This window comes from Narcine bancroftii, unplaced genomic scaffold (genome assembly GCF_036971445.1).
Source record: "Narcine bancroftii isolate sNarBan1 unplaced genomic scaffold, sNarBan1.hap1 Scaffold_165, whole genome shotgun sequence".
Classification (NCBI taxonomy): Eukaryota; Metazoa; Chordata; class Chondrichthyes; order Torpediniformes; family Narcinidae; genus Narcine; species Narcine bancroftii.
This window is the reverse complement of record NW_027211900.1, coordinates 1,113,149-1,257,327: the sequence shown is the minus strand read 5'-3', so window position 1 is coordinate 1,257,327 and position 144,179 is coordinate 1,113,149. Positions and strand designations below refer to the sequence as shown.

The window sequence follows — 144,179 nt, the reverse complement described above, 5'->3', positions numbered from 1 at the left end:
ACTCTCTCATATTACAAGGTCAAATGGTGGGACTGACTCTCACTGTGGAACACACTCACCTAAAAATGTTGCACTGAGGAACTCACTTACATAACTTTTTCAATATCGAATTTAGCAAAATTTCAAGGTTACACTGTGAAATTCAGAAACATAACAAGTTTAAATGGTGGGAATCACTCACAAAACAAGGTCACACTGTGTAAATTACTCACACAACAAGTTTACACTGTGGGACTCACTAACATGAAGTTTACTATATGGGATTCACTAAGTGAACAAAATTATACTGTGCAAATCTCTCACATGACAAGTTTACACTGTGGAACTGACTCACATAACAAGTTTACACTGTGGAACTCACTCACCTAAAAACGTTGCACTGAGAAACTCACATAACTTTCTCAACATCGAATGGAGCAAAATTACAAGGTTACACTGTGAAACTCAGACACATAACAAGTTTACATGGTGGGAATCACTCTCAAAACAAGGTCACACTGTGTAAATTACTCACACAACAAGTTTACACTGTGGGACACACTCACATATAGTTTAGAATATGTGTTTAACTAAGGAAATAAGGTTAAATTTTGGGACTCACATAATAAGGTCACACTGTGTAAATGACGAACAAATCAAGTTTACACTGTGGAACTCACTCACCTAAAAATGTTGCACTGAGGGACTCATTAATATAACATTTTCAATGTCGAATTTAGCCAATTACAAGGTTACACTGTGAAACTCAGACACATAACAAGTATACATGGTGGAAATCACTCACATAACAAGGACACATTATGTTAATTACTCGCACAAGAAGATTACACTGTTGGACACACTAACATGAAGTTTACAATGTGGGATTCACTAAGTGAACAAAATTATACTGTGGAACTCTCTCACATGACAATGTTACAGTGTGGAACTGATTCACATAACACAGTTACACTGTAGAGCTGACTGACATAACAAGTATATTCTGTGGGACTCACTCACCTAAAAAGGGTACACTGAGGAACTCTCTAACATCACATTTTCAATATCGAATTTAGCGAAATTAAAAGGTAACACTGTGAAACTCAGACACATAACAAATTTACACGGTGGGAATCTCACACATAACAATGTCACACTGTCAAACTCATTCTATACCAATGTTACACTCTGAGGCTCACTAACTAGACAGGCTGACACTGTGGAATTCAGTTCCATAACATCGTCACACTTTGAAACTCTCTCATATTACAAGGTCAAATGGTGGGACACACTCACACTGTGGAACACACTCACCTAAAAAATTTCCACTGAGGAACTCACTAACATAACTTTTATAGTATCGAATTTAGCTAAATTACAAGGTTACACTGTGAAACTCAGACACATAACAGGTTTACATGGTGGGAATCACACACAAGACAAGGTCACACTGTGTAATTTGCTCACACAAGTTTACACTGTGGGACACACTAACATATAGTTCAGTATATGGGTTTCACTAAGTAAGCAAGGTCAAATTTTGAGACTCACATAATAAGGCCACACTGTGAAAATGACACACAGCACAAGTTTACACTGTGGGACTCACTAACATGAAGTTTACAATGTGGGATTCACTAAGTGAACAAAATTTTACTGTGCAAAACTCTCACATGACAAGTTTACACTGTGGAACAGACTCACATAACAAGTTTACACTGTGGAATTCACTCATCTAAAAAAGTTGCACTGGGAAACTCACTAACATAACTTTTTCAATATCGAATTTAGCAAAATGAGAAGGTTACACTGTGAAACTTAGACAAATAACAAATTTACACGGAGGGAAACTCACACATAACAATGTCACACTGTCAAACTCACTCTATACCAATGTTACACTCTGAGACTCACTAACTGGACAGGCTGACACTGTGGAATTCACTTCCATAACATCGTCACACTTTGATACTCTCTCATATTACAAGGTCAAATGGAGGGACACACTCACACTGTGGAACACACTCACCTAAAAACTTTGCACTGAGGAACTCACTAACATAACTTTTATAATATCGAATTTTGCAAAATTACAAGGTTACACTCTGAAACTCAGACACATAACAAGTTTACATGGTGGGAATCACTCATAAAACAAGGTCACACTGTGTAATTTACTCACACAACAAGTTTACACTGTGGGACACACTAACATGTAGTTTAAAATATGGGATTCACTAAGTGAACAAAATTATACTGAGCAAATCTCTCACATGACAAATTTACACTGTGGAACTGATTCACATAACAAGTTTACACTGTGGAATTCACTCATCTAAAAAAGTTGCACTGAGGAACTCACTAACACAACTTTTTCAATATCGAATTTAGCAAAATTACAAGGTTACACTGTGAAACTCAGACATATAACAAGTTTACATGGTGGGAATCACTCTCAAAACAAGGTCACACTGTGTAAATTACTCACACACCAAGTTTACACTGTGGGACACACGAACATGAAGTTTACAATATGGGATTCTCTAAGTGAACAAACTTATACTGTGCAACTCACTCACATGACAATGTTACAGTGTGGAACTGACTCACATAACACAGTTACACTGTGGAGCTGACTGACATAACAAGTATACACTGTGGGACTCACTCACCTAAAAAAGTTGCACTGATGGACTCATTAATATAAAATTTTCAGTATCGAATTTAGCAAAATTACAAGGTTACACTGTGAAACTCAGACACATAACAAGTTTACATGGTGGGAATCACTCACAAAACAAGGACACAAAATGTTAATAACTCGCACAAGAAGATTACACTGTGGGACACACTAAGATGAAGTTTACAATGTGGGATTCACTAAGTGAACAAAATTATACTGTGGAACTCTCTCACATGACAATGTTACAGTGTGGAACTGATTCACATAACACAGTTACACTGTGGAGCTGACTGACAAAACAAGTATACACTGTGGGACTCACTCACCTAAAAAGGGTACACTGAGGAACTCTCTAACATCACATTTTCAACATTGAATTTAGGGAAATTAAAAGGTAACACTGTGAAACTCAGACACATAACAAATTTCCACGGTGGGAATCTAACACATAACAATGTCACACTGTCAAACTCACTCTATACCAAAGTTACACTCTGAGGCTCACTAACTAGACAGGCTGACACTGTGGAATTCACTTCCAAAACATCGTCACACTTTGAAACTCTCTCATATTACAAGGTCAAATGGTGCGACACACTCACACTGTGGAACACACTCACCTAAAAATTTTGCACTGAGGAACTCACTAACATAACTTTTATAATATCGAATTTAGCAAAATTACAAGGTTACACTCTGAAACTCAGACACATAACAAGTTTACATGGTGGGAATCACTCACAATAAGGTCACACTGTGTAAATGATTCACAAATCAAGTTTACACTGTGGGACTCACTAACATGAAGTTTACAACATGGGATTCACTAAGTGAACAAAATTATACTGTGCAAATCTATCACATGACAAGTTTACACTGTGGAACAGACTCACATAACAAGTTTACACTGTGGAACTCACTCACCTAAAAAAGTTGCACTGAGGAACTCACTAACATAACTTTTTCAATATCGAATTTAGCAAAATTATAAGGTTACACTTTGAAACTCAGACACATAACAAGTTTACATGGTGGGAATCACTCTCAAAACAAGGTCACACTGTGTAAATTACTCAGACAACAAGTTTACACTGTGGGGCACACTCACATATAGTTTAGAATATGTGTTTAAATAAGGAAACCAGGTTAAATTTTGGGACTCACATAATAAGGTCACACTGCGTAAATGACGCACAAGTCAAGTTTACACTGTGGAACTCACTCACCTAAAAAAGTTGCACTGATGGACTCATGAATATAACATTTTCAATATCGAATTTAGCAAAATTAAAAGGTAACACTGTGAAACTCACTTACTACAGAACAAGTTTACACGGTGGGAATCTCACACATTACAATGTCACACAGTCAAACTCACTCTATACCAATGTTACACTCTGAGGCTCACTAACTAGACAGGTTGACACTGTGGAATTCACTTCCATAACAACGTCTCACTTTAAAACTCTCTCATATTACAAGGTCAAATGGTGGGACTGACTCTCACTGTGGAACACACTCACCTAAAAATGTTGCACTGAGGAACTCACTTACATAACTTTTTCAATATCGAATTTAGCAAAATTTCAAGGTTACACTGTGAAATTCAGAAACATAACAAGTTTAAATGGTGGGAATCACTCACAAAACAAGGTCACACTGTGTAAATTACTCACACAACAAGTTTACACTGTGGGACTCACTAACATGAAGTTTACTATATGGGATTCACTAAGTGAACAAAATTATACTGTGCAAATCTCTCACATGACAAGTTTACACTGTGGAACTGACTCACATAACAAGTTTACACTGTGGAACTCACTCACCTAAAAACGTTGCACTGAGAAACTCACATAACTTTCTCAACATCGAATGGAGCAAAATTACAAGGTTACACTGTGAAACTCAGACACATAACAAGTTTACATGGTGGGAATCACTCTCAAAACAAGGTCACACTGTGTAAATTACTCACACAACAAGTTTACACTGTGGGACACACTCACATATAGTTTAGAATATGTGTTTAACTAAGGAAATAAGGTTAAATTTTGGGACTCACATAATAAGGTCACACTGTGTAAATGACGAACAAATCAAGTTTACACTGTGGAACTCACTCACCTAAAAATGTTGCACTGAGGGACTCATTAATATAACATTTTCAATGTCGAATTTAGCCAATTACAAGGTTACACTGTGAAACTCAGACACATAACAAGTATACATGGTGGAAATCACTCACATAACAAGGACACATTATGTTAATTACTCGCACAAGAAGATTACACTGTTGGACACACTAACATGAAGTTTACAATGTGGGATTCACTAAGTGAACAAAATTATACTGTGGAACTCTCTCACATGACAATGTTACAGTGTGGAACTGATTCACATAACACAGTTACACTGTAGAGCTGACTGACATAACAAGTATATTCTGTGGGACTCACTCACCTAAAAAGGGTACACTGAGGAACTCTCTAACATCACATTTTCAATATCGAATTTAGCGAAATTAAAAGGTAACACTGTGAAACTCAGACACATAACAAATTTACACGGTGGGAATCTCACACATAACAATGTCACACTGTCAAACTCATTCTATACCAATGTTACACTCTGAGGCTCACTAACTAGACAGGCTGACACTGTGGAATTCAGTTCCATAACATCGTCACACTTTGAAACTCTCTCATATTACAAGGTCAAATGGTGGGACACACTCACACTGTGGAACACACTCACCTAAAAAATTTCCACTGAGGAACTCACTAACATAACTTTTATAGTATCGAATTTAGCTAAATTACAAGGTTACACTGTGAAACTCAGACACTTAACAGGTTTACATGGTGGGAATCACACACAAGACAAGGTCACACTGTGTAATTTGCTCACACAAGTTTACACTGTGGGACACACTAACATATAGTTCAGTATATGGGTTTCACTAAGTAAGCAAGGTCAAATTTTGAGACTCACATAATAAGGCCACACTGTGAAAATGACACACAGCACAAGTTTACACTGTGGGACTCACTAACATGAAGTTTACAATGTGGGATTCACTAAGTGAACAAAATTTTACTGTGCAAAACTCTCACATGACAAGTTTACACTGTGGAACAGACTCACATAACAAGTTTACACTGTGGAATTCACTCATCTAAAAAAGTTGCACTGGGAAACTCACTAACATAACTTTTTCAATATCGAATTTAGCAAAATGAGAAGGTTACACTGTGAAACTTAGACAAATAACAAATTTACACGGAGGGAAACTCACACATAACAATGTCACACTGTCAAACTCACTCTATACCAATGTTACACTCTGAGACTCACTAACTGGACAGGCTGACACTGTGGAATTCACTTCCATAACATCGTCACACTTTGATACTCTCTCATAATACAAGGTCAAATGGAGGGACACACTCACACTGTGGAACACACTCACCTAAAAACTTTGCACTGAGGAACTCACTAACATAACTTTTATAATATCGAATTTTGCAAAATTACAAGGTTACACTCTGAAACTCAGACACATAACAAGTTTACATGGTGGGAATCACTCACAAAACAAGGTCACACTGTGTAATTTACTCACACAACAAGTTTACACTGTGGGACACACTAACATGTAGTTTAAAATATGGGATTCACTAAGTGAACAAAATTATACTGAGCAAATCTCTCACATGACAAATTTACACTGTGGAACTGATTCACATAACAAGTTTACACTGTGGAATTCACTCATCTAAAAAAGTTGCACTGAGGAACTCACTAACACAACTTTTTCAATATCGAATTTAGCAAAATTACAAGGTTACACTGTGAAACTCAGACATATAACAAGTTTACATGGTGGGAATCACTCTCAAAACAAGGTCACACTGTGTAAATTACTCACACACCAAGTTTACACTGTGGGACACACGAACATGAAGTTTACAATATGGGATTCTCTAAGTGAACAAACTTATACTGTGCAACTCACTCACATGACAATGTTACAGTGTGGAACTGACTCACATAACACAGTTACACTGTGGAGCTGACTGACATAACAAGTATACACTGTGGGACTCACTCACCTAAAAAAGTTGCACTGATGGACTCATTAATATAAAATTTTCAGTATCGAATTTAGCAAAATTACAAGGTTACACTGTGAAACTCAGACACATAACAAGTTTACATGGTGGGAATCACTCACAAAACAAGGACACAAAATGTTAATAACTCGCACAAGAAGATTACACTGTGGGACTCACTAACATGAAGTTTACAACATGGGATTCACTAAGTGAACAAAATTATACTGTGGAACTCTCTCACATGACAATGTTACAGTGTGGAACTGATTCACATAACACAGTTACACTGTGGAGCTGACTGACAAAACAAGTATACACTGTGGGACTCACTCACCTAAAAAGGGTACACTGAGGAACTCTCTAACATCACATTTTCAACATTGAATTTAGGGAAATTAAAAGGTAACACTGTGAAACTCAGACACATAACAAATTTCCACGGTGGGAATCTAACACATAACAATGTCACACTGTCAAACTCACTCTATACCAAAGTTACACTCTGAGGCTCACTAACTAGACAGGCTGACACTGTGGAATTCACTTCCAAAACATCGTCACACTTTGAAACTCTCTCATATTACAAGGTCAAATGGTGCGACACACTCACACTGTGGAACACACTCACCTAAAAATTTTGCACTGAGGAACTCACTAACATAACTTTTATAATATCGAATTTAGCAAAATTACAAGGTTACACTCTGAAACTCAGACACATAACAAGTTTACATGGTGGGAATCACTCACAAAACAAGGTCACACTGTGTAATTTACTCACACAACAAGTTTACACTGTGGGACACACTAACATATAGTTTAGAATATGGGTTTCACTAAGTAAGCAAGGTCAAATTTTGAGACAAACATAATAAGGTGACACTGTGTAAATGACACACAGAACAAGTTTACACTGTGGGACTCACTAACATGAAGTTTACAATATGGGATTCACTAAGTGAACAAACTTATACTGTGCTATTCTCTCACATGACAATGTTACAGTGTGGAACTGACTCACATAACACGGTTACACTGTGGAACTCACTCAAATAACAAATATATACTGTCAATCGCCGGATGTGGATTTGTTTGCTGCCAAATGCCAGATGTGGAATGGTACTCCTGCCGGATATTGAATGTGGACTGGTTGGCCTCCCAGATGCCAGATTTAGACATGTCTGCCAGTGAGATGCTGGATTTAGAATTGACTACCTGCCAGATGCTAGATGTGGAATGGACTTCCTGTAAGATGCTGAATCTGGTATCATCTTCCTGCCATTTGCTGGACATGGACTGCTCTGCCTAACACAAGCCAGATGTGGAATTGTCCATCTGGAAGATGCTGGATGTGGAATGTTCCTCTGACACGTTCCGGATTTGGAATGGTACATCTACCAGATGGTCCTCATGTGAGAATGTGGATGTACAATATAATTCGTGCCAGATGCTAGATGTGGAATTGTGCACCTGCAAGATGTCGGAGGTATAATTGTCCACCTGCGAGACGCCAGATGTGGAATGTTCCACCTGCCAGATGCCGGAGGTGGAATGGTCCTTCTGTGAGAATCCGGATGTGGAATGGACTTTGTACCAGATGCCGGACGTGTAATGGTGCAGCGGCGAGATGCCGGGTGTAGAATGATCTTCTGGACGGATGCCGGATGTGGAATGAAATTCGTGCCAGATGCCAGATGTGAAATGGTATGCTTGTCAGTTTCAGGATGTGGAATGGTCCTCTGCCAGATGCTGGATATGGAATGGTCTGCCTGGCTGATGCTGGTGTGGAATAGACCACCTGCCAGTTGCAGGATGGGGAATGGTTTGCTGCCAGATGCCAGATGTAGAATGGCCCACCTGCCAGATGCCAGATGTGGAATGGCCCACCTGCCAGATGCCAGATGTGGAATGGTCCACCTGCCAAATGCCGGAGGTGGAATGGTCCTTCTGTGAGAATCCGGATGTGGAATGGACTTCATGACAGATGCTGGATGTGTAATGGTACAGCGGCGAGATGCCAGAGTAGAATGATCTTCTGGACAGATACCGGATGTGGAATGGAATTTGTGCCAAATGCCAGATGTGAAATGGTACAGCGGCAAGTTTACAGTATGGGACTCACTCACCTAAAAAGGTCACGCTGAGGAATGCACTAACATAACATTTTCAATTTCGAATGTAGCGAAATACAAGGTAACCCTGTGAAACTCACCCACATAACAAGTTTACACGGTGGGAATCTCACATATAACAATGTCACACTGTCGAACACACTCCATACCAATGTTACACCCTGATACTCACTAGGTAGAAAGGTTGACACTATGGAAATCACTTCGATAAGAATGTCACACTTCCAAACTCACTCACATAACAAGTTTACACTCTGGGAATCTCTCACATAATAAGGTGAATTTGTGTGATGCACATAATAAGGTCACACTGTGTAAATTACTCACAGAACAAATTTACACTGTGGGACTCACTAACATAAAGTTTACAATATGGGCTTCCCTAAGTACCCAAAATTATACTGTGCAAATCTCTCACATGACAAGTTTACACTGTGGAACTCACTCACCTGAAAATGTTGCACTGAGGAACTCAATAACATAACTTTTTCAATATCGAATTTAGCAAAATTAAAAGGTAACACTGTGAAACTCAGACACATAACACGTTTACATGGTGGGACTCTCACACATAACAATGTCACACTGTCAAACTCACTCCATACTAATGTTACACTCTGAGGCCCACTAACTAGACAGGTTGACACTGTGGAATTCACTTCCATAACAATGTCACACTTTCAAACTCACTGACATTACAAGGTCAAATGGTGAGACTCACTCACGCTGTGGAACACACTCACCTAAAAAAGTTGCACTGAGAAACTCACTAACATAACATTTTCAATACTGAATTTAGCAAAATTACAAGGTTACACTGTGAAACTCACCCACATAACTAATTTACACCTTGGGAATCTCACACATAAAATGTCACACTGTCGAACGCACTCCATACCAATGTTACACCCTGAGACTCACTAAGTAGAAAGGTTGACACTGTGGAAATCTCTTCCATAACAATGTCACACTTTCAAACTCACTGACATTACAAGTTTACTCTGTGGGAATTTCTCACATAATAAGGTCAATTTGTGGGACTCACATAATAAGGTCACACTGTGAAAATTACTCACATAACAAATTTACACTGTGGGACTCACTAACATAAAGTTTACAATATGGGATGCCCTAAGTACCCAAAATTATATTGTGGAACTCTCCAAAATAACACGGTAACACTGTGGAACACACTTACCTAAACATGTTTCATTGAGGAACTCACTAACATAACATGTTCAATATCGAATTTAGCAAAATTACAAGTTAAACTGTGAAACTCACCCACATAACAAGTTTACACTGTGGGAATCTCAGACAACAATGTCACACAGTCAAACTCACTCTCTTCCAATGTTACACTCTGAGGCTCACTAACTAGACAGGTTGACACTGTGGAATTCACTTCCATAACAACATCACACTTTCAAACTCTCTCATATAACAAGGTCAAACGGTGGGATTCACTCGCATAACAAGGTCACACTGTGTAAATTACAGAACAAGTTGACACTGTGGGACACACTAACATATAGTTTAGAATATGGGATTCACAATGTAAACAAAATTATACTGTGCATCTCTCTCACATGACGTTTACACTGTGGAACTCACTCACCTAAAAAAGTTGCACTGAGGAACTCACGAACAAATAATATCGAATTTAGCAAAATTACAAGGTGACACAGTGAAACTCAGACAAATAAAAAGTTTACATGGTGGGAATCACTCACATAATAACGTCACACTGTCTAAATTACTCACACAACAAGTTTATTCTGTGGGACACACTAACATATAGTTTGGAATATGGGTTACACTAAGTAAACAATATTATACTGTGCAACTCTCTCATATGACAAGTTTACACTGTGGAACTGACTCAATTAACACGGTTACACTGTGGAACTCACTCACATAACAAATTTATACTGTCAATCGCCGGATGTGGATTTGTTTGCTGCCAAATGCCAGATGTGGAATGGTACTCCTGCCAGATACTGAATGTGGAGTGGTTGGCCTGCCAGATGCCAGATTTGGACTGGTCTGCCAGTGAGATGCCGGATTTAGAATTGACTACCTGCCAGATGCTAGATGTGGAATGGTCTGCCAGTAAGATGCTGAATCTGGTATCATCTTCCTGCCATTTGCTGGACATGGACTGCTCTGCCTAACAGATGCCAGATGTGGAATTGTCCATCTGGAAGACGCTGGATGTGGAATGTTCCTCTGACACATTCCGGATTTGGAATGGTACATCTGCCAGATGGTCCTCATGTGAGAATGTGGATGTACAATATAATTCGTGTCAGATGCTAGATGTGGAATTGTCCACCTGCAAGATGTCGGAGGTATAATTGTCCACCTGCGAGTCGCCAGATGTGGAATGTTCCACCTGCCAGATGCCGGAGGTGGAATGGTCCTTCTGTGAGAATCCGGATGTGGAATGGACTTTGTACCAGATGCCGGAGGTGTAATGGTACAGCGGCGAGATGCCGGATGTAGAATGATCTTCTGGACGGATGCCGGATGTGGAATGAAATTCGTGCCAGATGTGAAATGGTATGCTTGTCAGTTGCAGGATGTGGAATGGTCCTCTGCCAGATGCTGGATATGGAATGGTCTGCCTGGCTGATGCTGGAGTGGAATAGACCACCTGCCAGTTGCAGGATGGGGAATGGTTTGCTGCCAGATGCCAGATGTAGAATGGTTTTTTTCTTCCCAGATGCAGGATGTGGAGTGGTCGGCCTGCCAGATGCAAGATGTGGCATTGTCCACCCACTTGATGCCAGATATTGACTAGTCTGCCTGATAGACGCCACATGTGGACTGGTCTGCCAGCGAGATGTCGCATTTAGAATTGACTACCTGCCAGATGCTGGATGTGGAATGGTCTGCCTGTAAGATGCTGAATCTGGTATCATCTTCCTGCCATTTGCTGGAATTGGACTGCTCAGCCTAACAGATGATGGATGTGGAATTGTCCACCTGGAAGATGCTGGATGTGGAATGTTCCTCTGACACATTCCGGATGTGGAATGGTACATCTGCCAGATGCCGGAGGTGGAATATTCCTCATGTGAGACTCTGGATGTACAATATAATTCGTGCCAGATGCCAGATGTGGAATTGTATGCTTGCCAGAACCCGGAGGTGGAATTGTCCACTTGCAAAAGCCCAAATGTGGAATGGTCTGCCAGCCAGATGCCAGATGTGGAATGGTCCACCTGCCAGATGCCGGAGGTGGAATGGTCCTTCTGTGAGGATTCCGGATGTGGAATGGACTTCATGACAGATGCTGGATGTGTAATGGTACAGCGGCGAGATGCCAGAGTAGAATGATCTTCTGGACAGATACCGGATGTGGAATGGAATTCGTGCCAGATGCCAGATGTGAAATGGTATAGCGGTGAATTTAAAGTGTGGGACTCACTCACCTAAAAAGGTTGCACTGAAGAACTCACGAACATAACTTTTTCAATATCGAATTTAGCAAAATTACAAGGTTACACTGTGAAACTCAGACACATAACAAGTTTACATGGTGGGAATCACTCACAATAAGGTCACACTGTGTAAATGATTCACAAATCAAGTTAACACTGTGGGACTCACTTACATGAAGTTTACAATATGGGATTCCATAAGTGAACAAAATTGGACTGTGAAACTCTCTCACATGACAAGTTTACACTGTGGAACTGACTCACATAACAGGGTTATACTGTGGCCTCACTCACCTAAAAAGGTTACACTGAGGAACTGACTAACATCACATTTTCAATATCGAATTTAGCGAAATTAAAAGGTAACACTGTGAAACTCAGACACATAACAAGTTTACACGGTGGGACTCTCACACATAACAATGTCACATTGTCAAACTCACTCTATACCAATGTTACACTCTGAGGCTCACTAACTAGACAGGTTGACACTGTGGAATTCACTTCCATAACAATGTTAAACTTTCTAACTCACTGACATTACAAGGTCAAATGGTGAGACTCACTCACACTGTGGAACACACTCACCTAAAAAAGTTGCACTGAGGAACTCACTAACATAACATTTTCAAAACTGAATTTATCAAAATTACAAGGTTACACTGTGAAACTCACCCACATAACAAATTTACACCTTGGGAATCTCACACATAAAATGTCACACTGTCGAACGCACTCCATACCAATTTTACACGCTGAGACTCACTAAGTAGAAAGGTTGACACTGTGGAAATCTCTTCCATAACAATGTCACACTTTCAAACCCACTGACATTACAAGTTTACTCTGTGGTAATTTCTCACATAATAAGGTCAATTTGTGGGACTCACATAATAAGGTCACACTGTGAAAATTACTCACATAACAAATTTACACTGTGGGACTCACTAACCTAAAGTTTACAATATGGGATGCCCTAAGTACCCAAAATTATACTGTGGAACTCTCCAAAATAACACGGTTACACTGTGGAACACACTTACCTAAACATGTTTCATTGAGGAACTCACTAACATAACATGTTCAATATCGAATTTAGCAAAATTACAAGGTTACACTGTGAAACTCACCCACATAACAAGTTTACATGGTGGAAATCACTCACATAACAAGGACACATTATGTTAATTACTCGCACAAGAAGATTACACTGTTGGACACACTAACATGAAGTTTACAATGTGGGATTCACTAAGTGAACAAAATTATACTGTGGAACTCTCTCACATGACAATGTTACAGTGTGGAACTGATTCACATAACACAGTTACACTGTAGAGCTGACTGACATAACAAGTATATTCTGTGGGACTCACTCACCTAAAAAGGGTACACTGAGGAACTCTCTAACATCACATTTTCAATATCGAATTTAGCGAAATTAAAAGGTAACACTGTGAAACTCAGAAACATAACAAATTTACACGGTGGGAATCTCACACATAACAATGTCACACTGTCAAACTCATTCTATACCAATGTTACACTCTGAGGCTCACTAACTAGACAGGCTGACACTGTGGAATTCAGTTCCATAACATCGTCACACTTTGAAACTCTCTCATATTACAAGGTCAAATGGTGGGACACACTCACACTGTGGAACACACTCACCTAAAAAATTTCCACTGAGGAACTCACTAACATAACTTTTATAATATCGAATTTAGCCAAATTACAAGGTTACACTGTGAAACTCAGACACATAACAGGTTTACATGGTGGGAATCACACACAAGACAAGGTCACACTGTGTAATTTGCTCACACAAGTTTACACTGTGGGACACACTAACATATAGTTCAGAATATGGGTTTCACTAAGTAAGCAAGGTCAAATTTTGAGACTCACATAATAAGGCCACACTGTGAAAATGACACACAGCACAAGTTTACACTGTGGGACTCACTAACATGAAGTTTACAATGTGGGATTCACTAAGTGAACAAAATTTTACTGTGCAAAACTCTCACATGACAAGTTTACACTGTGGAACAGACTCACATAACAAGTTTACACTGTGGAATTCACTCATCTAAAAAAGTTGCACTGGGAAACTCACTAACATAACTTTTTCAATATCAAATTTAGCAAAATGAGAAGGTTACACTGTGAAACTTAGACAAATAACAAATTTACACGGAGGGAAACTCACACATAACAATGTCACACTGTCAAACTCACTCTATACCAATGTTACACTCTGAGACTCACTAACTGGACAGGCTGACACTGTGGAATTCACTTCCATAACATCGTCACACTTTGATACTCTCTCATATTACAAGGTCAAATGGAGGGACACACTCACACTGTGGAACACACTCACCTAAAAACTTTGCACTGAGGAACTCACTAACAAAACTTTTATAATATCGAATTTAGCAAAATTACAAGGTTACACTGTGAAACTCAGACATATAAAAAGTTTACATGGTGGGAATCACTCTCAAAACAAGTTCACACTGTGTAAATTACTCACACACCAAGTTTACACTGTGGGACACACGAACATGAAGTTTACAATATGGGATTCTCTAAGTGAACAAACTTATACTGTGCAACTCTCTCACATGACAATGTTACAGTGTGGAACTGACTCACATAACACAGTTACACTGTGGAGCTGACTGACGTAACAAGTATACACTGTGGGACTCACTCACCTAAAAAAGTTGCACTGATGGACTCATTAATATAAAATTTTCAATATCGAATATAGCCAAATTACAAGGTTACACTGTGAAACTCAGACAAATAACAAGTTTACATGGTGGGAATCACTCACAAAACAAGGACACAAAATGTTAATAACTCGCACAAGAAGATTACACTGTGGGACACACTAAGATGAAGTTTACAATGTGGGATTCACTAAGTGAACAAAATTATACTGTGGAACTCTCTCACATGACAATGTTACAGTGTGGAACTGATTCACATAACACAGTTACACTGTGGAGCTGACTGACAAAACAAGTATACACTGTGGGACTCACTCACCTAAAAAGGGTACACTGAGGAACTCTCTAACATCACATTTTCAACATTGAATTTAGGGAACTAAAAGGTAACACTGTGAAACTCAGACACATAACAAATTTCCACGGTGGGAATCTAACACATAACAATGTCACACTGTCAAACTCACTCTATACCAAAGTTACACTCTGAGGCTCACTAACTAGACAGGCTGACACTGTGGAATTCACTTCCAAAACATCGTCACACTTTGAAACTCTCTCATATTACAAGGTCAAATGGTGGGACACACTCACACTGTGGAACACACTCACCTAAAAAATTTGCACTGAGGAACTCACTAACATAACTTTTATCATATCGAATTTTGCAAAATTACAAGGTTACACTGTGAAACTCAGACACATAACAAGTTTACATGGTGGGAATCACTCACAAAACAAGGTCACACTGTGTAATTTAAGCACACAACAAGTTTACACTGTGGGACACACTAACATATAGTTTAGAATATGGGTTTTACTAAGTAAGCAAGGTCAAATTTTGAGACAAACATAATAAGGTGACACTGTGTAAATGACACACAGAACAAGTTTACACTGTGGGACTCACTAACATGAAGTTTACAATATGGGATTCACTAAGTGAACAAACTTATACTGTGCTATTCTCTCACATGACAATGTTACAGTGTGGAACTGACTCACATAACACGGTTACACTGTGGAACTCACTCAAATAACAAATATATACTGTCAATCGCCGGATGTGGATTTGTTTGCTGCCAAATGCCAGATGTGGAATGGTACTCCTGCCAGATATTGAATGTGGAGTGGTTGGCCTCCCAGATGCCAGATTTAGACATGTCTGCCAGTGAGATGCTGGATTTAGAATTGACTACCTGCCAGATGCTAGATGTGGAATGGTCTGCCAGTAAGATGCTGAATCTGGTATCATCTTCCTGCCATTTGCTGGACATGGACTGCTCTGCCTAACACAAGCCAGATGTGGAATTGTCCATCTGGAAGATGCTGGATGTGGAATGTTCCTCTGACACGTTCTGGATTTGGAATGGTACATCTACCAGATGGTCCTCATGTGAGAATGTGGATGTACAATATAATTCGTGCCAGATGCTAGATGTGGAATTGTGCACCTGCAAGATGTCGGAGGTATAATTGTCCACCTGCGAGACGCCAGATGTGGAATGTTCCACCTGCCAGATGCCGGAGGTGGAATGGTCCGTCTGTGAGAATCCGGATGTGGAATGGACTTTGTACCAGATGCCGGACGTGTAATGGTGCAGCGGCGAGATGCCGGGTGTAGAATGATCTTCTGGACGGATGCCGGATGTGGAATGAAATTCGTGCCAGATGCCAGATGTGAAATGGTATGCTTGTCAGTTTCAGGATGTGGAATGGTCCTCTGCCAGATGCTGGATATGGAATGGTCTGCCTGGCTGATGCTGGTGTGGAATAGACCACCTGCCAGTTGCAGGATGGGGAATGGTTTGCTGCCAGATGCCAGATGTAGAATGGCCCACCTGCCAGATGCCAGATGTGGAATGGTCCACCTGCCAAATGCCGGAGGTGGAATGGTCCTTCTGTGAGAATCCGGATGTGGAATGGACTTCATGACAGATGCTGGATGTGTAATGGTACAGCGGCGAGATGCCAGAGTAGAATGATCTTCTGGACAGATACCGGATGTGGAATGGAATTTGTGCCAAATGCCAGATGTGAAATGGTACAGCGGCAAGTTTACAGTATGGGACTCACTCACCTAAAAAGGTCACGCTGAGGAATTCACTAACATAACATTTTCAATTTCGAATTTAGCGAAATACAAGGTAACCCTGTGAAACTCACCCACATAACAAGTTTACACGGTGGGAATCTCACATATAACAATGTCACACTGTCGAACACACTCCATACCAATGTTACACCCTGATACTCACTAGGTAGAAAGGTTGACACTATGGAAATCACTTCGATAAGAATGTCACACTTCCAAACTCACTCACATAACAAGTTTACACTCTGGGAATCTCTCACATAATAAGGTGAATTTGTGTGATGCACATAATAAGGTCACACTGTGTAAATTACTCACAGAACAAATTTACACTGTGGGACTCACTAACATAAAGTTTACAATATGGGCTTCCCTAAGTACCCAAAATTATACTGTGCAAATCTCTCACATGACAAGTTTACACTGTGGAACTCACTCACCTGAAAAAGTTGCACTGAGGAACTCAATAACATAACTTTTTCAATATCGAATTTAGCAAAATTACAAGGTTACACTGTGAAACTCAGACACATAACACGTTTACATGGTGGGACTCTCACACATAACAATGTCACACTGTCAAACTCACTCCATACTAATGTTACACTCTGAGGCCCACTAACTAGACAGGTTGACACTGTGGAATTCACTTCCATAACAATGTCACACTTTCAAACTCACTGACATTACAAGGTCAAATGGTGAGACTCACTCACGCTGTGGAACACACTCACCTAAAAAAGTTGCACTGAGAAACTCACTAACATAACATTTTCAATACTGAATTTAGCAAAATTACAAGGTTACACTGTGAAACTCACCCACATAACTAATTTACACCTTGGGAATCTCACACATAAAATGTCACACTGTCGAACGCACTCCATACCAATGTTACACCCTGAGACTCACTAAGTAGAAAGGTTGACACTGTGGAAATCTCTTCCATAACAATGTCACACTTTCAAACTCACTGACATTACAAGTTTACTCTGTGGGAATTTCTCACATAATAAGGTCAATTTGTGGGACTCACATAATAAGGTCACACTGTGAAAATTACTCACATAACAAATTTACACTGTGGGACTCACTAACATAAAGTTTACAATATGGGATGCCCTAAGTACCCAAAATATATTGTGGAACTCTCCAAAATAACACGGTTACACTGTGGAACACACTTACCTAAACATGTTTCATTGAGGAACTCACTAACATAACATGTTCAATATCGAATTTAGCAAAATTACAAGGTTACACTGTGAAACTCACCCACATAACAAGTTTACACTGTGGGAATCTTAGACAACAATGTCACACAGTCAAACTCACTCTCTTCCAATGTTACACTCTGAGGCTCACTAACTGGACAGGTTGACACTGTGGAATTCACTTCCATAACAACATCACACTTTCAAACTCTCTCATATAACAAGGTCAAACGGTGGGATTCACTCGCATAACAAGGTCACACTGTGTAAATTACAGAACAAGTTGACACTGTGGGACACACTAACATATAGTTTAGAATATGGGATTCACAAAGTAAACAAAATTATACTGTGCATCTCTCTCACATGACGTTTACACTGTGGAACTCACTCACCTAAAAAAGTTGCACTGAGGAACTCACGAACAAATAATATCGAATTTAGCAAAATTACAAGGTGACACAGTGAAACTCAGACAAATAACAAGTTTACATGGTGGGAATCACTCACATAATAACGTCACACTGTCTAAATTACTCACACAACAAGTTTATTCTGTGGGACACACTAACATATAGTTTGGAATATGGGTTACACTAAGTAAAAAATATTATTATGTGCAACTCTCTCATATGACAAGTTTACACTGTGGAACTGACTCAATTAACACGGTTACACTGTGGAACTCACTCACATAACAAATTTATACTGTCAATCGCCGGATGTGGATTTGTTTGCTGCCAAATGCCAGATGTGGAATGGTACTCCTGCCAGATACTGAATGTGGAGTGGTTGGCCTGCCAGATGCCAGATTTGGACTGGTCTGCCAGTGAGATGCCGGATTTAGAATTGACTACCTGCCAGATGCTAGATGTGGAATGGTCTGCCAGTAAGATGCTGAATCTGGTATCATCTTCCTGCCATTTGCTGGACATGGACTGCTCTGCCTAACAGATGCCAGATGTGGAATTGTCCATCTGGAAGACGCTGGATGTGGAATGTTCCTCTGACACATTCCGGATTTGGAATGGTACATCTGCCAGATGGTCCTCATGTGAGAATGTGGATGTACAATATAATTCGTGCCAGATGCTAGATGTGGAATTGTCCACCTGCAAGATGTCGGAGGTATAATTGTCCACCTGCGAGTCGCCAGATGTGGAATGTTCCACCTGCCAGATGCCGGAGGTGGAATGGTCCTTCTGTGAGAATCCGGATGTGGAATGGACTTTGTACCAGATGCCGGAGGTGTAATGGTACAGCGGCGAGATGCCGGATGTAGAATGATCTTCTGGACGGATGCCGGATGTGGAATGAAATTCGTGCCAGATGTGAAATGGTATACTTGTCAGTTGCAGGATGTGGAATGGTCCTCTGCCAGATGCTGGATATGGAATGGTCTGCCTGGCTGATGCTGGAGTGGAATAGACCACCTGCCAGTTGCAGGATGGGGAATGGTTTGCTGCCAGATGCCAGATGTAGAATGGTTTATTTCTTCCCAGATGCAGGATGTGGAGTGGTCGGCCTGCCAGATGCAAGATGTGGCATTGTCCACCCACTTGATGCCAGATATTGACTAGTCTGCCTGATAGACGCCACATGTGGACTGGTCTGCCAGCGAGATGTCGCATTTAGAATTGACTACCTGCCAGATGCTGGATGTGGAATGGTCTGCCTGTAAGATGCTGAATCTGGTATCATCTTCCTGCCATTTGCTGGAATTGGACTGCTCAGCCTAACAGATGATGGATGTGGAATTGTCCACCTGGAAGATGCTGGATGTGGAATGTTCCTCTGACACATTCCGGATGTGGAATGGTACATCTGCCAGATGCCGGAGGTGGAATATTCCTCATGTGAGACTCTGGATGTACAATATAATTCGTGCCAGATGCCAGATGTGGAATTGTATGCTTGCCAGAACCCGGAGGTGGAATTGTCCACTTGCAAAAGCCCAAATGTGGAATGGTCTGCCAGCCAGATGCCAGATGTGGAATGGTCCACCTGCCAGATGCCGGAGGTGGAATGGTCCTTCTGTGAGGATTCCGGATGTGGAATGGACTTCATGACAGATGCTGGATGTGTAATGGTACAGCGGCGAGATGCCAGAGTAGAATGATCTTCTGGACAGATACCGGATGTGGAATGGAATTCGTGCCAGATGCCAGATGTGAAATGGTATAGCGGTGAATTTAAAGTGTGGGACTCACTCACCTAAAAAGGTTGCACTGAAGAACTCACTAACATAACTTTTTCAATATCGAATTTAGCAAAATTACAAGGTTACACTGTGAAACTCAGACACATAACAAGTTTACATGGTGGGAATCACTCACAATAAGGTCACACTGTGTAAATGATTCACAAATCAAGTTAACACTGTGGGACTCACTTACATGAAGTTTACAATATGGGATTCCATAAGTGAACAAAATTGGACTGTGAAACTCTCTCACATGACAAGTTTACACTGTGGAACTGACTCACATAACAAGGTTATACTGTGGCCTCACTCACCTAAAAAGGTTACACTGAGGAACTGACTAACATCACATTTTCAATATCGAATTTAGCGAAATTAAAAGGTAACACTGTGAAACTCAGACACATAACAAGTTTACACGGTGGGACTCTCACACATAACAATGTCACATTGTCAAACTCACTCTGAGGCGCACTAACTAGACAGGTTGACACTGTGGTATTCACTTCCATAACAATGTTAAACTTTCTAACTCACTGACATTACAAGTTTACTCTGTGGGAATTTCTCACATAATAAGGTCAATTTGTGGGACTCACATAATAAGGTCACACTGTGAAAATTACTCACATAACAAATTTACACTGTGGGACTCACTAACATAAAGTTTACAATATGGGATGCCCTAAGTACCCAAAATTATACTGTGGAACTCTCCAAAATAACACGGTTACACTGTGGAACACACTTACCTAAACATGTTTCATTGAGGAACTCACTAACATAACATGTTCAATATCGAATTTAGCAAAATTACAAGGTTACACTGTGAAACTCACCCACATAACAAGTTTACATGGTGGGAATCACTCACAATAAGGTCACACTGTGTAAATGATTCACAAATCAAGTTAACACTGTGGGACTCACTTACATGAAGTTTACAATATGGGATTCCCTAAGTGAACAAAATTGGACTGTGAAACTCTCTCACATGACAAGTTTACACTGTGGAACTGACTCACATAACAAGGTTATACTGTGGCCTCACTCACCTAAAAAGGTTACACTGAGGAACTGACTAACATCACATTTTCAATATCGAATTTAGCGAAATTAAAAGGTAACACTGTGAAACTCAGACACATAACAAGTTTACACGGTGGGACTCTCATACATAACAATGTCACATTGTCAAACTCACTCTATACCAATGTTACACTCTGAGGCCCACTAACTAGACAGGTTGACACTGTGGAATTCACTTCCATAACAATGTTAAACTTTCTAACTCACTGACATTACAAGGTCAAATGGTGAGACTCACTCACACTGTGGAACACACTCACCTAAAAAAGTTGCACTGAGGAACTCACTAACATAACATTTTCAAAACTGAATTTATCAAAATTACAAGGTTACACTGTGAAACTCACCCACATAACAAATTTACACCTTGGGAATCTCACACATAAAATGTCACACTGTCGAACGCACTCCATACCAATGTTACACCCTGAGACTCACTAAGTAGAAAGGTTGACACTGTGGAAATCTCTTCCATAACAATGTCACACTTTCAAACCCACTGACATTACAAGTTTACTCTGTGGGAATTTCTCACATAATAAGGTCAATTTGTGGGACTCACATAATAAGGTCACACTGTGAAAATTACTCACATAACAAATTTACACTGTGGGACTCATTAACATAAAGTTTACAATATGGGATGCCCTAAGTACCCAAAATTATACTGTGGAACTCTCCAAAATAACACGGTTACACTGTGGAACACACTCACCTAAACATGTTTCATTGAGGAACTCACTAACATAACATGTTCAATATCGAATTTAGCGAAATTAAAAGGTAACACTGTGAAACTCAGACACATAACAAGTTTACACGGTGGGACTCTCACACATAACAATGTCACATTGTCAAACTCACTCTATACCAATGTTACACTCTGGGGCCCACTAACTAGACAGGTTGACACTGTGGAATTCACTTCCATAACAATGTTAAACTTTCTAACTCACTGACATTACAAGGTCAAATGGTGAGACTCACTCACACTGTGGAACACACTCACCTAAAAAAGTTGCACAGAGGAACTCACTGACATAACATTTTCAATATCGAATTTAGCAAAATTACAAGGTTACACAGTGAAACTCAGACACATAACAAGTTCATATGGTGGGAATCACTGACATAACAAGGTCACACTGTGTAAATTACTCACCTAAAAAGGTTACACTTAGGAACTCACTAACATAATATTTTCAATATTGAATTTAGCGAAAATACAAGGTTACACTGTGAAACTCACCCACATAACAAGTTTACACTGTGGGAATCTCACACATAACAATGTCACACAGTCAAACTCACTCTCTGCCAATGTTACACTCTGAGGCTCACTAACTAGACAGGTTGACACTGTGGAATTAACTTCCATAACCACATCACACTTTCAAACTCTCTCATATAACAAGGTCAAACGGTGGGATTCACTCGCATAACAAGGTCACACTGTGTAAATTACAGAACAAGTTGACACTGTGGGACACACTAACATATAGTTGAGAATATGGGTTTCACAAAGTAAACAAATTATACCGTGCATCTCTCTCACATGACGTTTACACTGTGGAACTCACTCACCTAAAAAAGTTGCACTGAGGAACTCACGAACAAATAATATCGAATTTAGCAAAATTACAAGGTGACACAGTGAAACTCAGACAAATAACAAGTTTACATGGTGGGAATCACTCACATAATAAGGTCACACTGTCTAAATTACTCACACAAGTTTATTCTGTGGGACACACTAACATATAGTTTGGAATATGGGTTACACTAAGTAAACAAAATTATACTGTGCAACTCTCTCATATGACAAGTTTACACTGTGGAACTGACTCAATTAACACGGTTACACTGTGGAACTCACTCACATAACAAATTTATACTGTCAATCGCCGGATGTGGATTTGTTTGCTGCCAAATGCCAGATGTGGAATGGTACTCCTGCCAGATACTGAATGTGGAGTGGTTGGCCTGCCAGATGCCAGATTTGGACTGGTCTGCCAGTAAGATGCCGGATTTAGAATTGACTAGATGTGGAATGGTCTGCCAGTAAGATGCTGAATCTGGTATCATCTTCCTGCCATTTGCTGGACATGGACTGCTCTGCCTAACAGATGCCAGATGTGGAATTGTCCATCTGGAAGATGCTGGATGTGGAATGTTCCTCTGACACATTCAGGATTTGGAATGGTACATCTGCCAGATGGTCCTCATGTGAGAATGTGGATGTACAATATAATTCGTGCCAGATGCTAGATGTGGAATTGTCCACCTGCAAGATGTCGGAGGTATAATTGTCCACCTGCGAGTCGCCAGATGTGGAATGTTCCACCTGCCAGATGCCGGAGGTGGAATGGTCCTTCTGTGAGAATCCGGATGTGGAATGGACTTTGTACCAGATGCCGGAGGTGTAATGGTACAGCGGCGAGATGCCGGATGTAGAATGATCTTCTGGACGGATGCCGGATTTGGAATGAAATTCGTGCCAGATGTGAAATGGTATGCTTGTCAGTTGCAGGATGTGGAATGGTCCTCTGCCAGATGCTGGATATGGAATGGTCTGCCTGGCTGATGCTGGAGTGGAATAGACCACCTGCCAGTTGCAGGATGGGGAATGGTTTGCTGCCAGATGCCAGATGTAGAATGGTTTTTTTCTTCCCAGATGCAGGATGTGGAGTGGTCGGCCTGCCAGATGCCAGATGTGGCATTCTCCACCCACTTGATGCCAGATATTGACTAGTCTGCCTGATAGATGCCAGATGTGGACTAGTCTGCCAGCGAGATGTCGCATTTAGAATTGACTACCTGCCAGATGCTGGATGTGGAATTGTCCACCTGGAAGATGCTGGATGTGGAATGTTCCTCTGACACATTCCGGATTTGGAATGGCACATCTGCCAGATGCCGGAGGTGGAATGTTCCTCATGTGAGACTCTGGATGTACAATATAATTCGTGCCAGATGCCAGATGTGGAATTGTATGCTTGCCAGATCCCGGAGGTGGAATTGTCCACTTGCAAAAGCCCAAATGTGGAATGGTCTGCCAGCCAGATGCCAGATGTGGAATGGTCCATCTGCCAGATGCCGGAGGTGGAATGGTCCTTCTGTGAGGAATCCGGATGTGGAATGGACTTCATGACAGATGCTGGATGTGTAATGGTACAGCGGCGAGATGCCAGAGTAGAATTATCTTCTGGACAGATACCGGATGTGGAATGGAATTCGTGCCAGATGCCAGATGTGAAATGGTACAGCGGTGAATTTAAAGTGTGGGACTCACTCACCTAAAAAGGTTGCACTGAGGAACTCACTAACATAACTTTTTCAATATCGAATTTAGCAAAATTACAAGGTTACACTGTGAAACTCAGACACATAACAAGTTTACATGGTGGGAATCACTCACAATAAGGTCACACTGTGTAAATGATTCACAAATCAAGTTAACACTGTGGGACTCACTTACATGAAGTTTACAATATGGGATTCCCTAAGTGAACAAAATTGGACTGTGAAACTCTCTCACATAACAAGTTTACACTCTGGAACTGACTCACATAACAAGGATATTCTGTGGCCTCACTCACCTAAAAAGGTTACACTGAGGAACTGACTAACATCACATTTTCAACATCGAATTTAGCGAAATTAAAAGGTAACACTGTGAAACTCAGACACATAACAAGTTTACACGGTGGGAATCTCACACATAACAATGTCACACAGTCAAACTCACTCTCTACCAATGTTACACTCTGAGGCTCACTAACTAGACAGGTTGACACTGTGGAATTCACTTCCATAACAATGTTAAACTTTCTAACTCACTGACATTACAAGGTCAAATGGTGAGACTCACTCACACTGTGGAACACACTCACCTAAAAAAGTTGCACAGAGGAACTCACTGACATAACATTTTCAATATCGAATTTAGCAAAATTACAAGGTTACACAGTGAAACTCAGACACATAACAAGTTCATATGGTGGGAATCACTGACATAACAAGGTCACACTGTGTAAATTACTCACCTAAAAAGGTTACACTTAGGAACTCACTAACATAATATTTTCAATATTGAATTTAGCGAAAATACAAGGTTACACTGTGAAACTCACCCACATAACAAGTTTACACTGTGGGAATCTCACACATAACAATGTCACACAGTCAAACTCACTCTCTGCCAATGTTACACTCTGAGGCTCACTAACTAGACAGGTTGACACTGTGGAATTAACTTCCATAACCACATCACACTTTCAAACTCTCTCATATAACAAGGTCAAACGGTGGGATTCACTCGCATAACAAGGTCACACTGTGTAAATTACAGAACAAGTTGACACTGTGGGACACACTAACATATAGTTGAGAATATGGGTTTCACAAAGTAAACAAATTATACCGTGCATCTCTCTCACATGACGTTTACACTGTGGAACTCACTCACCTAAAAAAGTTGCACTGAGGAACTCACGAACAAATAATATCGAATTTAGCAAAATTACAAGGTGACACAGTGAAACTCAGACAAATAACAAGTTTACATGGTGGGAATCACTCACATAATAAGGTCACACTGTCTAAATTACTCACACAAGTTTATTCTGTGGGACACACTAACATATAGTTTGGAATATGGGTTACACTAAGTAAACAAAATTATACTGTGCAACTCTCTCATATGACAAGTTTACACTGTGGAACTGACTCAATTAACACGGTTACACTGTGGAACTCACTCACATAACAAATTTATACTGTCAATCGCCGGATGTGGATTTGTTTGCTGCCAAATGCCAGATGTGGAATGGTACTCCTGCCAGATACTGAATGTGGAGTGGTTGGCCTGCCAGATGCCAGATTTGGACTGGTCTGCCAGTAAGATGCCGGATTTAGAATTGACTAGATGTGGAATGGTCTGCCAGTAAGATGCTGAATCTGGTATCATCTTCCTGCCATTTGCTGGACATGGACTGCTCTGCCTAACAGATGCCAGATGTGGAATTGTCCATCTGGAAGATGCTGGATGTGGAATGTTCCTCTGACACATTCAGGATTTGGAATGGTACATCTGCCAGATGGTCCTCATGTGAGAATGTGGATGTACAATATAATTCGTGCCAGATGCTAGATGTGGAATTGTCCACCTGCAAGATGTCGGAGGTATAATTGTCCACCTGCGAGTCGCCAGATGTGGAATGTTCCACCTGCCAGATGCCGGAGGTGGAATGGTCCTTCTGTGAGAATCCGGATGTGGAATGGACTTTGTACCAGATGCCGGAGGTGTAATGGTACAGCGGCGAGATGCCGGATGTAGAATGATCTTCTGGACGGATGCCGGATTTGGAATGAAATTCGTGCCAGATGTGAAATGGTATGCTTGTCAGTTGCAGGATGTGGAATGGTCCTCTGCCAGATGCTGGATATGGAATGGTCTGCCTGGCTGATGCTGGAGTGGAATAGACCACCTGCCAGTTGCAGGATGGGGAATGGTTTGCTGCCAGATGCCAGATGTAGAATGGTTTTTTTCTTCCCAGATGCAGGATGTGGAGTGGTCGGCCTGCCAGATGCCAGATGTGGCATTCTCCACCCACTTGATGCCAGATATTGACTAGTCTGCCTGATAGATGCCAGATGTGGACTAGTCTGCCAGCGAGATGTCGCATTTAGAATTGACTACCTGCCAGATGCTGGATGTGGAATTGTCCACCTGGAAGATGCTGGATGTGGAATGTTCCTCTGACACATTCCGGATTTGGAATGGCACATCTGCCAGATGCCGGAGGTGGAATGTTCCTCATGTGAGACTCTGGATGTACAATATAATTCGTGCCAGATGCCAGATGTGGAATTGTATGCTTGCCAGATCCCGGAGGTGGAATTGTCCACTTGCAAAAGCCCAAATGTGGAATGGTCTGCCAGCCAGATGCCAGATGTGGAATGGTCCATCTGCCAGATGCCGGAGGTGGAATGGTCCTTCTGTGAGGAATCCGGATGTGGAATGGACTTCATGACAGATGCTGGATGTGTAATGGTACAGCGGCGAGATGCCAGAGTAGAATTATCTTCTGGACAGATACCGGATGTGGAATGGAATTCGTGCCAGATGCCAGATGTGAAATGGTACAGCGGTGAATTTAAAGTGTGGGACTCACTCACCTAAAAAGGTTGCACTGAGGAACTCACTAACATAACTTTTTCAATATCGAATTTAGCAAAATTACAAGGTTACACTGTGAAACTCAGACACATAACAAGTTTACATGGTGGGAATCACTCACAATAAGGTCACACTGTGTAAATGATTCACAAATCAAGTTAACACTGTGGGACTCACTTACATGAAGTTTACAATATGGGATTCCCTAAGTGAACAAAATTGGACTGTGAAACTCTCTCACATAACAAGTTTACACTCTGGAACTGACTCACATAACAAGGATATTCTGTGGCCTCACTCACCTAAAAAGGTTACACTGAGGAACTGACTAACATCACATTTTCAACATCGAATTTAGCGAAATTAAAAGGTAACACTGTGAAACTCAGACACATAACAAGTTTACACGGTGGGAATCTCACACATAACAATGTCACACAGTCAAACTCACTCTCTACCAATGTTACACTCTGAGGCTCACTAACTAGACAGGTTGACACTGTGGAATTCACTTCCATAACAACATCACACTTTCAAACTCTCTCAAGGTGAAACGGTGGGATTCACTCGCATAACAAGGTCACACTGTGTAAATTACAGCACAAGTTGACACTGTGGGACACACTAACATATAGTTGAGAATATGGGTTTCACAAAGTAAACAAAATTATACTGTGCATCTCTCTCACATGACGTTTACACTGTGGAACTCACTCACCTAATAAAGTTGCACTGAGGAACTCACTCACCTAAAAAAGTTGCACTGAGGAACTCACGAACAAACAATATCGAATTTAGCAAAATTACAAGGTTACACAGTGTAGAGCTCGTCGAAAGAACCAAAGACTTGTTGATCCAAACCAAGGCTTTTATTAGCAAAAGACCGGAGCTCTTCACAGGTGGCCGACCAGTCCGGAATGATCCGACCTGGCTAGGGACACAACCCTTTAAGGCCCAAACAATAGGTGTGGCTTAGCTCTCAGCCAATCGCTGTAAGCACAGTCTAGATACAGTAACTATATACACTATGTACATTGGTGATAGATCTGTACTATCACATTCACCCCTTCTTGGAGAATTGACCCGGGAAAAAAAAAAAACAAAAACGAGGGAGAGAATGAAAAGGAAGGGGTAGGTCAAGGACTGTAGCGGTCAGGGGGTCTGACCATCCGGCGTGACCGCCGTGGTGCCGGGATTGGGGTCGCTGGAGTGGTGTCACCAGCGGGCTCATCGGGTGCGACTGCTCCGTCACTCAATTCCCCAGTCGTTTTGTCGGCAGGGTGGCCCGAGTCATTGGGGTGCTGTTGGTCCTTCTGTTGCGGCACGGGGCCTGGAGCATAAGGAGTTGGGGGGTTTGCTGGGTCTACCGCGTCCTGAGCTAGGTCCCGCACCGAAACAGTGTCCTCCCGCCCGTCTGGGAACTCCACGTATGCGTAATGTGGGTTCGCGTGGAGTAGAGTCACTCGGTCGACCAAGGGGTCGTTCTTTGAGTGCCGGACGTGGCGTCGCAAAAGGACGGGGCCAGGGACGGTGAGCCATGCCGGTACAGTGGTTCCCGATTCGGATTTCCTCGGGAAAAGGAACATCCTTTCGTGGGGGGTGGCATTTGTTGCAGTACATAGGAGGGAGCGGATGGAGTGTAAGGCACTAGTGAGAACCTCCTGCCAGTGAGAGGTGGGGAGACCTTTAGACCGGAGAGCCAGTGTAACCGCTCTCCATATGGTGGCATTCTCCCTCTCGACCTGGCCATTACCGCGTGGGTTATAGCTCGTGGTCCTGCTTGAAGCAATACCACACTCCAGAAGGTACTGTTGCAGCTCTGCACTCATGAATGAGGACCCCCTATCACTGTGGATGGAATTGGGGTACCCGAAGATGGTGAAAATACTGTGAAGGGCCTGTATCACTGAGGTGGCAGTGGTGTCTGGGCAGGCCACAGCGAATGGGAAGCGGGAGTATTCGTCGATGGCCGTAAGGATGTAGGTATTACGGTTGGTCGATGGTAGGGGTCCCTTAAAGTCTACGCTAAGACGCTCGAAGGGGCGGGTGGCTTTGATGACGTGGGAGTTATCCGGACGGAAGAAGTGGGGCTTGCATTCGGCGCACACCGAACAGGCTCGGGTCATGGAGCGGATCTCCTCAACTGTGTAGGGTAAGTTGCGCGCCTTGACAAAGTGAGCAAACCTAGTGACCCCTGGATGACAGAGCGCCTCATGGAGTTTCCGTAGTCTGTTCATCTGTATGCTGGCGCACGTCCCCCTGGAGAGCGCGTCAGGCGGGTCGTTGAGCTTACCAGGCCGGTACAGGATGTCATAGTTAAAGGTGGAGAGTTCGATTCTCCATCTGGCGATTTTGTCGTTTTTTATCTTACCACGCTGGGTGTTGCTGAACATGAAGGAGACCGCGCGTTGATCAGTCAACAGTGTAAAGCGCCTCCCAGCGAGGTAATGTCTCCAACGACGTACCGCTTCAACTATGGCCTGGGCCTCCTTCTCGATCGAGGAGTGTCTACTCTCCGGACCCTGGAGGGTTCTGGAGAAGAAGGCTACAGGCCGACCGGCCTGGTTCAAGGTGGATGCCAGGGCGAAGTCGGATGCATCGCTCTCGACTTGAAACGGGACAGACTCATCGATCGCGTGCAGCGTCGCAGCAGCGATGTCAGATTTGATTCGATCGAAAGCCGCTGTGGCTTCGGTCGAGAGGGGAAAAGAGGTGGTCTTGATAAGAGGACGTGCCTTGTCGGCGTAGTTTGGAACCCATTGGGCGTAATAAGAGAAAAGGCCCAGGCAGCGTTTGAGAGCTTTCTGGGTATGTGGGGGGGTAAGTCCATTAAGGGACGCATGCGGTCAGGATCTGGCATGACTATCCCGTTTTCCACCACACAACCTAGAATAGCGAGTCGTGTGGTCCGGAAAACACACTTGTCCAAATTGTAAGTCAGGTTTAGCTGACGGGCAGTTTGAAGAAATTTGTCTAGGTTGGCGTCATGGTCCTGCATGTCGTGGCCACAGATGGTGATATTGTCCAGATACGGGAAGGTAGCGGTTAGCCCGTTCTGGTCCACCATCCTGTCCATTTCCCGCTGGAAGACCGCGACACCATTTGTGACCCCGAATGGTACCCTGAGAAATTGATATAGCCGCCCATTCGCTTCAAAGGCCGTGAATGGTCGGTCCTCGCAGCGGATCGGGAGCTGGTGGTAGGCCGAACGTAGGTCAATAGTGGAGAAAATGCGGTACTGGGCGATCTGGTTCACCACATCCGTGATGCGTGGCAGGGGGTACGCATCCAGGAGTGTGAAGCGGTTAATGGTCTGGCTATAGTCGACCACCATCCGTAGTTTTTCCCCATTCTTGACAACCACCACCTGGGCTCTCCAGGGGCTTGAACTGGGTTCGATGATGCCCTCATCCAGCAATCTACGCACCTCACTCCTAATGAATTGCCTGTTTTCGTAACTATATTGCCGACTTTTGGTGGCCACAGGCTTCCAGCCAGGGGTGAGGTTTGCGAAGAGTGCTGGCGGGGCAATCCGGAGTGTGGAAAGGCCGCAGGATTGGCCCCGGGGCACGGGGGCGGGTTGCTCGGGTGCTTCGGGAGTGGGGCGATGGCAGACCGAGAGGGGGGCGTGGGGTCCCCCAAAGTGTAGGGACACCGTTTGGAACTGACACTGGAAGTCTAATCCCAGCAACACTGGGGCGCACAATTGGGGAAGGACGAATAATTTAAAGTGGGTGACCGTCACGCCCTGTACTTCCAGCGTGGCGATGCAATACCCCTTTATCCCAGTCGAGTGCGACCTCGTCGCTAATGAGATCCTCTGGGTAGTGGGGATAATGTCAAGTCCCCAACGGAGGGCCAGATCTGGCTGGATAAAACTGTCAGTTGACCCAGAGTCAAATAAGCAATTGGTGTAGTGTCCATGCACTTTAATCAGTTCCATTGCTCTGGTGAGGGGATGAGAGCATTGCTGGTTTAATGTTATTGAAGCAGTTGACAGGCGAGTTTTGCGCGATGACGTCACGCAACGGGATGACGTCACACAACGGGATGACGTCACACAACGGGATGACGTAGTCAACGCTCGAGGAGAAGGTTGGAGAACCTCCCGGAAGTGCTGTTGTGGCAGGTGAATGGTAAGTAGTGGGGTTTGTAGTTGCTCGTGATCGGTGGTCGGGCCCTGGCGGTCGTCAGCGATGGACGCTAGGGTGAGCACCTGGTTGGCCGCGGGGGTGGCTGCGGCGGCGGTAGCGTCGGCCCCGGGGGTGTCTGTGGCGGCAGCAGCAGCGGCGGTAGCGTCGGCCCCGGGGGTGTCCGTGGCGGCGGCAGCAGCGGCTGTAGCGTCGGCCCCGGAGGTGTCCGTGGCGGCGGCAGCAGCGGCGGTAGCGTCGGCCCCGGGGGTGTCTGTGGCGGCGGCGGCAGCAGCGGCGATAGCGTCGGCCCCGGGGGTGGCTGTGGCGGCGGCAGCAGCGGCGGTAGCGTCGGCCCCGGGGGTGTCCGTGGCGGCGGCAGCAGCGGCGGTAGCGTCGGCCCCGGGGGTGGCTGTGGCGGCGGCAGCAGCGGCGGTAGTGTCAAGTGTTCCGCACGGGGGCGAGAGGCAGGCCATCACCATGGTTGCGACGGTGGGTTGCCCCTTCCGGGTTCGGCGTCTCCGTGACGTCAGGCGTTGCCGTGCAGGGGAGCCCTCGCTCTCATTGGACGAGAGCTCTGGGGAAGAAGAGTTTGAATGGGATAGTGGCGGTTGAGCTTCACACGAGGCACTGTGTTTGCTGGCGGCCATTTTAGACCTACAGACTGCAGCAAAGTGGCCCTTTTTAAGGCACTTCTGGCACCTGGCTTTTCTTGCTGGGCACTGGGACCTGCTGTGCTTGTCCCTCCCGCAGAAATAACATTTCGGGTTCGCACGGGGCAGGGTAGCAGCAGCCGACAGGCCGTCAGGGGTAGGGTAGAAGGGCACTTTACTCACATCAGAACGAGGGGTCCAGTCCCTAGAGAGCTCGGTGGACTTTAAGGCTGCATCCTCCATTGTGATTGCAATCCGGGCCACGTCCTCTAGTTTTTCTACCCCTTGTTCGAGCAAACGCAGCCTCACTTCGTTTGATCGGAGCCCGGCCACATAGGCATCCCGGACGAGGTCGCTAGTGATCTCGGCAGCAGTTTTGTCCACACAGTTACAGTCCTTGCCCAATGCCTTTAATACTTGTAAATATGCCCTGCTGGACTCGCTGGGCTGTTGTTTCCTCGACGCAAGCATGAGCCGGGCATGAACTCTGTTCACCGGTTGATCATACAGTTCTTTCAGTACCTTTATGGCTGCGGTGTAAGTGGTCTCATCCTGGATGTTCTCGTAGACTCTCAAGGACACCATAGACAGCAATGCTGTTAGACGCTGGTTATCCTCCTCTACCTGAATGAATCTCAGGAAGTTTTCAAAGTTCAGCAGCCAGAACTTAAAGGCTTTGAAGGCTGTAGCTGACTGTGGGTCGATATCAAGTTTTTCTGGCCGAGTTAAACGCTCCATCCCTTTCAAAAAAAATTCTTTTTGCTAATAAAATTGTAGAGCTCGTCGAAAGAACCAAAGACTTGTTGATCCAAACCAAGGCTTTTATTAGCAAAAGACCGGAGCTCTTCACAGGTGGCCGACCAGTCCGGAATGATCCGACCTGGCTAGGGACACAACCCTTTAAGGCCCAAACAATAGGTGTGGCTTAGCTCTCAGCCAATCGCTGTAAGCACAGTCTAGATACAGTAACTATATACACTATGTACATTGGTGATAGATCTGTACTATCACACCCATATTTGCCAATCGATTACAATATTCAGAACCATTTCCCACCTTTGTCTCATCTTAAGAACTCCTCATTTAAAAGTTCCTCCTTGTAATAAAGAGGACATCATAGAAGTAAATTTTTTAACAATTCCTCTTTATAAGGAATTTCTATTTCAGTACAACATGGTTGGCCCTAACTTATCCTTCAAATATGCTCTTATTTGGAAATAGCAAAAAAGAATGCTATGAGTTATATATTTATTTCTCAGTTGCTCAAATTACATTAATTGATCCCTTTCATTACTATCTTCAACATTCATAATCCCCTTACAAACCATCTATCCAAAAATTGATGATCCTTTGAAAAAGATATGAGGATTTTGAATCAAAGCTATTCTGGGTGCTGTACATCCACTTACACCAATTTCATCATTTATTTTATTCCATATATGTATCAAAAATGGTGTATCTCTATCACCAACCATTAATTTCGATTCCCACTTGTATATAAATTCTTCTGCTTTTCTCTATCTTATTTTATTTGATGGTAATTTTTCCCTTTCAAAAAAAGAAGCAAAATATCTCATTTGAGCTGCTCAATGACAATTTTTTAAAAATTAGGAAGCTGTGGTCCTCTCAATGCAGAATTTGCATTGGTTCAATAACATGGGATTCAATTAGAAATGGGTTAACGTAACATAAAACCACTATGCAGACTGTTTTCTAAGAATAGAATACCAGAGTAGGGTTGTCTAGGTCTTCCGCAAGATAAAGATCACAAGATGTAGGCCCATTGAGTGTGTTCCACCATTTTTCCACAGCCCCACTGCCCAGCTTTCTCTCCATAACCCTTGATTCCTTGACTAATCAAATACCTCTCAATCTCTGCCTGAAATACACCCAATGACCTCAGTTCCACGATTCACGACCCGCTGACAAAATAAATTTTTCCACATCTGTTTTATATTGACACCCATTTATGCTGAAATTATGCTCTCTTGTCCTCAAATCTCCTACCATGGGAAACTTCTTTGCCATATGTACTCTGTCCAGGCCTTCCAGCATTTCAAATGCCTCTGAGGTCCCCCTTAGATTAATTTAATTTTGTGAGGCGTACTTTAGAGACCAAATATTTGGGCTTTTAATGGTGACCTATTTAAATGAACAAAATCTGATTAGAATTCATTTATGGAAAGTTTGGAAGTTGCCACAAAAAAAACGGAGCATCTAAATTAGATGTTGTAATGAAGAGAAATGAACAATACAATGAGCCTTGTGTCATAGTATCTGACTCAGTCTATCGTACATCACCGTTAAACCTTCTCCTCACTGTGAACCTGATGCCACGGTATCTCCCTTAATCTACCATCCATCCCCATTAACCTTCTCCCCACTGTGAACGCGGTATCTCCCGCTGATAATTGTACATCACTGTTATATCTACTCCATACTCTGAAATCTGTGTCACAGTATCGGTCTCCATCTACTGTACATTCCCATTAACATTCTCCCTATTGTGAACTTGGTGTCACAGTATCAAACACAGTTTATCGTACATTACTGTTCAACTGTATGACGGATGTGAACCCAGTGTCCCAATATTTGACACAGTTTATCGTTCATCACTGTTAAAACTTATTCCCTCTGTTCACCTGGTGTCACAGTATCCATCTCAATTTACCATACATCACCGTTCATCCTTCTCCCCACTGTGAACCTGGGGTCACAGTATTTGACACAGTTTATCGTTCATTACTGTGAAACCTTCTCGCACTGTGAACCTAGGGTCAAAGTATCTTGCACAGTTTATCGTCCAGCAGTGATTGACCTTCTCCCCATTGTGAATCCGGTTTCACAGTATCTGCCTCTGTCTTCCGTTCATCACCATTAAACCACTCCCCACACTGAATCCGGTGTCACAGTATCTCATGGAGTTTATAGTATCTGTCTCAATCTGCCATACATCACCATTAAACCATCTCCCCACAGTGAACCCGGTGTCATAATATCTGGAACTGTTTATCGTGTATCACTGTTAAACATTCTCATTACTGTGAACCCAGTGTCACAGTATCTGACATAGTTTATTGTACATCAATGTTGAACCTTCTCCCCACTGTGAACCTGGTATCATAGTATATGCCAGAGTTTATTATACATCACCATTAAAACTTCATAATATTGTGAACATCATGTCACAGTATTGCCACAGTTTATCATACATCACTGTTCATCCTTCTCCCCACTGTAAATCCATTGTTTCTCTATCTGCCACAGATTATCGTACATCGCCATTAAACCTCTTTCCCCTTTGAACCTTCTGTCAAAATATCTGCTACACATAATCCTACACTCTTAAATCCATAACAAATGGATATCAGGTGTCACAGTACCTGGGACTGTTTATCGTACTGTTAAATCTTCCACCACTGTGAACTCAATGTCACAGTATCTGTCTCACTCTAACGAACATCATAAAACCTTCTCCCCACTGTGAACCTGGTGTCTCTGCATCTGCCATAATGTATCATATATCACTGTTAAACCTACTCACTACTGTGTACCTGGTGTGAAAAGTATCTGTCAAAGTGTACCATACATCCTCATTAAACATTCTCCCCACTGTGTAACTGGTGTCACAGTATCTGCCTCAGTCTGCCATACATCACCATTAAACCTTCTCCTTACTGTGAACCTGGTTTTACAGTACCTGACACAGTTTATCATACAGCACTTTTAAACTTTCTCCCCTCCTTGTACCTGGTGTTACAGTATCTGACACAGTTTATTGTACATCACTTTTTAACCATTTCGCTACTGTGAACCCAGTGTCACAAAATATGCCTGAGTCTACCGTCTATCACCATTAAACCATTTCTCCACTTTAAACTCGAAGTCACCGTATCCACCAAAGTTTATCGCACATCACCATTAAAACTTCTCACCACTGTGAAACCTTTGTCACAGGATCTGTCTAACTCTACTGAACATCACCGTTAATCCTTCTCCCCACTATGAGACCCTTGTTACTGTATTTGGCACAGTTATTGTACATCACTTAAACCCTCTCAACACTGTGTACCTGGTATCATAATATCTGCTTCACTCTACAGTACATCACTGTTAAACCAACTGTCAAATTGGAGTCACTGTATCTGGCAGGAAGACCATTCCACTTCTGGCTTTTAACAGGAAGACCATTCCACATCATGAATCTGACAGGCAGAACATTCCACATCTGGCTTCTGGCAGGGTGACCATTTGACATCCGGAATCTGGCAGGTGGACAATATCACATCTGCCAAATGTCATGAAGCTAATTCCACATGCGGCATCTTGCAGACGGAACATTTTACATCTGCCATCAGGCAGGCAGCCCATTCCACAAATGGCATATTCCTGGTGGAGCTTTCAAAATCTGGCATCTAGCAGGTAGACCATTCCACATATGGCATTTGCCAGAAAGACCATTCCACATCTGACAGGGGGAACATTCCACATCTGGCAACTGCCTGAAGACCACTACACAGCTGGCATCTGGCATGAGGACCATTCCACATCCAGCATATAGTTCGCATACCATTCCACATGCTGTATCTTGCAGCTGGACCATTCCACATCCAGCCTCTAGCAAGTTTACCATACCCCATCTGGCACCTGTCAGGTGGACCAGTTCAAATCTGGCATCAGGCAGGTTGACTACTCCACATCCAGCATCTGACAGGACTACTATTCCACATCTGGCAGAAAACCATTCCACATCTGGCAACTGGCAGGTGGACCATTCCATATCCAGCATCTGACACGAAGTCCATTCAACTTCCAGCATCTGGCACGAATTCCATTCCACATCTGGCATCTGTCCAGAAGTTCATTCTACATCCGGCATCTGGCCGGTGAACCATTACACATCCAGCAGCTGGCAGATGGACCATTCCATGTCTGGCATTTTACAGGGGGACCATTGCATATCTGGCATCTGTTAGGTAGACGTTTCCATATCCAGCAAATGGCAGGAAGCTGATACGACATTTGACATCTGACAGGCAGACCATTCCACATCCGGCATCTGGCAAGTGGTCCATTCCAAATCCGGCATCTCGCAGGTACACAATTCCACATCTGGCATCTGTCAGGCAGACTAGTCAATATCTGGCATCAAGTGGGTGGATATTACCACATCTGGCAGGCCGACACTCCACATCCTGCATCTGGGGAAAAAGAAACATTCCACATCTGGCATCTGGCAGGTGGTCTATTCCACTCCAGCATCAGCCAGGTAAACCATTCCATATCCATCATCTGGCAGAGGATCATTCCACATCCTGCAACTGACAAACATACCATTTCACATCTGGCATCTGGCACGAATTCCATTCCACATTCGGCATCTGTCCAGAAGATCATTCTACATCCTGCATCTCATCGGTGTACCATTACACATCTGGCACAAAGTCCATTCCACATCCGGATTCTCACAGAAGGACCATTCCACCTCCGGCATCTGGCAGGTGGACCATTCCACGTCTGGCATCTCGCAGGGGGACGATTCCACATCCAGCATTTTGCAGGTGGACAATTACACCTCAGCAATTCCGCGCCACATTGGCCCTTCCCCTATATGGTTACATTCCCTGGTGGCTGCCACTGACGAGTGTATCCTATGTTGGCCGGTACAGCCCTTAATATTAGCCAATGGGTATTTGCATTTGGAATTCAGACTATTACTTAAAGACTAGTGGTGGGTCGGGCTAAGTGGGATCCTGTGATGGTGCCTCCCCCCCCCTAAAACCAGTATGCATTCCACAATATCGTATCGCTGGAGGGCAGGAAGAGATTACTGCCACCATCAATGCTTTACAAGAAGAAGGAGTAGTGAGGCCCTCAACATTGCCCTTTAATAGCCCTGTTTGGCCAGTGCAGAAGTCAGATGGCTCCTGGAGGATGACAGTTGATTTTTGTTTCTTGAACAAACATGCCCCGCCACTTGCTTCGGCAGTTCCGGACATTGTCACCCTTATTGAAAACATTGCTACTAGGAACTCAGGAATATGTTATGCTGTCATTGATCTCGCTAACGTCTTCTTCAGTATTCTTATAGACGAGGTCTCACAGGATCAGTTCACCTTTACCTGGAGAGGACGTCAGTATACCTTCACCCACCTCCCTCAGGGCGATGTACACTCTCCCACTACTTGCCACAGCCTAATTGTCCGTGATTTGGAGACGGTGCCAGTATCGCCTTCCCTCTCAATTCACCATTATATTAATGATGTGATGATCCAAGGGGCCACGGAAGAAATGGTACAGAAAGCATTAAAAGAGGACGCCTGGTTTACTGATGGTAGCAGCCGCTGGGTGAAAGGAAAGCAGAAGTGGAAGGCGGTGGCTTACCATCCCTGGTCAGGAACTCACTTATTGGAGGAGGGGGATGGTGGCTCCAGTCAATATGCTGAGTTGAAGGCGGTCACTTTACCACTAGACCCCCATGATCACCCTCTTCACTTGTTCACTGATTCCTGGGCTATGGCTAATGGACTAGTGGTATGGATGTCTGATTGGCAAAAGAATGACTGGCTGGTACATGACCGCTCAGTATGGGGAAAACAGTTGTGGCAGCTATTGTGGGACGCTTCCCATCATCGTGAAATAACCGTATATCACGTTGACGCCCATACCAATGAGACGACGAACATGGAACAACATAATGCAGTATCAGATCAGCTTGCCACTATCAGCCACGCCGATACCGTCCCCCTGGCTCGATGGGCACATGAACAGAGTAGCTATTTGGGGGAGAAGGGATCAGCTATGTGGCCTGTACACATGCCTTACCCATCCATCAGAACAATGTCCGCATGGTCGAGCGGACATGCCCAGCATGCCAGCTTTTGAAGTCCCGCACTGTTCCTCCTCGTCTGCATGGTCGAATAAGACAGGGAGCTCACTCACCTGCAGTCTGGCAAATTGATTACATAGGCCCAATGCCAGATTGTATGGGTAAACGTTACGTCCTAGTAATGATTGACACCTTTTTGCTTTTCCCACCAAGACGGCTGACCAAGCTAGCACTATCCAAGGACTAAACCATTAAATTTCTTGTTATGATGTACCAGAAGTAATTCAGTCTGATAATGGCTCGCACTTCTCCGGGAAGGCAATCTGTGATTGGGCAGCTGACAACAGTATCTTATGGGTCCTTCTTTCTTTGGCTTGGCTTCGCGGATGAAGATTTATGGAAGGGTAGTGTCCACGTCAGCTGCAGGCTCATTTGTGGCTGACAAGTCTGATGCGGGACAGGCAGACACGGTTGCAGCGGTTGCAAGGGAAAATTGGTTGGTTGGGGTTGGGTGTTGGGTTTTTCCTCCTTTGTCTTTTGTCAGTGAGGTGGACTCTGCGGTCTTCTTCAAAGGAGGTTGCTGTCCGCCGAACTGTGAGGCGCCAAGATGCAGGGTTTGAGGCAATATTATCCCACTGGTGGTGGTCATGTGGCAGGCACTAAGAGATTTCTTTAGGCAGTCCTTGTACCTCTTCTTTGCTGCACCTCTGTCACAGTGGCCAGTGGAGAGATTGCCATATAACACGATCTTGGGAAGGCGATGGTCCTCCATTCTGGAGACGTGACCTACCCAGTGCAGTTGGATCTTCAGCAGCGTGGATTTGATGCTGTTGGCCTCTGCCATCTCGAGTACTTTGATGTTGGAGATGAAGTCGCTCCAATGAATGTTGAGGATGGAGCGGAGACAACGCTGGTGGAAGCATTCTAGGAGCCGTAGGTTATGCCGGTAGAGGACCCATTATTAGGAGCCGAACAGCAGTGTGGGTATACAACGGCTCTGTATACACTAATCTTTGTGAGGTTTTTCAGTTGGTTGTTTTTCCAGACTCTTTTGTGTAGTCTTCCAAAGGCGCTATTTGCCTTGGCGAGTCTGTTGTCTATCTCGTTGTCGATCCTTGCATCCGATGAAATGGTGCAGCTGAGATAGGTAAACTGGTTGACCGTTTTGAGTTTTGTGTGCCCGATGGAGATATGGGGGGGCTGGTAGTCATGGTGGGGAGCTGGCTGATGGAGGACCTCAGTTTTCTTCAGGCTGACTTCCAGGCCAAACATTTTGGCAGTTTCCGCAAAACAGGACATCAAGCGCTGAAGAGCTGGCTCTGAATGGGCAACTAAATTGGCATCGTCTGCGAAGAGTAGTTCACGGACAAGTTGCTCTTGTGTCTTGGTGTGAGCTTGCAGGCGCCTCAGATTGAAGAGACTGCTATCCGTGCGGTACCAGATGTAAACAGCGTCTTCATTGTTGAGGTCTTTCATGGCTTGTTTCAGCATCATGCTGAAGAAGATTGAAAAGAGGGTTGGTGCCAGAACGCAGCCTTGTTAATGGAGAAGGGTTCAGAGAGCTCTTTGCTGTATCTGACCCGACCTTGTTGGTTTTCGTGCAGTTGGATAACTTATGGGTCCACCATATTCCTTATTACTCACAGGATGCCGGGTTAGTTGAATGAATGCATTGTTTACTGAAGGAACAAATTTGTTTGTTAACACCACTGGGGACCCTGAAGGGGTGGTGCCATGTGCTGCAGCAGGCCGTCCATAATTTGAATCATCGCCTTTCCACCGACTTCTTCACGCTTCTGAACTACAGCCTATTCCAGAGGAAAAACAGTCATTGCCCCCCATTCCCGAGCTAGAGAATGTCGGACAAAAGGTATGGGTGACACCATCAGGTATTGGCCCTCCTGTAAAAGGAGAAATAGTGACACCTGCCCAGGGTAACACTCAGTGGATAGCTATTGAGGGACAGGATGGTTTAGTTTGTTTAAATACCGAACGCTTATGGCACTGTGAGTGACATATGTCAGGCTTCTTTGTTCCAGGTCCTCCATCTTGTGCTCCTGCTGATCTGGCTTAACCGGTGCTTTGATGCCAGCAATTGGATTTGTAATGTCGAGGACATTCCGAGGGAGTTGCCCGTGGGGGACACGGCCCGATGTATCCACTAATATATCGGATATTGTTAAGCATGTTTCAAAATCTGTTGGTGAGCTTCAGCGTCTGGGTCTTGTGGCCCACAAGGATAGTTTGAGCTTGATTGGAACCCTTTTTCATGGTGAGCTGGTCCATTTGGTGGATTGGGCCACATTATTCTCCGTTGGTTGTCGCATTTTTGCTTGTTTTTGTGATTATCATAGTTTTAGTTTCTCTTTTTCACTCCTTCTGTACTCAAATGCTTGTAAGGTCTCGTAAGTGACAGGCTGCGACCAAGGGGTGGAATGTAATGGAAGATTTAAACCGTGTTTTTTATTTTTGCAGCCTTTGCTCCTGCAAGGCAGAGAACCAGCTTGTTGCATATGAATTAGTAGACATTATCTAAATTTACACTATGGGGCCCAGGGATGCATATGAATCAGTAGACATTATCCAACTTCCACCATGAGGCCCAGAGATGCAGTTGTCTTTTGTTGGTCGCAGACTGTCAGGAGACCTTGAAGATAATTAAATCATTTGTTCGAAGAGATAAGATCTGAAGTAAACAACTTTTGGGTAATATAAGCCATGGTCCCACTGCTTAAAGAGTCCCTCTTTGAGACTCTCCAAGAGGTGGCAACATCTCTCAGCAAGAAGAAGAACTTCAAGATTCCAACCAACGTCCCGGTCCGGGGAGGTGGAGAAGCTGCTACCGGCGCCCAGACAACCTACTACAAGTGTGCAGTCGTCGCCTCGCTTTGGCGGTTGGGACCAGTCCAGGCATTGATAAGTATAATTGGGAAGGGCTTGCATTTTGTAGTGTGAATTCAGCTAGCTATTTAATAATAAAGACTTGTATAAACTGAACTGCTCTCGGTGTGTATGTGTGTATGTGTGTGTATGTGTTTATTTTCTTTCGGTAGCTCAAACACTGTGACCAATCTAAAAAGAACAAAATGAGAGGAATAAGTTTACCCAAGACAACGGGCATGTGGATGTAAGAGAACAGAAGGCAAGGGGTGTGGTACAGGTAAGGGTTAGTTTGTTGTGGAGAACATTTACAAAGGTCAGTACAGCCTTTATGGGATAAAGGGCCTGTACTGGGCAACAATGGTTGAAGTTATAATGGATGCGGAAGCTCTGGGAAGGGGTAAGGGAGGGACTGGCCAGGAAGTCTGCAGATTCTGGGGCCGAGGGCAATGCACAAACATGCTGTGGAAACTCATGGATAGTTTTGTGAGGAGCAGGTCTTGCTTCATGAGTCAAATTGAGTTTTTCGAGGAGGTGTCAAAGGAAATAGATGAAGGTAAAGGTGTATATGGGCTGCACATGGATTTTAGTAAGGTGCTTGACAAGGTCCCCACGGTGGCCTCATTCAGAATGTCGGGAGGCATGGGATGCATGGAGCCTTGGCTGTGTGGATTCAGAATTGGCTTGTCTGCAGAAAACAGAGGGTAGTAGTAGATGGAACAATGACTAGCGGCGCTCCAAGTTGATCTACTCTGGGACCCCAGCACTTTGTGATTTTTATGAATGATGATGAGTGGAAGGGTGGGTACGTCAGCAGATGACACAGACCTGCACACTGCCAGATGACCAAAATGCAGACATGCGTGAAGACATTACCTTGGACAATGAGGATTTGGAGGTGTTCCAGAAGGCCAAGAACGCACTGGCCAACATCACTCTTCCATTAGACGCCAGGCCAAAGACACCCACCACTCTCACAGTAGACTCTTCCAGCACAGCAGTAGGGGGTGCACTGGAGCAATTCATCGAAGGGCAATGGCAGCCCCTTTCCTTCTTTAGCAGACACCTCTGGCCACCTGATCTCAACTACAGCGTCTTTGACTGAGAGCAATTGGTACTGTACCTGGCAGTCAGGCACTTCAGGTATTTTTGGAAGGTAGACAATTCAGGATGTTCATGGACCAGAAGTCATTAACTTTTGCCTTCCATAAGGTGTTGGACCCGTGATCGGCCAGGCAGCAGCAGCTCCTCTCATGAATCTGAGTTCACTACAGACATTCAACACATTTTGTGTGATGCACTGCCCCACCCCACAACCAAGTCTGTCCAGGCCCTGTCCCAGGGAATCGACTATTTAGCCCAAGGCAGGGGACAGCAGGAAGACCCTGAGATACTTGCATTCAGGACAGCAGTTTCCAGGCTCAGGCTGGAGGATGTTGACCTCGACCCTGGTAAGTAGATGCTCCTCTGTGACATTCCAATGGAAACCCCGCCTCATCGTGCTGACCACATGGTGATGGCAGGTTTTCGATGAGTTGCACAACCTGACGCACCCAGCCATCAGAACTTTCAAAATGGTGGTCAGTAGGATTGTCTTGCTGAGCCTCCGGAAACAGGTTGTCACGGGGCCAAGATCTGCACACTCTGCCAGATGACCAAAATGCAGAATACGTGAAGGCACCATCCCCAGACATTCGAGTCAGCACCACGTAGGTTCAGCCATGTCTACATTAACATTGTAGGGTCACTACTAGCCTCCCGCGGGGCAAGTTATCTTCTCACCATGATTGCCTGCTCCATGAGGTTCACCGAGGAGGTCCAGCTGTCTGACACAACCACTTGTGTCCTCCATTAAATTGGAAGCAGTAATAAATATGAAGGAGTGATTGATAATATATAGTCTCCCTTGTAGTTTGGGTGCAATGTATTTCTTGAGATCAGAGGAATCCAGGAGCCAGGACAGAGTGATCCTGTGTTTCCCAAGGATTTGATAGTTGGGTTAGTAGAAAGTGGAAGGGCCGAAGGGTTTACTGCTCCTTCGACTGCCTCTCTTTTCTGTCTTGCGATGCTGATTGGGTGCGACTGTGTGTTCCATCGCTCGCTGATTAGTTGCTTCAATTGCACGAGCCAATGGACTGATTCGGTGAGGCCGCTTTTGGATTGGACGCTGAAGGGCGGATTCGCGGGCTGATTGGCTCTTGCTGTGAGGAGGCGGGACGTTGGCGGTGGCGTCGTCAGCTCGGGGTCCGTCGCGTCGCCGAGGGCGCTAACGGGAAGAAGTTGGCAGCGGCGCCGGGACCTTCCTCAGCCGCGCGGTCCAGAGAAAGCGGGCGACCCGCAGCCCGATGGGCCCCACCGTTGAGCGGCCGGTACCGACGTGGTGTTTGGGTGGAGCCGAGGCGTCGGTGCGAGGCCTGATGGCGCCAACAGGGCGAGGCCGGAGGCCGCGGGGTAACTGGCAGCGGGTGGGGGGGGGGGGGGAGGGGAGGGGCAAGAAGGAGATTTGCACGTCTTTGGATGGCGCATGCGCGATGGGTTCGCCACTTGGCGTTCGGTTCGCGCATGTGCGATTGATACGCATGTGCCAAATGACGGCCCTAAGCGAACCCTTTGGGCAAGCGCCAACTGATGACTCGCGCATGCGCACAGAAATTAAGATGGCTGCCCCCAGCCGATGGACCCCGAGACACTGAGTCACAAATTCAATCCGCACATTTTGGGTCTTTCGTTCCCTGTGTCTCTGTTCTCGTTTGTCAAACCATTTGATTTTAAAAATAGGCTCTAAGACTTCAGGCACCGCACACGGGGAAAACTCCGACTTGCGACCATTGTGAGATCTGACTGATCCTTCAGTGTCCATGACGGTCGCAGGTCGGGGAGGGCCGTCTTGGACTGTCCGAGTGTTGCTCCGATTTCGCTTTTTTTTTGCTCGCCCGGTCGCTTGGCGTGCTACAATCTCAGTGTTTATAAGGGGGAAATTCTTTTAATGTTTCATTTACTTTTGTTACATAATTCTTCCTAGATTATCTGTGTAACATTGAAGGTTATGGGTTTTCATGAACAGCAATCATGATTTTACTCATAATTTGATGACGAAATGGATGGGAAACTTTTTGCTAATACTCCATGTGAATTGAAATAAAAATGAAGTGACAAACTTAGGAAGGTTTGTTTACCCTTCTTTTAAAGCAGGATGTCCAGATGATTTTCATGTTGCTTGTTGAATTAAAATGTGATTTGTCTGTTCTTAATGGCAGCTACCATATTGGCATTGCAAGGAAAGATGGGAAATGGGTCAGGTCCTTGGTGGTCCCAGTAATGCAATGGAGAAAGATGTCACAGGGCTGAATGTGGTTTAGGGAGAGAGAAGGTATTAATTTTTAGGAAACATATGTGGCCAGCCACCTATCAATATTTTTTCTGAAATAGAAACTCCTGCTGGTAGAAGCCATTTCCTGCTTTGAACAGGCCCAATGTGATTATCTAAGCAAATATTGTTTCGAGCCCAAAGGACCCCAAAACCCAGCAGCAATAGACATTCACCAAGACAGGTGGTTTTTAAAACAGAAGTTATTTTTAATCAACTTTAAACATGGAAATAGAATGAAACTTTAACTTAACTCTATACTTAACTAACCCAAATTAACCCCCTTCAAATTCTAAGCGCACATATTTGTAATGTGTTTAAATTTTATGAAAAGTTGTTTGGTTCACAGTTCAATCTCACTTCTCCTTCTTCCAAGTTCTCTGGATGCAGGCAATTCTTCTGCTGTGCACATAATTGATCATGTATAAATTTCACCAGGTTTTGGTGCTCGAAAGGTAAATGTTTACCGCTCAGGAAGGTTCTTGTAGGGTTTGCAGAGAGTGATTTGTTGTTCCAGGATTTCCACAACTGAGGTACCACCATTAGTCACGTCAATGTCTCGCTGATGAAACTTGCCCCGTCAGGGTTTTCCAGATGGTAACTTCTTTCTTTCAGTGACCACAGAGTTCCATTTCTCTTATTCCAAACAACAGGAGTTCTTTCTTCTGCTCAAGCTGTGGTTAGGTAAACAAAACCGGTGAGTGACTTTCCTGTAAGCACCCTGCAGAAAGGTACTTGTAGTCATCCTGGCTCCATTTCCAAACAATGGTCATTCATTTTATTACATCAGTTCAGTTAACACCTACTTGTGTATGTGCATCAATATTTCTTCAGTCTTTCAAATAAAATCTGTTTTAAAAGGTATGTATGTATGTTTGTAACCTACACTAAATCTTATCAAAATCGCAAATATTACCAAATTCTCCAAATATATTTATTCATTACAATATCACGTAAGGAGCAACTGGGTCGATGAACTGCCTTGGGTTCTATTAGGAGTATGAACAGCTCCAAAAGAAAATCTGTCTGCATCATCTGTAGAATTGATGTTTCGTCTGGCCCTTATGGTTCCAGAAGATATTCACTTCAGAAACAATTCAGACATGGACATCCTTCAACAACTCCGCAAGGGTATTGCTAACAGCAAACCATCCTCTACCAACTGGCATGGCAAAACTAGGCAACAAGTCCCCCAATCACTATTAAACACTGAATTTGTATTTGTACGAAGACAGGTTCCAGGGGCACCATTACTAAAACCACATGAAGGACCATTGATATGGAGTGGTATATACATTGGACATCGGAGGGCATCCACAGCTATTCAGCGTGGACAGACTTAAACCTGCCATATGGACCCTACTTCACCAGTTCAGTGCTATCAACCCAGGCGACATGAACGTCTGCCTAACTCAAGCATATCTGGTATCTTAAGTTACAGTGACGATTTTGGGGGGGGCATGATATAGCGAGTGCACAGCGTGGTTTTACGAATTGCCACCGTCAGTTCCTAGACTTAACTGACACATTACGGGCTAACTGTGTAAACATTTTTCATCACCCTATAAACTTTTTCCCATTGTAAACCCGGTGTCACGGTATCTGTCTCAGACTCCTGCAAATCACCGTTGAACCTCCTACCCACTCTGTACCCGGAGTCAGAGTATATGCCTCAGTCTACCGAACATCACCATTAACTCTCCACTGTTAACTCTGTGTCACGGTATCTGCAACAATGTATTGCGTTTCACGTTTAAACCTCTTCCACACTGTGAACCTGGTGTCACAGTACTTGTCACAGTTCATTGAACCTCAACGTTAAACCATCTCACTAATGTGAACCCAGTTTCACAGTATCCGCCTCAGTCTACAATACATCACTGTTAAACCTTCTACCCACTGTGAATCCGTTATAACAGTATATGCCAGAGTTTATTTTGTATCACCGATAAACTTTCTCCCCACTGTGAACCTGGTTTTCACAGTATCTGACACAGTTTATCCTTCATCACTGATAAACCTTCTCATTGATCTGAATCCGGTGTCACAGTTTCTGTCTCAGTGCGCCATACATCATTGTTAAAGCTGTCTCCCACGGATCCCCACTGTTTCCCATCAGTTCCCCACTGTTCCTCAGCTATTTCCCACCATTCCCCACTTTTCCCCATGGTTCCCCACTCTTCCACTCATTTCCCAATCTGTTCCCCCATTCTCCACAGTTCGCTATCTGTTTTCCACTGCTCCCCACTATTCACCCCTGTTCTCCACTGTTCCTTAGTGATCCCCACTTTTCCCCACTGTTCCTTAGTGATCCCCACTTTTTCCCATCTCTTCCATCCATTCATCAATTTTTCCCACTGTTGCCCTCAATACACCATTGTTCCCCAACTGTTCCCCACTGTTCCTCACTGTTCTCCACCTGTCACACACTTTTGACCAATGTTCCACACGTTCTCCAATGTTCGCCTTTTGTTCCCCATTGCTCTCCCCTGTTACCCTGTGTTCCCCACAGTTCTTCACTGTTCCCCACTTTTCTCCAGCTGTTCCCAATCTATTCCCCACTGTTGCCCTCTGTTCCCTACTGTTCTCCATTTCTCCCACTTTTCCCTACTGTTCCACATTTCTTCCCCACTGTTCCCCACAGATCCCAACTGTTACCAACTGTACCCCATGGTTCCCCATTGTTGCCCATCAGATGCTCCTCTGTTTCCAATCTGTGCCCCATTTTTCCACACTGTTTCTCACAGTTCTCCACTGTTCACCATCTGTTCCCCACTGCTCCCCAGAATTACCCACTGTACCCCATGGGTCCACTCTGTTCCCCATCTGTCCCCACAGTTCTCCAGCTGACCCCCTGTTCCACACTGTTCCGTTCTTTTCTCCACTGTTCTGCATCTGTTCTGCCAAGTGCAAGTGAGGACAAAAATGCAAGGTGAAGACAAGTGAATGTGTGGCTGAGGGGCTGGTGTAAAAGACAGGGTTTTGGCTTCTTGGACCATTGGGCTATCTTTTGGGGAAGGCATGACCTTTACAAAAAGAATGGGTTACACCTAAACTCAAAAGGGATCAATGTATTGGCAGCTAGGTTTGGTGCAGCCGTCGGATGTGGTTTAAGCTAATTGGCACTGGGATGGGAACCTGTATGATAAGCAAAGGACAGGAAAGATAAAATAGGAAAAGTTGGGTTAGGCAGCGAAAGTAAAAATCAGAAAGAGCAAGGAGGGTGAAAAAAGCAAATCTGAAGGCTTTATATCTTAATGCAAGAAGCATTCGGAACAAGGTAGATGAATTGGCTGTGGAAATTGAGACAAACAAATACGATTTGATTGGGATTACAAAACATGGCTGCAAGGTGGGCAAGCCTGGGAACTTAACATCCCGGGGTATACAATATTTGGGAGGGGTAGACAAGAAAGAAAAGGGGGTAGGGTAGCTTTGATGGTGAGAGAAGGAACCGACACAATTGACAGGAAGGTTATTAACTCGGAAGATACGGAATCTATATGGGTAAAACTGAGGAATAGCAAGGGGTGGAAAATGTTAGTGGGGGTGGTATATTGGCCTCCAAATAGTAATGTAGAGGTGAGGGAAGGCATAATAAGGGAAATTAGAGAAACGTGCAATAAGGGAACAGCTGTCATTATGGGAGACTTTAATTTACATATCGATTGGACTAGTCAAATTAGTAAAAATACTGAGGAGGAGGAATTCCTTGAATGTTTACGGGACGGTTATCTAGACCAATATGTCGAGGAACCAACTTGGGAGCAGGCCATTTTAGACTGGGTATTATGCAATGAAAAGGGCCTAATCAGCAAACTTGTTGTACAAGGCCCTTTGGGTAGGAGCGATCACAATATGATCGAATTCTCACTCAACATGGAGAGTGAAGAAATTATCACCGAGACTAAGGTCCTGAATTTAAATAAAGAGAATTATGATTGTATGAGACGGGAGTTGAGTAAGATTGATTGGGTGGTTTATGGTGGGGGGGGGGGGGTGACGGTGGATAGACAATGGAAAGCATTCAAAGATCTAATGGAAGAATTGCATAAAAATAAACCAAGAAAAGTGACTCAACTGGTGATAACAAGGGAAATTAGAGACAGCATTAGGTCCAAAGGGAGAACATATCAATTGGGCAAAAAAAGTACCAAATCCGAAGACTGGGAACAGTTCAAGATGCAGCAAAGGAGGACAAAGGGATTAATCAAGAGGGCAAAAATAAATTATGAAAGTAAGCTTGCGGCAAACATAAAAACCAACTGCAAAAGCTTTTATAGATATGTCAAGAGGAAAAGATTGGTGAAATCCAGAGTAGGTCCCTTGCAGTCAGAATCAGGGGAATATATAATGGGGAATAAGGAAATGGCAGACCAATTAAATTCTTACTTTAGTTCCGTTTTTACAAGAGAGGATACAATAACCTCCCAAGGATGTTGGGAAACATAGACACTAATGCAAGGGAGGAGCTGAAAGAAATCAGTATCTCTAAGGACATGGTCTTGGGAAAATTGAAGGGATTGAAGGCCGATAAATCCCAAGGGCCTGATAATCTACATTCTAGTGGACCTTCAGATAGCAGATGCTTTAAAAATTAGTTTCCAGAACTCAAGAGACTCAGGATCAGTACCCATGGATTGGAGGGTAGCTAATATTACCCCACTATTTAAAAAAAGGGTAGAGAAAAAGCGGAGAATTATAGGCCGGTGAGCCTTACATCAGTAAGGGGCAAAATGATGAAATCCATTATTAAGGATGTAATAGCGGAGCATATGACTAGCAGAGAAGGGATCGGAGAGAATCAACATGGATTTACAAAAGGTAAATTGTGCTTGACAAATCTATTGAAATTCTTTGAGATGGTGACAGGTAAAATAGATGAGGGAGAGCCAGTGGATGTGGTGTACCTGGATTTCCAAAAGGCCTTCGATAAGGTTCCACATAAATGACTGGCATGCAAAATCAAGGCTCATGGGATTGTGGGGGGAAGGTATTTATGTGGATTGATAACTGGCTGGCAGATAGAAGACAGAGAGTTGGGATAAACGGCTAATTTTCTGAGTGGCAGGCGGTGACCAGTGGGGTGCCACAGGAATCTGTACTGGGACCCCAGCTGTTCACAATTTACATTAATGATCTGGATGAGGGGATTGGATGTAATACCTCCAAATTTGCAGACGACACTAAGCTAGGAGAGGTTGTGTGCACTGAAGAGGGGGTCAGGAAGCTCCAGTGTGATTTGGATAAATTGGGGGACTGGGTAGATACATGGCAAATGCACTACAATGTGGATAAATGTGAGGTTATCCACCTTGGTAACACAAACCAGAGGGCAGATTACAATTTGAATGGCAATAGATTGGGAGATGGGGAAGTGCAGAGAGACCTAGGGGTTCTTGTGCACCAGTCACTGAAGGCGAGCATGCAGGTACAGCATGCGGTTAAAAAGGCAAGTGGTATGTTCGCCTTCACATCAAGAGGATTTGAGTATAGGAATAAGGATACCTTACTGCAATTGTACAGAGCCCTGGTGAGAGCACACCTGGAGTATTGTGTGCACGTTTGGTCGCCTTTTCTATTCTTGCAATGGAGTGCAAAGGTGATTCACCAGGCTTTATACCTGGAATGACAGGAATAACTTCTGAGGAAAGATTGCACAATTTGGGATTGTACTCGCTGGAGTTTAGAAGATTGAGAGGGGATCTCATAGAGACATATAAAGTTCTGGCAGGACTGGACAGAATGGATGAGGAAGGGATGTTTCCAATGGTGGGGGAGTCCATAACCCGGGGCCATGGTTCGAGGATAATAGGCAAACCATTTTGAACCGAGATGAGGAGGAATTTCTTTACCCAGAGGCTGGTGAATCTGTGGAATTCATTGCCACACAGAGCAGTAGAGGCAGGTTCATTGAATATATTTAGAGGGAATTAAATATATTTCTTCAGTATAAGGGAATTAGGGGTTACGGAGAGAAGGCAGGGACGGGGTACTGAAATTTAAGATCAGCCATGATCTCATTGAATGGCGAAGAAGGCTCGAAGGGCCGAATGACCTACTCCTGCTCTGATCTTCTATGTTTCTGCCCTGTTGCCCATTTTCCACAATCTTCCCCTCTGTTTTACACTGCTCTCCACTGTGCCCCTCTGTTCCTCATTCTTCCCCTCTTCCCTTAGTTCTTCACTGTTCCCCACTGTTCCATAGTGTTCACATTGTTCCCCATGGGTTCATAGTGTTCCCCATCATTTCCTAATCTGCTTCCCACTGTTCCCCACAGTTCCCCACTGTTCTCCATTTGAACCCCCTGCTCCACACTATTCCCTATTTTTCCCCACTATTCTGCATCTGTTCCACCCTGTTCCCCACTGTTCTCCAGCTGTCTCCGTTCCACATTTATCCCACTGTTCCACAACTATTCCCCACTGTTCCTGACTTTTCCCTTCTGTTCCCCATCTGTTACCAACATTTGTCCACTGTTACTCGCTAGTTCTCCACTGTTCGTCACCTGTTCTCAACTGCTCCCCACTGTGCCACTCTGTTCCCCACTGCTCCTCTTTCTTCCCCCTGTTGGGGAACAGAGGAGCACAGTGGAGAACAGAAAGGAAAAGTGGGGAACTGTGGGGAATAGTCAGGAACAGGTGTGAACCTCTGGGGAACAGGTATATATGGGGAACAGATGGGGTACAGTGGAGAACATTGGGAAAAATGGGCAACAGTGCAGAACAGTTCATGGGGACCAGTGGGTTAAATGGGGAACAGAGGGCAAAAGTGGGGAACAGTGGGAATAATGCAGAACAGTGGGGAAAAGTAGGGAACCATGGGGAAAAGTATGGAACCGGGGGGACAGCTGGAGAAGATTGTGGAAGCGTGGGGAACACTGTAGAAAAATGGGGATCGGAGGGGAATAGTGGGGAGTGGGAGGGAACGAGGAAAGGAGAACAGTGGGGAACAATGTTCCGCACTGTTCCCCAATGTACACCCTGGTTCCCCATTGTTGACCAGCAGAAGCTCATCTGTTTCCACTTGTGCCCCACTTTTCCACACTGTTTCTCACACTACGCCACTGTTCACCATCCATTCCCCACCGTGAAATATAAAGTGTTCACAATCCTTACTCTGGAGATAAAAGTTTTGAAGAACAGGTTCATCTTTATTTCGAGTCTGCAGAGTCGGGTGTCCCTGGTCTGGAGACACACTGGAAGTTCAGAATCATCACTCTTTTGTACAGTCCCATGCTCAACATCACCCCACCTTCATTTACCTTCTTCCAATCAGAATCCCAATACATTATATCATTCTCCTTCTCCCTTCCATCAATCCAGGTATCACTCAGTTCTTCCCTCTTCATACATTGCCTGTTCATGTCTCTATGAGGCAATCGCAGTACGAGCTATAGACGACCTTAGGTCACTGCACCAACCTGAACCAGTTCCTTGCATCCTTGGGGCTTGAGATAAGAAGGGGCCCACTGGCTAGTACTGTCTTCTCTCAAGCTCTTATCGACATACTTTGCATTCCATCATTTTTCACAGAATGGTGCGAGTTTAATCATATTCAACCGTTTTTCACAATTCCTCCTTTTTTCTCGTTATCATGTATTTCTGATTAAACTGCATTATTGTTCACCTTTTGTTTCCTCAAATTGTAACATGAGTTGAATTTGTCGTTGTTCATCTGCCATGGGATTTTTTTAATACCACCTGCTTCGCTCCAGTAGCTGAGCAAATGGATCTTGTGATAAAACATCGTAGGATGGCTGATCCAATCAATAAGCCCACTAGAATCATTCAGCCAGATATAGCAGAGTACATTAACCATGGCCCCTAACCTCCGAAATTCCAATCTCCCCATGTCCAATCACCTCCTTTTTTATATTTATCTCTAGTCTCCTGGATCTTCTCTCTACACTTTTTAATATGGACCACCAAATCCGAGATATTAGCTGATTCATCCAGGATGTATGTGTAACATTCAGAAACAATTAAAGCCCTTTCTCTGTCAAAATAAAATCAAGGGCCATGCATTTTTGGAGGACTGTAAGTTGCATGGTGGCCATTTCTGTATTTATTGCCCAGACTTGGGATTGGACTTCCCCAAGTACCAGGTTCGTATTATTTACTAGTTCATCTAGGGTGGCTGCTATTTTTGAATCTCAACCGCACTTTGTGCAGCTCCATATGTTGGGAAAAACCTCCACATGAGACGATCTCCTTCAGTCACCCTTTTGCTTTTCCCATGGGACAAGCCTAGTACAGGTAGCTGGTTAAGTTCACGGACATGGGGAATTAAGTATGCCAGGTAATAAAATCCACTCCAACCTTTAGGTGTACAGGTCAATATAAATCCTTTTGTCCGATTCCAACATTCCTTTTCTCCAGGTAACCATGAATAAATTTTACGTCCACACACCCAATATGTGCCATTTACCGGGTGTGGGATTCACAGTCGTGTGACGGTCTAATTCTTCATGAAATTGGAAACTTCTAGTTGGTTTCTCAAAAGGAAGCATCTCTCCAGACTGAGGAGTTGGTGACTTTGTTGGTTTTGGTCGTATTGACCACCCTTTGTATTTATCTTCAATGGTTGGATCACTGTTGCTCGGCAAGATCTATATATCAAATAATTTGTGTAGGGAGAGAGGGATTGCTACTAAGGGGACTCCTGACTTGCCATGGTGTGGTATTTTCGCACAAACCCAACAATCTGTTTGATTTTGGTTCTTAGCATAATTAGTACATAGAGAGATAAAATAATTTTTAGGTTTAACACGCAAAGTTATGATATGTATAAGTCAAATTGAAATAGTAAGCGCAAAAGTTTCATTATTGTAGTTTTCTTTTCTGTTCCTTTTTACTCCTCTTTCCTTCTTTCTGTGGCTGGTGGTGGGACCACAGGTCCCTTTATTCTTTTTTTAAAGTTTTTTTTCTTCACACTATGAGCCATATTCACCAAAATACCCACAAACGTTTCCCTCTTGAATATATAGTGTCCCACCCCCCTCCCCACCCACTAAACATTCAACATATACAATACAATAAACCCATTAAACAATGTTATCACACAATGAAATAGTCAAGAAAATTGTGTCATCTACTTTTACACACTGGGTCAGTTCATTTCGTCTACTTCTCATTCTGTCATTTCAAGAGGTGGTGGTCTGCGGTAGGACCTCTCTTTTGTGTTCCATGTACGGTTCCCAAATTTGTTCGAATACTGTGATGTTATTTCTTAAATTATATGTTATTTTTCCAATTCAATACATTTATTCATTTCCATGTATCATTGCTGTATTCCCAGGCTATCTTCTGATTTCCAGGTTGACATTGTACATTTTTTTGCTACAGCTAAGGCTATCGTAATAAATCTTTTTTGCGCTTCATACAAATCGAGGCCACGTTCTTTACTTCTTATATTATTTAGAAGAAAAATCTCTGGATTTTTTGATATGTTATTTTTTGTGATTTTATTTAATACCTGATTTAGATCTTCCCAAAACTTTTCCACTTTCTCACATGCCCAAATTGAAATATACTGTTGTTCCCGTTTCCTTCTTACAGCGAAAACATCTATCTGATACTGTTGGGGCCCATTTATTTAACTTTTAGCATGTGTCCACCCCTTTTCCTTTGTTCAGTCTGATTTTTCTGTGGTCAATAGTACTAGATATGGTCTGTTCCACCAGGGCTGAAGCTTTTCTTCTTTCCACGAATTGATCAGGACCCAGTCACCAGCATTCACAGAGTGGATAGGGAAATGCAGAGGAGGGCTCTGCACCAGCAGACGCTTAGCTTTTAAATCTGCAAGAGAACGAGAAACTGCCAGTCGATAATTCCTTAAAAACACATCATTATTTTTGACTGTAGGTATTCCTTCTATCCGCCCCAAATATGGGAGTCCAAATAACATCTCGTAAGGGGATATTAATGTTTTGTCATGGGGCTGTCCGAATTCTGAGAAGAGTTATTGGTTAGCACTTGGTCCAGGGTAATTTAGTCTCTTCTTTTAGTTATGTAATTTGCATTTTTAAAGTGGCATTCATTTGTTCCACTCTGGATGCCTTGGAGTATGCAGCTTCCATTTTATCCCTAAGGTTTCACAGACCAGGCTGTAAATTTTAGAAGCGAAGTGCTTTCCCTGATCTGAATTGATGGATTCGGCTATTCCATATCGGGGTACAATTTTTTCCAGAATTATATGCTTGTTCAGTGGCATTGACGGTGGGGAACGCTTCAACCCATCTCGTGAAATGGTCCACTACTGCTAGTAGAAATTTCCATCGCTGGACCTTAGGGAGTTTGGTGAAATCCACTTGTATCCGCTGAAATGGCCAGATTGCTAAAGGTGGTACTCCTCCAGGCATAGCTTTCATAACTTTCTTATAACTTTCTTATTAACCTTTAAACAGATCACACAGCGGTTCACTGCCTGTCTTGCTAGGATATAGACTCCTCTGCAGGCATAAGTTTGTAAGAATGCATCACACAGTGCTTGCACTCCCGGTGGGAGCATGAGTGCAGTTCCCCTAGTATCTGCTGGGTGATTTCTTTATTTAACAATTGTCTTCCATTGGGGAGCCACCATTTTCCGTCTTCTTTGCTCCCATCTTTTCCATTTTTTTCTTCTTCAGGGAGGGAAAAGATAGGACCTTCTTCAGCCCTTCTCTGAGAGGTATCAGAGCCATCAGGTGGATGTACTTTTCCTGATCGTGCCGCTTGTCGGGCCAGTTCATCAGGCATCCGATTTCCTCGTGCTTTTGGTGAGTTCCCCTTCTGATGACCTGGTACATGTACTGTGGCAATTCTTTCTGGTTTGATTAATGCTTCCAAAGTTTTTTCAGTTAGTTGCTCATGAGCCAGTTCTTTTCATCTTGTTGTTATCATCCCTCGTTCTTTCCAAATTTTCCTAAATGTGTGTACCACTCCAAATGCATATTTCAAATCTGTATATATGTACCTTTCTGCCCTCCCAACAGTCCCCACAAGTCCCCAGAGTTCCCCATCAGTTCCCTATCTGTTCTAAACTGTTTCCCACTGTTCGTCACCTATTCCACACCTGTTCTCCATTGTTCTGCCTGCTGTTTCCCACCAGTTCCCCACGTTTCACCACTGTTCTCCATGGTCCCCCACTGTTCCCCTCATTTCCCAATCTGTTCCCCACTTTTCTCCACTGTTCTCCACTGTTCTCCCATTCTCCACAGTTCGCTATCCGTTCCCCACTGCTCCCCACTATTCCCCTCTGTTGCCCACTGTTCCGCAGAGATCTCCACTGTTCCCCTTTCCTTCCTTACATTCCTCAATTTTCCCAGCTGTTGCCCTCCATAGTACAGTTCCCCAACAATTTTACGTGTTCCCCACGGTTCCCCACTGTTCCCCACCTGTCAAACACTTTTTACCACTGTTCCCCACATTCTCCAATGTTCGCCAAATGTTCCCCACTGCTCTCCACTGTTACCCTCTGTTCCCCACTGTTACTCATTCTTCCCCTCTGTTCCCCATTGTTCCCCCACAGTTCTTCACTGTTCCCCACTGTTCTCCAGCTGTTCCCAAACTGTTCCCCAAAGTTACCCATTTTTCTCACTGTTCCCTACTGTTCCACATCTGTTCCCCACAGTTCTTCACTGTTTTCCAGCTGTTTCCAAACTGTTCCCCACTCTTGCCCATTTATCCCAATTTTCCTCACTGTACCCCATTTTCCCACTGTACCCTATTGTTCCACATCTGTTCACCACAACTCTTCACTGTTCCCCACTGTTCCTTACCTGTTCCCCAATGTTTCTACCAATCTCAACTGTTTCCCAGCAGTTTCCCACCTCTTCCCCATGTTTCCCTACTGTTCCCCATCAGTGTCCCACTGTTCTCCAACTGTTCCCCATTTTTCCTACTAATCCCCACTCTTCCACATCTGTTCTCCACAGTTCACCTCTGTTCCCCACTGTTCTTCACCTGTTCCCCAACTTTTTCCCACTGTTCCCCACCAATCCCAAGTGTTTCCCAGCAGTTTCCCACCTATTCCCCATGGTTCCCCACTGTTCCCCATCCGTTCCCCATTGTTCCCCCTGCTCCCTTTTGTTTTCTCTGTTCTCATCTCTCCTGCAGTGTTCCCCACTGTTCCCATCTGCTCCCCTTTCCTCATTGTTCCCCCCTTCTCCCCAATATTCCCCTCCATTGCCCATTGTTCTGCAGTATACCCCACTATTCCACACTCTTCTCCCTCTGTTCCACACTGTTTCCCATTTTTCCCACTGTTCTCTACTGTTTCACACCTGTTACCCTCGATTCCCAGACTGTTCCCCACAGTTCCTCCTTTTCCCCACTTTTCCCCATTTTCCCACTATTCCCTACTGTTCAACAATGTTCCCAACTGTTCCCCTATATTCCACATCAGTCACCATCTGTTCCCCAATGTTCCCCATATTCCCCAATGTTCTGCACTGTTCTCCAACAATCCCCCCACCGTAACCCACTGTACCACATTTTTGCCCACAAAATGTTCAACTCTTTCCCATCTGTGCCCCACTTTTCCACACTGTTTTCCACAGATCTCCACTGTTCACCATTTGTTTCCCACTGCCCCCCAGAATTATCCACAGCTCCCCACAGTCTTCAACATTTCCCCAGTGTTCCCCACTCTTCCCCAATGTGACTCTATGTTCCCCACTGTACTAACTGTTCCCCACTTTTCCCCACTGTCCTTCACAGTTCCCCACAGTTCTTCATTGTTCCCAAATGGTTCTCCACTGTTCCTCACTGTTTCCCAGCAGTTACCCACCTGGTCCCCATGGATCTTCACTGTTCCCCATCACTTCCCCATCCCTTTTCCATCTGTACCTCACTGTTACCCCCTTTCTCCACTGTTTACCGTCTGTTCCACACTATTACTCCTGCTCCCCAATGTTCCTCTCTATTTTCCAGCTGTTCCTGAACTGTTCTGCACTGTACCCCTTTGTTCCCCACTTTCCCCCATTTTTCCCACTGTACCCTAATATTCCACATCTGGTCCCCACAGTTCTTCACTGTTCCCCACTATTCTTCACCTGTTCCCCATCAATCCCATCTGTTTCCCAGCATTTTCACACCTGGTCTACAAGGTTCCCCACTATTCACCGTTAGTTCCCCATATGTTCCCCATTATTCTCAAGCTGTTACCCATCTGTTCCCCACTGTTACCCATCTGTTCCCCACTGTTCCCCTTTGTTCCCGTCTGTTCTGCAGTGTTCCCCACTGTTCCCTTTTCCTCATTGTTCCCCCCACTTCCCAATAATCCCTCCATTCCCCATTATTCTGCAGTGTACCCCTGGGTTCCACACTGTACCCTACTTTTCTCCACTGTTCCCCACTGTTCTGCATCTGTTCCAACCTGTTCCCCATTTTTCCCAATGCTCCGTACTGTTCCCCATTTATCCCACTGTTTCCCATTTGTTCTCCACTGTTCCACAACTGTTCCCGACTTTTTCCCTCTGTTCCCCACTGATCCCCAACTGTTCCCCATTGTTCCTCACTGTTCCCCAATTATTACCCACATTACCCCCTGCTCTATTTGGTTCCCCTCTGAGCTGCAGTGTTCTCTACGGTTCCCCACTTTTTCCAATGTGTTCCCCTGCTCCCTTTGGTTCCCATCTGTTCTGCAGTGATCCCCACGGCTCCCCACATTTTCCAAACTGTTCCCCCGGCTCTCTTTGGTTTCATACTGTCCTGCAGTGTTCCCCACGGATCCCCACTTTTTCCAATCCGTTCCCTCTGCTCCCTTTGGTTCCCCTGTGTTCTGCAGTGTTCCCCACAGTTCTCCACCTTTTCCAATTCGTTCCCCCTGCTCCCTTTGGTTCCCCACCTTTCTGCATTTTTCCACATGGTTCCCAACTTTTTCCAATCGGTTCCCCACTTTTTCCAAACCATTCCTCCTGCTCCCTTTAGTTCCCCTCTATTCTACAGTGTTCCCCACGATTCTATACATTTTTTTCCATCCTGTACCCCTGCTCCCTATGGTTCCCCTCTGCCTTGCAGTATTACCCATGGGACCCCACTTTTTCCAACCTGTTCCCCTTGTTCCCTTTGGTTCCCCTGTGTCCTGCCGTGTTCTCCACGGTTCCCAACTTTTTGCAATGCGTTCCCTTTGCTCCCTTTGGTGCCCCTCTGTTCTGCAGTGTTCCCAACGGTTCCCCACTTTTTCCAATCTGTTTCCCCTGCTACCTCTGGTTCCCCTCTGTTCTGCATTTTTCCACACTGTTCCCCACTTTTTCCAATCCGTTCCCCCTGCTTCCTTTGGTTCACCTCTGTTCTTCAGAACTCCCCACGATTCCCCACTTTTTCCTATCTGTTCCCCCTGCTCCCTTTGGTTCCCCTCTGTTCTGCATTGTTCCCCACGGTTCCCCACTTTTCCGAACTGTACCCCCTGCTCCCTTTGGTTCACCTCTGTTCTGCAGTGTTCCTCACGGTTCCCCACTTTTTCCAATCTGTTCCCCCTGCACCCTTTGATTCCCCTCTGTTCTGCAGTGTTGCCCACTGTTCTCAACTTTTTCCAATCTGTTCTTCCTGATCCCTTTGGTTCCCCACTATTCTGCATTTTTCCACACGGTTCCCCACTTTTTCCAATCTGTTCCCCCTGCTCCCTTTGGTTCCTCACTGTTCTGCAGTCTTTCTCACAGTTCTCCACATATTTTCCAACCTGTACCCCCTGCTCCCTATGGTTCCCCTCTGCCCTGCCGTGTCCCCCATGGTTCCCCACTTTTTCCAATCCGTTCCCCCTCTTCCCTTTGGTTCGCCTCTGTTCTGCAGTGTTCGCGACGCTTCCCCACTTTTTCCAATCCGTTCCCCCTGCTCCCTTTGGTTCCCCACTGTTGTGCATTTTTCCACACGGTACCCCACTTCTTCTAATCTGTTCCTCCTGCACCCTTTGTTTCCCCACTGTTCTGCATTTTTCCACACGGTTCCCCACTTTTTCCAATCTGTTCACCCTGCTCCCTTTGGTTCCTCACTGTTCTGCAGTGTCCCCCACGATTCCCCACTTTTTCCAATGCGTTCCCCTGCTCACTTTGGTTCCCCACTGTTCTGCAGTGTTCCCCACGGTTCCCCACTTTTTTACAATCTGTTCGCCATGCTCCCTTTGGTTCCCCTCTGTCCTGCAGTGTCCTCCACGGTTCCCCACTTTTTCCAACCTGTACCTCCTGCTCCCTTTGGTTCCCCTCTGTCATGCAGTGTTTTCACAGATCCCAATTTTTTCCTATCTGTTCCTCCTGATCCCTTTGGTTCCCCTCTGTCGTGCAGTGTTCCCCACGATTCCCCACTTTTTCCTATCTGTTCCCCCTGCTCCCTTTGGTTCCCCTCTGTTCTGCATTGTTCCCCACGGTTCCCGACTTTTACGAACTGAACCCCCTGCTCCCTTTGGTTCACCTCTGTTCTGCAGTGTTCCTCACGGTTTCCCACTTTTTCCAATCTGTTCCCCCTGCACCCTTTGATTCCCCTCTGTTCTGCAGTGTTCCCGACGCTTCCCCACTTTTTCCAATCCGTTTCCCCTGCTCCCTTTGGTTCCCCTCTATTCTGCATTGTTCCCTACATTTCTCCCTTTTTTTTCCATCCTGTACCCCCTGCTCCCTATGGTTCCCCTATGCCTTGCAGTGTTCCGCATGGGACCCCACTTTTTCCAATCTGTTCCCCCTGCTCCTTTCGCTCCACTCTGTTCTGCAGTTTTCCCCATGGTTCTCCACATTTTTTCCAAACTGTTCCACCTGCTCCCTTTGGTTCTGCAGTGTTTCCCACGGTTCCCCACTTTTTCCAATCCATTTCCCCTGCTCCCTTTGGTTCCCCTCTATTGTTCAGTGTTCCCCACGGTTCCCCACTTTTTCCAATCTGTTCCCCTGCTCCCTTTGGTTCCCCTCTGTTCTGCAGTGATCTCCACGGTTCCCCACATTTTCCAAACTGTTCCCCCGGCTCGCTTTGGTTTCATACTGTTCTGCAGTGTTCCCCACGGTTCCCCACTTTTTCCAACCTGTACCTCCTGTTCCCTTTGGTTCCCCTCTGTCATGCAGTGTTTTCACAGCTCCACCAATTTTTTCTTATCTGTTCCCCCTGATCCCTTTGGTTCCCCTCTATTCTGCAGTGTTCCCCACGATTCTCCACATTTTTTTACATACTGTACCCCCTGATCCCTATGGTTCACCTCTGCCTTGCAGTGTTACCCATGGGACACCACTTTTTCCAACCTGTTCCCCTTGTTCCCTTTGGTTCCCCTCTGTCCTTCCGTGTTCTCCACGGTTCCCAACTTTTTGCAATCCGTTCCCCCTGCTCCCTTTGGTTCTCCTCTGTTCTGCAGTGTTCCTGACGCTGCTCCACTTTTTCCAATGCGTTCCCCTGCTCCCTTTGGTTCCCCTCTGTTCTGCAGTGATCCACACGGTTCCCCACTTTTTCCAATCCGTTCCCCCTGTTCACTATGGTTCACCTCTGTTCTGCAGCGTTCCCGACGCTTCCCCACTTTTTCCAATCCGTTCCCCCTGCTCCCTTTGGTTCCTCTCTATTCTGCAGTGTTCCCCACGATTCTCCACATTTTTTTCCATCCTGTACCCCCTTCTCCTTTTGGTTCCTCACTGTTCTGCAGTGTTCCCCACGGTTCTCCATATTTTTTCTAATCTGTTCCCCCTTCTCCCTTTGGTTCGCCTCTGTTCTACATTTTTCCACACGGTTCCCCATTTTTTCCAATCCGTTCCCCCTGCTTCCTTTGGTCCACCTCTTTTCTGCAGAGTTCCCCACGGTCCACTTTTTCGAATCCTTTCCCCCTGCTCCCTTTGGGTCCCCACTGTTCTGCAGAACTCCCCACGATTCCCCACTTTTTCCAATCTGTTTCCCCTTCTCCCTTTGGTTCCTCTCTGTTCTGCATTGTTCCCCATGGGTCCGCACTTTTCCGAGCTGTTCCCCCTGCTCCCTTTGGTTCCGCTCTGTTCTGCAGTTTTCCCCACGGTTCACCAAATTTTTTGTAATCTGTTCCCAAGCTCCCTTTGGTTCCCCTCTGTTCTGCAGTGTTCCCCACAGTTCCCCACTTTTTCCAATCGGTTCCCCCTGCTCCCTTTGATTACCCTCTGTCATTCAGTGTTCGCCTTGGGCCCCACTTTTTGCAATCCGTTTCCCGTGCTCACTTTTGTTCCCCTCTGTGCTCCAGTGTTCTCCACGGTTCACCACTTTTTCCAACCTGTACCTCCTGCTCCCTTTTGTTCCCCTCTGTCATGCAGTGTTCCCCACAGTTCCCTACTTTTTCCAATCCGTTCCCTCTGCTCCCTTTGGTTCCCCTCTGTTCTGCTGTGTTCCCCACAGTTCTCCACCTTTTCCAATTCGTTCCCCCTGCTTCCTTTGGTTCCCCAGCTTTCTGCATTTTTCCACACGGTTCCCTACTTTTTCCAATCGGTTTCCCACTTTTTGCAATCTGTTCCCCCTGCTCCCTTTGGTTCTCCTCTGTTCTGCCGTGTTCCCGACGCTTCCCCACTTTTTCCAATGCATTCCCCTGCTCCCTTTGGTTCCCCTCTATTCTGCAGTGTTCCCCACGATTCTCCACATTTTTTTCCATCCTGTACCCCCTGCCTCCCTTTGGTTCCCCTCTGTTCTGCAGTGTTCCCCACAGTTCCCCACTTTTTCCAATCGGTTCCCCCTGCTCCCTTTGATTACCCTCTGTCATTCAGTATTACCCATGGGACCCCACTTTTTCCAACCTGTTCCCCTTGTTCCCTTTGGTTCCCCTCTGTCATGCAGTGTTTCCACAGTTCCCCAATTTTTTCCTACCTCTTCCCCCTGATCCCTTTGGTTCTCCTCTGTCGTGCAGTGTTCCCCACGGTTCCCCACTTTTTCCAATCCGGTCCCTCTGCTCCCTTTGGTTCCCCTCTGTTCTGCAGTGTTCCCCACAGTTCTCCACCTTTTCCAATTCGTTCCCCCTGTTTCCTTTGGTTCCCCACCTTTCTGCATTTTTCCACACGGTTCCCTACTTTTTCCAATCGGTTCCCCACTTTTTCCAATCTGTTCCCCCTGCTCCCTTTGGTTCCCCTTTGTTCTGCATTTTTCCACACGGTTCCCCTCTTTTTCCAATCTGTTCCCCCTGCTCCCTTTGGTTCCTCTCTGTTCTGCATTGTTCCCCACGGGTCCCCACTTTTCCGAGCTGTTCCCCCTGCTCCCTTTGGTTCCGCTCTGTTCTGCAGTTTTCCACACTGTTCTCAACTTTTTCCAATGTGTTCCTCCTGCTCTCTTTGTTTCCCCACTGTTCTGCATTTTTGCACACGGTTCCCCACTTTTTCAAAACTGTTCCCCCTGCTCCCTTTGGTTCCTCACTGTTCTGCAGTTTTCCTCACGGTTCTCCACATTTTTCCAACCTGTACCCCCAGCTCCCTATGCTTCCCCTCTGCCCTGCAGTGTCCCCCATGGTTCCCCACTTTTTCCAATCCGTTCCCCCTGCTCCCTTTGTTTCCCCTCTATTCTACAGTGTTCCCCACGTTTCTCCACATTTTTTTTCATACTGTACCCCCTGCTCCCTATGGTTCCCCTCTACCTTGCAGTGTTACCCATGGGACACCACTTTTTCCAACCTGTTCCCCTTGTTCCCTTTGGTTCCCCTCTGTCCTTCCGTGTTCTCCACGGTTCCCCACTTTTTACAACCTGTAGCTCCTGCTCCCTTTGGTTCCCCTCTGTTATGCAGTGTTCCCCACGGTTCCCCACTTTTTCCAACCTGTACCTCCTGCTCCCTTTGGTGCCCCTCTGTTCTGCAGTGTTGCCCACGGTTCCCCACTTTTTCCAATCTGTTTCCCCTGCTACCTCCGGTTCCCCTCTGTTCTGCATTTTTCCACACTGTTCCCCACTTTTTCCAATCCGTCCCCCTTCTTCCTTTGGTTCACCTCTGTTATGCAGAACTCCCCACGATTCCCCACTTTTGCCAATTTGTTCCCCCTGCTCCCTTTTGTTCCCCACTGTTCTGCATTTTTCCACACGGTTCCCCACTTTTTCCAATCTGTTCCCCTGCTCCCTTTGATTCCTCACTGTCTCCACATTTTTTCCAACCTGCACCCACTGCTCCCTATAGTTCCCCTCTGCCTTGCAGTGTTCCCCATGGGACCCCACTTTTTGCAATCTGTTCCCCCTGCTCCTTTGGCTCCACTCTGTTCTGCAGTTTTCCCCATGGTTCTCCAGATTTTTTCCAATCTGTTCCTCCAGCTCCCTTTGGTTCTGCAGTGTTTCCCACGGTTCCCCACTTTTTCCAATCCATTTCCCCTGCTCCCTTTGGTTCCCCTCTATTGTTCAGTGTTCCGCACGGTTCCCCACTTTTTCCAATCCGTTCCCCTGCTCCCTTTGGTTCCCCTCTGTTCTGCAGTGATCCCCACGGTTCCCCACATTTTGCAAACTGTTCCCCCGGCTCGCTTTGGTTTCATACTGTTCTGCAGTGTTCCCCACGATTCCCCACTTTTTTACAATCTGTTCGCCCTGCTCCCTTTGGTTCCCCTCTGTCCTGCAGTATCCTTCACGGTTCCCCACTTTTTCCAATATGTTCCTCCTGCTCCCTTTGATTCCTCACTGTTCTCCACATTTTTTCCAACCTGCACCCCCTGCTCTCTATGGTTCCCCTTTGCCCTGCAGTGTTCCCCATGGTTCCCCACTTTTTCCAATCCGGTCCCTCTGCTCCCTTTGGTTCCCCTCTGTTCTGCAGTGTTCCCCACAGTTCTCCACCTTTTCCAATTCGTTCCCCCTGCTCCCTTTTGTTCCCCACCTTTCTGCATTTTTCCACACGGTTCCCTACTTTTTCCAATCGGTTCCCCACTTTTTCCAATCTGTTCCACCTGCTCCCTTTGGTTCTGCTCTGTTCTGCACTGTTCCCCACAGTTCCCCACTTTTTCCAATCTGTTCCCCCTGTTCCTTTGGCTCCACTCTGTTCTGCAGTTTTCCCCACGGTTCCCCACATTTTCCAAACCATTCCCCCAGCTTGCTTTGTTTTCATACTGTTCAGCAGCGTTCCCCACGGTTCCCCACTTTTTTACAATCTGTTCGCCCTGCTCCCTTTGGTTCCCCTCTGTTCTGCAGCGTCCTCCACGCTTACCAACTTTTTGCAGTCCATTCCCCCTGCTCCGTTTGTTTGCCCTCTGTTCTGCAGTGTTCCCCACAGTTCCCCACTTTTTCCAATCAGTTCCCCCTGCTCCCTTTGATTCCCCTTTGTCCTACAGTGTTTCCCATCGGCCAAACATTTTACAATGCGTTCCCCCTGCTTCCTTTGGTTCCCCTCTGTCGTGCAGTGTTCCCCACGGTTCCCCAATTTTCCAATGCTTTCCCTCTGCTCCCTTTGGTGCCCCTCTGTTCTGCAGTGTTCCCCACGGTTCCCCACTTTTTCCAATCTGTTTCTCCTGCTACCTCTGGTTGCCCTCTGTTCTGCATTTTTCCACACTGTTCCCCACTTTTGCCAATCCGTTCCCCCTGCTTCCTTTCGTTCACCTCTGTTCTGCAGATCTCTCCACGACTCCCCACTTTTTACAATCTGTTCCCCCTGCTCCCTTTGGTACCCCTCTGTTCTGCATTGTTCCCCACGGTTCCCCACTTCTCCAAACTGTACCCCTGCTCCCTTTGGTTCCCCTCTGTTCTGCAGTGTTCCTCACGGTTCCCCACTTTTTCCAATCTGTTCTTCCTGCTCCCTTTGGTTCCCCACTGTTCTGCATTTTTCCACACGGTTCCCCACTTTTTTCCAATCTGTTCCCCCTGCTTTCTTTGCTTCCCCACTGTTCTGCATTTTTCCACACGGTTCCCCACTTTTTCCAATCTGTTCCACCTGCTCCCTTTGGTTCCTGACTGTTCTGCAGTGTTCCTCACAGTTCTCCAAATTTTTTCTAATCTGTTCCCCCTTCTCCCTCTGGTTCGCCTCTGTTCAACATTTTTCCACACGTTTCCCCACTTTTTCCAATCCGTTCCCCCTGCTTCATTTGGGTCCCCACTGTTCTGCAGAACTCCCCACGATTCCCCACTTTTTCCAATCCGTTCCTCCTTTTCCCTTTGGTTCCTCTCTGTTCTGCATTGTTCCCCACGGGTCTCCACTTTTCCGAGCTGTTCCCCCTTCTCCCTTTGGTTCCGCTCTGTTCTGCAGTTTTCCCCACGGTTCTACAAATTTTTTCTATTCTGTTCCCATGCTCCCTTTGGTTCCCCTCTGCCCTGCAGTATCCCCCATGGTTCCTTACTTTTTCCAATCCGTTCCCCCTGCAACCTTTGGTTCCCCTCTGTTCTGCAGTGTTCCCCACAGTTACCCACTTTTTCCAATCGGTTCCCCCTGCTCCCTTTGATTACCCTCTGTCATGCAGTGTTCGCCTTGGGCCCCACTTTTTGCAATCCGTTTCCCCTGCTCCCTTTGTTTCCCCTCTGTGCTGCAGTGTTCACCACGGTTCTCCACTTTTTACAACCTGTACCTCCTGCTCCCTTTGGTTCCCCTCTGTCATGCAGTGTCCCCCATGGTTCCCCACTTATTCCAATCCGTTCCCCCTGTTCCCTTTGGTTCTCCTCAGTTCTGCAGTGTTCCCGACGCTTCCCTACTTTTTCCAATCGGTTCCCCACTTTTTCCAATCTGTTCACCCTGCTCCCTTTGCATCTGCTCTGTTCTGCAATGTTCCCGACGCTTCCCCACATTTTCCAATCTGTTCCCCCTGTTCCCTTTGGTTCCCCTCTATTCTGCAGTGTTCCCCACGATTCTGCACATTTTTTTCCATCCTGTATCCCCGGCTCCCTATGGTTCCCCTCTGCATTGAAGTGTTACCCATGGGACCACACTTTTCCCAACCTGTTCCACTTGTTCCCTTTGGTTCCCCTCTGTCCTGCCATGTTCTCCACAATTATCAACTTTTTGCAATCCATTCCCCCTGCTCCGTTTGGTTCCCCTCTGTTCTGCAGTGTTCCCCACGGTTCCCCACTTTTTCCAATCTGTTCCCCCTGCTCCTTTGGCTCCACTCTGTTCTGCAGTTTTCAACACGTTTCCCCACATTTGCCAAACCATTCCCCCGGCTCGCATTGTTTTCATACTGTTCTGGCGTGTTCCCCACGCTTCCCCACTTTTTGACAATCTGTTCGTCCTGCTCCCTTTGGTTCCCCTCTATCTGCAGTGTCCTCCACGCTTACCAACTTTTTGCAATCGATTCCCCCTGCTCTGTTTGTTTCTCCTCTGTCCTGCATTGTCCTCCACGGTTCCCAACTTTTTGCAATCCATTCCCCCTGCTCTGTTTGTTTGCCCTCTGTTCTGCAGTGTTCCCCACAGTTCCCCACTTTTTCCAATCAGTTCCCCCTGCTCCCTTTGATTCCCCTCTGTCCTACAGTGTTCCCCATGGGCCCACCTTTTTACAATCCGTTCCCCGTGCTTCCTTTGGTTCCCCTCTGTCGTGCAGTATTCCCCACGGTTCCCCACTTTTTCTAATGTGTTCCCTCTGCTCCCTATGCTGCCCCTCTGTTCTGCAGTGTTCCCGACGGTTCCCCACATTTTCCATTCTGTTTCCCCTGCTACCTCTGGTTCCCCTCTGTTCTGTATTTTTCCACACTGTTCCCCACTTTTTCCAATCAGTTCCCCCTTCTTCCTTTGGTTCACCTCTGTTCTGCAGAACTCCCCACGATTCCCCACTTTTTCCAATTTGTTCCCCCTGCTCCCTTTGGTTCCCCACTGTTCTGCATTTTTCCACACGGTTCCCCACTTTTTCCAATCTTTTCCCCCTGCTCCCTTTGATTCCTCACTGTTCTCCACATTTTTTCCAACCTGCAGCCCCTGCTCCCTATGGTTCCCCTCTGCCTTGCAGTGTTCCCCATGGGACCCTACTTTTTCCAATCTGTTCCCCCTGCTCCTTTGGCTCCACTCTGTTCTGCAGTTTTCCCCATGGTTCTCCACATTTTTTCCAATCTATTCCACCTGCTCCCTTTGGTTCTGCAGTGTTTCCCACGGTTCCCCACTTTTTCCAATCCATTTCCCCTGCTCCCTTTTGTTCCCCTCTATTGTTCAGTGTTCCCCACGGTCCCCCACTTTTTCCAATCCGTTCCCCTGCTCACTTTGGTTCCCCTCTGTTCTGCAGGATCCCCACGGTTCCCCACATTTTCCAAACTGTTCCCCAGGCTCGCTTTGGTTTCATACTGTTCTGCAGTGTTCCCCACGATTCCCCACTTTTTGACAATTTGTTCGCCCTGCTCCCTTTGGTTCCCCTCTGTCCTGCAGTGTCCTTCACGGTTCCCAACTTTTTCCAACATGTACCTCCTGTCCCCTTTGGTTCCCCTCTGTCATGCAGTGTTTTCACAGTTCCCCAATTTTTTCCTATCTGTTCCCCCTGATCCCTTTGGTTCCCCTCTGTTGTGCAGTGTGCCCCAAGGTTCTCCACTTTTTCCAATCCGTTCCCTCTGCTCCCTTTGGTTCCCCTCTGTTCTGCAGTGTTCCCCACAGTTCTCCACCTTTTCCAATTCGTTCACCCTGCTCCCTTTGGTTCCCCACCTCTCTGCATTTTTCCACAAAGTTCCCTACTTTTTTCCAATCGGTTCCCCACTTTTTCAAATCTGTTCCCCCTGCTCCCTTTGGTTCTCATCTCTTCTGCAGTGTTCCCGACGCTTCCCCACTTTTTCCGATTCCATTCCCCCTGCTCCCTTTGGTTCCCCTCTATTCTACAGTGTTCCCCACGATTCTCCACATTTTTTTACATACTGTACTCCCTTCTCCCTTTGGTTCCCCTCTGCCTTGCAGTGTTACCCATGGGACACCACTTTTTCCAACCTGTTCCCCTTGTTCCCTTTGGTACCCCTCTGTCCTTCATTGTTCTCCAGTGTTCCCAACTTTTTGCAATCCGTTGCCCCTGCTCCGTTTGGTTCCCCTCTGTTTTGTAGTGTTCCCCACGGTTCCCCACTTTTTCCAATCTGTTCCCCCTGCTCCTTTGTCTCCACTCTTTTCTGCAGTTTTCCCCACGGTTCCCCACATTTTCCAAACCATTCCCCCGGCTCGCTTTGGTTTCATACTGTTCTGCAGCGTTCCCCATGGTTCCCCACTTTTTTACAAGCTGTTTGCCCTGCTCCTTTTGGTTCCCCCCTGTTCTGCATTGTCCTCCACGGTTCCCAACTTTTTGGAATCCATTCCCCCTGTTCCGTTTGTTTGCCTTCTGTTCTGCAGTGTTCCCCACAGTTCCCCACTTTTTCCAATCATTTCCCCCTGCTCCCTTTGATTCCCCTCTGTCCTACAGTGTTCCCCATCGGCGCAACTTTTTACAATCCGTTCCCCCTGCTTCCTTTGGTCCACCTCTTTTCTGCAGTGTTCCCCACGGTTCCCCACTTTTTCCAATGCATTCCCTCTGCTCCCTTTGGTGCCCCTCTGTTCTGCAGTGTTCCCCACGGTTCCCCACATTTTCCAATCTGTTCCCCCAGATCCCTTTGGTTCACCTCTGTTCTGCAGTTTTCCCCACGGTTCCCCACATTTTCCAAACCATTCCCCCGGCTTGCTTTGTTTTCATACTGTTCTGCAGCGTTCCCCACGGTTCCCCACTTTTTTACAATCTGTTCGCCCTGCTCCCTTTGGTTCCCCTCTGTTCTGCAGTGTCCTCCACGCTTACCAACTTTTTGCAATCCATTCCCCCTGCTCCGTTTGTTTCCCTCTGTTCTGCAGTGTTCCCCACAGTTTCCCACTTTTTCCAATCAGTTCCCCCGCTCCCTTTGATTCCCCTCTGTCCAACAGTGTTGCCCATCGGCCCAACCTTTTACAATCAGTTCCCCCTGCTTCCTTTGGTTCCCCTCTGTCGTGCAGTGTTCCCCACGGTTCCCCAGTTCTCCAATGCGTTCCCTCTGCTCCCTTTGGTGTCCCTCTGTTCTGCAGTGTTCCCTACGGTTCCCCACTTTTTCCAATCTGTTTCCCCTGCTACCTCTGGTTGCCCTCTGTTCTGCATTTTTCCACACTGTTCCCCGCCTTTTCCAATCCGTTCCCCCTGCTTCCTTTGGTTCACCTCTGTTCTGCAGTATGCCCCACGGTTCCCCACATTTTCCAATCCGTTCCCTCTGCTCCCTTTGGTTCCCCTCGGTTCTGCAGTGTTCCCCACAGTTCTCCACCATTTCCAATTTGTTCCCCCTGCTCCCTTTGGTTCCCCACCTTTCTGTATTTTTACATACTGTTCCCTACTTTTTCCAATCGGTTCCCCACTTTTTCCAATCTGTTCCCCCTGCTCCCTTTGGTTCTCTTCTGTTCTGCAGTGTTCCCCACGATACTCCACATTTTTTTCCATCCTGTAACCCCTGCTCCCTATGGTTCCCCTCTGCTTTGCAGTGTTACCCATGGGACACCACTTTTTCCAACCTGTTCCCCTTGTTCCCTTTGGTTCCCCTCTGTCCTTCCGTGGGGCAATCCGTTGCCCCTGCTCCATTTGGTTCCCCTCTGTTCTGCAGTGTTCCCCACGGTTCACCCTGTTTCCATTCTGTTCCCCCTGCTCCTTTGGCTCCACTCTGTTCTGCAGTTTTCCCCACGGTTCCCCACATTTTCTAAACCATTCCCCCGGCTTGCTTTGTTTTCATACTGTTCAGCAGCATTCCCCATGGTTCCCCACTTTTCTACAATCTGTTCCCCCTGCTCCCTTTGGTTCCCCTCTGTTCTGCAGTGTCCTCCACGCTTACCAACTTTTTGCAATCCATTCCCCCTGCTCCGTTTGTTTGTCCTCTGTTCTGCAGTGTTCCCCACAGTTCCCCACTTTTTCCAATCAGTTCCCCCTGCTCCCTTTGATTCCCCTTTGTCCTACAGTGTTCCCCATCGGCCAACCTTTTTACAATCCGTTCCCCCTGCTTCCTTTGGTTCCCCTCTGTCGTGCAGTGTTCCCCACGGTTCCCCAGTTTTCTAATGCGTTCCCTCTGCTCCCTTTGGTGCCCCTCTGTTCTGCAGTGTTCCCCACGTTTCCCCATTTTTTCCAATCTGTTTCCCCTGCTACCTCTTGTTGCCCTCTGTTCTGCATTTTTCCACACTGTTCCCCACTTTTGCCCATCCGTTCCCCCTGCTTCCTTTGGTTCACCTCTGTTCTGCAGATCTCTCCAAGAATCCCCACTTTTTCCAATCTGTTCCCCCTGCTCCCTTTGGTTCCCCTCTGTTCTGCATTGTTCCCCACAGTTCCCCACTTCTCCAAACTGTACCCCCTGCTCCCTTTGGTTCCCCTCTGTTCTGCAGTGTTCCTCACGGTTCCCCACTTTTTCCAATCTGTTCTTCCTGCTCCCTTTGGTTCCCCACTGTTCTGCATTTTTCCACACGGTTCCCCACTTTTTCCAATCTGTTCCCCCTGCTTCCTTTGCATCCCCACTGTTCTGCCTTTTTCCACACGGTTCCCCACTTTTTCCAATCTGTTCCACCTGCTCCCTTTGGTTCCTCACTGTTCTGCAGTGTTCCGCACGGTTCTCCAAATTTTTTCTAATCTGTTCCCCCTTCTCCCTCTGGTTCGCCTCTGTTCAACATTTTTCCACACGGTTCCCCATTTTTTCCAATCCGTTCCCCCTGCTTCCTTTGTTCCACCTCTTTTCTGCAAAGCTCCCCACGGTCCAGTTTTTCAAATCCTTACCCCCTGCTCCCTTTGTGTCCCCACTGTTCTGCAGAACTCCCCACGATTCCCCACTTTTTCCAATCTGTTCCCCCTTCTCCCTTTGGTTCCTCTCTGTTCTGCAGTTTTCCCCACGGTTCTCCAAATTTTTTCTAATCTGTTCCCATGCTCCCTTTGGTTCCCCTCTGCCCTGCAGTGTCCCCCATGGTTCCTTACTTTTTCCAATCCGTTCCCCCTGCTACCTTTGGTTCCCCTCTGTTCTGCAGTGTTCCCCACAGTTCCCCACTTTTTCCAATCGGTTCCCCCTGCTCCCTTTGATTACACTCTGTCATGCAGTGTTCGCCATGGGCCCCACTTTTTGCAATCCGTTTCCCCTGCTTCCGTTGGTTCCCCTCTGTGCTGCAGTGTTCACCACGGTTCCCCACTTTTTACAACCTGTACCTCCTGCTCCCTTTGCTTCCCCTCTGTCATGCAGTGTTCCCCACGGTTCCCCACTTTTTCCAATCCGTTCCCTCTGCTCCCTTTGGTTCCCCTCTGTTCTACAGTGTTCCCCACGATTCTCCACATTTTTTTACATACTGTACTCCCTTCTCCCTTTGGTTCCCCTCTGCCTTGCAGTGTTACCCATGGGACACCACTTTTTCCAACCTGTTCCCCTTGTTCCCTTTGGTACCCCTCTGTCCTTCCGTGTTCTCCAGTGTTCCCAACTTTTTGCAATCCGTTGCCCCTGCTCCGTTTGGTTCCCCTCTGTTTTGTAGTGTTCCCCACGGTTCCCCACTTTTTCCAATCTGTTCCCCCTGCTCCTTTGTCTCCACTCTTTTCTGCAGTTTTCCCCACGGTTCCCCACATTTTCCAAACCATTCCCCCGGCTCGCTTTGGTTTCATACTGTTCTGCAGCGTTCCCCATGGTTCCCCACTTTTTTACAAGCTGTTTGCCCTGCTCCTTTTGGTTCCCCCCTGTTCTGCATTGTCCTCCACGGTTCCCAACTTTTTGGAATCCATTCCCCCTGTTCCGTTTGTTTGCCTTCTGTTCTGCAGTGTTCCCCACAGTTCCCCACTTTTTCCAATCATTTCCCCCTGCTCCCTTTGATTCCCCTCTGTCCTACAGTGTTCCCCATCGGCGCAACTTTTTACAATCCGTTCCCCCTGCTTCCTTTGGTCCACCTCTTTTCTGCAGTGTTCCCCACGGTTCCCCACTTTTTCCAATGCATTCCCTCTGCTCCCTTTGGTGCCCCTCTGTTCTGCAGTGTTCCCCACGGTTCCCCACATTTTCCAATCTGTTCCCCCAGATCCCTTTGGTTCACCTCTGTTCTGCAGTTTTCCCCACGGTTCCCCACATTTTCCAAACCATTCCCCCGGCTTGCTTTGTTTTCATACTGTTCTGCAGCGTTCCCCACGGTTCCCCACTTTTTTACAATCTGTTCGCCCTGCTCCCTTTGGTTCCCCTCTGTTCTGCAGTGTCCTCCACGCTTACCAACTTTTTGCAATCCATTCCCCCTGCTCCGTTTGTTTCCCTCCGTTCTGCAGTGTTCCCCACAGTTTCCCACTTTTTCCAATCAGTTCCCCCGCTCCCTTTGATTCCCCTCTGTCCAACAGTGTTGCCCATCGGCCCAACCTTTTACAATCAGTTCCCCCTGCTTCCTTTGGTTCCCCTCTGTCGTGCAGTGTTCCCCACGGTTCCCCAGTTCTCCAATGCGTTCCCTCTGCTCCCTTTGGTGTCCCTCTGTTCTGCAGTGTTCCCTACGGTTCCCCACTTTTTCCAATCTGTTTCCCCTGCTACCTCTGGTTGCCCTCTGTTCTGCATTTTTCCACACTGTTCCCCGCCTTTTCCAATCCGTTCCCCCTGTTCCCTTTTGTTTGCCTCTGTTCTGCAGTGTTCCCGACGCTTCCCCACTTTTTCCAATATGTTCCTCCTGCTCCCTTTGATTCCTCACTGTTCTCCACATTTTTTCCAACCTGCACCCCCTGCTCTCTATGGTTCCCCTCTGCCCTGCAGTGTCCCCCATGGTTCCCCACTTTTTCCAATCCGTTCCCCCTGTTCCCTTTTGTTTGCCTCTGTTCTGCAGTGTTCCCGACGCTTCCCCACTTTTTCCAATCCGTTCCCCCTGCTCCCTTTGGTTCCCCTCTATTCTGCATTGTTACCCACATTTCTCCACATTTTTTCCATCCTGTACCCCCTGCTCCCTATGAATCCCCTCTGCCTTGCAGTGTTCCCAATGGGACCCCACTTTTTCCAATCTGTTCCCCCTGGTCCTTTCGCTCCACTCTGTTCTGCAGTTTTCCCCATGGTTCTCCACATTTTTTCCAAACTGTTCCACCTGCTCCCTTTGGTTCTGCAGTGCTTCCCATGGTTCCCCACTTTTTCCAATGCATTTCCCCTGCTCCCTTTGGTTCCCCTCTATTGTTCAGTGTTCCCCACGGTTCCCCACTTTTTCAAATCCGTTTCCCTGCTCCCTTTGGTTCCCCTCTGTTCTGCAGTGATCCCCACGGTTCCCAACATTTTCCAAACTGTTCCCCCGGCTCGCTTTGGTTTCATACTCTTCTGCAGTGTTCCCCACGGTTCCCCAATTTTTTACAATCTGTTCGCCCTGCTCCCTTTGGTTCCCCTCTGTCCTGCAGTGTCCTCCACGGTTCCCCACTTTTTCCAACCTGTACTTCCTGTTCCCTTTGGTTCCCCTCTGTCATGCAGTGTTTTCAAAGTTCCCCAATTTTTTCCTATCTGTTCCCCCTGATCCCTTTGGTTCCCCTCTATCATGCAGTGTGCCCCACGGTTCCCCACTTTTTCCAATCCGTTCCCTCTGCTCCCTTTGGTTCCCCTCTGTTCTGCAGTGTTCCCCACAGTTCTCCACCTTTTCCAATTCGTTCCCCCTGCTCCCTTTGGTCCCCACCTTTCTGCATTTTTCCACATGGTTCCCTACTTTTTCCAATCGGTTCCCCACTTTTTCCAATCTGTTCCCCCTGCTCCCTTTGGTTCTCCTCTGTTCTGCAGTGTTCCCGACCTTCCCCACTTTTTCCAATCCGTTCCCCCTGCTCCCTTTGTTTCCCCTCTATTCTACAGTGTTCCCCACGTTTCTCCACATTTTTTTTCATACTGTACCCCCTGCTCCCTATGGTTCCCCTCTACCTTGCAGTGTTACCCATGGGACACCACTTTTTCCAACCTGTTCCCCTTGTTCCCTTTGGTTCCCCTCTGTCCTTCCGTGTTCTCCACGGTTCCCCACTTTTTACAACCTGTAGCTCCTGCTCCCTTTGGTTCCCCTCTGTTATGCAGTGTTCCCCACGGTTCCCCACTTTTTCCAACCTGTACCTCCTGCTCCCTTTGGTGCCCCTCTGTTCTGCAGTGTTGCCCATGGTTCCCCACTTTTTCCAATCTGTTTCCCCTGCTACCTCCGGTTCCCCTCTGTTCTGCATTTTTCCACACTGTTCCCCACTTTTTCCAATCCGTCCCCCTTCTTCCTTTGGTTCACCTCTGTTATGCAGAACTCCCCACGATTCCCCACTTTTGCCAATTTGTTCCCCCTGCTCCCTTTTGTTCCCCACTGTTCTGCATTTTTCCACACGGTTCCCCACTTTTTCCAATCTGTTCCCCTGCTCCCTTTGATTCCTCACTGTCTCCACATTTTTTCCAACCTGCACCCACTGCTCCCTATAGTTCCCCTCTGCCTTGCAGTGTTCCCCATGGGACCCCACTTTTTGCAATCTGTTCCCCCTGCTCCTTTGGCTCCACTCTGTTCTGCAGTTTTCCCCATGGTTCTCCAGATTTTTTCCAATCTGTTCCTCCTGCTCCCTTTGGTTCTGCAGTGTTTCCCACGGTTCCCCACTTTTTCCAATCCATTTCCCCTGCTCCCTTTGGTTCCCCTCTATTGTTCAGTGTTCCCCACGGTTCCCCACTTTTTCCAATCCGTTCCCCTGCTCCCTTTGGTTCCCCTCTGTTCTGCAGTGATCCCCACGGTTCCCCACATTTTGCAAACTGTTCCCCCGGCTCGCTTTGGTTTCATACTGTTCTGCAGTGTTCCCCCCGATTCCCCACTTTTTTACAATCTGTTCGCCCTGCTCCCTTTGGTTCCCCTCTGTCCTGCAGTATCCTTCACGGTTCCCCACTTTTTCCAACATGTACCTCCTGTTCCCTTTGGTATCCCTCTGTCATGCAGCGTTTTAACAGTTCCCCAATTTTTTCCTATCTGTTCCCCCTGATCCCTTTGGTTCCCCTCTGACGTGCAGTGTGCCCCAAGGTTCCCCACTTTTTCCAATATGTTCCTCCTGCTCCCTTTGATTCCTCACTGCTCTCCACATTTTTTCCAACCTGCACCCCCTGCTCTCTATGGTTCCCCTTTGCCCTGCAGTGTTCCCCATGGTTCCCCACTTTTTCCAATGCATTTCCCCTGCTCCCTTTGGTTCCCCTCTATTGTTCAGTGTTCCCCACGGTTCCCCACTTTTTCAAATCCGTTTCCCTGCTCCCTTTGGTTCCCCTCTGTTCTGCAGTGATCCCCACGGTTCCCAACATTTTCCAAACTGTTCCCCCGGCTCGCTTTGGTTTCATACTCTTCTGCAGTGTTCCCCACGGTTCCCCAATTTTTTACAATCTGTTCGCCCTGCTCCCTTTGGTTCCCCTCTGTCCTGCAGTGTCCTCCACGGTTCCCCACTTTTTCCAACCTGTACTTCCTGTTCCCTTTGGTTCCCCTCTGTCATGCAGTGTTTTCAAAGTTCCCCAATTTTTTCCTATCTGTTCCCCCTGATCCCTTTGGTTCCCCTCTATCATGCAGTGTGCCCCACGGTTCCCCACTTTTTCCAATCCGTTCCCTCTGCTCCCTTTGGTTCCCCTCTGTTCTGCAGTGTTCCCCACAGTTCTCCACCTTTTCCAATTCGTTCCCCCTGCTCCCTTTGGTCCCCACCTTTCTGCATTTTTCCACATGGTTCCCTACTTTTTCCAATCGGTTCCCCACTTTTTCCAATCTGTTCCCCCTGCTCCCTTTGGTTCTCCTCTGTTCTGCAGTGTTCCCGACCTTCCCCACTTTTTCCAATCCATTCCCCCTGCTCCCTTTGTTTCCCCTCTATTCTACAGTGTTCCCCACGTTTCTCCACATTTTTTTCATACTGTACCCCCTGCTCCCTATGGTTCCCCTCTACCTTGCAGTGTTACCCATGGGACACCACTTTTTCCAACCTGTTCCCCTTGTTCCCTTTGGTTCCCCTCTGTCCTTCCGTGTTCTCCACGGTTCCCCACTTTTTACAACCTGTAGCTCCTGCTCCCTTTGGTTCCCCTCTGTTATGCAGTGTTCCCCACGGTTCCCCACTTTTTCCAACCTGTACCTCCTGCTCCCTTTGGTGCCCCTCTGTTCTGCAGTGTTGCCCACGGTTCCCCACTTTTTCCAATCTGTTTCCCCTGCTAACTCCGGTTCCCCTCTGTTCTGCATTTTTCCACACTGTTCCCCACTTTTTCCAATCCGTCCACCTTCTTCCTTTGGTTCACCTCTGTTATGCAGAACTCCCCACGATTCCCCACTTTTGCCAATTTGTTCCCCCTGCTCCCTTTTGTTCCCCACTGTTCTGCATTTTTCCACACGGTTCCCCACTTTTTCCAATCTGTTCCCCTGCTCCCTTTGATTCCTCACTGTCTCCACATTTTTTCCAACCTGCACCCACTGCTCCCTATAGTTCCCCTCTGCCTTGCAGTGTTCCCCATGGGACCCCACTTTTTGCAATCTGTTCCCCCTGCTCCTTTGGCTCCACTCTGTTCTGCAGTTTTCCCCATGGTTCTCCAGATTTTTTCCAATCTGTTCCTCCTGCTCCCTTTGGTTCTGCAGTGTTTCCCACGGTTCCCCACTTTTTCCAATCCATTTCCCCTGCTCCCTTTGGTTCCCCTCTATTGTTCAGTGTTCCCCACGGTTCCCCACTTTTTCCAATCCGTTCCCCTGCTCCCTTTGGTTCCCCTCTGTTCTGCAGTGATCCCCACGGTTCCCCACATTTTGCAAACTGTTCCCCCGGCTCGCTTTGGTTTCATACTGTTCTGCAGTGTTCCTCCCGATTCCCCACTTTTTTACAATCTGTTCGCCCTGCTCCCTTTGGTTCCCCTCTGTCCTGCAGTATCCTTCACGGTTCCCCACTTTTTCCAACATGTACCTCCTGTTCCCTTTGGTATCCCTCTGTCATGCAGCGTTTTAACAGTTCCCCAATTTTTTCCTATCTGTTCCCCCTGATCCCTTTGGTTCCCCTCTGACGTGCAGTGTGCCCCAAGGTTCCCCACTTTTTCCAATATGTTCCTCCTGCTCCCTTTGATTCCTCACTGTTCTCCACATTTTTTCCAACCTGCACCCCCTGCTCTCTATGGTTCCCCTTTGCCCTGCAGTGTTCCCCATGGTTCCCTACTTTTTCCAATCCGGTCCCTCTGCTCCCTTTGGTTCCCCTCTGTTCTGCAGTGTTCCCCACAGTTCTCCACCTTTTCCAATTCGTTCCCCCTGCTCCCTTTTGTTCCCCACCTTTCTGCATTTTTCCACACGGTTCCCTACTTTTTCCAATCGGTTCCCCACTTTTTCCAATCTGTTCCACCTGCTCCCTTTGGTTCTGCTCTGTTCTGCACTGTTCCCCACAGTTCCCCACAGTTCCCCACTTTTTCCAATCTGTTCCCCCTGTTCCTTTGGCTCCACTCTGTTCTGCAGTTTTCCCCACGGTTCCCCACATTTTCCAAACCATTCCCCCAGCTTGCTTTGTTTTCATACTGTTCAGCAGCGTTCCCAACGGTTCCCCACTTTTTTACAATCTGTTCGCCCTGCTCCCTTTGGTTCCCCTCTGTTCTGCAGCGTCCTCCACGCTTACCAACTTTTTGCAATCCATTCCCCCTGCTCCGTTTGTTTGCCCTCTGTTCTGCAGTGTTCCCCACAGTTCCCCACTTTTTCCAATCAGTTCCCCCTGCTCCCTTTGATTCCCCTTTGTCCTACAGTGTTTCCCATCGGCCAAACATTTTACAATGCGTTCCCCCTGCTTCCTTTGGTTCCCCTCTGTCGTGCAGTGTTCCCCACGGTTCCCCAATTTTCCAATGCTTTCCCTCTGCTCCCTTTGGTTCCCCTCTGTTCTGCAGTGTTCCCCACGGTTCCCCACTTTTTCCAATCTGTTTCTCCTGCTACCTCTGGTTGCCCTCTGTTCTGCATTTTTCCACACTGTTCCCCACTTTTGCCAATCCGTTCCCCCTGCTTCCTTTCGTTCACCTCTGTTCTGCAGATCTCGCCACGACTCCCCACTTTTTACAATCTGTTCCCCCTGCTCCCTTTGGTACCCCTCTGTTCTGCATTGTTCCCCACGGTTCCCCACTTCTCCAAACTGTACCCCTGCTCCCTTTGGTTCCCCTCTGTTCTGCAGTGTTCCTCACGGTTCCCCACTTTTTCCAATCTGTTCTTCCTGCTCCCTTTGGTTCCCCACTGTTCTGCAGTGTTCCTCACGGTTCCCCACTTTTTCCAATCTGTTCTTCCTGCTCCCTTTGGTTCCCCACTGTTCTGCATTTTTCCACACGGTTCCCCACTTTTTTCCAATCTGTTCCCCCTGCTTTCTTTGCTTCCCCACTGTTCTGCATTTTTCCACACGGTTCCCCACTTTTTCCAATCTGTTCCACCTGCTCCCTTTGGTTCCTCACTGTTCTGCAGTGTTCCTCACGGTTCTCCAAATTTTTTCTAATCTGTTCCCCCTTCTCCCTCTGGTTCGCCTCTGTTCAACATTTTTCCACACGTTTCCCCACTTTTTCCAATCCGTTCCCCCTGCTTCATTTGGGTCTCCACTGTTCTGCAGAACTCCCCACGATTCCCCACTTTTTCCAATCCGTTCCTCCTTCTCCCTTTGGTTCCTCTCTGTTCTGCATTGTTCCCCACGGGTCTCCACTTTTCCGAGCTGTTCCCCCTTCTCCCTTTGGTTCCGCTCTGTTCTGCAGTTTTCCCCACGGTTCTACAAATTTTTTCTATTCTGTTCCCATGCTCCCTTTGGTTCCCCTCTGCCCTGCAGTATCCCCCATGGTTCCTTACTTTTTCCAATCCGTTCCCCCTGCAACCTTTGGTTCCCCTCTGTTCTGCAGTGTTCCCCACAGTTACCCACTTTTTCCAATCGGTTCCCCCTGCTCCCTTTGATTACCCTCTGTCATGCAGTGTTCGCCTTGGGCCCCACTTTTTGCAATCCGTTTCCCCTGCTCCCTTTGTTTCCCCTCTGTGCTGCAGTGTTCACCACGGTTCCCCACTTTTTACAACCTGTACCTCCTGCTCCCTTTGGTTCCCCTCTGTCATGCAGTGTCCCCCATGGTTCCCCACTTATTCCAATCCGTTCCCCCTGTTCCCTTTGGTTCTCCTCAGTTCTGCAGTGTTCCCGACGCTTCCCTACTTTTTCCAATCGGTTCCCCACTTTTTCCAATCTGTTCACCCTGCTCCCTTTGCATCTGCTCTGTTCTGCAATGTTCCCGACGCTTCCCCACATTTTCCAATCTGTTCCCCCTGTTCCCTTTGGTTCCCCTCTATTCTGCAGTGTTCCCCACGATTCTGCACATTTTTTTCCATCCTGTATCCCCGGCTCCCTATGGTTCCCCTCTGCATTGAAGTGTTACCCATGGGACCACACTTTTCCCAACCTGTTCCACTTGTTCCCTTTGGTTCCCCTCTGTCCTGCCATGTTCTCCACAATTATCAACTTTTTGCAATCCATTCCCCCTGCTCCGTTTGGTTCCCCTCTGTTCTGCAGTGTTCCCCACGGTTCCCCACTTTTTCCAATCTGTTCCCCCTGCTCCTTTGGCTCCACTCTGTTCTGCAGTTTTCAACACGTTTCCCCACATTTGCCAAACCATTCCCCCGGCTCGCATTGTTTTCATACTGTTCTGGCGTGTTCCCCACGCTTCCCCACTTTTTGACAATCTGTTCGTCCTGCTCCCTTTGGTTCCCCTCTATCTGCAGTGTCCTCCACGCTTACCAACTTTTTGCAATCGATTCCCCCTGCTCTGTTTGTTTCTCCTCTGTCCTGCATTGTCCTCCACGGTTCCCAACTTTTTGCAATCCATTCCCCCTGCTCTGTTTGTTTGCCCTCTGTTCTGCAGTGTTCCCCACAGTTCCCCACTTTTTCCAATCAGTTCCCCCTGCTCCCTTTGATTCCCCTCTGTCCTACAGTGTTCCCCATGGGCCCACCTTTTTACAATCCATTCCCCGTGCTTCCTTTGGTTCCCCTCTGTCGTGCAGTATTCCCCACGGTTCCCCACTTTTTCTAATGTGTTCCCTCTGCTCCCTATGCTGCCCCTCTGTTCTGCAGTGTTCCCGACGGTTCCCCACTTTTTCCAATCTGTTTCCCCTGCTACCTCTGGTTCCCCTCTGTTCTGTATTTTTCCACACTGTTCCCCACTTTTTCCAATCAGTTCCCCCTTCTTCCTTTGGTTCACCTCTGTTCTGCAGAACTCCCCACGATTCCCCACTTTTTCCAATTTGTTCCCCCTGCTCCCTTTGGTTCCCCACTGTTCTGCATTTTTCCACACGGTTCCACACTTTTTCCAATCTGTTCCCCCTGCTCCCTTTGATTCCTCACTGTTCTCCACATTTTTTCCAACCTGCAGCCCCTGCTCCCTATGGTTCCCCTCTGCCTTGCAGTGTTCCCCATGGGACCCTACTTTTTCCAATCTGTTCCCCCTGCTCCTTTGGCTCCACTCTGTTCTGCAGTTTTCCCCATGGTTCTCCACATTTTTTCCAATCTATTCCACCTGCTCCCTTTGGTTCTGCAGTGTTTCCCACGGTTCCCCACTTTTTCCAATCCATTTCCCCTGCTCCCTTTTGTTCCCCTCTATTGTTCAGTGTTCCCCACGGTCCCCCACTTTTTCCAATCCGTTCCCCTGCTCACTTTGGTTCCCCTCTGTTCTGCAGGATCCCCACGGTTCCCCACATTTTCCAAACTGTTCCCCAGGCTCGCTTTGGTTTCATTCTGTTCTGCAGTGTTCCCCACGATTCCCCACTTTTTGACAATTTGTTCGCCCTGCTCCCTTTGGTTCCCCTCTGTCCTGCAGTGTCCTTCACGGTTCCCAACTTTTTCCAACATGTACCTCCTGTCCCCTTTGGTTCCCCTCTGTCATGCAGTGTTTTCACAGTTCCCCAATTTTTTCCTATCTGTTCCCCCTGATCCCTTTGGTTCCCCTCTGTTGTGCAGTGTGCCCCAAGGTTCTCCACTTTTTCCAATCCGTTCCCTCTGCTCCCTTTGGTTCCCCTCTGTTCTGCAGTGTTCCCCACAGTTCTCCACCTTTTCCAATTCGTTCCCCCTGCTCCCTTTGGTTCCCCACCTCTCTGCATTTTTCCACACGGTTCCCTACTTTTTTCCAATCGGTTCCCCACTTTTTCAAATCTGTTCCCCCTGCTCCCTTTGGTTCTCATCTCTTCTGCAGTGTTCCCGACGCTTCCCCACTTTTTCCGATTCCATTCCCCCTGCTCCCTTTGGTTCTCCTCTATTCTACAGTGTTCCCCACGATTCTCCACATTTTTTTACATACTGTACTCCCTTCTCCCTTTGGTTCCCCTCTGCCTTGCAGTGTTACCCATGGGACACCACTTTTTCCAACCTGTTCCCCTTGTTCCCTTTGGTACCCCTCTGTCCTTCCGTGTTCTCCAGTGTTCCCAACTTTTTGCAATCCGTTGCCCCTGCTCCGTTTGGTTCCCCTCTGTTTTGTAGTGTTCCCCACGGTTCCCCACTTTTTCCAATCTGTTCCCCCTGCTCCTTTGTCTCCACTCTTTTCTGCAGTTTTCCCCACGGTTCCCCACATTTTCCAAACCATTCCCCCGGCTCGCTTTGGTTTCATACTGTTCTGCAGCGTTCCCCATGGTTCCCCACTTTTTTACAAGCTGTTTGCCCTGCTCCTTTTGGTTCCCCCCTGTTCTGCATTGTCCTCCACGGTTCCCAACTTTTTGGAATCCATTCCCCCTGTTCCGTTTGTTTGCCTTCTGTTCTGCAGTGTTCCCCACAGTTCCCCACTTTTTCCAATCATTTCCCCCTGCTCCCTTTGATTCCCCTCTGTCCTACAGTGTTCCCCATCGGCGCAACTTTTTACAATCCGTTCCCCCTGCTTCCTTTGGTCCACCTCTTTTCTGCAGTGTTCCCCACGGTTCCCCACTTTTTCCAATGCATTCCCTCTGCTCCCTTTGGTGCCCCTCTGTTCTGCAGTGTTCCCCACGGTTCCCCACATTTTCCAATCTGTTCCCCCAGATCCCTTTGGTTCACCTCTGTTCTGCAGTTTTCCCCACGGTTCCCCACATTTTCCAAACCATTCCCCCGGCTTGCTTTGTTTTCATACTGTTCTGCAGCGTTCCCCACGGTTCCCCACTTTTTTACAATCTGTTCGCCCTGCTCCCTTTGGTTCCCCTCTGTTCTGCAGTGTCCTCCACGCTTACCAACTTTTTGCAATCCATTCCCCCTGCTCCGTTTGTTTCCCTCTGTTCTGCAGTGTTCCCCACAGTTTCCCACTTTTTCCAATCAGTTCCCCCGCTCCCTTTGATTCCCCTCTGTCCAACAGTGTTGCCCATCGGCCCAACCTTTTACAATCAGTTCCCCCTGCTTCCTTTGGTTCCCCTCTGTCGTGCAGTGTTCCCCACGGTTCCCCAGTTCTCCAATGCGTTCCCTCTGCTCCCTTTGGTGTCCCTCTGTTCTGCAGTGTTCCCTACGGTTCCCCACTTTTTCCAATCTGTTTCCCCTGCTACCTCTGGTTGCCCTCTGTTCTGCATTTTTCCACACTGTTCCCCGCCTTTTCCAATCCGTTCCCCCTGCTTCCTTTGGTTCACCTCTGTTCTGCAGTATGCCCCACGGTTCCCCACATTTTCCAATCCGTTCCCTCTGCTCCCTTTGGTTCCCCTCGGTTCTGCAGTGTTCCCCACAGTTCTCCACCATTTCCAATTTGTTCCCCCTGCTCCCTTTGGTTCCCCACCTTTCTGTATTTTTACATACTGTTCCCTACTTTTTCCAATCGGTTCCCCACTTTTTCCAATCTGTTCCCCCTGCTCCCTTTGGTTCTCTTCTGTTCTGCAGTGTTCCCCACGATACTCCACATTTTTTTCCATCCTGTAACCCCTGCTCCCTATGGTTCCCCTCTGCCTTGCAGTGTTACCCATGGGACACCACTTTTTCCAACCTGTTCCCCTTGTTCCCTTTGGTTCCCCTCTGTCCTTCCGTGGGGCAATCCGTTGCCCCTGCTCCATTTGGTTCCCCTCTGTTCTGCAGTGTTCCCCACGGTTCACCCTGTTTCCATTCTGTTCCCCCTGCTCCTTTGGCTCCACTCTGTTCTGCAGTTTTCCCCACGGTTCCCCACATTTTCTAAACCATTCCCCCGGCTTGCTTTGTTTTCATACTGTTCAGCAGCATTCCCCATGGTTCCCCACTTTTCTACAATCTGTTCCCCCTGCTCCCTTTGGTTCCCCTCTGTTCTGCAGTGTCCTCCACGCTTACCAACTTTTTGCAATCCATTCCCCCTGCTCCGTTTGTTTGCCCTCTGTTCTGCAGTTTTCCCCACAGTTCCCCACTTTTTCCAATCAGTTCCCCCTGCTCCCTTTGATTCCCCTTTGTCCTACAGTGTTCCCCATCGGCCAACCTTTTTACAATCCGTTCCCCCTGCTTCCTTTGGTTCCCCTCTGTCGTGCAGTGTTCCCCACGGTTCCCCAGTTTTCTAATGCGTTCCCTCTGCTCCCTTTGGTGCCCCTCTGTTCTGCAGTGTTCCCCACGTTTCCCCATTTTTTCCAATCTGTTTCCCCTGCTACCTCTTGTTGCCCTCTGTTCTGCATTTTTCCACACTGTTCCCCACTTTTGCCCATCCGTTCCCCCTGCTTCCTTTGGTTCACCTCTGTTCTGCAGATCTCTCCAAGAATCCCCACTTTTTCCAATCTGTTCCCCCTGCTCCCTTTGGTTCCCCTCTGTTCTGCATTGTTCCCCACAGTTCCCCACTTCTCCAAACTGTACCCCCTGCTCCCTTTGGTTCCCCTCTGTTCTGCAGTGTTCCTCACGGTTCCCCACTTTTTCCAATCTGTTCTTCCTGCTCCCTTTGGTTCCCCACTGTTCTGCATTTTTCCACACGGTTCCCCACTTTTTCCAATCTGTTCCCCCTGCTTCCTTTGCATCCCCACTGTTCTGCCTTTTTCCACACGGTTCCCCACTTTTTCCAATCTGTTCCACCTGCTCCCTTTGGTTCCTCACTGTTCTGCAGTGTTCCGCACGGTTCTCCAAATTTTTTCTAATCTGTTCCCCCTTCTCCCTCTGGTTCGCCTCTGTTCAACATTTTTCCACACGGTTCCCCATTTTTTCCAATCCGTTCCCCCTGCTTCCTTTGTTCCACCTCTTTTCTGCAAAGCTCCCCACGGTCCAGTTTTTCAAATCCTTTCCCCCTGCTCCCTTTGTGTCCCCACTGTTCTGCAGAACTCCCCACGATTCCCCACTTTTTCCAATCTGTTCCCCCTTCTCCCTTTGGTTCCTCTCTGTTCTGCAGTTTTCCCCACGGTTCTCCAAATTTTTTCTAATCTGTTCCCATGCTCCCTTTGGTTCCCCTCTGCCCTGCAGTGTCCCCCATGGTTCCTTACTTTTTCCAATCCGTTCCCCCTGCTACCTTTGGTTCCCCTCTGTTCTGCAGTGTTCCCCACAGTTCCCCACTTTTTCCAATCGGTTCCCCCTGCTCCCTTTGATTACACTCTGTCATGCAGTGTTCGCCATGGGCCCCACTTTTTGCAATCCGTTTCCCCTGCTTCCGTTGGTTCCCCTCTGTGCTGCAGTGTTCACCACGGTTCCCCACTTTTTACAACCTGTACCTCCTGCTCCCTTTGCTTCCCCTCTGTCATGCAGTGTTCCCCACGGTTCCCCACTTTTTCCAATCCGTTCCCTCTGCTCCCTTTGGTTCCCCTCTGTTCTACAGTGTTCCCCACGATTCTCCACATTTTTTTACATACTGTACTCCCTTCTCCCTTTGGTTCCCCTCTGCCTTGCAGTGTTACCCATGGGACACCACTTTTTCCAACCTGTTCCCCTTGTTCCCTTTGGTACCCCTCTGTCCTTCCGTGTTCTCCAGTGTTCCCAACTTTTTGCAATCCGTTGCCCCTGCTCCGTTTGGTTCCCCTCTGTTTTGTAGTGTTCCCCACGGTTCCCCACTTTTTCCAATCTGTTCCCCCTGCTCCTTTGTCTCCACTCTTTTCTGCAGTTTTCCCCACGGTTCCCCACATTTTCCAAACCATTCCCCCGGCTCGCTTTGGTTTCATACTGTTCTGCAGCATTCCCCATGGTTCCCCACTTTTTTACAAGCTGTTTGCCCTGCTCCTTTTGGTTCCCCCCTGTTCTGCATTGTCCTCCACGGTTCCCAACTTTTTGGAATCCATTCCCCCTGTTCCGTTTGTTTGCCTTCTGTTCTGCAGTGTTCCCCACAGTTCCCCACTTTTTCCAATCATTTCCCCCTGCTCCCTTTGATTCCCCTCTGTCCTACAGTGTTCCCCATCGGCGCAACTTTTTACAATCCGTTCCCCCTGCTTCCTTTGGTCCACCTCTTTTCTGCAGTGTTCCCCATGGTTCCCCACTTTTTCCAATGCATTCCCTCTGCTCCCTTTGGTGCCCCTCTGTTCTGCAGTGTTCCCCACGGTTCCCCACATTTTCCAATCTGTTCCCCCAGATCCCTTTGGTTCACCTCTGTTCTGCAGTTTTCCCCACGGTTCCCCACATTTTCCAAACCATTCCCCCGGCTTGCTTTGTTTTCATACTGTTCTGCAGCGTTCCCCACGGTTCCCCACTTTTTTACAATCTGTTCGCCCTGCTCCCTTTGGTTCCCCTCTGTTCTGCAGTGTCCTCCACGCTTACCAACTTTTTGCAATCCATTCCCCCTGCTCCGTTTGTTTCCCTCTGTTCTGCAGTGTTCCCCACAGTTTCCCACTTTTTCCAATCAGTTCCCCCGCTCCCTTTGATTCCCCTCTGTCCAACAGTGTTGCCCATCGGCCCAACCTTTTACAATCAGTTCCCCCTGCTTCCTTTGGTTCCCCTCTGTCGTGCAGTGTTCCCCACGGTTCCCCAGTTCTCCAATGCGTTCCCTCTGCTCCCTTTGGTGTCCCTCTGTTCTGCAGTGTTCCCTACGGTTCCCCACTTTTTCCAATCTGTTTCCCCTGCTACCTCTGGTTGCCCTCTGTTCTGCATTTTTCCACACTGTTCCCCGCCTTTTCCAATCCGTTCCCCCTGCTTCCTTTGGTTCACCTCTGTTCTGCAGTATGCCCCACGGTTCCCCACATTTTCCAATCCGTTCCCTCTGCTCCCTTTGGTTCCCCTCGGTTCTGCAGTGTTCCCCACAGTTCTCCACCATTTCCAATTTGTTCCCCCTGCTCCCTTTGGTTCCCCACCTTTCTGTATTTTTACATACTGTTCCCTACTTTTTCCAATCGGTTCCCCACTTTTTCCAATCTGTTCCCCCTGCTCCCTTTGGTTCTCTTCTGTTCTGCAGTGTTCCCCACGATACTCCACATTTTTTTCCATCCTGTAACCCCTGCTCCCTATGGTTCCCCTCTGCCTTGCAGTGTTACCCATGGGACACCACTTTTTCCAACCTGTTCCCCTTGTTCCCTTTGGTTCCCCTCTGTCCTTCCGTGGGGCAATCCGTTGCCCCTGCTCCATTTGGTTCCCCTCTGTTCTGCAGTGTTCCCCACGGTTCACCCTGTTTCCATTCTGTTCCCCCTGCTCCTTTGGCTCCACTCTGTTCTGCAGTTTTCCCCACGGTTCCCCACATTTTCTAAACCATTCCCCCGGCTTGCTTTGTTTTCATACTGTTCAGCAGCATTCCCCATGGTTCCCCACTTTTCTACAATCTGTTCCCCCTGCTCCCTTTGGTTCCCCTCTGTTCTGCAGTGTCCTCCACGCTTACCAACTTTTTGCAATCCATTCCCCCTGCTCCGTTTGTTTGCCCTCTGTTCTGCAGTTTTCCCCACAGTTCCCCACTTTTTCCAATCAGTTCCCCCTGCTCCCTTTGATTCCCCTTTGTCCTACAGTGTTCCCCATCGGCCAACCTTTTTACAATCCGTTCCCCCTGCTTCCTTTGGTTCCCCTCTGTCGTGCAGTGTTCCCCACGGTTCCCCAGTTTTCTAATGCTTTCCCTCTGCTCCCTTTGGTGCCCCTCTGTTCTGCAGTGTTCCCCACGTTTCCCCATTTTTTCCAATCTGTTTCCCCTGCTACCTCTTGTTGCCCTCTGTTCTGCATTTTTCCACACTGTTCCCCACTTTTGCCCATCCGTTCCCCCTGCTTCCTTTGGTTCACCTCTGTTCTGCAGATCTCTCCAAGAATCCCCACTTTTTCCAATCTGTTCCCCCTGCTCCCTTTGGTGTCCCTCTGTTCTGCAGTGTTCCCTACGGTTCCCCACTTTTTCCAATCTGTTTCCCCTGCTACCTCTGGTTGCCCTCTGTTCTGCATTTTTCCACACTGTTCCCCGCCTTTTCCAATCGGTTCCCCCTGCTTCCTTTGGTTCACCTCTGTTCTGCAGTATGCCCCACGGTTCCCCACATTTTCCAATCCGTTCCCTCTGCTCCCTTTGGTTCCCCTCGGTTCTGCAGTGTTCCCCACAGTTCTCCACCATTTCCAATTTGTTCCCCCTGCTCCCTTTGGTTCCCCACCTTTCTGTATTTTTACATACTGTTCCCTACTTTTTCCAATCGGTTCCCCACTTTTTCCAATCTGTTCCCCCTGCTCCCTTTGGTTCTCTTCTGTTCTGCAGTGTTCCCCACGATACTCCACATTTTTTTCCATCCTGTAACCCCTGCTCCCTATGGTTCCCCTCTGCCTTGCAGTGTTACCCATGGGACACCACTTTTTCCAACCTGTTCCCCTTGTTCCCTTTGGTTCCCCTCTGTCCTTCCGTGGGGCAATCCGTTGCCCCTGCTCCATTTGGTTCCCCTCTGTTCTGCAGTGTTCCCCACGGTTCACCCTGTTTCCATTCTGTTCCCCCTGCTCCTTTGGCTCCACTCTGTTCTGCAGTTTTCCCCACGGTTCCCCACATTTTCTAAACCATTCCCCCGGCTTGCTTTGTTTTCATACTGTTCAGCAGCATTCCCCATGGTTCCCCACTTTTCTACAATCTGTTCCCCCTGCTCCCTTTGGTTCCCCTCTGTTCTGCAGTGTCCTCCACGCTTACCAACTTTTTGCAATCCATTCCCCCTGCTCCGTTTGTTTGCCCTCTGTTCTGCAGTTTTCCCCACAGTTCCCCACTTTTTCCAATCAGTTCCCCCTGCTCCCTTTGATTCCCCTTTGTCCTACAGTGTTCCCCATCGGCCAACCTTTTTACAATCCGTTCCCCCTGCTTCCTTTGGTTCCCCTCTGTCGTGCAGTGTTCCCCACGGTTCCCCAGTTTTCTAATGCGTTCCCTCTGCTCCCTTTGGTGCCCCTCTGTTCTGCAGTGTTCCCCACGTTTCCCCATTTTTTCCAATCTGTTTCCCCTGCTACCTCTTGTTGCCCTCTGTTCTGCATTTTTCCACACTGTTCCCCACTTTTGCCCATCCGTTCCCCCTGCTTCCTTTGGTTCACCTCTGTTCTGCAGATCTCTCCAAGAATCCCCACTTTTTCCAATCTGTTCCCCCTGCTCCCTTTGGTTCCCCTCTGTTCTGCATTGTTCCCCACAGTTCCCCACTTCTCCAAACTGTACCCCCTGCTCCATTTGGTTCCCCTCTGTTCTGCAGTGTTCCTCACGGTTCCCCACTTTTTCCAATCTGTTCTTCCTGCTCCCTTTGGTTCCCCACTGTTCTGCATTTTTCCACACGTTTCCCCACTTTTTCCAATATGTTCCCCCTGCTTCCTTTGCATCCCCACTGTTCTGCCTTTTTCCACACGGTTCCCCACTTTTTCCAATCTGTTCCACCTGCTCCCTTTGGTTCCTCACTGTTCTGCAGTGTTCCGCACGGTTCTCCAAATTTTTTCTAATCTGTTCCCCCTTCTCCCTCTGGTTCGCCTCTGTTCAACATTTTTCCACACGGTTCCCCATTTTTTCCAATCCGTTCCCCCTGCTTCCTTTGTTCCACCTCTTTTCTGCAAAGCTCCCCACGGTCCAGTTTTTCAAATCCTTTCCCCCTGCTCCCTTTGTGTCCCCACTGTTCTGCAGAACTCCCCACGATTCCCCACTTTTTCCAATCTGTTCCCCCTTCTCCCTTTGGTTCCTCTCTGTTCTGCAGTTTTCCCCACGGTTCTCCAAATTTTTTCTAATCTGTTCCCATGTTCCCTTTGGTTCCCCTCTGCCCTGCAGTGTCCCCCATGGTTCCTTACTTTTTCCAATCCGTTCCCCCTGCTACCTTTGGTTCCCCTCTGTTCTGCAGTGTTCCCCACAGTTCCCCACTTTTTCCAATCGGTTCCCCCTGCTCCCTTTGATTACACTCTGTCATGCAGTGTTCGCCATGGGCCCCACTTTTTGCAATCCGTTTCCCCTGCTTCCGTTGGTTCCCCTCTGTGCTGCAGTGTTCACCACGGTTCCCCACTTTTTACAACCTGTACCTCCTGCTCCCTTTGCTTCCCCTCTGTCATGCAGTGTTCCCCACGGTTCCCCACTTTTTCCAATCCGTTCCCTCTGCTCCCTTTGGTTCCCCTCTGTTCTGTAGTGTGCCCCACAGTTCTCCACCTTTTCCAATTCGTTCCCCCTGCTCCCTTTGGTTACCCTCTATTCTGCAGTGTTCCCCACGATTCTCCACATTTTTTTCCATCCTGTATCCCCGGCTCCCTATGGTTCCCCTCTGCATTGAAGTGTTACCCATGGGACCACACTTTTCCCAACCTGTTCCCCTTGTTCCCTTTGGTTCCCCTCTGTCCTGCCATATTCTCCACAGTTATCAACTTTTTGCAATCCATTCCCCCTGCTCCGTTTGGTTCCCCGCAGTTCTGCAGTGTTCCCCACGGTTCCGCACATTTTCCAATCTGTTCCCCCTGCTCCTTTGGCTCCACTCTGTTCTGCAGTTTTCCACACGTTTCCCCACATTTTCCAAACCATTCCCCCGGCTCGCATTGTTTTCATACTGTTCTGGCGCGTTCCCAACGGTTCCCCACTTTTTGACAATCTGTTCGTCCTGCTCCCTTTGGTTCCCCTCTATCTGCAGTGTCCTCCACGCTTACCAACTTTTTGCAATCCATTCCCCCTGCTCTGTTTGTTTCTCCTCTGTCCTGCATTGTCCTCCACGGTTCCCAACTTTTTGCAATGCATTCCACCTGCTCCGTTTGTTTGCCCTCTGTTCTGCAGTGTTACCCACAGTTCCCCACTTTTTACAATCAGTACCCCCTGCTCCCTTTGATTCCCCTCTGTCCTACAGTGTTCCCCAATGGCCCAACTTTTTACTATCCGTCCCCCCTGCTTCCTTTGGTTCCCCTCTGTCGTGCAGTATTCCCCACGGTTCCCCACTTTTTCTAATGTGTTCCCTCTGCTCCATTTGGTGCCCCTCTATTCTGCAGTGTTCCCCACGGTTCCCCACTTTTTCCAATCTGTTTCCCCTGCTACCTCTGTTTCCCCTCTGTTCTGCATTTTTCCACACTGTTCCCCACTTTTTCCAATCCGTCCCCCTTCTTCCTTTGGTTCACTTCTGTTATGCAGAACTCCCCACGATTCCCCACTTTTGTCAATTTGTTCCCCCTGCTCCCTTTGGTTCCCCACTGTTCTGCATTTTTCCACACGGTTCCCCACTTTTTCCAATCTGTTCCCCTGCTCCCTTTGATTCCTCACTGTCTCCACATTTTTTCCCACCTGCACCCACTGCTCCCTATAGTTCCCCTCTGCCTTGCAGTGTTCCCCATGGGACCCCACTTTTTGCAATCTGTTCCCCCTGCTCCTTTGGCTCCACTCTGTTCTGCAGTTTTCCCCATGGTTCTCCAGATTTTTTCCATTCTGTTCCACCTGCACCCTTTGGTTCTGTAGTGTTTCCCACGGTTCCCCACTTTTTCCAATCCATTTCCCCTGCTCCCTTTGGTTCCCCTCTATTGTTCAGTGTTCCCCACGGTTCCCCACTTTTTCCAATCCGTTCCCCTGCTCCCTTTGGTTCCCCTCTGTTCTGCAGTGATCCCCACGGTTCCCCACATTTTGCAAACTGTTCCCCCGGCTCGCTTTGGTTTCATACTGTTCTGCAGTGTTCCCCACGGTTCCCCACTTTTTTACAATCTGTTCGCCCTGCTCCCTTTGGTTCCCCTCTGTCCTGCAGTATCCTTCACGGTTCCCCACTTTTTCCAACATGTACCTCCTGTTCCCTTTGGTATCCCTCTGTCATGCAGCATTTTCACAGTTCCCCAATTTTTTCCTATCTGTTCCCCCTGATCCCTTTGGTTCCCCTCTGACGTGCAGTGTGCCCCAAGGTTCCCCACTTTTTCCAATCCGTTCCCTCTGATCCCTTTGGTTCCCCTCAGTTCTGCAGTGTTCCCCACAGTTCTCCACCTTTTCCAATTCGTTCCCCCTGCTCCCTTTGGTTCCCCACCTTTCTGCATTTTTCCACACGATTCCCTACTTTTTTCCAATCGGTTCCCCAATTTTTCAAATATGTTCCCCCTGCTCCCTTTGGTTCTCCTCTCTTCTGCAGTGTTCCCGACGCTTCCCCACTTTTTCCAATCCGTTCCCCCTGCTCCCTTTGGTTCCCCTCTATTCTACAGTGTTCCCCACGATTCTCCACATTTTTTACATACTGTACGCCCGCTCCCTATGGTACCCCTCTGCCTTGCAGTGTTACCCATGGGACACCACTTTTTCCAACCTGTTCCGCTTGTTCCCTTTGGTTCCCCTCTGTCCTTCCGTATTTTCCAGGGTCCCAACTTTTTGCAATCTGTTGCCCCTGCTCCGTTTGGTTCCCCTCTGTTTTGTAGTGTTCCCCACGGTTCCCCACTTTTTCCAATCTGTTCCCCCTGCTCCTTTGTCTCCACTCTGTTCTGCAGTTTTCCCCACGGTTCCCCACATTTTCCAAACCATTCCCCCGGCTCGCTTTGGTTTCATACTGTTCTGCAGCGTTCCCCACGGTTCCCCACTTTTTTACAAGCTGTTTGCCCTGCTCCTTTTGGTTCCCCCCTGTTCTGCATTGTCCTCCATGGTCCCAACTTTTTGGAATCCATTCCCCCTGTTCCGTTTGTTTGCCCTCTGTTCTGCAGTGTTCCCCACAGTTCCCCACTTTTTCCAATCAGTTCCCCCTGCTCTCTTTGATTCCCCTCTGTTCTACAGTGTTCCCCATCGGCGCAACTTTTTACAATCCGTTCCCCCTGCCTCCTTTGGTCCACCTCTTTTCTGCAGTGTTCCCCACGGTTCCCCACTTTTTCCAATGCATTCCCTCTGCTCCCTTTGGTGCCCCTCTGTTCTGCAGTGTTCCCCACTTTTTCCATACTGTTCGCCCTGCTCCCTTTGGTTCCCCTCTGTCCTGCAGTGTCCTCCACGGTTCCCCACTTTTTCCAACCTGTACCTCCTGCTCCCTTTGATTCCCCTCTGCCCTACAGTGTTCCCCATCGGCCCAACTTTTTACAATCCGTTCCCCCTGCTTCCTTTGGTTCCCCTCTGTCGTGCAGTGTTCCCCACGGTTCCCCAGTTTTCCAATGCGTTCCCTCTGCTACCTCTGGTTGCCCTCTGTTCTGCATTTTTCCACACTTTTCCCCACTTTTGCCAATCCGTTCCCCCTGCGTCCTTTGGTTCACCTCTGTTCTGCAGATCTCTCCACGAATCCCCACTTTTTCAAATCTGTTCCCCCTGCTCCCTTTGGTTCCCCTCTGTGCTGCAGTTTTCTCCACGGTTCCCCACTTTTTCCAACCTGTACCTCCTGCTCCCTTTGTTTCCCCTCTGTCATGCAGTGTTCCCCACGGTTCCCCACTTTTTCCAATCCGTTCCCTCTGCTCCCTTTGGTTCCCCTCTGTTCTGCAGTGTTCCCCACAGTTCTCCACCTTTTCCAATTCGTTCCGCCTGCTCCCTTTGGTTCCCCACCTTTCTGCATTTTTCCACACGTTTCCCTACTTTTTCCAATCTGTTCCCCACTTTTTCCAATCTGTTTCCCCTGCTCCCTTTGGTTCTCCTCTGTTCTGCAGTGTTCCCGACACTTCCCCACTTTTTCCAATCCGTTCCCCCTGCTCCCGTTGGTTCCCCTCTATTCTGCAGTGTTCCCCACGATTCTCCACATTTTTTTCCGTCCTGTACCCCCGGCTCCCTATGATTCCCTTCTGCATTCCAGTGTTACCCATGGGACCACATTTTTTCCAACCTGTTCCCCTTGTTCCCTTTGGTTCCCCTCTGTCCTGCCGTTTTCTCCACAGTTATCAACTTTTTCAATCCGTTCCCCCTGCTCCGTTTGGTACCCCTCTGTTCTGCAGTGTTCCCCACGGTTCCCCACTTTTTCCAGTCTGTTCCCCCTGCTCCTTTGGCTCCACTCTGTTCTGCAGTTTTCATACTGTTCTGCAGCGTTCCCCACGTTTCCCTACTTTTTTACAATCTGTTCACCCTGCTCCCTTTGGTTCCCCTCTGTTCTGCAGTGTCCTCCACGCTTACCAACTTTTTGCAATCCATTCCCCCTGCTCTGTTTGTTTCCCCTCTGTCCTGCATTGTCCTCCACGGTTCCCAACTTTTTGCAATCATATTCCCCTGCTCCCTTTGATTCTCCTCTGTCCTACAGTGTCCCCCATGGGCCCAACTTTTTACATTCCGTCCCCCCTGCTTCCTTTGGTTCACCTCTGTTCTGCAGAATTCCCCACGATTCCCCACTTTTTCCAATCTGTTCCCCCTGCTCCCTTTGGTTCCCCACTGTTCTGCAGTGTTCCTCACGGTTCCCCACTTTTTCCAATCTGTTCTTCCTGCTCCCTTTGGTTCCCCACTGTTCTGCATTTTTCCACACGGTTCCCCACTTTTTCCAATCTGTTCCCCCTGCTTCCTTTGCATCCCCACTGTTCTGCCTTTTTCCACACGGTTCCCCACTTTTTCCAATCTGTTCCACCTGCTCCCTTTGGTTCCTCACTGTTCTGCAGTGTTCCGCACGGTTCTCCAAATTTTTTCTAATCTGTTCCCCCTTCTCCCTCTGGTTCGCCTCTGTTCAACATTTTTCCACACGGTTCCCCATTTTTTCCAATCCGTTCCCCCTGCTTCCTTTGTTCCACCTCTTTTCTGCAAAGCTCCCCACGGTCCAGTTTTTCAAATCCTTTCCCCCTGCTCCCTTTGTGTCCCCACTGTTCTGCAGAACTCCCCACGATTCCCCACTTTTTCCAATCTGTTCCCCCTTCTCCCTTTGGTTCCTCTCTGTTCTGCAGTTTTCCCCACGGTTCTCCAAATTTTTTCTAATCTGTTCCCATGCTCCCTTTGGTTCCCCTCTGCCCTGCAGTGTCCCCCATGGTTCCTTACTTTTTCCAATCCGTTCCCCCTGCTACCTTTGGTTCCCCTCTGTTCTGCAGTGTTCCCCACAGTTCCCCACTTTTTCCAATCGGTTCCCCCTGCTCCCTTTGTTTACACTCTGTCATGCAGTGTTCGCCATGGGCCCCACTTTTTGCAATCCGTTTCCCCTGCTTCCGTTGGTTCCCCTCTGTGCTGCAGTGTTCACCACGGTTCCCCACTTTTTACAACCTGTACCTCCTGCTCCCTTTGCTTCCCCTCTGTCATGCAGTGTTCCCCACGGTTCCCCACTTTTTCCAATCCGTTCCCTCTGCTCCCTTTGGTTCCCCTCTGTTCTGTAGTGTGCCCCACAGTTCTCCACCTTTTCCAATTCGTTCCCCCTGCTCCCTTTGGTTACCCTCTATTCTGCAGTGTTCCCCACGATTCTCCACATTTTTTTCCATCCTGTATCCCCGGCTCCCTATGGTTCCCCTCTGCATTGAAGTGTTACCCATGGGACCACACTTTTCCCAACCTGTTCCCCTTGTTCCCTTTGGTTCCCCTCTGTCCTGCCATATTCTCCACAGTTATCAACTTTTTGCAATCCATTCCCCCTGCTCCGTTTGGTTCCCCGCAGTTCTGCAGTGTTCCCCACGGTTCCGCACATTTTCCAATCTGTTCCCCCTGCTCCTTTGGCTCCACTCTGTTCTGCAGTTTTCCACACGTTTCCCCACATTTTCCAAACCATTCCCCCGGCTCGCATTGTTTTCATACTGTTCTGGCGCGTTCCCAACGGTTCCCCACTTTTTGACAATCTGTTCGTCCTGCTCCCTTTGGTTCCCCTCTATCTGCAGTGTCCTCCACGCTTACCAACTTTTTGCAATCCATTCCCCCTGCTCTGTTTGTTTCTCCTCTGTCCTGCATTGTCCTCCACGGTTCCCAACTTTTTGCAATGCATTCCACCTGCTCCGTTTGTTTGCCCTCTGTTCTGCAGTGTTACCCACAGTTCCCCACTTTTTACAATCAGTACCCCCTGCTCCCTTTGATTCCCCTCTGTCCTACAGTGTTCCCCAATGGCCCAACTTTTTACTATCCGTCCCCCCTGCTTCCTTTGGTTCCCCTCTGTCGTGCAGTATTCCCCACGGTTCCCCACTTTTTCTAATGTGTTCCCTCTGCTCCATTTGGTGCCCCTCTGTTCTGCAGTGTTCCCCACGGTTCCCCACTTTTTCCAATCTGTTTCCCCTGCTACCTCTGTTTCCCCTCTGTTCTGCATTTTTCCACACTGTTCCCCACTTTTTCCAATCCGTCCCCCTTCTTCCTTTGGTTCACTTCTGTTATGCAGAACTCCCCACGATTCCCCACTTTTGTCAATTTGTTCCCCCTGCTCCCTTTGGTTCCCCACTGTTCTGCATTTTTCCACACGGTTCCCCACTTTTTCCAATCTGTTCCCCTGCTCCCTTTGATTCCTCACTGTCTCCACATTTTTTCCCACCTGCACCCACTGCTCCCTATAGTTCCCCTCTGCCTTGCAGTGTTCCCCATGGGACCCCACTTTTTGCAATCTGTTCCCCCTGCTCCTTTGGCTCCACTCTGTTCTGCAGTTTTCCCCATGGTTCTCCAGATTTTTTCCAATCTGTTCCACCTGCACCCTTTGGTTCTGTAGTGTTTCCCACGGTTCCCCACTTTTTCCAATCCATTTCCCCTGCTCCCTTTGGTTCCCCTCTATTGTTCAGTGTTCCCCACGGTTCCCCACTTTTTCCAATCCGTTCCCCTGCTCCCTTTGGTTCCCCTCTGTTCTGCAGTGATCCCCACGGTTCCCCACATTTTGCAAACTGTTCCCCCGGCTCGCTTTGGTTTCATACTGTTCTGCAGTGTTCCCCACGGTTCCCCACTTTTTTACAATCTGTTCGCCCTGCTCCCTTTGGTTCCCCTCTGTCCTGCAGTATCCTTCACGGTTCCCCACTTTTTCCAACATGTACCTCCTGTTCCCTTTGGTATCCCTCTGTCATGCAGCATTTTCACAGTTCCCCAATTTTTTCCTATCTGTTCCCCCTGATCCCTTTGGTTCCCCTCTGACGTGCAGTGTGCCCCAAGGTTCCCCACTTTTTCCAATCCGTTCCCTCTGATCCCTTTGGTTCCCCTCAGTTCTGCAGTGTTCCCCACAGTTCTCCACCTTTTCCAATTCGTTCCCCCTGCTCCCTTTGGTTCCCCACCTTTCTGCATTTTTCCACACGATTCCCTACTTTTTTCCAATCGGTTCCCCAATTTTTCAAATATGTTCCCCCTGCTCCCTTTGGTTCTCCTCTCTTCTGCAGTGTTCCCGACGCTTCCCCACTTTTTCCAATCCGTTCCCCCTGCTCCCTTTGGTTCCCCTCTATTCTACAGTGTTCCCCACGATTCTCCACATTTTTTACATACTGTACCCCCGCTCCCTATGGTACCCCTCTGCCTTGCAGTGTTACCCATGGGACACCACTTTTTCCAACCTGTTCCGCTTGTTCCCTTTGGTTCCCCTCTGTCCTTCCGTATTTTCCAGGGTCCCAACTTTTTGCAATCTGTTGCCCCTGCTCCGTTTGGTTCCCCTCTGTTTTGTAGTGTTCCCCACGGTTCCCCACTTTTTCCAATCTGTTCCCCCTGCTCCTTTGTCTCCACTCTGTTCTGCAGTTTTCCCCACGGTTCCCCACATTTTCCAAACCATTCCCCCGGCTCGCTTTGGTTTCATACTGTTCTGCAGCGTTCCCCACGGTTCCCCACTTTTTTACAAGCTGTTTGCCCTGCTCCTTTTGGTTCCCCCCTGTTCTGCATTGTCCTCCATGGTCCCAACTTTTTGGAATCCATTCCCCCTGTTCCGTTTGTTTGCCCTCTGTTCTGCAGTGTTCCCCACAGTTCCCCACTTTTTCCAATCAGTTCCCCCTGCTCCCTTTGATTCCCCTCTGTTCTACAGTGTTCCCCATCGGCGCAACTTTTTACAATCCGTTCCCCCTGCCTCCTTTGGTCCACCTCTTTTCTGCAGTGTTCCCCACGGTTCCCCACTTTTTCCAATGCATTCCCTCTGCTCCCTTTGGTGCCCCTCTGTTCTGCAGTGTTCCCCACTTTTTCCAATCTGTTCGCCCTGCTCCCTTTGGTTCCCCTCTGTCCTGCAGTGTCCTCCACGGTTCCCCACTTTTTCCAACCTGTACCTCCTGCTCCCTTTGATTCCCCTCTGCCCTACAGTGTTCCCCATCGGCCCAACTTTTTACAATCCGTTCCCCCTGCTTCCTTTGGTTCCCCTCTGTCGTGCAGTGTTCCCCACGGTTCCCCAGTTTTCCAATGCGTTCCCTCTGCTACCTCTGGTTGCCCTCTGTTCTGCATTTTTCCACACTTTTCCCCACTTTTGCCAATCCGTTCCCCCTGCGTCCTTTGGTTCACCTCTGTTCTGCAGATCTCTCCACGAATCCCCACTTTTTCAAATCTGTTCCCCCTGCTCCCTTTGGTTCCCCTCTGTGCTGCAGTTTTCTCCACGGTTCCCCACTTTTTCCAACCTGTACCTCCTGCTCCCTTTGTTTCCCCTCTGTCATGCAGTGTTCCCCACGGTTCCCCACTTTTTCCAATCCGTTCCCTCTGCTCCCTTTGGTTCCCCTCTGTTCTGCAGTGTTCCCCACAGTTCTCCACCTTTTCCAATTCGTTCCGCCTGCTCCCTTTGGTTCCCCACCTTTCTGCATTTTTCCACACGTTTCCCTACTTTTTCCAATCTGTTCCCCACTTTTTCCAATCTGTTTCCCCTGCTCCCTTTGGTTCTCCTCTGTTCTGCAGTGTTCCCGACACTTCCCCACTTTTTCCAATCCGTTCCCCCTGCTCCCTTTGGTTCCCCTCTATTCTGCAGTGTTCCCCACGATTCTCCACATTTTTTTCCGTCCTGTACCCCCGGCTCCCTATGATTCCCTTCTGCATTCCAGTGTTACCCATGGGACCACATTTTTTCCAACCTGTTCCCCTTGTTCCCTTTGGTTCCCCTCTGTCCTGCCGTTTTCTCCACAGTTATCAACTTTTTCAATCCGTTCCCCCTGCTCCGTTTGGTACCCCTCTGTTCTGCAGTGTTCCCCACGGTTCCCCACTTTTTCCAGTCTGTTCCCCCTGCTCCTTTGGCTCCACTCTGTTCTGCAGTTTTCATACTGTTCTGCAGCGTTCCCCACGTTTCCCTACTTTTTTACAATCTGTTCACCCTGCTCCCTTTGGTTCCCCTCTGTTCTGCAGTGTCCTCCACGCTTACCAACTTTTTGCAATCCATTCCCCCTGCTCTGTTTGTTTCCCCTCTGTCCTGCATTGTCCTCCACGGTTCCCAACTTTTTGCAATCATATTCCCCTGCTCCCTTTGATTCTCCTCTGTCCTACAGTGTCCCCCATGGGCCCAACTTTTTACATTCCGTCCCCCCTGCTTCCTTTGGTTCACCTCTGTTCTGCAGAATTCCACACGATTCCCCACTTTTTCCAATCTGTTCCCCCTGCTCCCTTTGGTTCCCCACTGTTCTGCATTTTTCCACACAGTTCCCCACTCTTTCCAATATGTTCCTCCTGCTCCCTTTGATTCCTCACTGTTCTCCACATTTTTTCCAACCTGCACCCCCTGCTCTCTATGGTTCCCCTTTGCCCTGCAGTGTTCCCCATGGTTCCCCACATTTTCCAATCCATTTCCCCTGCTCTCTTTGGTTCCCCTCTATTGTTAAGTGTTCCCCACTGTTCCCCACTTTTTCCAATCCGTTTCCCTGCACCCTTTGGTTCCCCTCTGTTCTGCAGTGATCCTCACGGTTCCCCACATTTTCCAAACTGTTCCCCAGGCTCGCTTTGGTTTCATACTCTTCTGCAGTGTTCCCCACGGTTCCCCACTTTTTTACAATCTGTTCGCCCTGCTCCCTTTGGTTCCCCTCTGTCCTGCAGTGTCCTCCACGGTTCCCCACTTTTTCCAACCTGTACCTCCTGTTCCCTTTGGTTCCCCTCTGTCATGCAGTGTTTTCACAGTTCCCCAATTTTTTCCTGTCTGTTCCCCCTGATACCTTTGGTTCCCCTCTGCCATTCAGTGTGCCCCACGGTTCCCCACTTTTTCCAATCCGTTCCCTCTGCTCCCTTTGGTGTCCCTCTGTGCTGCAGTGTTCCCCACGGTTCCCCACTTTTTCCAATCTGTATCCCCTGCTACCTCTGGTTCACCTCTGTTCTGCAGAATTCCCCACGATTCCCCACTTTTTCCAATCTGTTCCCCCTGCTCCCTTTGGTTCCCCTCTGTCCTGCATTGTTCCCCATGGTTCCCCACTTTTCCGAACTGTACCCCCTGCTCCCTTTGGTTCCCCACTGTTCTGCATTTTTCAACACGGTTCCCCACTTTTTCAAAACTGTTCCCTCTGCTCCCTTTGGTTCCTCACTGTTCTGCAGTTTTCCTCACGGTTCTCCACATATTTCGAACCTCTACCCCCTGCTCCCTATGGATCCCCTCTGCCCTGCAGTTTCCCCCATGGTTCCCCACTTTTTCCAATCCGTTCCCCCTGTTCCCTTAGGTTCGCCTTTGTTCTGCAGTGTTCCCGACGCTTCCCCACTTTTTCCAATCCGTTCCCCCTGCTCCCTCTGGTTCCCCTCTATTCTGCAGTGTTCCCCACGATTCTGCACATTTTTTTCCTTCCTGTACCCCCTGCTCCCTTTGGTTCCCCACTGTTGTGCATTTTTGTACACGGTACCCCACTTCTTCTAATCTGTTCCTCCTGCACCCTTTGTTTCCCCACTGTTCTGCATTTTTCCACACGGTTCCCCACTTTTTCAAATCTATTCCCCCTGCTTCCTTTGGTTCCTCACTGTTCTGCAGTGTTCCCCACGGTTCCCCACTTTTTCCAAATCGTTCCCCTGCTCCCTTTGGTTCCCCTCTGTTCTGCAGTGATCCCCACGGTTCCCCACATTTTCCAAACTGTTCCCCCTGCTCGCTTTTGTTTCATACTGTTCTGCAGTGTTCCCCAGGGTTCCCCACTTTTTTACAATCTGTTCGCCCTGCTCCCTTTGGTTCCCCTCTGTCCTGCAGTGTCCTCCACGGTTCCCCACTTTTTCCAATCCGTTCCCTCTGCTCCCTTTGGTTCCCCTCTGTCATGCAGTGTTTTCACAGTTCCCAAATTTTTTCCTATCTATTCGCCCTGATCCCTTTGGTTCCCCTCTGTCGTGCAGTGTTCCCCACGGTTCCCCACTTTTTCCAATCCGTTCCCTCTGCTCCCTTTGGTTCCCCTCTGTTCTGCAGTGTTCCCCACAGTTCTCCACCTTTTCCAATTCGTTCCCCCTGCTCCCTTTGGTTCCCCACCTTTCTGCATTTTTCCACACGGTTCCCTACTTTTTCCAATCGGTTCCCCACTTTTTCCAATCTGTTCCCCCTGCTCCCTTTGGTTCTGCTCTGTTCTGCAGTGTTCCCCACAGTTCCCCACTTTTTCCAATCTGTTCCCCCTGCTCCTTTAGCTCCACTCCATTCTGCAGTTTTCCCCACGGTTCCCCACATTTTCCAAACCATTCCCACGGCTCGCTTTGGTTTCATACTGTTCTGCAGCGTTCCCCACGGTTCCCCACTATTTTACTATCTATTCGCTCTGCTCCCTTTGGTTCCCCTCTGTTCTGCAGTGTCCTCCACGCTTCCCAACTTTTTGCTATCCATTCCCCCTGCTCTGTTTGTTTCCCCACTGTTCTGCATTTTTCCACACGGTTCTCCACATTTTTTCCAATCCGTTCCCCCTGTTCCCTTTGGTTCCCCTCTGTCCTTCCGTGTTCTCCACGGTTCCCAACTTTTTGCAATCCATTGCCCCTGCTCCGTATGGTTCCCCTCTGTTCTGCAGTGTTCCCCACGGTTCCCCCTTTTTCCATTCTGTTTCCCCTGCTCTTTTGGCTCCACTCTGTTCTGCAGTTTATCCCACGGTTCCCCACATTTTCCAAACCATTCCTCCGGCTTGCTTTGTTTTCATACTGTTCTGCAGCATTCCCCACGGTTCCCCACTTTTTGCAATCCATTCCCCCTGCTCTGTTTGTTTCCCCTCTGTCCTGCATTGTCCTCCACGGTTCCCAACTTTTTGCAATCCATTCCCCCTGCTCTGTTTGTTTCCCCTCTGTCCTGCATTGTCTTCCACGGTTCCAAACATTTTGCAATCCATTCCTCCTGCTCCGTTTGTTTGCCCTCTGTTCTGCAGTGTTCCCCACAGTTCCCCACTTTTTCCAATCAGTTCCCCCTGCTCCCTTTGATTCCCCTCTGTCCTACAGTGTTCCCCACGGTTCCCCACTTTTTCCAATCCGTTCTCTCTGCTCCCTTTGGTTCCCCTCTGTTCTGCAGTGTTCCCCACAGTTCTCCACCTTTTCCAATTCGTTCCCACTGCTCCCTTTGGTTCCCCACCTTTCTGCATTTTTTCACACGTTTCCCTACTTTTTCCAATCGGTTCCCCACTTTTTCCTATCTGTTTCCCCTGCTCCCTTTGGTTCTCCTCTGTTCTGCAGTGTTCCCCACGGTTCCCCACTTTTTCCAATCTGTATCCCCTGCTACCTCTGGTTCACCTCTGTTCTGCAGAATTCCCCACGATTCCCCACTTTTTCCAATCTGTTCCCCCTGCTCCCTTTGGTTCCCCTCTGTCCTGCATTGTTCCCCATGGTTCCCCACTTTTCCGAACTGTACCCCCTGCTCCCTTTGGTTCCCCACTGTTCTGCATTTTTCAACACGGTTCCCCACTTTTTCAAAACTGTTCCCTCTGCTCCCTTTGGTTCCTCACTGTTCTGCAGTTTTCCTCACGGTTCTCCACATATTTCGAACCTCTACCCCCTGCTCCCTATGGATCCCCTCTGCCCTGCAGTTTCCCCCATGGTTCCCCACTTTTTCCAATCCGTTCCCCCTGTTCCCTTAGGTTCGCCTTTGTTCTGCAGTGTTCCCGACGCTTCCCCACTTTTTCCAATCCGTTCCCCCTGCTCCCTCTGGTTCCCCTCTATTCTGCAGTGTTCCCCACGATTCTGCACATTTTTTTCCTTCCTGTACCCCCTGCTCCCTTTGGTTCCCCACTGTTGTGCATTTTTGTACACGGTACCCCACTTCTTCTAATCTGTTCCTCCTGCACCCTTTGTTTCCCCACTGTTCTGCATTTTTCCACACGGTTCCCCACTTTTTCCAATCTATTCCCCCTGCTTCCTTTGGTTCCTCACTGTTCTGCAGTGTTCCCCACGGTTCCCCACTTTTTCCAAATCGTTCCCCTGCTCCCTTTGGTTCCCCTCTGTTCTGCAGTGATCCCCACGGTTCCCCACATTTTCCAAACTGTTCCCCCTGCTCGCTTTTGTTTCATACTGTTCTGCAGTGTTCCCCAGGGTTCCCCACTTTTTTACAATCTGTTCGCCCTGCTCCCTTTGGTTCCCCTCTGTCCTGCAGTGTCCTCCACGGTTCCCCACTTTTTCCAATCCGTTCCCTCTGCTCCCTTTGGTTCCCCTCTGTCATGCAGTGTTTTCACAGTTCCCAAATTTTTTCCTATCTATTCGCCCTGATCCCTTTGGTTCCCCTCTGTCGTGCAGTGTTCCCCACGGTTCCCCACTTTTTCCAATCCGTTCCCTCTGCTCCCTTTGGTTCCCCTCTGTTCTGCAGTGTTCCCCACAGTTCTCCACCTTTTCCAATTCGTTCCCCCTGCTCCCTTTGGTTCCCCACCTTTCTGCATTTTTCCACACGGTTCCCTACTTTTTCCAATCGGTTCCCCACTTTTTCCAATCTGTTCCCCCTGCTCCCTTTGGTTCTGCTCTGTTCTGCAGTGTTCCCCACAGTTCCCCACTTTTTCCAATCTGTTCCCCCTGCTCCTTTAGCTCCACTCCATTCTGCAGTTTTCCCCACGGTTCCCCACATTTTCCAAACCATTCCCACGGCTCGCTTTGGTTTCATACTGTTCTGCAGCGTTCCCCACGGTTCCCCACTATTTTACAATCTATTCGCTCTGCTCCCTTTGGTTCCCCTCTGTTCTGCAGTGTCCTCCACGCTTCCCAACTTTTTGCTATCCATTCCCCCTGCTCTGTTTGTTTCCCCACTGTTCTGCATTTTTCCACACGGTTCTCCACATTTTTTCCAATCCGTTCCCCCTGTTCCCTTTGGTTCCCCTCTGTCCTTCCGTGTTCTCCACGGTTCCCAACTTTTTGCAATCCATTGCCCCTGCTCCGTATGGTTCCCCTCTGTTCTGCAGTGTTCCCCACGGTTCCCCCTTTTTCCATTCTGTTTCCCCTGCTCTTTTGGCTCCACTCTGTTCTGCAGTTTATCCCACGGTTCCCCACATTTTCCAAACCATTCCTCCGGCTTGCTTTGTTTTCATACTGTTCTGCAGCATTCCCCACGGTTCCCCACTTTTTGCAATCCATTCCCCCTGCTCTGTTTGTTTCCCCTCTGTCCTGCATTGTCCTCCACGGTTCCCAACTTTTTGCAATCCATTCCCCCTGCTCTGTTTGTTTCCCCTCTGTCCTGCATTGTCTTCCACGGTTCCAAACATTTTGCAATCCATTCCTCCTGCTCCGTTTGTTTGCCCTCTGTTCTGCAGTGTTCCCCACAGTTCCCCACTTTTTCCAATCAGTTCCCCCTGCTCCCTTTGATTCCCCTCTGTCCTACAGTGTTCCCCACGGTTCCCCACTTTTTCCAATCCGTTCTCTCTGCTCCCTTTGGTTCCCCTCTGTTCTGCAGTGTTCCCCACAGTTCTCCACCTTTTCCAATTCGTTCCCACTGCTCCCTTTGGTTCCCCACCTTTCTGCATTTTTTCACACGTTTCCCTACTTTTTCCAATCGGTTCCCCACTTTTTCCTATCTGTTTCCCCTGCTCCCTTTGGTTCTCCTCTGTTCTGCAGTGTTCCCGACGCTTCCCCACTTTTTCCAATCCGTTCCCCCTGCTCCCTTTGGTTCCCCTCTATTCTGCAGTATTCCCCACGATTCTCCACATTTTTTTCCATCCTGTACCCCCGGCTCCCTATGATTTCCCTCTGCATTCCAATGTTACCCATGGGACCACACTTTTTCCAACCTTTTCCCCTTGTTCCCTTTGGTTCCCCTCTGTCCTGCCGTGTTCTCCACAGTTATCAACTTTTTGCAATCCGTTCCCCCTGCTCCGTTTGGTTCCCCTCTGTTCTGCAGTGTTCCCCACGGTTCCCCACTTTTTCCAATCTGTCCCCCTGCTCCTTTGGCTCCACTCTGTTCTGCAGTTTTCCAAACGTTTCCCCACATTTTCCAAACCATTCCCCCGGCTCGCTTTGGTTTCATACTGTTCTGCAGCGTTCCCCACGTTTCCCTACTTTTTTACAATCTGTTCACCCTGCTCCCTTTGGTTCCCCTCTGTTCTGCAGTGTTCCCCACGATTCTCCACATTTTTTTCCATCCTGTACCCCCGGCTCCCTATGGTTCCCCTCTGCATTGAAGTGTTACCCATGGGACCACACTTTTCCCAACCTGTTCCCCTTGTTCCCTTTGGTTCCCCTCTGTCCTGCCATATTCTCCACAGTTATCAACTTTTTGCAATCCATTCCCCCTGCTCCGTTTGGTTCCCCGCTGTTCTGAAGTGTTCCCCACGGTTCCGCACTTTTTCCAATCTGTTCCCCCTGCTCCTTTGGCTCCACTCTGTTCTGCAGTTTTCCACACGTTTCCCCACATTTTCCAAACCATTCCCCCGGCTCGCATTGTTTTCATACTGTTCTGGCGCGTTCCCAACGGTTCCCCACTTTTTGACAATCTGTTCGTCCTGCTCCCTTTGGTTCCCCTCTATCTGCAGTGTCCTCCACGCTTACCAACTTTTTGCAATCCATTCCCCCTGCTCTGTTTGTTTCTCCTCTGTCCTGCACTGTCTTCCACGGTTCCCAACTTTTTGCAATGCATTCCACCTGCTCCGTTTGTTTGCCCTCTGTTCTGCAGTGTTACCCACAGTTCCCCACTTTTTCCAATCAGTACCCCCTGCTCCCTTTGATTCCCCTCTGTCCTACAGTGTTCCCCATCTGCTCAACTTTTTACAATCCGTTCCCCCTGCTTCCTTTTGTTCCCCTCTGTCGTGCAGTGTTCCCCATGGTTCCCCACTTTTTCCAATACATTCCCTCTGCTCCCTTTGGTGCCCCTCTGTTCTGCAGTGTTCCCCACGGTTCCCCACTTTTTCCAATCTGTATCCCCTGCTTCCTCTGGTTCCCCTCTGTTCTGTATTTTTCCACACTGTTCCCCACTTTTTCCAATCCGATCCCCCTGCTCCCTTTGGTTCCCCTCTGTTCTGCATTGTTCCCCACGGTTCCCCACTTTTCCGAACTGTTCCCCTTGTTCCCTTTGGTTCCCCTCTGTTCTGCAGTGATCCCCACGGTTCCCCACATTTTCCAAACTGTTCCCCCTGCTCGCTTTTGTTTCATACTGTTCTGCAGTGTTCCGCAGGGTTCCCCACTTTTTTACAATCTGTTCGTCCTGCTCCCTTTGGTTCCCCTCTGTCCTGCAGTGTCCTCCACGGTTCCCCACTTTTTCCAACCTGTACCTCCTGCTCCCTTTGGTTCCCCACCTTTCTGCATTTTTCCACACGGTTCCCTACTTTTTCCAATCGGTTCCCCACTTTTTCCAATCTGTTCCCCCTGCTCCCTTTGGTTCTGCTCTGTTCTGCAGTGTTCCCCACAGTTCCCCACTTTTTCCAATCTGTTCCCCCTGCTCCTTTAGCTCCACTCCGTTCTGCAGTTTTCCCCACGGTTCCCCACATTTTCCAAACCATTCCCACGGCTCGCTTTGGTTTCATACTGTTCTGCAGCGTTCCCCACGGTTCCCCACTATTTTATAATCTATTCGCTCTGCTCCCTTTGGTTCCCCTCTGTTCTGCAGTGTCCTCCACGCTTCCCAACTTTTTGCTATCCATTCCCCCTGCTCTGTTTGTTTCCCCACTGTTCTGCGTTTTTCCACACGGTTCCCCACTTTTTCCAATCTGTTCCCCCTGCTCCCTATGGTTCCCCTCTGCCCTGCAGTGTTCCTCATGGTTCTCCACATTTTTTCCAATCCGTTCCCCCTGTTCCCTTTGGTTCCCCTCTGTCCTTCCGTGTTCTCCACGGTTCCCAACTTTTTGCAATCCATTGCCCCTGCTCCGTATGGTTCCCCTCTGTTCTGCAGTGTTCCCCACGGTTCCCCCTTTTTCCATTCTGTTTCCCCTGCTCTTTTGGCTCCACTCTGTTCTGCAGTTTTTCCCACGGTTCCCCACATTTTCCAAACCATTCCCCCGGCTTGCTTTGTTTTCATACTGTTCTGCAGCATTCCCCACGGTTCCCCACTTTTTGCAATCCATTCCCCCTGCTCTGTTTGTTTCCCCTCTGTCCTGCATTGTCCTCCACGGTTCCCAACTTTTTGCAATCCATTCCCCCTGCTCTGTTTATTTCCCCTCTGTCCTGCATTGTCCTCCACGGTTCCAAACATTTTGCAATCCATTCCTCCTGCTCCGTTTGTTTGCCCTCTGTTCTGCAGTGTTCCCCACAGTTCCCCACTTTTTCCAATCAGTTCCCCCTGCTGCCTTTGATTCCCCTCTGTCCTACAGTGTTCCCCACGGTTCCCCACTTTTTCCAATCCGTTCTCTCTGCTCCCTTTGGTTCCCCTCTGTTCTGCAGTGTTCCCCACAGTTCTCCACCTTTTCCAATTCGTTCCCACTGCTCCCTTTGGTTCCCCACCTTTCTGCATTTTTTCACACGTTTCCCTACTTTTTCCAATCGGTTCCCCACTTTTTCCTATCTGTTTCCCCTGCTCCCTTTGGTTCTCCTCTGTTCTGCAGTGTTCCCGACGCTTCCCCACTTTTTCCAATCCGTTCCCCCTGCTCCCTTTGGTTCCCCTCTATTCTGCAGTATTCCCCACGATTCTCCACATTTTTTTCCATCCTGTACCCCCGGATCCCTATGATTTCCCTCTGCATTCCAATGTTACCCATGGGACCACACTTTTTCCAACCTTTTCCCCTTGTTCCCTTTGGTTCCCCTCTGTCCTGCCGTGTTCTCCACAGTTATCAACTTTTTGCAATCCGTTCCCCCTGCTCCGTTTGGTTCCCCTCTGTTCTGCAGTGTTCCCCACGGTTCCCCACTTTTTCCAATCTGTCCCCCTGCTCCTTTGGCTCCACTCTGTTCTGCAGTTTTCCACACGTTTCCCCACATTTTCCAAACCATTCCCCCGGCTCGCTTTGGTTTCATACTGTTCTGCAGCGTTCCCCACGTTTCCCTACTTTTTTACAATCTGTTCACCCTGCTCCCTTTGGTTCCCCTCTGTTCTGCAGTGTTCCCCACGATTCTCCACATTTTTTTCCATCCTGTACCCCCGGCTCCCTATGGTTCCCCTCTGCATTGAAGTGTTACCCATGGGACCACACTTTTCCCAACCTGTTCCCCTTGTTCCCTTTGGTTCCCCTCTGTCCTGCCATATTCTCCACAGTTATCAACTTTTTGCAATCCATTCCCCCTGCTCCGTTTGGTTCCCCGCTGTTCTGAAGTGTTCCCCACGGTTCCGCACTTTTTCCAATCTGTTCCCCCTGCTCCTTTGGCTCCACTCTGTTCTGCAGTTTTCCACACGTTTCCCCACATTTTCCAAACCATTCCCCCGGCTCGCATTGTTTTCATACTGTTCTGGCGCGTTCCCAACGGTTCCCCACTTTTTGACAATCTGTTCGTCCTGCTCCCTTTGGTTCCCCTCTATCTGCAGTGTCCTCCACGCTTACCAACTTTTTGCAATCCATTCCCCCTGCTCTGTTTGTTTCTCCTCTGTCCTGCATTGTCTTCCACGGTTCCCAACTTTTTGCAATGCATTCCACCTGCTCCGTTTGTTTGCCCTCTGTTCTGCAGTGTTACCCACAGTTCCCCACTTTTTCCAATCAGTACCCCCTGCTCCCTTTGATTCCCCTCTGTCCTACAGTGTTCCCCATCTGCCCAACTTTTTACAATCCGTTCCCCCTGCTTCCTTTTGTTCCCCTCTGTCGTGCAGTGTTCCCCATGGTTCCCCACTTTTTCCAATACATTCCCTCTGCTCCCTTTGGTGCCCCTCTGTTCTGCAGTGTTCCCCACGGTTCCCCACTTTTTCCAATCTGTATCCTCTGCTACCTCTGGTTCCCCTCTGTTCTGCATTTTTCCACACTGTTCCCCACTTTTTCCAATCCGATCCCCCTGCTCCCTTTGGTTCCCCTCTGTTCTGCATTGTTCCCCACGGTTCCCCACTTTTCCGAACTGTTCCCCTTGTTCCCTTTGGTTCCCCTCTGTCCTGCCATATTCTCCACAGTTATCAACTTTTTGCAATCCATTCCCCCTGCTCTGTTTGTTTCCCCACTGTTCTGCATTTTTCCACACGGTTCCCCACTTTTTCCAATCTGTTCCCCCTGCTCCCTATGGTTCCCCTCTGCCCTGCAGTGTTCCTCATGGTTCTCCACATTTTTTTCCAATCCGTTCCCCCTGTTCCCTTTGGTTCCCCTCTGTCCTTCCGTGTTCTCCACGGTTCCCAACTTTTTGCAATCCATTGCCCCTGCTCCGTATGGTTCCCCTCTGTTCTGCAGTGTTCCCCACGGTTCCCCCTTTTTCCATTCTCTTTCCCCTGCTCTTTTGGCTCCACTCTGTTCTGCAGTTTTTCCCACGGTTCCCCACATTTTCCAAACCATTCCCCCGGCTTGCTTTGTTTTCATACTGTTCTGCAGCATTCCCCACGGTTCCCCACTTTTTGCAATCCATTCCCCCTGCTCTGTTTGTTTCCCCTCTGACCTGCATTGTCCTCCACGGTTCCCAACTTTTTGCAATCCATTCCCCCTGCTCTGTTTGTTTCCCCTCTGTCCTGCATTGTCTTCCACGGTTCCAAACATTTTGCAATCCATTCCTCCTGCTCCGTTTGTTTGCCCTCTGTTCTGCAGTGTTCCCCACAGTTCCCCACTTTTTCCAATCAGTTCCCCCTGCTCCCTTTGATTCCCCTCTGTCCTACAGTGTTCCCCACAGTTCCCCACTTTTTCCAATCCGTTCTCTCTGCTCCCTTTGGTTCCCCTCTGTTCTGCAGTGTTCCCCACAGTTCTCCACCTTTTCCAATTCGTTCCCACTGCTCCCTTTGGTTCCCCACCTTTCTGCATTTTTTCACACGTTTCCCTACTTTTTCCAATTGGTTCCCCACTTTTTCCAATCTGTTTCCCCTGCTCCCTTTGGTTCTCCTCTGTTCTGCAGTGTTTCCGACGCTTCCCCACTTTTTCCAATCCGTTCCCCCTGCTCCCTTTGGTTCCCCTCTATTCTGCAGTATTCCCCACGATTCTCCACATTTTTTTCCATCCTGTACCCCCGGCTCCCTATGATTTCCCTCTGCATTCCAATGTTACCCATGGGACCACACTTTTTCCAACCTTTTCCCCTTGTTCCCTTTGGTTCCCCTCTGTCCTGCCGTGTTCTCCACAGTTATCAACTTTTTGCAATCCGTTCCCCCTGCTCCGTTTGGTTCCCCTCTGTTCTGCAGTGTTCCCCACGGTTCCCCACTTTTTCCAATCTGTCCCCCTGCTCCTTTGGCTCCACTCTGTTCTGCAGTTTTCCACACGTTTCCCCACATTTTCAAAACCATTCCCCCGGCTCGCTTTGGTTTCATACTGTTCTGCAGCGTTCCCCACGTTTCCCTACTTTTTTACAATCTGTTCACCCTGCTCCCTTTGGTTCCCCTCTGTTCTGCAGTGTCCTCCACGCTTACCAACTTTTTGCAATCCATTCCCCCTGCTCTGTTTGTTTCCCCTCTGTCCTGCATTGTCCACCACGGTTCCCAACTTTTTGGAATCATATTCCCCTGCTCCCTTTGATTCGCCTCTGTCCTACAGTGTTCCCCATGGGCCCAACTTTTTACAATCCGTTCCCCCTGCTTCCTTTGGTTCCCCTCTGTCGTGCAATATTCCCCACGGTTCCCCACTTATTCCAATGTGTTCCCTGTGCTCCCTTTGGTGCCCCTCTTTTCTGCAGTGTTCCCCACTTTTTCCAATCTGTTTCCCCTGCTTCCTTTGGTTCACCTCTGTTCTGCAGAATTCCCCACGATTCCCCACTTTTTCCAATCTGTTCCCCCTGCTCCCTTTGGTTCCCCACTGTTCTGCATTTTTCCACACAGTTCCCCACTTTTTCCAATATGTTCCTCCTGCTCCCTTTGATTCCTCACTGTTCTCCACATTTTTTCCAACCTGCACCCCCTGCTCTCTATGGTTCCCCTCTGCCCTGCAGTGTCCCCCATGGTTCCCCACTTTTTCCAATCCGTTCCCCCTGTTCCCTTTTGTTTGCCTCTGTTCTGCAGTGTTCCCGACGCTTCCCCACTTTTTCCAATCCGTTCCCCCTGCTCCCTTTGGTTCCCCTCTATTCTGCATTGTTACCCACATTTCTCCACATTTTTTCCATCCTGTACCCCCTGCTCCCTATGAATCCCCTCTGCCTTGCAGTGTTCCCAATGGGACCCCACTTTTTCCAATCTGTTCCCCCTGGTCCTTTCGCTCCACTCTGTTCTGCAGTTTTCCCCATGGTTCTCCACATTTTTTCCAAACTGTTCCACCTGCTCCCTTTGGTTCTGCAGTGCTTCCCACGGTTCCCCACTTTTTCCAATCCATTTCCCCTGCTCCCTTTGGTTCCCCTCTATTGTTCAGTGTTCCCCACGGTTCCCCACTTTTTCCAATCCGTTTCCCTGCTCCCTTTGGTTCCCCTCTGTTCTGCAGTGATCCCCACGTTTCCCTACATTTTCCAAACTGTTCCCCCGGCTCGCTTTGGTTTCATACTCTTCTGCAGTGTTCCCCACGGTTCCCCACTTTTTTTACAATCTGTTCGCCCTGCTCCCTTTGGTTCCCCTCTGTCCTGCAGTGTCCTCCACGGTTCCCCACTTTTTCCAACCTGTCCCTCCTGTTCCCTTTGGTTCCCCTCTGTCATGCAGTGTTTTCACAGTTCCCCAATTTTTTCCTATCTGTTCCCCCTGATCCCTTTGGTTCCCCTCTATCATGCAGTGTGCCCCACGGTTCCCCACTTTTTCCAATCCGTTCCCTCTGCTCCCTTTGGTTCCCCTCTGTTCTGCAGTGTTCCCCACAGTTCTCCACCTTTTCCAATTCGTTCCCCCTGCTCCCTTTAGTCCCCACCTTTCTGCATTTTTCCACATGGTTCCCTACTTTTTCCAATCGGTTCCCCACTTTTTCCAATCTGTTCCCCCTGCTCCCTTTGGTTCTCCTCTGTTCTGCAGTGTTCCCGACGCTTCCCCACTTTTTCCAATCCGTTCCCCCTGCTCCCTTTGGTTCCCCTCTATTCTACAGTGTTCCCCACGATTCTCCACATTTTTTTACATACTGTACCCCCTGCTCCCTATGGTTCGCCTCTGCCTTGCAGTGTTACCCATGGGACACCACTTTTTCCAACCTGTTCCCCTTGTTCCCTTTGGTTCCCCTCTCTCCTTCCGTGTTCTCCACGGTTCCCAACTTTTTGCAATCCGTTGCCCCTGCTCCGTTTGGTTCCCCTCTGTTCTGCAGTGTTCCCCACGGTTCCCCACTTTTTCCAATCTGTTCCCCCTGCTCATTTGTCTCAACTCTGTTCTGCAGGTTTCCCCACGGTTCCCCACATTTTCCAAACCATTCCCCCGGTTCGCTTTGGTTTCATACTGTTCTGCAGCGTTCCCCACGGTTCCCCACTTTTTTACAAACTGTTTGCCCTGCTCCCTTTGGCTTCCCCTGTTCTGCATTGTCCTCCACAGTTCCAAACTTTTTGCAATCCATTCCCCCTGTTCCATTGTTTGCCCTCTGTTCTGCAGTGTTCCCCACTGTTCCCCACTTTTTCCAATCAGTTCCCCCTGCTCCCTTTGATTCCCCTCTGTACTACAGTGTTCCCCATTGGCGCAACATTTTACAATCCGTTCCCCCTGTTTCCTTTGGTTCCCCTCTGTCGTGCAGTGTTCCCCACGTTTCCCCACTTTTTCCAATGCATTCCCACTGCTCCCTTTGGTGCCCCTCTGTTCTGCATTTTTCTACACTGTTCCCCACTTTTTCCAATCCGATCCCCCTGCTTCCTTTGGTTCACCTCTGTTCTGCAGAACTCCCCACGATTCCCCACTTTTTCCAATCTGTTCCCCCTGCTCCCTTTGATTCCCCTCTGTACTATAGAGTTCCCCATTGGCGCAACATTTTACAATCCGTTCCCCCTGCTTCCTTTGGTTCCCCTCTCTCCTACAGTGTTCCCCATTGGCGCAACATTTTACAATCCGTTCCCCCTGTTTCCTTTGGTTCCCCTCTGTCGTGCAGTGTTCCCCACGTTTCCCCACTTTTTCCAATGCATTACCACTGCTCCCTTTGGTGCCCCTCTGTTCTGCAGTGTTCCCCACGGTTCCCCACTTTTTCCAATCTGTTTCCCCTGCTACCTCCGGGTCCCCTCTGTTCTGCATTTTTCTACACTGTTCCCCACTTTTTCCAATCCGATCCCCCTGCTTCCTTTGGTTCACCTCTGTTCTGCCGAACTCCCCACGATTCCCCACTTTTTCCAATCTGTTCCCCCTGCTCCCTTTGGTTCCCCTCTGTTCTGCATTGTTCCCCACGGTTCACCACTTTTCCGAACTGTACCCCCTGCTCCCTTTGGTTCACCTCTGTTCTGCAGTGTTCCTCACGGTTCCCCACTTTTTCCAATCTGTTCCCCCTGCACCCTTTGGTTCCCCACTGTTCTGCATTTTTGCACACGGTTCCCCACTTTTTCAAAACTGTTCCCCCTGCTCCCTTTGGTTCCTCACTGTTCTGCAGTTTTCCTCACGGTTCTCCACATGTTTCCAACCTGTACCCCCTGGTCCCTATGGTTCCCCTCTGCCCTGCAGTGTCCCCCATTGTTCCCCACTTATTCCAATCCGTTCCCCCTGTTCCCTTTGGTTCGCCTCTGTTCTGCAGTGTTCCCGACGCTTCCACACTTTTTCCAATCCATTCCCCCTGCTCCCTTTGGTTCCCCTCAATTCTGCAGTGTTCCCCACGATTCTCCACATTCTTTTCCTTCCTGTACCCCCTGCTCCCTTTGGTTCCCCACTGTTGTGCATTTTTGCACACGGTACCCCACTTTTTCAAATCTGTTCCTCCTGCACCCTTTGTTTCCCCACTGTTCTGCATTTTTCCACACGGTTCCCCACTTTTTCCAATCTGTTCCCCCTGCTCCCTTTGGTTCCTCACTGTTCTGCAGTGTTCCCCACGGTTGCCCACTTTTTCCAATGTGTTCCCCTGCTCCCTTTGGTTCCCCTCTGTTCTGTAGTGATCCCCACGTTTCCCCACATTTTCCAAACTGTTCCCCCTGCTCGCTTTGGTTTCATACTGTTCTGCAGTGTTCCCCACAGTTCCCCACTTTTTTACAATCTGTTCGCCCTGCTCCCTTTGGTTCCCCTCTGTCCTGCAGTGTCCTCCACGGTTCCCCACTTTTTCCAACCTTTACCTCCTGCTCCCTTTGGTTCCCCTCTGTCATGCAGTGTTTTCACAGTTCGCCAATTTTTTCCTATCTGTTCCCCCTGATCCCTTTGGTTACCCTCTGTCGTGCAGTGTTCCCCACGGTTCCCCACTTTTCCAATCCGTTCCCTCTGCTCCCTTTGGTTCCCCTCTTTTCTGCAGTGTTCCCCACAGTTCTCCACCTTTTCCAATTCTTTCCCCCTGCTCCCTTTGGTTCCCCACCTTTCTGCATTTTTCCACACGGTTCCCTACTTTTTCCAATCGGTTCCCCACTTTTTCCAATCTGTTCCCCCTGCTCACTTTGGTTCTGCTCTGTTCTGCAGTGTTCCCCACAGTTCCCCACTTTTTCCAATCTGTTCCCCCTGCTCCTTTGGCTCCACTCTGTTCTGCAGTTTTCCCCACGGTTCCCCACATTTTCCAAACCATTCCCTCGGCTCGCTTTTGTTTCATACTGTTCTGCAGCGTTCCCCACGGTTCCCCAGTATTTTACAATCTATTCGCCCTGCTCCCTTTGGTTCCCCTCTGTTCTGCAGTGTCCTCCACGCGTCCCAAATTTTTGCAATCCATTCCCCCTGCTCTGTTTGTTTCCCCACTGTTCTGCATTTTTCCACACGGTTCCCCACTTATTCCAATCTGTTCCCCCTGCTCCCTTTGGTTCCCCTCTGTCGTGCAATGTTCCCCACGGTTCCCCAGTTTTCCAATGCATTCCCTCTGCTCCCTTTGGTGCCCCTATGTTCTGCAGTGTTCCCCACGGTTCCCCACTTTTTCCAGTCAGTTTCCCCTGCTACCTCTGGTTGCCCTCTGTTCTGCATTTTTCCACACTGTTCCCCACTTTTTTCCAATCCGTTCCCCCTGCTTCCTTTGGTTCACCTCTGTTCTGCAGATCTTTCCACGGTTCCCCACATTTTCCAATCCGTTCCCTCTGCTCCCTTTGGTTCCCCTCTGTTCTGCAGTGTTCCCCACAGTTCTCCACCATTTCCAATTCGTTCCCCCTGCTCCCTTTGGTTCCCCACCTTTCTGTATTTTTCCACACGGTTCCCTACTTTTTCCAATCGGTTCCCCACTTTTTCCAATCTGTTCCCCCTGCTCCCTTTGGTTCTCCTCTGTTCTGAAGTGTTCCCGACGCTTCCCCACTTTTTCCAATCCGTTCCCCCTGCTCCCTTTGGTTCCCCTCTCTTCTACAGTGTTCCCCACGATACTCCACATTTTTTTCCATCCTGTAACCCCTGCTCCCTATGGTTCCCCTCTGCCTTGCAGTGTTACCCATGGGACACCACTTTTTCCAACCTGTTCCCCTTGTTCCCTTTGGTTCCCCTCTGTCCTTCCGTGTTCTCCACGGTTCCCAACTTTTTGCAATCCGTTGCCCCTGCTCCCTTTGGTTCTGCTCTGTTCTGCAGTGTTCCCCACAGTTCCCTACTTTTTCCAATCTGTTCCCCCTGCTCCTTTGTCTCCACTCTGTTCTGCAGTTTTCCCCACGGTTCTCCACATTTTCCAAACCATTCCCGCGGCTTGCTTTGTTTTCATACTGTTCTGCAGCATTCCCCACGGTTCCCCACTTTTTTACAATCTGTTCGCCCTGCTCCCTTTGGTTCCTCTCTGTTCTGCAGTGTCCTCCACGCTTACCAACTTTTTTCAATCCATTCCCCCTGCTCCGTTTGTTTGTCCTCTGTTCTGCAGAGTTCCCCACAGTTCCCCACTTTTTCCAATCAGTTCCCCCTGCTCCCTTTGATTCCCCTTTGTCCTACAGTGTTCCCCATCGGCCAAACTTTTTACAATCCGTTTCCCCTGCTTCCTTTGGTTCCCCTCTGTCGTGCAGTGTACCCCACGGTTCCCCAGTTTTCCAATGCGTTCCCTCTGCTCCCTTTGGTGCCCCTCTGTTCTGCAGTGTTCCTCACGGTTCCCCACTTTTTCCAATCTGTTTCCCCTGCTACCTCTGGTTGCCCTCTGTTCTGCATTTTTCCACACTGTTCCCCACATTTTCCAATCCGTTCCCTCTGCTCCTTTGGTTCCCCTCTGTTCTGCAGTGTTCCCCACAGTTCTCCACCATTTCCAATTCGTTCCCCCTGCTCCCTTTGGTTCTCCACCTTTCTGTATTTTTCCACACGGTTCCCTTCTTTTTCCAATCGGTTCCCCACTTTTTCCAATCCGTTCCCCCTGCTCCCTTTGGTTATCCTCTGTTCTGCAGTGTTCCCGACGCTTCCCCACTTTTTTCAATCCGTTCCCCCTGCTCCCTTTGGTTCCGCTCTATTCTACAGTGTTCCCCACGATTCTCCAAATTTTTTCCATCCTGTATCCCCGGATCCCTATGGTTCCCCTCTGCATTGAAGTGTTACCCATGGCACCACACTTTTTCCAACCTGTTCTCCTTGTTCCCTTTGGTTCCCCTCTGTCCTGCCGTGTTCTCCACAGTTATCATCTTTTTGCATTCCGTTCCCCCTGCTCCGTTTGGTTCCCCTCTGTTCTGCAGTGTTCCCCACTGTTCCCAACTTTTTCCAATCTGTTCCCCCTGCTCCTTTGGCTCCACTCTGTTCTGTAATTTTCCACACGATTCCCCACTTTTTCCAATCTGTTCCCCCTGCTCCCTTTGGTTCCCCACCTGTTCCCTACTGATCCCAACTGTTCCCTTTAGTTCCTCACTTTTCCCCACTGTTTCCCATTTTTGTCTCTGTTCCACATCTGTTCACCACCATTACTGACTGTTCCCCACTATTCCCCTATATTCCCCATCAGTCCCCCATCTGTTCCCCACTGTTCCTCCTATTCCCCAATTTTCACACTGTTCCCCTCATTACCCATCAGTTACCCACTTTTCTCCACTGTTCTCCCGTTCTCCACAGTTCGCTATCTATTACCCACTGTTACTCATTCTTCCCTTTGACCCCTCAGTTTCCCACCAGTTCCCATGGTTCCCCACTGTTCCCCATCAGTTCCCCATCTGTTCCCCACTGTTATCCAGCTGTTTCCCACCACTTCCCCACTTTTCACCACTGTTCCACATGGTTCCCCACTTTTCCCCTCATTTCCCAATCTGTTCCCCACTGTTCCCACATTCTCCACAATTCAATATCTGTTCCCCATTGCTCCCCCCTATTTGTCTCTGTTCCACTGTTCTCCACTGTTCCTCAGTGATCCCTACTTTTCCCCATCTCTTCCTTCTGTACCTCAATTTTCCCACTGTTGCCCACTATACACCACTGTTCCCTAATTGTGCCCCGTGTTTCCCACTGTTCTTCACAGTTCTCCATCTGACACACACTTTTGACCACTGTTCCCCACATTCTCCAATGTTCGCATTCTGTTCCCCACTGCTCTCCCCATTACCCTGTATACCCAACTGTTACTCATTCTTCCCCTCTTTCCCACTATCTCCCGCAGTTCCTCACTGTTCCCCACTTCTCTCCATCTATTCTAAACTGTTCCCTACTCTTCCACTCTGTTCACCACTGTTCCCCTCTGTGCTTTACTTTTCCCCTCTGTTCCCAACTGTTCCCCATTTCTCCCACTTTCCCCTATTGTTCCTCACTGTTCCCGACTGTTCCCCACAGATCCCAACTGTTACCCACTGCACCCCATGTTTCCCATTGTTGCCCATCAGATGCTCCTCTTTTTCCCATCTGTGACCTAAATTTCCACACTGTTTCCCGCAGTTCTCCAATGTTCACCATCTGTTCCCCACTGCTCCCCACTGTCCTCAACAGTTCCCCAGTTTTCACCAATGTTTCCCAGAGTTGCTCACAGTTCCACAGCTGTTCGACGCATGTTCCCCATAGTTCCCCACATTTATCCACTGTTCACTAATGTTCCACATCAGTTCCCCATCTGTTCTAAACTGTTTCCCACTGTCCCTCATCTTTTCCCCACTGTTCCCCACCGTTTTCCTACTGTTCCAAACCTGTTCCCACTGTTCCCCAGCTATTCCACACCTGTTCACCACTGTTCCTCAACTGTCTCCCACCAATTCCCCACTTTTCCCCCATTCTCCACCATTCACCATCTCTTCCACACTGTTCCCCTGCTCCCCACAGTTCGCCTCTGTTTTCCAGCTGTTCACCAATTTTTCCACTGTACCCTACTGTTCCACCTCTTTACTCCACAGTTCATCACTCTCCCCCACTGTTCTTCACCTGTTCCCAAATGTTCCCTACTCTTCTCCACCAATCCCAACTGTTTCCTACCAGTTTCCCACCTGTTTCCCCATGGTTCCCCACTGTTCCCCATCAGTTCCCCTCTGTTCTCCAGCTGTTCCCGAACAGTTCTCTACTGTTTCACATCTGTTTCCCACAGTTCTGCACTGTAGCCCATTGTTCTTCACCTCTTCCCCAACTTTCCCCACTGTTCTCCACCAATCCCAACTGTTTTCTAGCAGTATCCCACCTATTACCCACAGTTCCCCACTGATTCCCATCAGTTCCCCATCTGTTCCCCTGCTCCCTTTTGTTCCCCTCTGTTCTGCAGTGTTCCCCACTCTTTCCCATCTGTTCCCCTTTCCTCATTGTTCCACCCTGCTCCCCAATATTCCCGTGTTCTCCATTTTACTGCAGTGATCACCACGGTTCCACACCATTCCCTACTTTTCCCCACACTTGATCTCATGACAAGATCTACCTTGGAGAAAGCACAGAAATTGTGCAGATGGGCAGCGACATCTTGCATATGAGGTATAGGGTATCTGTCGGCTGTAGTTATTGATCCTACGGTAATCACTGCAGGGTCTCCATCCACCTGTTTTCTTGGGTACCATGTTTAACAGTGATGCCCAAGGACTGTTGGAGTGCTGAATGATACCTAATTCCTCAATTGCAGTTCACTCTGCCCTTGCCTGCGCAGTTTATCAGGTGGAAGATGACGAACCCTGACGTCATTTGGTGGGCCTGAAGTGTCTATGTAATGGGACACACCCTGGGCTGTTTAGGAGATATTGAAATTAGGTGAGAGAGTACAGGGAAATTCGTTGAGCAGAGCAGCATGTGCACATTTGTTCAAGGTATGCACCCCGAGGTGGGAAACTCTCCCTTTGCTGCATCCCAGAGGGTATGTTTGAAAAGTGGTAGCAGGAACCAATTTCCTCCACTTCACATCTACTGGCAAGTCATGGGACCTTAAAAAATCTGCACCCAAAATAGGCTGTGCAATGGAAGCCAATAGGCAATTCCAATGGAAGGTCACACCTCCTATCCCAATCGTGGCCTATCCTGTGCCAAAGCAGAGAATTTTCATCCCATTTGTGTTTGAAGAGTCAGGTGGTGTTGTTTATGTGGGTTTTATTTCAAAATAGGTGGGTGGGAGCAAACGAACCTCAGCACTCGTGTCTACAAGAAACATGTGCTTACCAGCGCAGTCTTGGAAGATACAATGGGACGTGCTTGTGCCAGCTGGCATGGCCATAAATGGTAGACGGCCTTATCGTTTCCTGCCTTTTTTCTGTAATATGTACATGTCGGGACACATTTATGGGCATTTTTTCCACCAACAGCCATGGTAAAAACACCATTCTCACCGCCTGTCAACACGTTCATCCTTCTTTAACTGAACTGAAGATATAGTTGGCTCATAGGACACGGGATATGGATCTGCTGTGAAAACAGTCTGTACGTGAGCAGACTCTAGCGTTGGAGTGTGATCCAGCCTGTCAGCCTCCTGTGCTACGTCATGGGGATGGTGGAAATCCATGTTAATGATTGGTATTGTGACACGACATGGGAGTTTGGACAGGAATAGAGTCTCAAAAAGTAAACAATGAGAATAACCATCTGCTAATGCGAGCATCTCATTCATTAAATCGGATAGATTCCTGTTACCTAGGTCCTCCATATTTAAAAGTCGTGCTCATGTCTAGTCAATTCCAGCGAGTCCAGGAAAAATTGGCGGAACCTGGTTTACTGGTTTTCTGCCAGGGGATTGGCAACATATTCTATTACTTGAGACGCTGCAGCAGTGTCCGATGCACCTATTACATGGCAGAATTTCATGTCCTCTGCCATTATGCCACAAGACAAATCTGGGTTTCAGCCTGATTAAGCCATACCCGAGGTTGATGTGTCCAGAAAGGAGGCAAATGAAGTTCCACCACATTAACTGCAGCCGTGATGGCAACAGCTGCTGCCGTCCTTGTGTCCATGGTAACTGGAGATTCAAGCTTCCCTGAATCTTGCATTTGGGGTCCCCAATCGTAGCGGTGACTTCGGTAGAGCTACTAAAGTAATACACACACAAACACACACACACCAAGTTAGTCAACACAAGACTGCTTTATTCAGACTTTACAGACTTCTTTTAGGAACGGTGGGGAACAGTGAGGGAACAGTGGGGAACAGAGGGGAAAAGTGGTGTATAGTGGGCAACAGAGGTGAAAATTGAGGAATGAAAGGAAGAGATGAGGAAAAGTGGGGATCGCTGAGGAACAATGGAGAACAGTGGGGAACAGATTGGGAAATGAGGGGAAGAGTGGGGAATCATGGGGAACGGTGGTGAATAGTGGGGAACTGGTGGGGAACAGCTGGGGAATAGTGGGGAACAGGTGTACCACATCTGTTCCACCCTGTTGCCCATTCTTCACAATGTTCCCCACTTTGCCCCATCTGTTCCCCACTGTTCCCCATTTATCCTAGCCCATAAGTATGAAATTCCTTAAATGGCAATTATTACCCCTTCTGGGCTTTTTGAATTTCTTAGGATGCCACTTGGGTTGAAGAATGCTGTTCAAACCTGCCAGCAGCTTATTGGCACTTAGGGCAGAGATTTAGAATTCCCTTAAATCTACTTGGAAAACATCTGGTAAAAACAATGGCGTCATGAATATTCTGTCCAGACCGACTGTATATCATATTCAGGATGAGACTGATATTCCTGAATTAGCAAGTGTCCAGGCAATGGACCCCGATGGTCAGCCATATAGTACGACCATGACTAACTTGGACATACTGCAGGTGGCATCACAACTGGGCGGCCAACCTTACTTTGTGACATGTCTTTGGGCTACATTAGACCAGTGATTCCGGCATCTTGGAGGCAACACATTTTTGACCAGATACACACCTTGTCTCATCCGTCCATCAGAACATCTGTCAAGCTCATGTCAAATAAATATGTATGGCATGGACTAAAAAAGGGTGTTGCATAATGGGTCTGCACAGGTACCTCCTGCCAGACTGCCAAAATTCAGCGGCACAATAAGGCACCTCTTCAACATTTCCCGGTGGTACACAGGCGGTTGGAACACGTGCATGTGGACCTGCTTGGATCATTGCCATTATCTCAAATTTTGAAATACATTCTAACAGTCATAGAACGTTTCACACGCTGGTCAGAGGCTGTCCCGTTGCCATCCAGTGACACTGAGACAAGGGCAAGAGCATTCACTGTCGATCGGATGGCTAGATTTGGTTTTCCGACACACATTACTTCAGATCATTGAGCACGTTTCTACTGGCAACTGAAGTCCGCACTTAAGGCCTGACTCACCAGTCCCAATTAGGTCGATGAGTTGCCATGGATTCTATTCGGAGTGCACATCTCTTCAAAGGAAGATATGTCCGCATTGTCCACAGAGATGGTTGATGGTACAGTTCTTACAGTTTCATGGGACATTCATTTCACAACCAACTCTGACCTGAATTTCCTTCACAGCTTTGACATGGAGTCATGATCAGCAAACTTTTTCCTACCCACTGGCATGGATCACCTAAACAGAATGTGCCCCACCATTCCTGGACGCTGATTTTGTTTTTGTGCGCGGACAGGTCCCAGGAGCGCCATTACAATTAACGTATGAGGGCCCTTTCCATGTGGTGAAGAAGGATGGGCTTGTGTATACTTTGGACATAAGGGGACATTCACAGCTGTTTAGTGTAGACTCAAGCCTGCCCATGTGAAGCCTGCTTCACCTATTTCAGTGCCCCCAGCCCAGACGGCGAGGGGGTCCACCTCAGGTGCATGCAGCTGATGTTTTAGTTTCTGTGAAGGTACTGGGGGGGAACTGGGTGGTTTAGCAGCTGTGTAGTGGGCCGAGCGGGTAAGGTTCTTTGGCACGCGAGTGAAAATATAAGACAGACAGTTGGGAACTCATCCATTTAATTGACTGTCCACGCGTGGTGCTTCGTGGCGAGGAACGGCACGTTGATCTGTGGATTCTCCTGCCGGATGGCACGGGACACTCACACGGCTTCATTTAAATCTGCGGTCCTGTGGTTCAGAAGCAAACTCATAATGATGTCCCATGGAGCCCAGGACACACTAAATCAAAGAAGCCTGTAAAGTCTGAATAAAGCAGTCTTGTGTTGACTAACCTGGTGTGTGTGTGTGGGTGTGTTGCTTTAGTAGCCCTATCGAAGTAGCCGCTACATATATAAATATTTGGGATGATTATCCCACTTACAGGATACTTTTCTTCCATCTCACAGCCTGTGGGAAGAAGCTATTCCCCAGCCTGGCAGTCCTGATTTTGATGATGGACGTGGTTAAAGATGCTGTGCACTGGATGGAAATGGTCTTTTTACAATTCCTTGAGCCCTATTTAAACAACACTCCCAGTAAATGTCATCTACAGAAGAAAGGGAGACCCCAGTGATCCTCACAACTCTTTGCATCATTCCTGTCTGATGCTTTACAGCTACTAGACCATCCAATGATGCAGCCAGACAGGAGACTCAACTGCGCTCCTGTAAAATCTCAGGATGAGAGCCGTTGGCCTTGACCTCCTCAGTCTCCTTGTGTGGTTTAGGCACTTCCTGACCAATAAGGAGGTGTGATTGTTTTGTGTATTAATACATGTTCTGTATAGATGTAACAATCTTTAGTGGAGAGAATTACTCATTGTACTTCAGGGCGTACAATCAGGTACAGAATGTCCTTAAATAGCCATTTGGCCCAGATGTCTATTCAGTCCAAGAATACTTTCAATCTCAGGGAGATTTTGAACAATAACACCATTCATTTTGCAACAAGCGCAACTTAATTTTGCCAGTTGTTCAATGGCAAGCGACATGGGGAAAACACCACTGTCAACTCTTCTACCTTAAAGGAGTAATTTTATTCAAATGGGCAGTAGATCAAGAGATGGAAACTGAAATCAGACAGAGGTGAGTGATTGGTTAAAATTAGAAACATTCGTATTCATGCTATAGAGTTTAAGGCTGCCCAGGAGGAATATAATATGTTTTCTTTAAGTTTGTGTGCCTTCAGCCTGGCAAAGGATGGGGCCAACAGTCATGTTGCTGGAAGGGTTTGAGAAATGATATGGTAGGCCACAGGAAGCTCAAGGTTAGATCCACAGAGCACAGGTGTTTAGCAAAATGGCTACCCAGTCTGTATTTGGTCTTGGTGATATCGAGGTCAACTGAGTCGACCAAATGTAGTAGATTAGGTTGGATGGGGTGCATGTGAAACAGTGCCTCACCTGGAAGGTCTGATTGTGGCCTTGGATGGAGGTGGCAGGAAATGGAGGGACAAGTTTGGAAATTTCTGCAATTCCAAAGGGGAGTGCGTCAGGTGGTGGTGGGTGGAGAGGGAAGTGCTGTCAAGGGAGAGGGAAGTGCTCTTGAGGGAGTCACAGAAAGACGTGCCCCTGTGAAAAGAGGATCTGAGTGGAGTGGGTTAGATGTAGCAGGTTAGAGAATGGTGCTGAAGTTGGAAGTGTTCAAGGATAATGTGTCAGATGTGGCAGCTGATGGGTGGTAAGCGAGAAATCTGAGGATTCTGTCCTTGTTCTGCCGGAGAGGAGGTGGGGTAAGGGCAGAAAGAAAATTGGAGATATGGGTGCAGGCTTTATGGGGGAATCTGCATTTATTGAAGAAATAAGACATTTTGGGTGTTCTGGAGTAGAAAACCTCCTTGGGACTTTTACAAGCCCAGAGGACCCAAAACCTCGCAGCAATAGAAAATCACCAAGACAAAAGATACTTAAACAAATGTCATTTTTAATTTTCTTTAAACAAAAAAACAGGATCAAACTTTAACTTATCACTATTAACTTAACAGCCTTACATTGCCCCGTTCTAATTCTCAGTGCAGGTGTATTTAATGTGCATAAAGTTCTTTGACACAACTCCATGTTCACTGGTGTCTATCAATTCTTATACTGTGCAAAGAATTCAACATTTATGAATTTGCACCAAACTCTGGTGCTTAAAAGTGAATGGTTACCCCTCCAGGAAGGCTCTTGTTGGTTTCAGAGAGGGATTTCTTGCTCATTGGACACACAAAAACTGATTCCCTCTGATCAGCCACTTTGGGGTCTTGTCAATGAAACCCGTCACGGTTTTCCAAATGATCACCTCTTCTGCAGGTCACCATAGAGTTCCTTTTGTTTTCCTTATTTCAGGTGAAACACTCAGGCCAGCCATTTCCTATAGTTTGGATTAAAAGTTTTTCAACAGGCTGAACTGAGAACTCACAAACCGTCTTCAGCTTGCCATCTCTCTATTAGAAAAAGCATATTTGGTCTCTCCTCTATGCTTGCAAAAGCACATGACCTTCTTAGAACAGCAAACTGCAACCAGCCAGATTACTGCACTGGACCCAAACTTCTGAGTCCATTCATCAGTTGATTTAAAATCAATAATCCATTTACACCTGCTTTTGAAATTCTTTAGCAAAGCAGTCTCCTTGTTTTGTCTTTGCAAAGGCTCTTGGCACCTGAATGACTCTCTATCAGCAAAGCTCTTGCATTTTAAATAAGAGCTGTTTTGTGAAGTGTTTGTGTTTGTTTGTGGCCTCCACGACTCCTACAATAATCTCTTTCAAAAACATATCAATATACAATGTGGTGTCCTTGCAAAAAAATAAAGTGGGAAGAGGTATAATCCAGGTAGCTCTGGTGACTGGAGTTTGTAATAGTTTGAAACTTGAACCTCTCTCTCTATTTACTGTCATATAATTAAAAAGTGTCTTATCACACAAAATTGCCTTTTTCCTGCTGTGAGGCAGACAGATTCGCCATTGATTTTAATTATCTTTAAATATGAATATGGAATTACACTTCAACTTATGACTGTTTTACTACTTTAAATTACTTTACTTAACTTACCCCCCTTCTAATTCTAAGTGCACGTGTGTGTAATGTGTGTGTAAGTTCAGAAAAGTTCTTTGGTTCACAGTCCAATCTCACTTCTCATTCCTCAAAGTTCACTGGTTGCAGGCCATTCTTATACTGTGCACAGAATTTAACATATGTAAAATTCACCAGGCTTTGGTGCTCGAAAGGTAAAAAAAACATTACAGTTCAGGAAGGTTCTTGCTGGTTTTCAGAGAGAGGTGTGTTGTTCAGGGAAGTATTAGGGTGTTTCTGACTCGTCGTATCTGCATCTGAATTCTGATATCTCTTCAGAAAAGCTCTGATAGCTTTAGCATGGAGCAGAGCTGAGCCAGGACTTTGGAGGTATTTAAGGGAGTGTGTGGGCAGGGTTTGTTCTGGACCAACAATCTCACCAAATGACTCTGCTTGAAATCAAGATTCAAACCATTTTGAGGAATACAACAGGAATTGTTCAACAAAAGCCTGAGTTTTCTTTCAATAGTGGAAATGATTTTTTTTTAAAAGCCCGTTAATATTCCTGATACAGATCTTTGTATTTATCTTTCAGGTTGCTATCTGTTGTTAACTTGGAGGCCTTTAATGAGGTGACTGGGAGGAATCTTTGCTTTAACCCAGCAGTTCTCTTGCAATTTTCCAGCTGTAGGATGAGGTGCAGTTGCTTGCAAGTTTAGCAAGTGGGATTAAGATGTGAAACTGCAAGTCACAGCACCATTTTTGTTTTTGAAAATGCAAATATGAAAATTTTAACTTTGGTCTCCTTGGTTTGCTTAATTTTACAGAGGAGACGTTGGGTCAAGCTGAGAAGAGAGAGTTGGATGCCCATTTGGTGAAGCTGCACAGGCAAAAAAGAAAACACAAAACGAGGGACTGAAAAAATAATGAAGCAAACTGAAGAGCTGTTGCAACCAAACCCAAGTAAAGAATTTCATTTTGTGAGGCGTACTTTAGAGACCAAATGATTTGGGCTTTTAATGGTGACCTATTTAAATGAACTAAATCTGATTAGAATTTAACTTTATGGAAAGTTTGGAAGTTGCCACAAGAAAAATGGAGCATATAAATTAGATGTTGTAATGAAGAGAAATTAACAATACAATGAGCCTTGTGTCATAGTATCTACCTCAGTCTACCGTACATCACGTTAAACCTTCTCCCCACTGTGAACCTGGTGCCACAGTATCTCCCTTAATGTACCATCCATCCCCGTTAACCTTCTCCCCCACTGTGAACGCGGTATCTCCCGCTGTTTATTGTACATCACTGTTATACCTACTCCATACTCTGAAATCTGTGTCACAGTATCGGTCTCCATCTACCTACATTCCCATTAACATTTCACTCACACTGTGGAACACACTCACCTAAAAAAGTTGCACTGAGGAACTCACTAACATAACATTTTCAATACTGAATTTAGCAAAATTACAAGGTTACACTGTGAAACTCACCCACATAAAAAATTTACACCTTGGGAATCTCACACATAAAATGTCACACTGTCGAACGCACTCCATACCAATGTTACACCCTGAGACTCACTAAGTAGAAAGGTTGACACTATGGAAATCACTTCAATAACAATGTCACACTTTCAAACTCACTCACAAAACAAATTTAAACTCTGGGAATCTCTCACATAATAAGGTGAATTTGTGGGACTCACATAATAAGGTCACACTGTGTAAATCACTCACATAACAAATTTACATTGTGGGACTCACTAACATAAAGTTTACAATATGGGATTCCCTCAGTACCCAAAATTATACTGTGCAACTCTCTCACATGACAAGTTTACACTGTGGAACACACTCACCTAAAAATGTTGCACTGAGGAACTCACTAACATAACTTTTTCAAAGTCTAATTTAGCAAAATTACAAGGTTAGACTGTGAAACTCAGACACATAACAAGTTTACATAGTGGGAATCAATCACATGACAAGGTCACACTATGTAAATTACTCACAGAAGTTTACACTGTGGGACACACTAACATATAGATTGGAATATAGGTTACACTACGTAAACAAAATTATACTGTGCAAATCTCTCATATGACAAGTTTACACTGTGGAACTGACTCACATAACGCGGTTACACTGGGGAACTCACTCACATAACAAATTTATACTGTCAATCGCCAGATGTGGATTTGTTTGCTGCCAAATGCCAGATGTGGAATGGTACTCCTGCCAGATACTAAATGTGGAATGGTTGGCCTGCCAGATGCCAGATTTGGACTGGTCTGCCAGTGAGATGCCGGATTTAGCATTGACTACCTGCCAGATGCTAGATATGGAATGGTCTGCCAGTAAGATGCTGAAACTGGTATCATCTTCCTGCCATTTGCTGGACATGGACAACTCTGCCTAACAGATGCCAGATGTGGAATTGTCCATCTGGAAGATGCTGGATGTGGAATGTTCCTCTGACACATTCCGGATTTGGAATGGTACATCTGCCAGATGGTCCTCATGTGAGAATGTGGATTTACAATATAATTTGTGCCAGATGCTAGATGTGGAATTGTGCACCTGCAAGATGTCGGAGGTATAATTGTCCACCTGCGAGACGGCAGATGTGGAATGTTCCACCTGCCAGATGCCGGAGGTGGAATGGTCCTTCTGTGAGAATCCGGATGTGGAATGAACTTTGTACCAGATGCCGGACGTGTAATGGTATAGCGGCGAGATGCCGGATGTAGAATGATCTTCTAGACGGATGCCGGATATGGAATGAAATTCGTGCCAGATGCCAGATGTGAAATGGTATGCTTGTCAGTTTCAGGGTGTGGAATGGTCCTCTGCCAGATGCTGGATATGGAATGGTCTGCCTGGCTGATGCTGGTGTGGAATAGACCACCTGCCAGTTGCAGGATGGGGAATGGTTTGCTGCCAGATGCCAGATATAGAATGTTTTTTTTTCCCAGATGCAGCATGTGGAGTGGTTGGACTGCCTGATGCCAGATGTGGCATTGTCCACCCACTTGATGCCAAATATTGACTAGTCTGCCTGATAGATGCCAGATGTAGACTGGTCTGCCAGCGAGATGCCGCATTTAGAATTGACTACCTGCTAGATGCTGGATGTGGAATGGTCTGCCTGTAAGATGCTGAATCTGGTATCATCTTCCTGCCATTTGCTGGAATTGGACTGCTCAGCCTAACAGATGATGGATGTGGAATTGTCCACCTGGAAGATGCTGTATGTGGAATGTTCCTCTGACACATTCCGCATGTGGAATGGTACATCTACCAGATGCCGGAGGTGGAATGTTCCTCATGTGAGACTATGGATGTACAATATAATTCGTGCCAGATGCCAGATGTGGAATTGTATGCTTGCCAGATCCCGGAGGTGGAATTGTCCACCTGCAAAAGCCCAAATGTGGAATGGTCTGCCTGCCAGATGCCAGATGTGGAATTGTACACCTGCCAAATGCCAGATGTGGAATGGTCCACCTGCCAGATGCCGGAGGTGGAATGGTCCTTCTGTGAGAATCCGGATGTGGAATAGACTTCCTGACAGATGCTGGATGTGTAATGGTACAGCGGCGAGATGCCAGTGTAGAATGATCTTCAGGACAGATACCAGATGTGGAATGGAATTCGTGCCAGATGCCAGATGTGAAAGTGTACAGCGGTGAGTTTACAGTGTGGGACTCACTCACCTAAAAAGGTCACGCTGACGAATTCACTAACATAACATTTTCAATGTCGAATTTAGCAAAATTACAAGGTTAGACTGTGAAAGTCAGACACATAACAAGTTTACATGGTGGGAATGAATCACATGACAAGGTCACACTATGTAAATTACTCACAGAAGTTTACACTGTGGGACACACTAACATATAGTTTGGAATATGGGTTACACTAAGTAAACAAAATTATACTGTGCAACTCTCTCATATGACAAGTTTACACTGTGGAACTGACTCACATAACACGGTTACACTGTGGAACTCACTCACGTAACAAATTTATACTGTCAATCGCCGGATGTGGATTTGTTTGCTGCCAAATGCCAGATGTGGAATGGTACTCCTGCCAGATACTGAATGTGGAGTGGTTGGCCTGCCAGATGCCAGATTTGGACTGGTCTGCCAGTGAGATGCGGATTTAAAATTGTCTACCTGCCAGATGCTAGATGTGGAATGGTCTCCCAGTAAGATGCTGAAACTGGTATCATCTTCCTGCCATTTGCTGGACATGGACAGCTCTGCCTAACAGATGCCAGATGTGGAATTGTCCATCTGGAAGATGCTGGATGTGGAATGTTCCTCTGCCACATTCCGGATTTGGAATGGTACATCTATCAGGTGGTCCTCATGTGAGAATGTGGATGTACAATATAATTCGTGGCAGATGCTAGATGTGGAATTGTCCACCTGCAAGATGTCGGAGGTATAATTGTCCACCTGCGAGTCGGCAGATGTGGAATGTTCCACCTGCCAGATGCCGGAGGTGGAATGGTCCTTCTGTTAGAATCCGGATGTGGAATGGACTTTGTACCAGATGCCGGACATGTAATGGTACAGCGGCGAGATGCCGGATGTAGAATGATCTTCTGGATGGATGCCGGATCTGGTATGAAATTCGTGCCAGATGACAAATGTGAAATGGTATGCTTGTCAGTTGCAGGATGTGGAATGGTCCTCTGCCAGATGCTGGATATGGAATGGTCTGCCTGGCTGATGCTGGAGTGGAATAGACCACCTGCCAGTTGCAGGATGGGGAATGGTTTGCTGCCAGATGCCAGATGTAGAATTTTTTTTTTTCCCAGATGCAGGATGTGGAGTGGTCGGCCTGCCAGATGCCAGATGTGGCATTGTCAACCCACTTGATGCCAGATATTGACTAGTCTGCCTGATAGATGCCAGATGTGGACTGGTCTGCCAGCGAGATGCCGCATTTAGAATTGACTACCTGCCAGATGCTGGATGTGGAATGGTCTGCCTGTAAGATGCTGAATCTGGTATCATCTTCCTGCCATTTGCTGGAATTGGACTGCTGAGCCAAACAGATGATGGATGTGGAATTGTCCACCTGGAAGATGCTGGATATGGAATGTTCCTCTGACACATTCCGGATGTGGAATGGTACATCTACCAGATGCCGGAGGTGGAATGTTCCTCATGTGAGACTATGGATGTACAATATAATTCGTGCCAGATGCCAGATGTGGAATTGTATGCTTGCCAGATCCCGGAGGTGGAATTGTCCACCTGCAAAAGCCCAAATGTGGAATGGTCTGCCTGCCAGATGCCAGATGTGGAATGGTCCACCTGTCAGATGCCGGAGGTGGAATCGTCCTTCTGTGAGAATCCGGATGTGGAATGGACTTCATGACAGATTCTGGATGTGTAATGGTACAGCGGCGAGATGCCAGAGTAGAATGATCTTCTGGACAGTTACCGGATGTGGAATGGAATTCGTTCCAGATGCCGGATGTGAAATGGTACAGCGGTGAATTTACAGTGTGGGACTCACTCACCTAAAAAGGTTGCACTGAGGAACTCACGAACATAACTTTTTCAATATCGCATTTAGTAAAATTACAGGGTTACACTGTGAAACTCAGACACATAACAAGTTTACATGGTGGGAATCACTCACAATAAGGTCACACTGTGTAAATGATTCACAAATCAAGTTAACACTGTGGGACTCACTTTCATGAAGTTTACAATATGGGATTCCCTAAGTGAACAAAATTGGACTGTGAAACTCTCTAACATGACAAGTTTACACTGTGGAACTGACTCACATAACACGGTAACACTGTGTAATTCGCTCACTTTAAACGGTTACACCGTGGAACTCACCTAAAAAGGTTACACTGAGGAACTGACTAACATAACATTTTCAATATCGAATTTAGCAAAATTACAAGGTTACACTGTGAAACTCAGATACATAACAGGTTTACATGGTGGGAATCTCTCACACAACAAGGTCAAATTTTGGGACTCACATAATAAGGTCACACTGTGTAAATGACTCCCATAACAAGTTTACATTGTGGGACTCACTCACCTAAAAAGGTTACACTGAGGAACTCATTAACATCACATTTTCAATATCGAATTTAGCGAAATTAAAAGGTAACACTGTGAAACTCAGACACATAACAAGTTTACATGGTGGGACTCTCACACATAACAATGTCACATTTTCAAACTCACTGACATTACAAGTTTACTCTGTGGGAATTTCTCACATAAAAAGTTCAATTTGTGGGACTCACATAATAAGGTCACATTGTCAAAATTACTCACAGAACAAATTTACACTGTGGGACTCACTAACATAAAGTTTACAATATGGGATGCCCTAACTACCCAAAATTATACTGTGGAACTCTCCAAAATAACACGGTTACACTGTGGAACACACTCACCTAAACATGTTTCATTGAGGAACTCACTAATATAACATGTTCAATATCGAATTTAGCAAAATTACAAGGTTAGACTGTGAAACTCACCCACATAACAAATTTACACTGTGGGAATCTCACACATAACAATGTCACACAGTCAAACTCACTCTCTCCAATGTTACACTCTGAGGCTCACTAACTAGACAGGTTGACACTGTGGAATTCACTTCCATAACAACGTCACACTTTCAAACTCTCTCATATAACAAGGTCAAACGGTGGGACTCACTCACATTACAAGGTCACACTGTGTAAATTACATAACAAGTTTACACTGTGGGACACACTAACATATAGTTTAGAATATGGGTTTCACAAAGTAAACAAAATTATACTGTGCATTTCTCTTACATGACGTTTACACTGTGGAAATGACTCACATAACACGGTTACACTGTGGAACTCATCTACATCACACGGTTACAAAGTGGAACTCACTCACATAACAAGGTTATACTGTGGAACTCACTCACCTAAAAAAGTTGCACTGAGGAACTCACTAATATAACTTTTTCAATTTCGAATTTAGCAAAATTACATGGTTACACTGTGAAACTCAGGCACATAACCAGTTTACATGGTGGGAATCACTCACACAACAAGGTCAAATTTTGGGACTCACATAATACGGTCACACTGTGTAAGTTACTCCCATAACAAGTTTACACCATGGGACTTACTCACCTAAAAAGATTACACTGAGGAACTCATTAACATCACATTTTCAAAATCGAATTTAGCGAAATTAAAAGGTAACACTGTGAAACTCAGACACATAACAAGTTTACACATTGGGACTCTCACACATAACAATGTCACACAGTCAAACTCACTCTATACCAATGTTACACTCTGAGGCTCACTAACTAGACAGGTTGACACTGTGGAATTCACTTCCATAACAACGTCACACTTTCAAACTCTCTCATATAACAAGGTCAAACGGTGGGACTCACTCACATAACAAGGTCACACTGTGTAAATTACATAACACGGTTACACTGTGGAACTCACTCACCTAAAAAAGTTGCACTGAGGAACTCACGAACAAACAATATCGAATTTAGCAAAATTACAAGGTTACAGTGAAACTCAGACACATTACAAGTTTACATGGTGGGAATCACTCACATAATAAGGTCACACTGTGTAAATTACTCACACAACAAGTTTACTCTGTGGGACACACTAACATATAGTTTGGAATATGGGTTACACTAAGTAAACAAAATTATACTGTGCAACTCTCTCATATGACAAGTTTACACTGTGGAACTGACTCACATAACAAGTTTATACTGTCCATCGCCGGATGTGGATTTGTTTGCTGCCAAATGCCAGATGTGGAATGGTACTCCTACCAGATTCTGAATGTGGAGTGGCTGGCCTGCCAGATGCCAGATTTAGACTGGTCTGCCAGTGAGATGCCCGATTTAGAATTGACTACCTGCCAGATGCTAGATGTGGAATGGTTTGCCTGTAAGATGCTGATTCTGGTATCATCTTCCTGCCATTTGCTGGACATGGACTGCTCAGCCTAACAGATGCCAGATGTGGAATTGTCCATCTGGAAGATGCTGGATGTGGAATGTTCCTCTGACACATTCCGGATTTGGAATGGTACATCTGCCAGATGCTCCTCATGTGAGAATGTGGATTTACAATATAATTCGTGCCAGATGCTAGATGTGGAATTGTGCACCTTCAAGATGTCGGAGGTATAATTGTCCACCTGCGAGACGCCAGATGTGTAATGTTCCACCTGCCAGATGCCGGAGGTGGAATGGTCCTTCTGTGAGAATCCGGATGTGGAATGGACTTTGTACCAGATGCCGGACGTGTAATGGTACTGCAGCGAGATGCCGGATGTAGAATGATCTTCTGGACGGATGCCGGATGTGGAATGAAATTCGTGCCAGATGCCAGATGTGAAATGGTATGCTTGTCAGTTTCAGGATGTGGAATGGTCCTCTGCCAGATGCTGGATATGGAATGGTCTGCCTGGCTGATGCTGGTGTGGAATAGACCACCTGCCAGTTGCAGGATGGGGAATGGTTTGCTGCCAGATGCCAGATATAGAATGTTTTTTTTTCCCAGATGCAGCATGTGGAGTGGTCGGACTGCCTGATGCCAGATGTGGCATTGTCCACCCACTTGATGCCAAATATTGACTAGTCTGCCTGATAGATGCCAGATGTGGACTGGTCTGCCAGCGAGATGCCGCATTTAGAATTGACTATCTGCCAGATGCTGGATGTGGAATGGTCTGCCTGTAAGATGCTGAATCTGGTATCATCTTCCTGCCATTTGCTGGAATTGGACTGCTCAGCCTAACAGATGATGGATGTGGAATTGTCCACCTGGAAGATGCTGATGTGGAATGTTCCTCTGACACATTCCGCATGTGGAATGGTACATCTGCCAGATGACGGAGGTGGAATGTTCCTCATGTGAGGCTCTGGATGTACAATATAATTTGTGCCAGATGCCAGATGTGGAATTGTATGCTTGCCAGATCCCGGAGTTGGAATTGTCCACCTGCAAACACCCAAATGTGGAATGGTCTGCCTGCCAGATGCCAGATGTGGAATGGTCCACCTGCCAGATGCCAGAGGTGGAACGGTCCTTCTGTGAGAATCTGGATGTGGAATGGACTTCATGACAGATGCTGGATGTGTAATGGTACAGCGGCGAGATGCCAGAGTAGAATGATCTTCTGGACAATATATCGGATGTGGAATTGAATTCATGCCCGATGCCAGATTTGAAATGGTACAGCGGTGAGTTTACAGTGTGGGACTCACTCACCTAAAAAGGTCACGCTGACAAATTCACTAACATAACATTTTCAATGTCGAATTTCGCGAAATACAAGGTAACACTGTGAAACTCACCCACATAACAAGTTTACACGGTGGGAATCTCACATATAACAATGTCACACTGTCGAACACACTCCATACCAATGTTACACTCTGATACTCACTAAGTAGAAAGGTTGACACTATGGAAATCACTTTGATAACAATGTCACACTTTCAAACTCACTCACATAACAAGTTTACACTCTGGGAATCTCTCACATAATAAGGTGAATTTGTGGGATGCACATAATAAGGTCACACTGTGTAAATTACTCACAGAACATATTTACACTGTGGGACTCACTAACATAAAGTTTACAATATGGGATTCTCCAAGTACCCAAAATTATACTGTGCAAATCTCTCACATGACAAGTTTACACTGTGGAACTCACTCACATAACAAGGTTATACTGTGGAACTCACTCACCTAAAAAAGTTGCACTGAGGAACTCACTAATATAACTTTTTCAATTTCGAATTTAGCAAAATTACAAGGTGACACTGTGAAACTCAGGCACATAACCAGTTTACATGGTGGGAATCACTCACACAACAAGGTCAAATTTTGGGACTCACATAATACGGTCACACTGTGTAAGTTACTCCCATAACAAGTTTACACCATGGGACTTACTCACCTAAAAAGATTACACTGAGGAACTCATTAACATCACATTTTCAAAATCGATTTTAGCGAAATTAAAAGGTAACACTGTGAAACTCAGACACATAACAAGTTTACACGGTGGGACTCTCACACATAACAATGTCACACTGTCAAACTCACTCTATACCAATGTTATACTCTGAGGCCCACTAACTAGACAGGTTGACACTGTGGAATTCACTTCCATAACAATGTCACACTTTCAAACTCACTGACATTACAAGGTCAAATGGTGAGACTCACTCACACTGTGGAACACACTCACCTAAAAAAGTTGCACTGAGGAACTCACTAATATAACTTTTTCAATTTCGAATTTAGCAAAATTACATGGTTACACTGTGAAACTCAGGCACATAACCAGTTTACATTGTGGGAATCACTCACACAACAAGGTCAAATTTTGGGACTCACATAATACGGTCACACTGTGTAAGTTACTCCCATAACAAGTTTACACCATGGGACTTACTCACCTAAAAAGATTACACTGAGGAACTCATTAACATCACATTTTCAAAATCGAATTTAGCGAAATTAAAAGGTAACACTGTGAAACTCAGACACATAACAAGTTTACACGTTGGGACTCTCACACATAACAATGTCACACAGTCAAACTCACTCTATACCAATGTTACACTCTGAGGCTCACTAACTAGACAGGTTGACACTGAGGAATTCACTTCCATAACAACGTCACACTTTCAAACTCTCTCATATAACAAGGTCAAACGGTGGGACTCACTCACATAACAAGGTCACACTGTGTAAATTACATAACACGGTTACACTGTGGAACTCACTCACCTAAAAAAGTTGCACTGAGGAACTCACGAACAAACAATATCGAATTTAGCAAAATTACAAGGTTACAGTGAAACTCAGACACATTACAAGTTAACATGGTGGGAATCACTCACATAATAAGGTCACACTGTGTAAATTACTCACACAACAAGTTTACTCTGTGGGACACACTAACATATAGTTTGGAATATGGGTTACACTTAGTAAACAAAATTATACTGTGCAACTCTCTCATATGACAAGTTTACACTGTGGAACTGACTCACATAACAAGTTTATACTGTCCATCGCCGGATGTGGATTTGTTTGCTGCCAAATGCCAGATGTGGAATGGTACTCCTACCAGATTCTGAATGTGGAGTGGTTGGCTTGCCAGATGCCAGATTTAGACTGGTCTACGAGTGAGATGCCCGATTTAGAATTGACTACCTGCCAGATGCTAGATGTGGAATGGTTTGCCTGTAAGATGCTGAATCTGGTATCATCTTCCAGCCATTTGCTGGACATGGACTGCTCTGCCTAACAGATGCCAGATGTGGAATTGTCCATCTGGAAGATGCTGGATGTGGAATGTTCCTCTGACACATTCCGGATTTGGAATGGTACATCTGCCAGATGGTCCTCATGTGAGAATGTGGATTTACAATATAATTCGTGCCAGATGCTAGATGTGGAATTGTGCACCTGCAAGATGTCGGAGGTATAATTGTCCACCTGCGAGATGGCAGATGTGGCATGTTCCACCTGCCAGATGCCGGAGGTGGAATGGTCCTTCTGTGAGAATCCGGATGTGGAATGGACTTTGTACCAGATGCCGGACGTGTAATGGTACAGCGGCGAGATGCCGGATGTAGAATGATCTTCTGGACGGATGCCGGATGTGGAATGAAATTCGTGCCAGATGCCAGATGTGAAATGGTATACTTGTCAGTTTCAGGATGTGGAATGGTCCTCTGCCATATGCTGGATATGGAATGGTCTGCCTGGCTGATGCTGGTGTGGAATAGACCACCTGCCAGTTGCAGGATGGGGAATGGTTTGCTGCCAGATGCCAGATATAGAATGTTTTTTTTTTTCCCAGATGCAGCATGTGGAGTGGTCAGACTGCCTGATGCCTGATGTGGCATTGTCCACCCACTTGATGCCAAATATTGACTAGTCTGCCTGATAGATGCCAGATGTGGACTGGTCTGCCAGCGAGATGCCGCATTTAGAATTGACTACCTGCCAGATGCTGGATGTGGAATGGTCTGCCTGTAAGATGCTGAATCTGGTATCATCTTCCTGCCATTTGCTGGAATTGGACTGCTCAGCCTAACAGATGATGGATGTGGAATTGTCCACCTGGAAGATGCTGATGTGGAATGTTCCTCTGACACATTCCGCATGTGGAATGGTACATCTGCCAGATGACGGAGGTGGAATGTTCCTCATGTGAGGCTCTGGATGTACAATATAATTTGTGCCAGATGCCAGATGTGGAATTGTATGCTTGCCAGATCCCGGAGTTGGAATTGTCCACCTGCAAACACCCAAATGTGGAATCGTCTGCCTGCCAGATGCCAGATGTGGAATGGTCCACCTGCCAGATGCCAGAGGTGGAACGGTCCTTCTGTGAGAATCTGGATGTGGAATGGACTTCATGACAGATGCTGGATGTGTAATGGTACAGCGGCGAGATGCCAGAGTAGAATGATCTTCTGGACAATATACCGGATGTGGAATTGAATTCATGCCAGATGCCAGATTTGAAATGGTATATCGGTGAGTTTACAGTGTGGGACTCACTCACCTAAAAAGGTCACGCTGACGAATTCACTAACATAACATTTTCAATGTCGAATGTCGCGAAATACAAGGTAACACTGTGAAACTCACCCACATAACAAGTTTACACGGTGGGAATCTCACATATAACAATGTCACACTGTCGAACACACTCCATACCAATGTTACACTCTGATACTCACTAAGTAGAAAGGTTGACACTATGGAAATCACTTCGATAACAATGTCACACTTTCAAACTCACTCACAATACAAGTTTACACTCTGGGAATCTCTCACATAATAAGGTGAATTTGTGGGATGCACATAATAAGGTCACACTGTGTAAATTACTCACAGAACATATTTACACTGTGGGACTCACTAACATAAAGTTTACAATATGGGATTCCCTAAGTACCCAAAATTATACTGTGCAAATCTCTCACATGACAAGTTTACACGGTGGAACTCACTCACATAACAAGTTTACACTGTGGAACTCACTCACCTAAAAAAGTTGCACTGAGGAACTCACTAATATAACTTTTTCAATTTCGAATTTAGCAAAATTACAAGGTTACACTGTGAAACTCAGGCACATAACAAGTTTACATGGTGGGACTCTCACACATAACAATGTCACATTTTCAAACTCACTGACATTACAAGTTTACTCTGTGGGAATTTCTCACATAAAAAGGTCAATTTGTGGGACTCACATAATAAGGTCACATTGTGAAAATTACTCACAGAACAAATTTACACTGTGGGACTCACTAACATAAAGTTTACAATATGGGATGCCCTAAGTACCCAAAATTATACTGTGGAACTCTCCAAAATAACACGGTTACACTGTGGAACACACTCACCTCAACATGTTTCATTGAGGAACTCATTAATATAACATGTTCAATATCGAATTTAGCAAAATTACAAGGTTAGACTGTGAAACTCACCCACATAACAAATTTACACTGTGGGAATCTCACACATAACAATGTCACACAGTCAAACTCACTCTCTCCAATGTTACACTCTGAGGCTCACTAACTAGACAGGTTGACACTGTGGAATTCACTTCCATAACAACGTCACACTTTCAAACTCTCTCATATAACAAGGTCAAACGGTGGGACTCACTCACATAACAAGGTCACACTGTGTAAATTACATAACACGGTTACACTGTGGAACTCACTCACCTAAAAAAGTTGCACTGAAGAACTCACGAACAAACAATATCGAATTTAGCAAAATTACAAGGTTACAGTGAAACTCAGACACATTACAAGTTAACATGGTGGGAATCACTCACATAATAAGGTCACACTGTGTAAATTACTCACACAACAAGTTTACTCTGTGGGACACACTAACATATAGTTTGGAATATGGGTTACACAAAGTAAACAAAATTATACTGTGCAACTCTCTCATATGACAAGTTTACACTGTGGAACTGACTCACATAACAAGTTTATACTGTCCATCGCCGGATGTGGATTTGTTTGCTGCCAAATGCCAGATGTGGAATGGTACTCCTACCAGATTCTGAATGTGGAGTGGTTGGCCTGCCAGATGCCAGATTTAGACTGGTCTGCCAGTGAGATGCCCGATTTAGAATTGACTACCTGCCAGATGCTAGATGTGGAATGGTTTGCCTGTAAGATGCTGAATCTGGTATCATCTTCCCGCCATTTGCTGGACATGGACTGCTCTGCCTAACAGATGCCAGATGTGGAATTGTCCATCTGGAAGATGCTGGATGTGGAATGTTCCTCTGACACATTCCAGATTTGGAATGGTACATCTGCCAGATGGTCCTCATGTGAGAATGTGGATTTACAATATAATTCGTTCCAGATGCTAGATGTGGAATTGTGCACCTGCAAGATGTCGGAAGTATAATTGTCCACCTGCGAGACGGCAGATGTGGCATGTTCCACCTGCCAGATGCCGGAGGTGGAATGGTCCTTCTGTGAGAATCCGGATGTGGAATGGACTTTGTACCAGATGCCGGACGTGTAATGGTACAGCGGCGAGATGCCGGATGTAGAATGATCTTCTGGACGGATGCCGGATGTGGAATGAAATTCGTGCCAGATGCCAGATGTGAAATGGTATACTTGTCAGTTTCAGGATGTGGAATGGTCCTCTGCCAGATGCTGGATATGGAATGGTCTGCCTGGCTGATGCTGGTGTGGAATAGACCACCTGCCAGTTGCAGGATGGGGAATGGTTTGCTGCCAGATGCCAGATATAGAATGTTTTTTTTTCCCAGATGCAGCATGTGGAGTGGTCGGACTGCCTGATGCCAGGTGTGGCATTGTCCACCCACTTGATGCCAAATATTGACTAGTCTGCCTGATAGATGCCAGATGTGGACTGGTCTGCCAGCGAGAAGCCGCATTTAGAATTGACTACCTGCCAGATGCTAGATGTGGAATGGTTTGCCTGTAAGATGCTGAATCTGGTATCATCTTCCTGCCATTTGCTGGAATTGGACTGCTCAGCCTAACAGATGAGGGATGTGGAATTGTCCATCTGGAAGATGCTGGATGTGGAATGTTCCTCTGACACATTCCAGATTTGGAATGGTACATCTGCCAGATGGTCCTCATGTGAGAATGTGGATTTACAATATAATTCGTGCCAGATGCTAGATGTGGAATTGTGCACCTGCAAGATGTCGGAAGTATAATTGTCCACCTGCGAGACGGCAGATGTGGCATGTTCCACCTGCCAGATGCCGGAGGTGGAATGGTCCTTCTGTGAGAATCCGGATGTGGAATGGACTTTGTACCAGATGCCGGACGTGTAATGGTACAGCGGCGAGATGCCGGATGTAGAATGATCTTCTGGACGGATGCCGGATGTGGAATGAAATTCGTGCCAGATGCCAGATGTGAAATGGTATACTTGTCAGTTTCAGGATGTGGAATGGTCCTCTGCCAGATGCTGGATATGGAATGGTCTGCCTGGCTGATGCTGGTGTGGAATAGACCACCTGCCAGTTGCAGGATGGGGAATGGTTTGCTGCCAGATGCCAGATATAGAATGTTTTTTTTTTTCCCAGATGCAGCATGTGGAGTGGTCGGACTGCCTGATGCCAGGTGTGGCATTGTCCACCCACTTGATGCCAAATATTGACTAGTCTGCCTGATAGATGCCAGATGTGGACTGGTCTGCCAGCGAGAAGCCGCATTTAGAATTGACTACCTGCCAGATGCTAGATGTGGAATGGTTTGCCTGTAAGATGCTGAATCTGGTATCATCTTCCTGCCATTTGCTGGAATTGGACTGCTCAGCCTAACAGATGATGGATGTGGAATTGTCCACCTGGAAGATGCTGATGTGGAATGTTCCTCTGACACATTCCGCATGTGGAATGGTACATCTGCCAGATGACGGAGGTGGAATGTTCCTCATGTGAGGCTCTGGATGTACAATATAATTTGTGCCAGATGCCAGATGTGGAATTGTATGCTTGCCAGATCCCGGAGTTGGAATTGTCCACCTGCAAACACCCAAATGTGGAATGGTCTGCCTGCCAGATGCCAGATGTGGAATGGTCCACCTGCCAGATGCCAGAGGTGGAACGGTCCTTCTGTGAGAATCTGGATGTGGAATGGACTTCATGACAGATGCTGGATGTGTAATGGTACAGCGGCGAGATGCCAGAGTAGAATGATCTTCTGGACAATATACCGGATGTGGAATTGAATTCATGCCAGATGCCAGATTTGAAATGTTACAGCGGTGAGTTTACAGTGTGGGACTCACTCACCTAAAAAGGTCACGCTGACGAATTCACTAACATAACATTTTCAATGTCGAATGTCGCGAAATACAAGGTAACACTGTGAAACTCAGACACATAACAAGTTTACATGGTGGGACTCTCACACATAACAATGTCACATTTTCAAACTCACTGACATTACAAGTTTACTCTGTGGGAATTTCTCACATAAAAAGGTCAATTTGTGGGACTCACATCATAAGGTCACATTGTGAAAATTACTCACAGAACAAATTTACACTGTGGGACTCACTAACATAAAGTTTACAATATGGGATGCCCTAAGTACCCAAAATTATACTGTGGAACTCTCCAAAATAACACGGTTACACTGTGGAACACACTCACCTCAACATGTTTCATTGAGGAACTCATTAATATAACATGTTCAATATCGAATTTAGCAAAATTACAAGGTTAGACTGTGAAACTCACCCACATAACAAATTTACACTGTGGGAATCTCACACATAACAATGTCACACAGTCAAACTCACTCTCTCCAATGTTACACTCTGAGGCTCACTAACTAGACAGGTTGACACTGTGGAATTCACTTCCATAACAACGTCACACTTTCAAACTCTCTCATATAACAAGGTCAAACGGTGGGACTCACTCACATAACAAGGTCACACTGTGTAAATTACATAACACGGTTACACTGTGGAACTCACTCACCTAAAAAAGTTGCACTGAAGAACTCACGAACAAACAATATCGAATTTAGCAAAATTACAAGGTTACAGTGAAACTCAGACACATTACAAGTTAACATGGTGGGAATCACTCACATAATAAGGTCACACTGTGTAAATTACTCACACAACAAGTTTACTCTGTGGGACACACTAACATATAGTTTGGAATATGGGTTACACAAAGTAAACAAAATTATACTGTGCAACTCTCTCATATGACAAGTTTACACTGTGGAACTGACTCACATAACAAGTTTATACTGTCCATCGCCGGATGTGGATTTGTTTGCTGCCAAATGCCAGATGTGGAATGGTACTCCTACCAGATTCTGAATGTGGAGTGGTTGGCCTGCCAGATGCCAGATTTAGACTGGTCTGCCAGTGAGATGCCCGATTTAGAATTGACTACCTGCCAGATGCTAGATGTGGAATGGTTTGCCTGTAAGATGCTGAATCTGGTATCATCTTCCTGCCATTTGCTGGACATGGACTGCTCTGCCTAACAGATGCCAGATGTGGAATTGTCCATCTGGAAGATGCTGGATGTGGAATGTTCCTCTGACACATTCCAGATTTGGAATGGTACATCTGCCAGATGGTCCTCATGTGAGAATGTGGATTTACAATATAATTCGTGCCAGATGCTAGATGTGGAATTGTGCACCTGCAAGATGTCGGAAGTATAATTGTCCACCTGCGAGACGGCAGATGTGGCATGTTCCACCTGCCAGATGCCGGAGGTGGAATGGTCCTTCTGTGAGAATCCGGATGTGGAATGGACTTTGTACCAGATGCCGGACGTGTAATGGTACAGCGGCGAGATGCCGGATGTAGAATGATCTTCTGGACGGATGCCGGATGTGGAATGAAATTCGTGCCAGATGCCAGATGTGAAATGGTATACTTGTCAGTTTCAGGATGTGGAATGGTCCTCTGCCAGATGCTGGATATGGAATGGTCTGCCTGGCTGATGCTGGTGTGGAATAGACCACCTGCCAGTTGCAGGATGGGGAATGGTTTGCTGCCAGATGCCAGATATAGAATGTTTTTTTTTCCCAGATGCAGCATGTGGAGTGGTCGGACTGCCTGATGCCAGATGTGGCATTGTCCACCCACTTGATGCCAAATATTGACTAGTCTGCCTGATAGATGCCAGATGTGGACTGGTCTGCCAGCGAGA

The 144,179-nt window shown here is 47.1% G+C and overlaps 1 long non-coding RNA gene across 1 annotated transcript; it reads left to right on the top strand.

The window, feature by feature from the left end:
• Nucleotides 1-44,571: 44,571 nt before the first annotated feature.
• LOC138750540 (uncharacterized) lies at nucleotides 44,572-127,007 on the top strand. The gene is made up of 3 exons (XR_011349381.1): nucleotides 44,572-44,745; nucleotides 56,374-56,502; nucleotides 126,712-127,007. It is a non-coding gene; the product is annotated as an uncharacterized lncRNA (long non-coding RNA).
• Nucleotides 127,008-144,179: the final 17,172 nt, after the last annotated feature.